The following is a 129,266-nucleotide window of genomic DNA, read 5'->3' on the forward strand; positions in this document are numbered from 1 at the left end:
CTCCCAAGTACCTTTCCCCCCTTCCAAGGATCTCAGCCTCTGACTCTGGAACCTGCTGATCAAACCAGCTCTGCCATTTCCAGGGCTGGGTTTACACCTCCAAGCTGAAGAAGGGTTTTAAGGGGGGGGAGGGGTCATTCATTTGGCTTTCTTTATTCTGGGGTGCACTGAACTGTTTCCACTCCTCAATGGAGAGCTCTGCAGAGCTGGCTGTGGTGGAGAGATATTTCCCTCCAGTGGTGGAAGAGCAGATCTGGGCAGTGGTTTCGGTCCTGGGGCAAGAGTGAAGCTGCTGCAGGATCTGGGTCAGTGCTCCCCTGGCCAACTCAGCCTGTTCCTGTTGCTCCCTATTCAGTGCTCTCCTGCTTTCACCCACAAGGACAGGACATGCAGACCAGGAGAGCAAACCCAGCGGTGTTTCCAGCAGTCTTCATCATCTGATGACTTGCCCAACCTCTTGTGGCTGCTGGGAGTCCTGTAGAGTGGGAACTGCTTGTGCTATCTCCATCCCTAGCCCAGCCTCATCCAGCTCAGTCATTGTTTACCTCCAGAATGCCAACCACAAGGCTTGAGGAGCCTACCCTGGAACAAAACAATTCTCAGGACAGTTGTTTTTGTGGAAATAATGAAGCAGGCAATCAGTGAGTGAATTTGTGGCCTTCTTGGAGGTAACTCTTCAGCTGCTGGGGGCACCCACCCACCCTTGCCCACCAGCAAGGAGAGGAGGCACCAAATCCCCTTGCCAGGTGCCCAGAGGCTTTGCTGGTGCCCACACAGCAGTCTCCCACTCACCCCTCCCAAACTGCAGCCTCCAGAGTAGGCTGTGCCTGCCTGCTCCATCCCCAGGCTGCCTGCCCCAGCCCCCCCACACCATGCCCCAGGCTTCTTCCCCATCCTGGGGAGAGGTGAGGTTGTGTTTCAGCCAGAGCCAGCTGGGAGCTCTGGTGCTGGTTCTCTTTAGCCAGTGGCAAAGCTATGCCAACCATCCCACCCTGCTCTGTGTTTTTATGAGTACAAGCTCCTCACTCTGCACATGTTATGATGAGCTGTCATTAACCCTACAAATGTAAGCCCTGTAAGAGCTTCTCTGTATATTACAGCTGTAGGCTTTCCAGATCAGAGTGGATCATATTTATTTACTGAAGATATTGGATATTTTTTTGTTTGGGAATGGGGCAGGGGGAGAAGGGGGACAACATAACTGTTTAAAGAGATTGATTATGTGAAGAGAAACAAAATCCACCACAAGCAGAGAAACTCAACACTCAAACCCTTGCTGCATCCACGTAGAGAGTGTTTACCTTCAGGACAAGACAACCTTACTAATCTGCCATTGTTTAACTTGCTCCAGAGATCATCTCTACTTTGGTTCCTGCATGTGAGATACTCCAATAAAGACACTACTAGTGTGACCTGGAGAGGTGGCATCTGTCTGTCTGTCTGTCTGTCTGTCTGTCAGGCGGTGTCTCGCTCTGCTTCACCGCCCAGCCCCCACACAAAGGGCTGAAGCCCACCTGTCAAAACACAGCGCAGGCTTCTGGGGACCACTGAATCACAGGCTGGGGGGGGGTGGGGTTGGAAAGGACCTTTAAAGGTCACCTAGTCCACCCCTGCTGCAGCCAGCAGGGACATCTGCAACTAGACCCTCAGTGTCCTCCAGGCCCAGGTCTTCTCACCAGGAGAAGGCTGTGGCCAGCAGAAGATGCTCTGTGCCTTTAGGAGGGTCTTGGCACATCTTTTAAGGCTGACATCAGACAAGCACACGAGTAACAACCCTGGTGCTTGGTACAACACCTGCCCAACTTGCAGGGCTTGCCAGATGGTCCTCGGGGGGTAACTTCGTGACCTTGGTGCTTGGTGACCTAGAAAGTGATAGGGAAGGAGCTGTTGTGCACTGCAATGCAGGAGATGTTTCCAGCCCAAGCGATGGGTGACTTCTCCTGACTCATCGGCCAGGAATTCATTCCAACATCCTCATTTATGGCAGTGGCTGTGATGGGCAGCGAAGGATGAGCAGCCATCCAGCAAGCCTGGAGAAGTGATGTGGTGCTACTTTACAGAATCACACAGAATCCCAGCGTGGGGAGGGTTAGAAGGCACCTCTGGAGATCATCCAGCCCAACCCCACTGCTGAACTAGGGGCACCACAGCAGGTTGCTCAGGATCATAATGTCTGGACAGGTTTGGAATCTCTCCAGAGAAAGACTCCACAACCTCTCTGGGTGTCCTCACAGCATTTTTTCCCTCCTGTTCAGATGGAACCTCCTGTGTTTCATTTTGTGCCCATTCCCCCTTGTCCTATCAGTGGGGCACCACAGAAAGGAGTCTGGCCCCATGCCCTTGCCCCCCACCCTCTAGCTTGCTGAGCATTGATCACATTCCCTCTCAGGCTGCTCTTCTGCAGGCTCAACAGCCCCAAGTGTCTCAGCCTTCCCTCCTCACAGAGCTGCTCCAAGCCCCTCAGCATCTCTCTATCTCCTGCTGGACTCTCTCCAGTAGTTCCCTGTCTCTATTGAACTGGGGAGCCCAGAACTGGACCCAGTGCTCCAGCTCTGGTCCCACTTTGAATGATGCCCTCCACCCCCACACACAAAGATCAAAACCAGTGGTCTGTGGTTTAGAAGCTGCTTTGGGGGAAGGGGGTTGAAAGATGGGTTTGCCCTCCTTGCAGCTGAGCATGTGTGAAATGCAGCCCTGCTCAGGGCTGTTCTGTGGTGGGCAAATTCTGAGCCCAGCTCTGCTGAGAAAGGTGTGGAGCTGCCACTGCCCTGACAGAGCAGAAATCACACAGTAAGCACTGGGTCAGTCATTTCAGTGCTCTGCAGGACAGAGGCTGCCAGGGCAGGGGCCTGCTGCCTTTCTGGGGGCTGCAGCACATTGTCTTCCGCAGCCCCAAAGTCTGTCTCCAAGAGGAACCAAAGCAGGTGCTGAGGGAAGAGTGTAAGAGCAGGAGCAAAGTGTGAATATTTCACACCTGTGCCCCCCCAGCCTCCAACAAATGGAGACCCCTGAGTCCCCAAACCAAGTGTCACTTCCCTGTGTTTGTGAACCCTGAGGGCTTCTTGCCTCCACACCTGCTTCTGCAGAGACCTTGTGAGCTCCCAGCATGCGCGGGGGGCTTCTGCAGATCACTGCCCTCCACTGCAGGCTGCAGAGCCCCCACCACAGAGTCCACTGCCAAGCCCAGCACCAGCTGAGCCTCAGCCAAGGTATGTGTCCCTTGGCCACATGGAGTTTCTCCCTTATGAGGAAAGGCTGAGAGACCTTGGGGCTGTTTAGTTTGGAGAAGAGCAGCCTGAGAGATAATCTTCCTAATGCTTGGCAAGAGCTAAAGGGTTGGGGGGCAAGAGGTGCCTGGTGGCAGGACAAGAGCCAACAGACTCAAACTAGAACCCAGGAGGTTCCACATGAGCAGAAAGAAAAACTTCTTTGCTGTGAGGGTGCTGGAGCCCTAGAGCTTGCTGCCCAGAGAGGTTGTGAAGCCTTCCCTGGAGAGATTCCAAACCCACCTGGCCGTTGTGATCCTGGGCAACCTGCTGTGGGAGACCCTTCTTTAACAGGCAGGTTGGACTGGATGATCTCCAGAGGTCCCTTCCAGCCCCCACCATGCTGTGATTCTGTGTCCCTGCTTTTCAGCACTGGGCACCCAGTTTGGCTCCTGGTGTGAACGGGAAGTGGCCACGGGTGCGTTCACCTCCTCCCACATCATTTTGGGGTAAATAACCCCGGGGCAGGGGCTGTGCAGTGCTTTGGAGTGCCACCGGCCCCAGCTGTGTGTTTACCCAAGCCATGGCTCAGGAAGGGGTAGTTGTCAGGGCAGAGTTACAGGTAGTGAAGGAGAGAAGAGGCTTTCAATCTGTTTGCACCACGGGTTAATGATTAACGCCAAGCTCTGCCGGAGCAAAACAAACCAACCCCCGGAGCATGTGGGATGTGAGGCTGGGAGCGGGGCTGCCCGGGGCTTGGCTGGTTTCAGAGCAGGGTTAAGGTGTGCTGGCAGGTGCCAAATGTCCAGAGGGCTTGTGTCTCTCTGAGGGGCTTGTTTCCATCTGGAGCACAGCATTATGGGGGAGCAGAGGGGCAGCAGGATGAGGGAGGGATGCTCCACGCAGGGAGCCACATTTGTGCTCGGCAGCTGAAGCACAGCGCGACGCAGAGCCTGCCGCTGCCACCAGTGTGACTCAGGACAACGCTCCACGCCACCGGCGAGCCCTGTGCTACCGGCGAGCCCTGTGCTGCCAGCCAGCCCGGATGCAGCCGCCCGAGCTCGCTGCAGCCACTCGAGCCTGCCCGGCCGGCCCGGTGGCCAAAGCCCAACCACCCTGGGGGGGTCAGTTTGTTTTCCGTCTCATCCCTGTGGTTTCCTCCTCAGCCTGCGCTCAGGAAGAACGTCTGAGTGACTCTGGAGCAACCACGTGGCCCCGCTGCCATCCCCGCAGGACCGGCATGATGTAATCGCGGGCCCTGAGCCGTGATGCAGAATCACTCCACTCCGGGCCGCCGCTCTTATTGGCTGCGTGGCCCTGGTCCTACGGGCGGGGTTTTCCCTGCCCCGCAACCAAGCTCACCCCGGGGAGCCCCACCCCGCCTGGCATCCATTGGCCTCCAAACCCGGGGAGCCGCCGAGGGTGCTCCGTACTTCCATCCTGCACAGAGGATGCTGAGGGTTTGCTTTGGTCCCCCAGAGCAGGGCAAGCATCATGCGGAGGGCCCTGGGGTGCACGGAACCTTAGGGTCAGGGAATGTGCCCTGCAAAACCTGGCTCTGTGTGAAAACAAAGCCATGTTTATATGTGTGGCTTTCCCCCAGGCTGGGCACCTGGCTCCTGCCTGGGTTCTTAAAGGGGGGAGGGGGTGACTCTCAGGAGGATGCCCTAAAGTCCCCTGGGGCTGTGGCACTTCCACCTCCCCAGACCCAAAAGCTCTCTCCTGCAGCACTGACTGCAAAGGGAAAGCAAAGGGAACCCTCCCGCTGCCATGGAGCCCAGTTTCTCCCTGATCACCCCGATAAAAATGTGGGGAAAGCACACATCCCCCCCTGCATGCCCCACAGGAGGCTGGGGATCTCCTGAGGGTTTGTCTCTAGCAGTGCTTGCTGTGGGTGAGAGATGCCCCAGCAGCTGTCAGTGACACTGCCCCAGCCATCAGCATGGAGCTGTGCCAGGACTCTCTGGGCTCAATCCAGCTTGGCCACAGGTTAATGCCCTCAGCTCCAGGAGGCTCAACTTGGGTTGAGAGTGCAGAGGGACTGGCAAGGTTGTGTACCATCCACCATGTGCACACACAGTATGCTCTGTGTGGTCCCCAGTGAGCTCCATGTCACACCAGGGTGCCCTGTGCCATGCAGGGGATCCCCATGTGACACAGGGCTGTCCGTTGCACTCCCTTGTGAGAGCCAGCAAGGCTCTGGGGGAGGTTTCTATGGTGCAGTCAGGGTTAATTCACAGCTACCTTCAGATGGTGCTGGGTGGTGCAGAGAGGAGAGGACAGACTTGAAGAGGGCCAAGGCTGGGGAGCATTTTGGTTTCCTAAATTGTTCCCAGCAGCAAGTCTAACTCCCCAGCTCTGCAGGGCATGGTGGCATGGGCTCACTCTGGCATGAGATCCCCACTCTGAGACTCACCACTCATGGGCACCCACAGGGCTGCCCCCAATGGCACCAGTGGTTTGCCACAGCTCGTGGTGCCTGGGAGGGTGCCTGGTCTCAGCTGGGGCTCACAGGGCAGCATACCTGCTTTGGCATCCCCTAACTGGGGCCATGGGAGCTTCTCCCACTCTGGGCCATGCCATGGTTGGTAACAGTGCTGGAATGTGCCCTGGACCCCAGAGCTGAGGGGGCAAAGGTAGATGTCCACAGCCTGCTTCTGTGCCAGGAGCCTGGAAAGTTGACACAGTGTCCCAAGCTCACCCTGGCACATGGTCTCCACGAGGTGCTGGGGGCAACTGTACCCATGGCCACCACCTTGGCCTTCCTGCCTGCTCCTGTGTGTGCACCGATCTGGGCTAAATGGTCTTTAATTCCCAGTCCAGGTACTTGGTGCACGTCCCAAGGGCTGGGTGACTTCCCGAGGGCTCAGTGATGTCCCCGGGGGTTGGTGACTGTCCCCAAGGGTCGGTGACTGTTCCTAGGACTTGGTACCGATCCCCAGGGTTCGGTGACTGTCCCAAGAGCTCGGTGACTTCCCCAAGGGAATGCTGCTCTGCTCAGGGACTTCAGCCTGCCTTGCTCCTGGTGCACCGGCTGCCTTCCCGGTGCAGCCAGGGGGTCCATGCCCGGTGCAGCCAGGGGACCCCTGCCCGGTGCAGCTGGGAGGTCCCTGCCCGATACAGCCGAGGGGTCCCTTCCCCGTACGGCCGGGGGTCCCCGCTCGATGCAGCAGCGCGGTGCGGGGAGGCGGCCCCGGGGCGGGCTGCGACGGCGGATCCGCCTCCATCCCTCCCTCCCTCCCGCCGTCCCTCCCCTGCCCGGTAGCAGGTCTGGGCACGGTTCGCGGGAGCAACTTGGCGGCTCGTCCCGTTCCTCCCTCTCCCCGGGCCAGCGCGGCCATGGCGGGCGGGCGGCCCCGCCGCTCCTAGAGTCGCCGCCGCAGCCCGCGACCTGCCGCCGCCGGGATGAGCACCCTCGGCTTCGACGATGCGGCCCTGGAGGGGCTGTCGCCGTCCCTCGGCCTCTCCGGGGCCAGCGACATCGACACGGCCCTGCTCAGCGACATCGACGGTGCGTCCCGACCCGGGCAGCGGCGAGTGGGGCCGGGAGGGGGACAAGCCTGGGCTCGGTGCACGGCCGGGACCGGGCTGGAGGGAAAACTGGGGCTCGGTGCATGGCCGGGGGGCTGGGCTCGGTGCAGTACTGAGGCTGGGTGCATGGCTGGGACCGGGCCGGAGATTAAACCAGGGCTCGATGCATGTCCGGGGGGCTGTGCTCGGTGCAATACCGGAGCTCGGTGCACGGCTGGTCCAGGCTCGGTGCACGGCCGGGCATAGGGAGACCAGGCTCGGTGCATGGCCGTGGAACCGGGGACCGTGATATGACCGGGGGGAGCGGGTTAGGTGCATAACCGGGACTAGGTGCGTGGCCGGAGAAGCGGGCTCGATGCCGGGCTTGGTGCGGTGGGGGGAACCCACCGAGCTGCAGGAGCGCGGGTCGGTTAATGGGCGGCTGGTTCCGTTACCGGGGGCTGGTCCATGTCAGGGAGCTAGCGGGGGAGCAGAGTCCCGGGGGGTAGTGGGGTGCAGGTCACCAGGGCCCTCGGGCTGGAGTTGCCGGTGCTGGAAGAGCCCCGACGGGCTCCCCCAACACCCCCACCCCCCTTCTTCAGCATGGTGTCACCTCTAGTCCCGCCCCCTCCGTGACATCACCGCCGGGGTTACTCCCGGTCATTCCCTCCAGGACGCCTGGATTCCCTGAGCCATCCAACCGGGATGGGGTGAAGAGGCGGGGGGAGGCTCCTACAGCGGCCCTTGGGGCTGAACGGAGCATCCCTGCGGCTGAGACCCATCAGCACCCACCGAGCTGGGGTGTCCGTGGGATGGAGGTGGTGCTCAGAGGGCCCTTTCCCAAGGGGACCTATTCCCCAGCGCCAAGGGTACCTGTTCCCAAGGAGACCCAGTCCCCAGTACCAAGGGAACTTGCTCCCCAAGAGCACCCACTCCTCACCACCCTGGCACCGAGGTCTTGCTGATGCCAGGTGCAGTCTTACCATGGCTTTAGCCAAAACCTGGGTTTGCTAGCCCTTGGCCAGCCCCAGTGCCCGGTCTGGCTGCATGTTCCACCGGCTCTGCCAGTCTGTGCCATCCGATGCAGACCAGCAGAGCTGGTGGGGCATGTGGTGAGGCAGGCACTGAGCCCTCGATGCCTGCTCTATAGTGGGGGAGCTTGCTTCTGGAGGTGGCATCCCAGGGCTGGAGCCTCATCCCAGTGGGAGTCAAGGTGGATCATCACAAATCCAGGTGCCACCTGCCTCCTCTGGCAAGGTTTTGGTGTGAGGCTGTGCCACCTTGGGGTTTCACTATGCCCTTTTGCATCATGGCCATCACAGCCACCTGTACCCCATGGCTCCCCCCACCCTGTTTGCCACTGGTTCCTGGGTGGCTGTGGATTGTCCCTGTGCCCGTTCTGGGTTGACTATGAGATCTGCATCCAGGGGTGTGGGTGCCCTGTGCCCACCAGGACCTGCAGCTGTGTGGCTTTGCTGCACAGACTCCCAGAGGGCTGAAGCAGCGGGGTGGGGGAAACTGCGGCACCACTGGGTGCCATGCTCATGGCATGGGTGGCAGCAGGTGCCACAGCATAGAATTATCTGGTGGGTGGGCTGGGAGAGGCGTCCCCGCTCCTGAGGATAGGTCACAACCCCTCTCTCTACCCCCAAACTTGCCCCTGGATCACAGAGGAGCCTTGGGGGGAGAGGTCTCCTGAGCAGGTGGTGTTGAGACTGAGGGGTCCCCCCAGAAGGGAGCCCACGCGTGCGGGCAGAGATGCCAAGAGCAGGCTGTCTTCCGGCGGGCACACGGGGCTGCGCGTGGGGTCCTTGCAGGGCATCTCCGGGCACCGGCGAGAAGCTTCACGTGGGGCTGGCTGGACGTGGGGGGCGAAGCGGGGAAGGGGTTAACGGTGGCTGGCCCCAAGTAACCGGTGGCCTGGCAGGTTACGGCGGGGTGCCCGCGAGTAACCCTCTGCCGGGCTCACCTTGGCGCGGCTGCGGGGCTGGCTGGGGGCGGAGGGCGGCGATTGGCGGAGTCACATCACCCCATCGCCAGCTCCGCTCCAGCCCTGGCACCGGCAGCGTTGGGGAGGGCTGCGGGCTGCTGGGGAGGAGGCCAGAACGTGGCTTTAAAACATCCTGCTGCTCCCGCACGGCCGCTGTGGGGCTAAGCGAGGCCCACAGCCTGCTCCTGGGACCCCCGCGGTGCCCACCGGCATGGAGTGCCCTTGCGAAGGTAGCCCCTTCCTCGCCGTCTTCCTCCTCCTCCTCGCTTGGCAGGCTCCCTGTTGAGCTGAGTATTGCACCCCCGTGGTCGGTGTCTAGGGGCTGTGCACCTCGGGGGGGGGGTGTCCCAGGGGTGGGAAGCCTGGAGGTACTGCAGTGGGGACCCCCGAGGTCTGTGCACTTGGGGGTACCACAGCAGGGACATCCACGGTCCATGTGCCTGGGGGTTCTGCAGGCACCCTGGGATGTGCGCACCCTGGAGGTACCACTAAGGGGGTACCCTGGCATCTGGGCACTCCAGGGGCACTATGGTAGGGGCATCTAGGGGTTTGTGCACCCCCAGATCTCTGTGCCTAGGGGTACAGTGGTGGGGGCATCCTGGGGTCTGTGCACCCTGGGGGTGCTGTGATGGGGGTACCCCAGGGTCTGTGCACTCCAGGAGGACTGGTGGGGGGGAATCCCGGGGTCTGTACACCCTGGGGGTGCTGTGGGGTACCCCAGGGTCTGTGCACTCCAGGAGGACTGGTGGGGGAGAATCCTGGGGTCTGTGTTCCTGGGGGTACCACAGTGGGGACATCCAAGGTCTGTGTGCCTGGAGGTACCACCACAGGGACATCTTGGGGTGATCTGGTGGGAGTGTCTCAGAACACCTCAGTGTGGGTGTTGACCATGTTTGTGGGGACATACCCCAGGCACCCAAGTCCCACTGAGTGGGGCAGACCCCCTACCCCCACCCTGAGTTAATTTAACCCTGCGCTTGCCCAGCTGCCCTCCTGAGAGGGGTGCTGTGGGTAGGCACGCCTGGCATGGGGGTCTGGTGTGCCACCTCTCTGTCCCGGTCCCATCATCCCCTCCCAGTAATACTGTGGGGGGCTTTGGGGCTTCCAGTACAGGATAAATAAACTAGCTGGCACAGGGTCCTCTCTGCCTCCCTCCACCTCAGAACCAGGCTCAGATCTACTCTGTCACCCCCTAGAAACCTCCAGCGGCTGGTGGCCAGGTCCTGGCACCAACATTGTGAGCCCCCTGCCTCAGTTTCCCCACTGGCAGGGTGGCTAGGAGGGCACAGCAGATTCCTGGGCTCTTAGGGAATTTTGCCCCTGGTTTATGGAGAGATCCATCCCCAGCTGTGGGCTGGGCAGCGTGGGGACAACCTGGGGACCCCTAGAGCTTTGAGGGGGTCCCTTAGGAAGTGCCTGTCTGGGTCAGCCACTGATGGCATGGGGGGGGTCTGTTTTGCAGACATGCTCCAGCTGATCAACACACCTGACAATGACTTCCCGGGACTCTTCGACTCACCCTTCGGTGCCCCTGACACCGCCATGCCCCCGGGGCTGCCCCCGGCTCCAGGCACCCTTGGCACCTACCTGGGGCCCAACAAACCTCCCCCTGCTGCCCCCACCAGCAGCGTCTACCCAGGGCCCCCCGGGATGGCGACCTTCACCCCGCAGCCCCCCGCCCCGCTCCTGCCAGCGCCGGCCCCGGGTGTGAAGGAGGAGCCTGTGGCCGTACCCAGCAGCCAGCCCCAGCCTGGCATTGTGCTGGCCCCCAGCTTCGTCCCTGCCTCTCCCAACCAGTTCAACTCCCAGCCCCTGGGGGGCTTCCAGAACCAGCACAGCTTCTCTGGTGAGGATCTGGGGATGTGGGGAGGGTTAGGGGTCCCCGGCTGGGGGCTTGTGGTGAGGGGCTCTTGCTGGAGTGGGAGGGATGCATCCCCGTGGGGTGGGGGTGCCCAGGGTGGGATTGTTGTGGTAATGCTGTGCTCTGCTCCATGCCCAGCTGTGCAGCCTGGGGGTGCAGGGCAGACCGTGCCCAGTCCCCTGCCCACTTCACAGCCAGCCCAGCCTGTGGCACTGCCTGGCCCAGTGCAGAGTGTGGCACCCCAGCAGCTCCTGGCCTCCGCTGCCCCGCAACCCATCTCACCCCAGATCCAGCCGGTGCCGGTAAGCCCAGAGCCAGGTGTGGGTGAAGGGATTCTGTTGCCCACCAGCCCCACTGACTCCTCCCCTGTCCCCCAGGTCTTGCTGCAGCCCCACTTCATCAAGGCTGACTCCCTGCTGCTGACAGCTGTCAAGACAGACGCTGGCAGTGCCAAGAGCTCCAGCATCGCCTCCTTGGCCACCACCACCAGCAGCTCTGCCACCCCGCTGCAGGTGCCGGTAAGGTCCCGCAGCCGGGGAGCCCTGGGGTGAGAGAATGCTTGGGGACCCCCATCAACACCACCCTGCACCCCCACAGGCCCTGGTGAGCGGAGGAACCATCCTGGCCACGGTGCCACTGGTGGTGGACGCCGAGAAGCTGCCCATCAACCGGCTGGCACCCAGCGGGAAGCCGGCGCTGGTGCAGAGCCGGGGCGAGAAGCGCACGGCACACAACGCCATCGAGAAGCGCTACCGCTCCTCCATCAACGACAAGATCGTGGAGCTCAAGGACCTCGTGGTGGGCACCGAGGCCAAGGTGGGAGCCTGGGTGAGATGGGACCAGGGCTGGGCAAGGGGGTGCTGTGCCCGGGGTCTAAGCCGTCCCCTGTCCGCCGGCAGCTCAACAAGTCTGCGGTGCTGCGGAAGGCCATCGAGTACATCCGCTTCCTGCAGCAGAGCAACCAGAAGCTGAAGCAGGAGAACCTTGCTCTGAAGAAGGCTGTGCAGAAGAACCGTGAGTGGAAGGGCAGGTCCTGGGGAGGCCTCGGCCTTGGCGCCTCAGCTGCCGTACCCCTGCCGGCGCTTCTCAACCGGCTCTACTCCCCGCAGAGTCCCTGAAGGACCTGGTGGCCTCCTGCAGCAGTGGGGCCAAGGCAGAGGCCCCCATGGAGGTGGTGAAGGCAGAGGTGATGGAGATGCTGACCCCGCCGCCCTCGGACGTGGGGTCGCCGTCCCACAGCAGCCTGCTCTCGCTCAGCGGCACCAGCAGCAACAGCAGCAGCGACTCGGAGCCTGACAGCCCCCTCTGCGAGCATGACAAGGTGTGGGGGGCTCTGGGGAGGAATCCCACCACCCTGAGTGGGCAGCAGGTCTGCTGCATCACACTGGGGGTACCAAGGACAAAGTGTGCCCAATGCTGGCATGGGAAAAGGAGCTGAAAGTTCTGGTCTTGCTCTCTGAGGCTGCTCCTCACCCAGTTTGGGGCTGCAGAGAGGCATTCTGGAGTGCACTGGGCTGCTGCACCCGTGCACTGTGCCCCAAAATGTGCTCTGTGCCACATGCCTGTACCCTGCATTTCATGCCATGTACCCCACCACTGTGCCCCACGCCCTATTGGGAGTGCCTGTGTCCAATGCTCATAACCAGGACCATGCCCTGTACCCCATACCTGAACCCCATAACCGTGCCCTATTCCCTGTAGCCCCTGTCCCATGCCTGTGCCCCATGCCATGCCCTATATCACATACCCATGCCCCATGTCCATGCCCTGGGGCTCACGGCAGCTCTCCCTGTGCAGGTGAAGCAGGAGCAGCCTCCACCCTCGCCCAGCAGCCAGGGCATGCTGGACCGCTCCCGCATGGCCCTCTGCGCCTTCGTCTTCCTCTGCCTCTCCTTCAACCCCCTGGCCTCCCTCCTTCGGGGCTCCAGTGCCCCAGCCCCTGTGGGAAACCCAGGCACCAGTGGCCCCAGCAGGAGCATCATGGCTCAGTCTGGCACCGTGGGTAAGCCCTGGCGTGGGGTGGGGGTTCTTGAGGTGGCAGATGTTGGGATGGGGGCTGTCAGTCTGGTGGTTATTGGGGTTGGCACAAAGAGGAGGCCACTGGGATGAGGGCTGTTGGGATGGGTGTGGGGCAGTGGCTGTCAAGGTGGGCATGAGGCTGTTGGGGTGGAGGCTGTTGGGGTGGGCATGGGCTGGAGGCTGGTGAGGTGGAGACCATCAGGGTGAATGCTGTTGGGGTGGATATGGGTTGAAGCTGTTGGGATGGAGGCTGTTTTGGTGGTTGTAGTGGACATGGGGTGAAGGCTATCAGGAGAGATGTCACAGGGTAGGTCAGATGGGAGATGATTGGGGTGGAGGATGCTGAAGTGGACGTGGGACTGAGGCTGTTGGGTGGAGGTTGTTGGGATGGACACCACTGGAGTGGAGGCTTCTGGGGTGGGCATGAAGTGAAGGCTGCTGGGGTGGAGAGCATGGGGTGGGCACAGTGTGGGGTGGTGCTGACTTCCCCACTCCCCACACAGAGGAGCCATGGGGGTGGTCGCAGTGGCTGTGGCCCACGCTGGCCTTCTGGGCGCTGAACACGGCGCTGGTGCTGGGGGCGGTGGTGAGGCTCTTCGTCTTCGGGGAGCCCGTCACCCGCCCCCACTCCGAGCCCTCTGTGCTCTTCTGGCGGCACCGGCGGCAGGCTGACCTCGACCTGGACCGGGTGAGCCCTGCCCCTTGCCACACCCTTGAGCGAGAGGGTCTCTTAAGGTCCTTTCCAAGCCAAACCGTCCTGTGATTTCCCCGCACTGGTCCCACCCCTGCTGCTGTGCCCTCTGACTCCTTTCTCCATTGCCAGGGGGACTTCGCCCAGGGTGCCCAGCACCTGCGGACGGCGCTGGGGGCACTGGGCCGCCCTCTGCCCGCCTCCCACGGGGACCTGGCCTGCAGCCTGCTGTGGACCCTGCTGCGGCACCTGCTGCAGCGCCTCTGGGTGGTTCGCTGGCTGGCTGCCCGCGCCGGGAGGCTGCGCCCCGACCCCCCGCCCCCCGCCCACGTCTGGCAGAGTGCCCGCGATGCTGCCATGGCCTACCACCGTCTGCACCAGCTGCACCTCGCAGGTATGGCCCCACGCTATGGGGGGCTGAGGGGATGGGACCCCTGTGCCCTGCGTTGTCCCTGGGACACCATCTCCATCCCTGAGTTTCCCGTGTCAGTTCCTGAGCCCCCCACATCCTTCCTTGAGCACCCCATCACTGTGCCTGAGGCCACTGTCCCCGTGCTCATCTCTGAGACCTCCATACCCCTCCTGAAGACCTCCATCCCTGAGCCCCCCTCTCCATCCTCGAGACCCCATTCCTGTCCCTGAACCCCTTGTCCCCATCCCTGAGCTCCCTGTCTCCATCCTTGTCACTTAGCCTTACATCCTCATCCCTGAGTCCCCATCTCCATTCCCGAGCCTCTCATGCCTTTCCCTGAGTCCCTGTCCCCATCTCCGCAGGGAAGCAGGCAGGGGGGCACCTGCTGGCCATCAACCTGGCACTGAGCGCCGTCAACTTGGCCGAGTGTGCCGGCGACGCCGTCTCCGTGGCTGCCCTGGCTGAGATCTACGTGGCAGCTGCCCTGCGGGTCAAGGCCAGCCTGCACCGCTGCTTCCACTTCTTGGCTGTGAGTGTGGAGCAGCCCCCTCCACCCTGGGGCAGAGGGGCTCTCCTGTGCCCCTGAATGCTTCTTTGACTCCCCACTCTCCCTACAGCGCCCCTTCCTCTGCAGTGCCCGGCGTGTGGCTCTGTCCCACGGTGGGGCTGTGCCCCCGGCCATGCAGTGGCTTTGCCACCCCTTGGGCCACCGCTTCTTTGTCGACGGAGACTGGGCCGTCAAGGGCGTCCCAAGGGAGACCATCTACAGCTCTGCTGGCAACCCAGGTACCCCACCACCCCTGGCACCCCTGAGCCCTCCGTGTCAGGGTGGGGATGTACCTGCTCACCACCCCTTTGTGCCACAGTGGACCCTCTGGCGCAGGTCACCCAGCTCTTCCGTGAGCACCTTCTGGAGAAGGCCTTGTGCTGCGTGGCCATGCCCGAGCCTGGCCGCCCCGCTGCCCAGAGTGAGGGGTAAGTGCCAGGGTGGGCATCCTGCTCCCTCCACCCACCATGGGGCCAGCCCCACTCATGGCCCCTCTCCTGGCAGGCGCTTCTCCAGTGCTCTGGAGTACCTCCAGCTCCTCAATGGATGCTCCAACGTCAGCGGCACGGCCGGCCCCACACCCTGCATCAGCTCTGGCTTGGCTGCTGTCACAGGTGAGGCTGGAATGTCTTCCCTCCCCGTGGGGATGCTTCATAGAAGGAGGCCAGAGGGCTAGTGGACACCCCACTCTCGTGTCCCTTCTCACCTTGCAGGCACCGACCCCGTGTCCAAGTGGTGGGCATCCATCATTGGCACAGTGATTCACTGGCTGCAGGGTGACGAGGAAGGGGCTGAGCGCCTCTACCCACTGGTGGAGACCATGCCCCGGGCACTGCAGAGCTCTGAGTGAGTGCTGGGGGGCACTGGGGAGAGGAGGGTGGCAACTCATCACATACCTTCCCTCCTTTTTGGGCTGGCAGAGCCCTTAGAATCAGAGGATTGTTTTGGTTGAAAAAAAACTTTATTGAGTCCCACCATGAACCCAAGGTCATCATGTCCCTCAGCACCACATCTGCACAGCTTTTAAAGCCCTGCAGGGATGGGGAGCCTACCACTAACCTGGGCAGCCTGCTCCAGGGCTTGACAGCCCTTTGGGGGAAAAAATTATTCCTCATGTCCAACCTAAACCTCCCCTGGCACAACTTGAAGCCTTTTCCTCTTGTCCTATTGCTTGTTCCTTGGGAGAAGAGACCAACCCTCACCTGCCTCCAAGATCCTTTCAGGGAGCGTTAGAGAGCCAGAAGGTCTCCTCTCAGCCTCCTTTTCTCCAGGCTAAACACTCCCAGGTCCCTCAGCTGCTCCTCACCAGCCCTGTTCTCCAGATCCTTCACCAGCACCGTGCCCTGGTCCTGCTGGCCACACTATTCCTGATACAAACCAGGACACTGCTGGCCTGCTTGACCATGTTACTAACACTGCGAGCAGCGTGGCCATACCACCCAGTGTCCCCAGAGTGGGACAACATCCGTGCCTGGTGAGGGCTCCGCAGTGACCATGTCCCCACCTTGCAGCAAGCCCCTGCCCCGCGCTGCCTTGCACTCCTTCCAAGCCATCCGAGCCATGCTGAGCAAGCAGGACGGGAGCCAGGCCAGCCTGAGCCACTGTGAGAAGGCCAGCGCCTGCCTGCGGGAGAGCCTGGAGCTGGGCAGCCCCCCCAGGGGCACCATCGACAAGGTGAGTCAGGCTGGGGCCGAGGTGGTTGCCCAGCCTGGGTGGAGCGGGAGGGCCGAGCCCTGGCGGGAGGTGCCCCCGGCCCTCGCGGGGGTGCATTGTAGTTGCATTGCATGTGTCAGACTGGGAGTGCAATGCCCCTGCCGTGCAGCCCGGCGGGGGTCCCGCGCAGCCACGCCTGCCCGCAGGGACCTCCTTGTCCGCCCCGTGCCGTCGTGTCCGTCCGTCCGTCCGTCCCCCACACTCACCCGGCTCCCCTTGCCCCAGGCGGTCCAGTTCTTGCTGTGTGACCTGCTCCTGGTCACCCGCACCAACCTGTGGCAGCAGCAGATGACAGTCAGCCAGCAGCGCAGCTGCCTCTACCAGGCCTCTGCCGTGGAGCTCCGCGGCTTCCAGCAGGACCTCAGCAGCCTCCGGCGCCTGGCGCAGACCCTCCGCCCTGCCATGCACCGGGTGAGCCCCCAGCGCCTCATCCCACCGTGTCCCCTTGTCCCCGGCACACTGCTGTGCTCACCGTGCTCCCCTTCTTCAGGTGTTCCTGCACGAAGCCACTGCCAGGCTCATGGCCCGGGCCAGCCCCACACGTACCCACCAGCTGCTGGACCGCAGCCTGCGGAGGAGAGGGGTGCAGGGAAGCAAAACAGGTGGGACACAGGGTGGGACGCTGCTCCCCACCTGCAGCACTCCAGGAGTGCTTGGCAGCGGGGCACAGCGGGTTCCTGCCTATGCTTGGGTGGTGGCACCTGCTCTGGGGTGGGTGAAGAGCCATGGCACCCAAGGGAGGGTTGGTGGCTTCCAGTGGTAGGTACCCTTGAGGCTGACACCCGCTCTCCCTCCTCGCAGCTGGTGAGCCGGAGAGCCACCCCACGCCACGGGAGAATGCTGAAGCTCTGCTCCTGGCCTGCTGCTACCTCCCACCCAGCTTCCTCTCGGGACCAGGCCAGCGCGTGGGCATGCTGGCTGAGGCTGCCCGCACCCTGGAGCGGCTGGGCGACAAACGGACGCTGCACGACTGCCAGCAGATGATCATCAACCTGGCCAGTGGCACCACTGTCACGTCAGGCTGACCCGGGGCGCGCTGGCAGCCCCACTGCTTGCCCACCTTGGCGCTCGGGGGTGGCTGGGGGTGACGAGAACGTGCCTGCCTCAGTTTCCCCTCAGGGTGGAAGGCCCTTCAGCAGGATGGTGTGAGGGAGCAGGTTTTAAGGTGAGGGGGTGGGTGAGTGAGGAGGGGCAGGGTGATGCCCAGTGCCACTGGTGATGCCCACGGAGGCTCCCAGCATGGGACAGCCACGTGTGGGGCACCCTGAATGGGCTTGGCCACCCCATGGCTCTGTCCCTGTGCCCAGCCCATTTCGGTGCTGGGACGTGGGGACCTCTAGTGACACTGTCACAGTATTGCATGGCACTGGGACGCTTCAGCAGCCTGCCCCCAGTGCCATCCAGTACCAGTGCCCCCGCAATCCTTCAGCACAGGGTAGGGGGCGGGGCATCCTCATCCTCCTCTCCTGGTTGTCCCTGCTCTATCCCCTCCCCCTGCTCCCGCGGGTCTTGCATGGGAGGCTCAGCTTTGCCCCCATTGTGGGGTTTGACCCCGTGGTGGCAGCTAAGGACCCTCTTCCCAACCATGCCCATGGGGTGCAAGAGGACTCCAACCCCAGCCTACCCTGCCCCCACCCCCAGTTCTGACCAGTGTCCCCAGTTAGGAGCTGTCCTCACCCCCAGGCATGGCTGGTCCTGAGCTTTTTTGGAGAAGGGATGGCAGAGGGGCATGGGATTCTGAGGGGGCTGGTGGGTACCCCTGTCCCCTTGCTTCACCCTGACTTGTACATAGCCCCTCCCCCAGCCCCCCCCTTGCGTTTTTAAACGGTATTTTCATAGCTGGAGAGTTTTGTACAGACTATTAAAGCTGATTATTTATACTGGTGTGTGCTGGCCTTGGGAACGAGGTGGGGGGGGCGGGGCACAAAGAGCCTGGCTGCACCTAGGGCCAAAGGACCCACCCTCCCTGAACACCCTTTACATAAGGAAAAGCTTTTTCACTGTGAGGGTGACAGAACACTGGAGCAGGCTGCCCAGAGAGGTTGTGGAGTCTCCTCTAGTGACATTCAAAACCTGCCTGGACGCATTCCTGTGTGACCTACTCCAGGTGATCCTGCTCTGGCAGTGGGGGTTGGATGATCTTGCAAGGTCCCTTCCAACCCCTAGCATCCTGTGATGCTATAATTTGGTTGGGCAACTCCAACTTTGGGTCCTAGCTTGCTTCATGGGCTGGGGCATGGAGACAGAGAACCCCCCCACCCCCCACCCCAAGCAGGATCACCTATACAGGCAGGTTTTGAGTATCTCCAGAGAGGAGACTCCACAACCTGCCCTGGGCTCCAGTGTTCTGTCACCCTCACAGTGAAAAAAATTGTCCTCCTGTTTACATGGAACTTCCTATGCCTCAACTTCCACTCTTCCTTGTGGGAAGAGGTTGCTATGACACAAGGGTGGCAGAGGTGGGGACTGGGGACACCAGTGGCAGGGATGCAGAAGCCCAAACACCCCTTCCTCACCTGGGTGGTGTTGCTTCCCTGCTCCAAACCCCCAGCCCCACTCTGCAGCATCCCCTCCAGCAAAGTGAGAGGGGATCTCATCCATGTCTATCAATATCAGAGGGGTGTCAAGTGGAGGGGGCCAAGCTCTTTTTGGTGGTGCAGAGGAATCAGACAAGGAACAGCAGGTACAAGCTTGAACGCAGATTTCACCTCCACCTGAGGAGAAACTTTACAGTGAGGGCGATGGAGCCCTGGAGCAGGCTGCCCAGAGAGGCTGTGGAGTCTCCTCTGGAGACTTTCAAAACCCTCCTGGGTGCATTCCTGTGTGGACCACCCTGGGTGATCCTGATTTGGTGGTGGGGGCAGGGGTGTTGGACTGGATGATCTCTGGAGCACCCTTCCAACCTCTACTGTAGCGTGGCACCGATCCTGTGAAAACCCTGGGCGGCACCTGAAGACGCAGGGGCAGGCAGGAGCTGGCACCCCCCCCACACCCCCACCCTCCCCACAACAAACCAACCCAAAACCCCCTCTAAGAAGGGAGGAAAAGAGAGGGCAGGAGGGGGGGCACCACGTACTTCCAAAACAATCGTTGTATCTTTATTGACGCTCTGAATGCAATGACCTGTTTTTAACTCTTAAGGAAAATAAACATCTTTTAGAAACAGCCTTGTTACACACAATCTTCAGTGTGAAGCAATATACTAATAAGAACACTAGTCTTAACATTTACAGTCTTCATATATATTATATATATGTATATGTATACATATATATACACTATATAATGAGGCAATATATAATACACACGGGGTGGGGGTGGGGGTGGGGGGGGTGTTACCATTTTACAGTCATATGTACAAGATGTCACTAAAAATAGCCAGATTTCAGGCAATGCTGCCAAGGACACCAGGAGTTTTATTGTTTGTGTGGGTTTATTTTTCTTTTAAATTAATTATTTTTATTATTCTGCCTCTTCTTTCTTTTTTTTTTTTCCTCTTTTTTTCCCCATATTTTCTCTTCCCCCCCCCCTTTTTTCACCCCCTCTCCTTTTGCTTTTTTTTTTCCTCCTTTTTTCCTCCTCTTTTCCTTTTTTAAGCTCCTTTCCCCCCTCTTTTTTTTCCCTTTCTCCCCCTTTCCCCCCCCCCCTTCCTCCCCCCCTTTTCCCCCATTTTTTTCCCTGTTATTTTTTATGATGTGTTATTGTTTGTTTGTTTCTTTTCACTCCTGTGTCCAAGGCAAGCTGCTGAAACAACATTTTGTGGCCAGCAAACCTGGAGGGTGAGGGCTGGGTGAGACAGAGGGGGATGTGACAACTGATAAGGGACACCAGACAGTGACTCCGTGGGGACAGGGATGGATGGGAGCAGCTCTGTGCCCCCCAACTTTGTGGGATGCCTCCCACAGGTGGCTGGAGTTTTGGGATGGGATTTGGGGTTGATTCACCCTGGGTTGGTGATTTGCTACGTGTGCTAGGGGGGTGTGTGTGTGCGCAGACTGGGGAGTCATGTGGGGCACCCTCTAGGGACATGGTATGTGTGGGGGTGATCCCAGTGCTGGGCAGCTCCCCAGCTCCACCAAGGTGGCCAGGAAAATTGAGGGAGCTGAGCAAACCTGGCACCCAGGGCAGCAAGGGGTGAGAGGGGAACAAGTGCCTCCTCCTACTCCAGCAAGAACCCTGCTGCTGGCTGGAAGTAATTTCTGGGCTCCTGTCACCCTCTTGCACCAGGCTAAATCCCTGGGGTTCAACACCCAGAGCTTGGGGTTTGCACCCAGAGCCATGGGGTTCAGCACCCAGAGCTTTGGGATTCAGCACTGAGTCTGGGATTCAGCACAAGCCCAGGGAGTGAAACCCCTCCCCAGCAAAAGCTGCAGAGGATGTGCTGATAATGCTGAGCAGAGGGAGGAGGGTGGGTTTGTAGAGTGTCCCAGAGAGCAGGAGGCTCCATGGCGTGGGAGGGGGGTGGGTGCAAGAGGCCGAGGTTTGGAGGACGGAGCAGGGATGGGGCAGTCCAGTGAGCACCCACCAGCCCAGCCAAGCACTCCAGGATGGGCAGGGTGGAGACAGACAGGCGATGGCAGAAGGAAAGGGAAGATGCAGAGTGGTGTTTCAAACAGCAGGCCCAGTTTTGGCTTTTTTCTTTTTTTTTTTCCTCCTTTTTTTCCTTTTTCTGATTTTTTTCTTCTTTTTTTTTTTCTTTTCTTTTTTTTTTTTTCCTCTATCTTTTCTCTGCCACAGGTATATACAGACAGACACCGTGAGGTTTGCTGAAGGCAACATCTCAGATCAGATCAGTGTGAGATGTGGAGAGCCAGGACCCGCAGCGGGTCTGGCAGCCCCACTGTAAGACAACATTGCTGGACCCCTCCCTTTTACACGGCCCCTCCCTCCCCCCTCCCCCCCTGTGCAGCCATCGAGGGCCGAGGGATCCCATTCCATCCCTCTCTGCCAGGCCAGGTTTTACTAGGGGCCCAGCAGGAAGGAAAACCCAGCACTGGCTCTCCCTAGAGGATCCTGTTCCACCTTTCCCATACAGCCAGGCTGGGTTTTACTGGGAACCTGGCAGGGGGAAAACTCTGGCACTGGCTCTATCCGAGCAATCCCACTCCATCTCTTCTCTACTGCTAGGCTGAGTTTTACCAGGGCCTGGCAGGAAGGAAAACCCAGTGCTGGCTCTTCCCGGTGAATCCTGTTCCATGTCTTCCATAAGGCCAGGTCGAGTTTTGCCAGGATCTGGCATGAGGGAAAACCCAGCAATGGCTCAGCCTGGAGGATCCCATTCCACCTCTCCTGTACGTCCAGGCCAGGTTTTGCCAGGGTCCCAGCAGGAGGGAGAACCTGGCACTGGCTCTGCCTTTGAGGGGATCCCATTCAGTCTCTCCCATACAGCCACGCTGTTTTTTCTCTGGAGTCTGGCAGAGGGAAAACCTGGCACTGGCACTGTCTGGAGGATTCTCTTCCATCTCTCCCAAGCAGCCAAACCAGGTTTTGCTGGGGTCTGGCAGGATGGAAAACCTGGCACTGGCTTGATTTGCCCATGTTTTGCTGGGGTTTGGCAGGAGGGAAAACCTGGCGCTGGCTCTGCCCGCCCAGAATGGGCTCGGGATGGGAGGCACGGGGGGCAGCGCTGTGCCCACCTGCAGCAGGGCAGCTCCTGGTACAGCCCAGGCCGGCCCCACTCTTCTCCCAGGGTGCTGCCTCTTCCACCGGTCCCTCGCTGGTGGCAGGGCTACACTGGCTGCCTCTGTGGGGAGAAGGGGGGTGTCAGTCCAGAGGTCTTGCTGGGATGGGGGGGTACCCTGGCTCCAGTTCCCAAGCTGGTGGGCATGTCCCCGGGATACCCTCTCTGCCCACCCACAAATAATCAGTTGTCCACCCGGCACATTTAGTCAGGGTTCAGTTATTGCCTCACGCCTCGTCAGCACTCAGGGAAGAGAAATAAAACCCCATAGCCCAGCTTGGGGGGATCCCACCCTTGGCACCCACTTGCCTGGAAGGCTCCTGGGTGACCTGGTATCCCCCAGGGATGCGATGCCCCATACCACATGGGGCTGAGTGCCTGGGGTGGCTGTACTGCAGAGCAGGGTGTCCCCAGTGTGGTCCAGAGGCAGGTCCCCAGAGGGCTGCAGAGTGCTGGGGACTGAGGGGGGGCTCTGGGCTTACCTTATGTTTGGGACATTTCAGAGAGAAGCTCTCTTCGGTTAATAAGCAACCTGCAAGGAGAGAACGATGTGTCAGAGGAGTCCCTGTGCTCTGTGATGGCTGTCCCCAAGCGTGGGGACACAGCATCCTCTTCTTGCCACCATCCAGGTCAGCCACAGCATTTGCATGGAGGGTTCAGCTGAGGACAGCCAAAATCAGGACACCAGCAGGCACTGCCAGTGCAGAGGGCATCACCATCCTGGCCAGGCAGAGAGCTGTGAGCCCACCCTCCTCTTGGGCAAGTTTGGGCATTGCAGAGTGACCAGCCCCACAGCCAGCTGGGTGGCAGGGTGCCAGGGGTGCCCACGTCCCATGCTCCCACGCTCACCTGTGTCGACGGCACACGCGTAGTGGTAGGTGTGGGGACAGCCCTTCTGGCAGCAGCCCACGGTGGCTCCCGCTTGCTGGCAGCTTGAGCACTTCTTTAAAACACACCCAGGAATTCAGAGCAAGGATGGAGAGATGCAGAGAGACAGAGAGACTCCATCAGAGCCCAGCACAGGAGCAAAGCACCCTGACAATCCCAGCTGGTAAGGCAGCATGCTGGTGTCCCTGCACCTCTGCAGCCCACCAGGCAGCATCCTTCCTCCTGTGCTGGTGCACTGTGGATGATGCAGTGCCAGTTGCTTGGCCATCTGCGGCCACGTGCAAGGTTTCTGCCCACCATCCTGTTCCCCTCGATGGCACCGAGCCCACCACCATTCTCCACAGGGCAGAAGGTGCAGAGGTGAAAGGACATGGCCTGAGCCATGCCATGGCTCAGTGGTGGAGGACTGTGGTATTTGCCATTTCTTGCCTTGTCCCCATGGGTGCAGCAAGGGTGGGAGCAGCACCCAGTCCTGTGGCATGGGTAGGGAAAGGGCAGCAGCCTCCTGACAGCCATTAATGCCTGGAAGTACAGCCAGGCCCAAACCTAGTACCAGGGGGCTTACTGGCAGCTCTCTGCCCCACCTTTTCGGGGATGGTTTGTCCCCTCCCTCTCACCAGCACAAAAACCTCATCTCCCTGTGGCACTCTCCCAGCAGCATCCTCCCTGCAGCAGGGCAGTACCCTCCCTCCAGCTCCCCTTCCCCTGTGGTTCATCACTGTGGTATCAGGCCATGCTGTGCCCATCTTTCATCTCACATTCTCCCAGTGATATGTCTGGGCTGAGGGCTGCAAACCAGCAGGAGCAGCATCCTCATGGCCCCAGGATGGGCTCAAAGCATAACAAAGTCATTAACACTTCTATGCCTAAAAGAGATTTGAGGCACTACCAGAGACATGGCAGCACCAAACTTGCAGGAAGCCAGCAGGGTTCAAGGTGCTTCAGCACCCACCTGGCTCTCCCAGGGCAACTTATCAGAGCCAACCCTATTAAGTTTCATCCCAGCTGGAGGCACAGCCAGGGGAACGCACTTTGGCCGCAGGGTGCCCGCAGGATGCCGTGCAGGCAGCCGAGCTCTTACCAGGTCAGCAGCCGCCCTGACGGCCTCCTGCAGCCCGTAGAGCTTCCCTGCCACCAGGAAAACCCCCGCGGTCCATACGGCACAGGCCTCGTGCAGCCAGTGCTCCTGCGTGTCTCCCGCCAGCTCCTGCGGCGGGGACTCAGTCTTGTGACATTCGTGCCGCCGGGGCTTTTCGGCCGCCTCCTCGCCCTCTGTCCTCTCGTCACAGCAGTAGCAGCTCTGCAGCCTACGGAACATGCCCCGCGGGCTGGAACGCAACGCGCTCTGCTTGGCCACCTCGGCGGCACCCTCTGGCCGAGCTGCCTTGCTGCCGGCGCCGCAGCTGCCCTCTGTCCCTCGTGGCGCCCGCTCAGCCGCGGCGGGCGGCACTACGTCCTCGCCCGGCCCCTCTGCCCGTGCTTTCTCCTTCATCCGCGACTTCTTCTTGGGCAGATAGTCCTCAGGGTAGTAGGGCCCGCAGAGGTCCCCCAGGTCCTTGTAGTTGGCAGGGTTGCGGCACAGGCAGCAGACCAGGCAGGCAGCGCTCAGTGCCTTTGACACCACCGGCCCCATATGCATGGTGGACGAGGCAGGTAGGGCTGCCCGTGGTCGCGGTGCTGGCCCGGATGGTCCCCGTTGCAGCCGGGCCTCGTCGCCGGGCGAGTTGATGATGGTGCAGGTGGTGGTGAACTCGCCGCGCCGCTCCACGTGGACGTAGGGGGCAAAGGGGGGTGCCCGGCTGTCCGCCCTCAGCCGCTTGCAGGAGATATACTTCAGCCGGATCTCAGGCTCGGCAGGGTGCAGCAGTGGGGCCTGCTGGGGCTGCCGCCGCCGCTTGCCGCGACTCTTGCACCGCGCCGGCACTGCCTTGGCCTTGCCGTGGGCCAGACGCTTACGCTGCCGCTTGGAGTAGCCATTGTAGTTGGAGTGGTTGGCCCGTGGCTTCGGTCCCCGTGCTGGCCCACCAGTGGAGCGGTTCTCAGGAGGACCCTCGCCTCCTCCAGTCTCTTTGTCCTCACTCTTTGGTTTCTTGCCCTCCCGTGGTGCTTCTTCCCCACCACCCGGACCGGCCGCACGCTCCCGGGACAACAGCATTGGTGTGGGGCCCATGGGGGCCTTTGCCACACCTAATGCCGCTGCTTTGCCCTTGCGGTTCCTCTTCTTGGGTCCCAGGAGCCCCAGGCTCTTGGCCGTCATGGCAGAGCTGGGCTGGGTGCCCAGGGCGGGTGCGCAGGCCTCAGCCTGGCAGCTGTCGGCAGAGAGTTTCTTCCCGCTGCCCAGCTTCCCCTTCGGCGCTCGGCCGTTGGGGTTTCGGCAGAGCTGATCAGCTGCTGGCATGGGGGGCACCTTCTGAGCCATCGCTGGCTTAGACAGCCTTGTGTCACCCACCGCCAGAGCCACCCCACTGTGCTTCACTGCCCGCTCCCTCTCTGCTCCTACCGGGTTCAGGGAGGTGCTGTAGGCAGCAACCGTGGCCACTGCTGCGGTGGCTGATGGTTTGCAGGCGAACTTCTTCAGGTTGGGGGAGGTGATCTTCTGGACGATGGCCTCCAGCTTGAGGCCACGGCCCTTGCGGGGAGGCAGCACTTTGGTCTTGGTGGCCTCCTGGAAAGCTGCCCGGGAGGTGATCTTGATGCAGACATCGGGAGCCTCTTTTGGTTGGGGGGGTTTTGGGACAGCTTCACCAGAGCTCTTAGGGGGCAGCTTGGCTTTCACCTTCTTGGTGACAGGCATCTTCTTGAAGAGGCTGGGAGGTGCCTCAGGCTTCTCCTCCTTCACGCTGCCGCTGTTGCTCCGCAGGACCAGGTTCCTCTTCTTGGCAGGGATGGGGGAGATGAAGGTGGATTTCCTCTTCAGTGAGTGCAGAGACCGCTCGGACACTTTGCCCCCCATGCCTGGCCCTGCTTTGGGCAGCTTCATCCGGGCACCCACCTTGCCCTCCTTGTGGGGGCTACCTGGGGCTGCCAACTTGAAGGTGGGTGCCAGGTGGTTGTTGGAGATGAGCTTTTTGGGTGCCTTGCAGTTCTTCAGCCGGACATCAGCTGCCCGCTTGCCCCTCCGCCTCTTGGTGTAGAAAACCTCTTGTGTCTTTGTCCGGGAGCGCAGGATCATTGACCGCTGGTCCCTGTCCCCCACCTCCATTGCATCCCCCTCTGCTGGCATTGGCCCAGAGACCTCCTCTGCCACCACCAAGCTGGGCACCAGGAGGGTGGCATCGCTGGCATTTTGGACCATTTTGGGGCCTGGCCGGCTGCTGCGCTTCCTGGCTCTGAAACCAACTCTCTGCTTCACACCACAAGCAGGCTTCTTCCCCAGCTTCTCCTGGTGCATGGGGGCCTTCAGCCCCTCCAGCGGGGCAGGGGTGCGGGGCTCAGCGAGGGCAGCGAAGGAGCGGGTGCACATGCGAGCGGGCAGCCCCTCGGCTGGGAACCGTGGCGTCTGGCTGTGGGAGTTCTTGCTGGATATCTCCCCTTGGCCATCTGGCCCGAGGCAGGTACTGGCCACACTGCCAGGTGCTGAGAGGTCGTCGAAGGGGCTTGGCACAGCACTGCCAGGGCCATCTCCCTCTGGCAGCCGGCAGTGGACCCTCTTGTTGCGGAGGCTTTTGCCCCGTGAGACGGGCTCCGTCTTCCCCGGAGTGTTTTCAGGGGTGAGCTGCTGCTTCGCCGCAATCGACGGGGTGGATTCGGCACTGGCCACCTCTGGGTGGGACGTCTCCCCTCCACCGCTCTCCTCCTCGGGCTGGATGTGGGGCAGGGAGGACTTGAACCAGCTCTTGACCTTGGTCTCCGTGCCCACGGTAGGGCCCAGCAGGATGACAGACTCGTCAGAGAGGCGTGGGGTCGGGGCTGAGCTCTCCTTCTCCACCGTGCTGACGGTCTCCTCGGCAGACACAGGCACCTCACTGGAGGACAGCACTGCAGGCATCTCCGGGGGCTTGGGCGATGAGGCATCGAACGTCACCGACTTCTGCTCCGATCCAGCCAGCTCACAGAGCGAGGAGTACTCCTCTGCCTCCAGGTCTGATTCCTTCAGCTCTGGTGAGGAGATGATGGGGATCTCGCTGAAGTCCCCAGTCGAGCAGCAGTGCCGGGTGTCCTGCAGCCACCGCTCACTGTCTGCCTTTGTTGCTTCATCATAGGTCAGCGTCTCCTCTTCCTCCTCTATCGCCTGCTGGCTGAAGTCTTGGGCTGGCTCGCTCTTGGCTGGCTGCTCGCCGTCACACAGATCCAAGCCGCAGGCATTTTTTTTCTCCTTGCAGGAGCCCAATTTGCTAGGGAACAAGCCCTTGGGGAGCTCGGTGGCTTGCAGATCCTTCCATCGCAGGCACTCCTCGCCCAGGCTCTCCTCCGGCCACTCAAAGTGCTCCATGGTGTTCTCAGACCCCACCGAGTTGGCTGTGGTGTTTGAGTAGCAGCTGTAGTTGGTGGCTCCTGCACTTGATGTTGATGCTGGGATGCTGGGCTTGGAGTTGAAGGCCAGTGAGGCTGTGTCCTTCAGTGCATCCTTGGTCTCAGTGTCTGCAAACTCCACCTGAGGACCCTCGAAAACCTCCTCGCCAAAGTCTTTCCCTGTGCTGGCCCCTGAAGCCTTATCCAGCTTGAGGGGTTCAGTGAGGGTGCTGGAGTCACCCTGGCTGGGCCAGGTGCCCTTTACCATGGAATCCAAGCAGGGTCTGTGATTCTCCAGCTGGAAGGGGGACTTGGTGGCCTCCTTGCTCAGCATGGGCGAGTTGGCCCAGGCTTTGTCTGCCTTCTCATTGATGGCATCCTGCAGGACAATGATCTCGGAAGCCAGCTCCTCCTGGGACAGGGCACTGAGGAGCAGCCGGGGACAGTCCGGTTCGTTGGTCACATACTTGGTAAAGGTCTCCAGGGGCAGGCTGGCGTGGATGCTCTGGAAGGAGTCATCTGATTTGGTGGACATGTCATCCGGGGAGGTCACGGAGCAGGTGGACACTGACTCAGGCTTTGCCTTGGAGTTGCTATTGACACGGGCAGGGCTGCGGTTCTGGTTGCAGTACAGGAAACTCCGCTCCAGCTGATCCTCTGACCCGCTCAGGTAGTCGGCATCCTGCGTCTCGGCGTGCACGGACTGAGGCGTGCTCAGTGGGTCAGACAGGGGTGTCCCCACCTGCTCTGCTGAGTAGGTGCTGCTCTCAGGGCTGCAGTGTTGCCCCTTGAGCTGCTCAGGGGTCCTTGCTGGAGTCTTGATTCCCTTTTTCTGGGGCACAGCAGCTTTGGAAAGCAGCAGCTGCTGGACAGTGTTGGAGATGTTCTCCACCTGGGAGGTCAGTGCTGTTAGGCTCTGCAAGCTCAGGTCTGAGAGCAGATTTTCAGGCAGCTTCTCCTTCTGCAAGGTTTTGCAGTTCCCAGATTGAGCATCAGGGCTTGAGCCATCAGTGGGAGAAGGGTTCAGCAGTGGCATGAAATGGCTGTGGTCGGTGATGCCGGCTGGGAACGTGCCAGTGCTCAGCGGCTGCTGGCTGTACTGGAAGTTCTCCAGGTTGGGCATCAAAGGGGAAGGAGTGGAGCTGTAGGATGGGGACCTGCCAACAGAGCGAGCTGGCGAGTGGCTAGCACTGGGGCTGAAGGTCTGGTAGTACTGCTCCGGTGTCCGGACAGGTGGTGCCTCGCCCTGGCAGTAGGTCTGGCCTGGCTGGTTGTAATGTTGGTATTTGGCCATGTTTTGGTAGTGGAGGGTCTCTGGAGTGTGATGCCGCCCTTGCAAGGGCTGCGGGGGCTGTGGGGGCTGCGGGGGCTGCGGGGGCTGCGGGGGTGGGGGCGGCTGTGGGGGCTGCGGTGGGGGCTGCGGGGGCTGTTCGTAGCCGATGCGGTTGGGCTGGTAGCCGTGCAGGTTGGGCACACGGGGGCCAGGCGCCAGGCTGGCAGCACTACCCAGGGGCCGCTCCAGCGGCGGTTGCCCCGAGGGTGCTGTACAGCTCTTGTAGGAGTGTGCTGGCTGGCTGCCCCCTGGCACTGAAGAGTAGGTAGAGGAGGCAGGGAAGGACTGTGAGTGCTGCCCGAAGTGGGGGCTCTGTGAGAAGGGCATGGGTGAGGAGACGTCGTTTGGCAGCTTCTGCCGCTGCAGCTTGGGGTAGGGGAGCGCGGGTGGCTGCTGCTGCTGCTGCTGCTGCTGCTGCTGAAAATGAGTCCGGAAGGGCAAGGAGGCAGCTGCTGGCTCGTGGTAGGGCCGCCCGCCTGCCAGCGCCGCCGTCTTCTTCATCAGGTTGTCTTCATACTTGGCCACACCACCGGGCAGTGCCTGCGGTTGGCCGCCCCAGGCCTGCAAGCTCTCGTCCCCCGAATAGCGAGCAGGGTAAGGGCTGTTCTCCTGCACGGTGTAACTGGAAAAGGCTGGCCTGCCTTGCAGCTGCTGCCCTGCTAATTGCTTGTTCCCCCGGTGGTATTTCTCCACGGTGCTGTTCTCGTAGCCCGCGTATGGCAGTTGCTGCTGACTGTAGTACTCCTTCGCCACCAGCCTCTGCCGCTCGCAGTTCGGCCCTGCCTGACTTTGATGCCTGTAATTCTCCAGGCGTGATGTGTCTTGTGAAGCCGGCTGGTAGCTCTGCTGGTTGCCATGGAAACCACACCTTTCTCGAAAGGACTGCATGGCGCGGGCTCGTTATCTGCGAAGAGAGAGAGGCGAGAATTCAAATGAAGCACGGCCACCAGGGCGGGCCGGGGAGCGCAGCCGCGCAGGGAGAAGGGCACACGGTGTGTGCCATGGCGGGGGCTGCGCCGCCTGGTCTGCCCTGGCATTGCCCTGCAGGGGCTGCATCGCCTCGTGGCCACCACAGCACCCGGCACTGCATTGCCTCGCCTCACCCCGCATCTCATCGCACTGCGTCGCATCGCATCACCTGCTATCCCTTCATGCTCCCTGCCATGTCATTTCCCTGCATCACCTGGCATTGCATTGCCCTGCATCACATCACCTTCCTTTGCACCATCCTGCACCGCATCCTCTTGCATGGCATTGCCTCGCACCACCCAGCGGCACATCGCTTTGCGTCGCGTCACCCAGCGGCACCTTGACTCACCCTGCATCACGTCACCTTGCAGGTCATCTTCTTGCATCTTGTTGCCTTGCATTGCATTGCCCTGCATCACATCACCTTGCTTTGCATCATCCTACATTGCATTGTCTCACGCTGCATCACCTTGTCTCACCCAGCAGTGCATCACTTTGCATCTCATCACCTCACATCACCCTGGCATCACATTGCCTTGCATTTCATCTCTCTGCACCGTGTCACCTTTCATTGCATTGCCCTGCATTGAACTGCCCTGCATCACATCACCTTGCCTTGCCTTGCATTCCCTGCATTCCATTGCCTCCCATCTCTCTGCATCAGCCAGCAGTGCATGACTTTGTATTTTTCTGCCTCACATGCCTGCATTGCATTGCCTTGCAGTTCATCTGCCTCCATTGTGCTCCCTCACACCACATTTGCCTTGCAGTTCATCTCCCTGCATCACAACACCTTGCATTGCATCACCCTGCACTGCATTATCTTGCACTGCCCTGCATCACCTTGCATCACCCAGCAGTGCATCACTTTGGCATCCCCTCACCCAGCATCACCTCGAATTGCCCTTCATGACATGATCTTGCACTTCATTGCCTTGCATCATGTTGCCTTGCACTGCATTGCACTGCCTTCCATTGCATCACCTCACATCACCCTGCATCACCCAGCACTGCACTGCTTTGCATCACCTCATGCTGCCCTGCATTGCATTGTCTTGCATTGCACCACCCTGCATCACATCGCCCTGCAGCATGTCCCATCCCATCATCTCACACTGCACCACTCTGCCTTGCCCTAGATCTCAGCAGCTGGCTTTGCATCACCTCCCATTGCTCTGCACCGTGCTGTGTCGCCCCACATCACGCTGCCTGCATCACCTCACCTTCCACTGCCCTGCATCCTCCTCTATCACATCTTCCTGCATTGCCTCACTCTGGTGCCCAAGTGCAGGGAGATGGTTGGGGTGCTCCCTGCCTGTGGTGTGCCCAGTCAGCCCTCCTTGCCCTTCTGCTGGGAGCCTTCCCCATCCCTGCTGCCCATCCCATCTTTGCAGGGCTCACAAACCACCTTTCTGCCTCCCCCATGGAGCACCGTGACCCTCTGCACCATGCTGGAGTTCCCCAGCCCTGGTGCTCTGAATTTCACACATTTGCTTCCCCTTGCCTCTGTAAATCACTCTCCCCCCCTTCTCCTCACATGCCCTCCCCAGGGATGCTGGGATCCTGCGAGCCCCTCCGAACACCCTGCTTATCACCACTCTTTTTAATTATTGGGCTAATTACTGGAAGCAGCAGCGTGGAGGGCCAGAACCGCAGGCTCCACTGCAAAGAAAAAAATGAAAAAATCATTTCAACTTGCTGGCTCTGCCTGGCTCTGCCTGCTGCTGCCTCCCACAGCCCCCCTGGCCCCAGCAGATCCCCCTGCCCCGGTGCGATGCCATCTGGAAGCTGTCTGCTCCCGCCAGCAGCCATCTATTAGCCAACCCCCTTGCCAGCATCGTCATCACACCTCCCCATTTCCCAGCCCTGCTTGCAGAGAAGCACCTGGGTCACCAGTTTGATCTCAGAGGCAGGTGAGTAGCTTGTAGGGAGCTAATGAAGGCCACAGCGGGGGGCACATCCTGCCCATCCCCAGTACCAGTGGGTTGGAAGCACAGGGGGAAAGACCTGCTTGGTTCAGCACCACCTTCAGATTTGGGAGCCTAGGTTAAGGTAGATTCAAGAGTCTGCAGCTCCCTGGGTACTACTTTGGTACTGCCCCCTAAGCCAGAGCTGTGGCAGTGACCCTTGTGCTGCCCCCCCCTGCCTTCATTAAGGGGGTGAGTACAACGAGGTGGTTGCACTGCCAATACTAATGGAGGCAAACCCAGCCCTGCACCCCACAGCACAGCTGTGTATGTGTCTTCCTCCATGTATTTCTCTGCCACCCTCAAGCCACCACCACAACACGCCAACAGCACATGGCCCAGAACAGTCTCTTTGTCCATGGCTCTGCCACAGCCACACAAACCACACTGCTGAGCTGATCAGTCCCAGCCTGGCCCTGTTTTCTCCCAGTGCCCTGTGGATACTGGTAACATCTCAGCAGCTTTTTGGGGTCTATGCACACATGGGGGGTTATTTAGTCAGATTTCCACAACCACCAGTGGCTTAGGGATGCACCAATCACATGGTGCCCTCCAGAGCCATGCACAGTGCCACCCACACCAGCCCATCACCCTGTCCCCCATAACACCACCCTCCCCCTATTTCGGATGCTTGCTGTGCCACTCCCCCATGCTGCAGCTGCACTTTGCAGGCTGTGTGGATGCAGTTAAAGCCTAGAACTAGGGGGGAAGATGGATCAGTTAAAAATGCTGTAAGGCTTGTGTGGAAGTGCCAACCACACTGTGGGCTCAGTGTTGCCCTGTCCTATGCCAGGGCTGCCAGAACAAAGGCAGCACAATCAAAGCCAGGCCCCTGGGGCAGCCCTGAGCACAGCAAGACAATTCAAGGGAGAAAAGGGCTTCTCATGTGAATTCAGGTTTGAAAAATGAAATTGGCTTGAGAAGACCCTGGGCTGGTGTTTTTAAGGGGACCTTCCCCCCCCTTTTCTCTTTTATTATTAATTATCATTATTATTTAATCATTGTTAATGTCCCAAACAGCTGTGACAATGCCAGGCTGAGAGAAAGTGCCCAGTGTGAGGGGACACGGGTCACTCCCCAGCGTGAAGAGGTGGGGAGCACAGAGGGGTGTGCATGGATTTGAGTAGGAAGAAGCACTCACACAGGGTCAAGTTATGGCCATTCCTGTAGGCTAATCCATGTCCTAGTGCCTGGTAAGGCCTGGGGAACTCATCCTGCACCCCTGGGTTTCTTCCTACAGGACCTGAATGAGACCCACCTGGCAGGAGACGCATCTGGGGGCTGCCCACTGCTTCCCCATCCAAGATCAGCCAAAGTCCTGAGCCAACAAGCCACTGCCCCATCGCCTTTTGGCCACCCAAGCTGTGAGGGGGTGGGGAGTGTGTGTGTGTGTGTGACATGCTGCTATTTAAGCCTGGGTGGGGTCAAACTCATCACCAGCATCACCTGGGCCTGTGGGCAAAGCCAGAGGCGAGCTCTGCCCTTGGCTGTGCCGCAGCTTTGCCGGGGAAGGGCCAGAACAGATGTTGCTGCCTGATGTAGGCTGTTTCCGAGCAAATGCTTTAATGGCATCAAATCAAACTGTCGACAGCAGCAAGGTTATGACCCTTCCCGGGAGGGGGAGGTGGCTGCGGCCACGTCCCGGGGGCCCTGCAATGCTCTCTCCCCCTGCCACGTCCCTGCCAGACGTGCTCTCCCAGCCCTGAAGAAGTTTCCAGCCCTGCTCCTGCTGTGTCTGCGATGGGAATTGATAAGAGGCTGTCTGCACATGCTTCAGCCAGATGCCTGCCCTTGGTGGCTGCGTAAAGCCATGGTGGCTACAGCCAGGGCTTGTGGAGAGAGTCCCTGGGGAAGTGACCCTCAGGGCATCTGTCAGAGGAGGTAGGGACTTGGGGCCATCATGGCGCCCAGAGGCAGCAAGACTCTGTCCTGGCAGTGCAATGAGCCATGCTTGCCTCTGGCTCTGGCCAATCCAGGACACTCCATTCCCAGTCCCTGGAGATGCACAGCCAGCCCAGCCAGCCACACAGCTCCAAGCACAGCTGTGGTGCCACCCATGGGAGACACCCAAGGACCTGCTGCGTCTCCCAGTACCTCTGCATGCCTGGCACTGTGTTGTGGTGCACAGGGCCATACTGCAACACCCAGCGTTGACATGGGGCTGGTATGGGGCATAGATGTGTTGCCCAGGGCTGATGTGGTGCCTAGGGCTGATGCAGTGCTGGGGGGTGATGCTGGGAGCTGAGCTGAGCCGGCTCAACCCCACCACTGCAGACGCCTGCTCACACGGTGGCTCACAGCCTGCCTGCTGCTCAGGAGGATTTGTGCTGCGTGGCTGGGTTTGGTGTTATTTTCCTCCCCCTGATCCTTCCTTTCTTGCCTTCTCCTCTTTCCTCTTGGCTGACAGAGACATGGAAGGGCTGGATTCAGAGTCCTCTGAAGGCAATCCAGGACTTTCCTTAGCAGGGACCCCTCGGTAAGCTCCCAAGACTCCCCAGTGCTTCAGCCCTGGGGGGGCGGCGGTTATCCCTCAGCCTCCCTGAACCCCAGCCTTGCTTCCCAGCTGCTGCTGCTCCTCCCGTGGGGCCTGATCCTGCTGCTCCTCCGGCTGCTCCTTTGCTGCTGCGCCAGCAACAAGGACTCAACGCCTAAAAATAGCAGCGTGCCCTCGCAGGGGGATGCTTCACCATCACAGCAGGGCTGGCACCGCGCACCCCTTGCCCTCCACCCTGAAACCTCTGCGCCAAATCCCCTCCCAGCCCAGGGGTGCAGCCCCACGTGGCGAGGCGGCATCAGAGAGGGGAACAAAAGGGTAGGACCCCCTCCTCGAGGCTCTCAGGGGAACAAACGCCTATCAAGCAGCGTCAGCCCCGGATTTGTTTAATTGTGAGCTGGTGGAGTTTAAAGAAACCCTTCCTGGCCGGCTGCCACACCGCAAACTGCGCCGGAGAATTTGATTATTGAGGGAAGAGAGAAAAGGGAGGGGAAAGGCAGCGGGGTCGAGATGTGTGGGGCAGCCCAGGAAGATGGGAATGAGAAGAACGGGGGGGCTGGAGAGACAGAGACACCCCCCTGGCAGTGTAGAAGGACCCAGAGGCTTGCCCTGGGCAGGGTTAAACGCTGCAGGCGGTTGTGGAGCTGCCACCTGCGGGTACCCCCCAGCAGTGTCTGGCACCGGGTGATGGCACCCAGCTTGGAGGCACTGGGCATCCCCAGCTGGGTGCACCCACTGCCCATGCACCCCCTGTTTCAATGCACCCTCTAATGCCCCCCTGCTAATGAAGCCTCTCTCCAGTGCACACCTTTAATACATCCTCTTTCCAATGAACTCTCTTAATGCATTGTCCCCTCAATGACCCCTTCAATGCACCCTCTGCCAATGCACCCCAATAGCACTCTCCAACAAACCTCTTCAGTACAGCCTCCCCAATGCACTCCTTTAACACCCTCTCTCTTCAGTGAAGCCCTTTAATAGACTTTCTCTCCAATGCACCCCAATAATGCATCCTTCCCCCACTGAACCCCTTTAACATACCTTCTCCAATTCACCCCTTCAATACACCCTCATGAATGCACCAATGAAGCCCTTTAATATACCCTCTGCCCAATTAACCCCTTTAATACACCTTCTCTTCAATGCACCCCCTTAATGTATCCCCTCTCCAGTGAACCCCTTTAATGCACCCTCTTCCCAATGAGCCCCTTTAGCACATCCTGTCTCCCAATACACCTCATTAATACACCCCTCCCCCAGTGAATCCCTGTAACGCACCCCCTCCCCAAGGAACCTCCCTTGAACATCCTCTCCCCAATGAACCCCACTAATGCACCTCCTCTCCAGTGAACCCCTTTAATGCACCCCCACTAACACACCCTCTCTCCAGTGCACTCCCATTAACAGACCTTCTCCCCAGTCCTCCCCCCATCAGCACCGCCACCTCCCAGCATACCAACCCTCCGTTGCAGCGCAGCAATGGGGCAGTGGGATGATACCCAGAGGACAGACCCCAGCCCCCTACTTCCCCTCCATCATTGTGTCTGTCCTCCCCCCGCCCAGTTCGGCGCTCAGCCGACCGGAGCAGCTGTTCCCTGCACACTTCACTTGCCCGCAGATGTTGATAAATGGAACTGGGGCTGCACCGCCCATTGCGCTGGGGTGGGCGGGTGCGGGAAGAGAGGAAGAGGAGGAGGGATGGCGTCCCCATCCCCTGCAGCCCCCCCCAGATCGCGCTGCTCCTCCCATCCAGCTGTTTGGGAATTCCCTGGGTAGGTGTGTGTCGTGTGCCCCCCCAGTTCAAACTCCACTCCCCAGGGAATTCCCGCTGCAATGGGATGCGCCTCCAGCAACCTGCCCCTTCTGGTGGGTAAAGTCCTTCATCCTTGCACCACCCCCAACCGGCTCCACTCCTCCCCAGGCAGGAATTTTACTGGGGAAACAAACTCTCATCGCTTGCGAACCGCACTCATGACTCAACGTTTCTGCTGGCCCCGATTCCTCCCTTGCTTGCCAGGGGAAGCCCGTGGCCTCCTCAACCTCATCCCCTCACATGGAAATCCAACTCATCTGCCAGCTCCAGCCTCTCACCCCCTGGTTCTTCCTCCTTTATTTTGAAGCAGGGGAAGATTGGGTGCTCGATGCCAGGGCTGAGAGGTTGGCAGAGGGCTGGGCTGGGGAGTGTCTGAGGAACGGAGGGGATGTGGAAATCAGAGCAAGCTGTGGTAGTTTTTTTGGTTGCTGCTGGAAACTGTCAGCTGGCAAGAAGGGCTTTGAAAAGGGGGGGAGGGGGGGAACAAGGGGAAAAAAAAGAAGAAGAAAGAGAAAGAAAAGGGGGGGAGATATAAAAAGAAAACAAAAAAAATTCAAAGAATCTAATATGTAAAGATGGAAAACCAAAACAAAACAAAATACAAAAAGAAAAGAGAAAATAAAAGAAACAAGAAAGAAAAAGGAAAAAAAAAAAGAGTAAAAAGGCAAAATGAGAAAGAGGGAAAAAAAAGAGAAAAGGAATGGTAAGGAGAAAGGAGAAAAAAGAAAAAATAAAGAAAAAAGGAAGAAAAGAAAAGAAAAAAAAGAAAAAAGCAGAAAGAAAAAATAAAAAGGAGGGGAAAAAAAAAGGTTGGTGGCTGAGAGCAGAGCAGCTGCTCAGCCTGAGCCTTGCTGGGTACATTCCCTCCCCAGTGGGTCACGGCTCCAGAGCACAATCCATGGCAGAGGTAACGTGGAGGCAGGGCTGGGGCATGTTCCTCTTCTGGCATGGGATTCACCCTAACCTCGAGGTGCCAGTGGGAGAGGAAAATGAGCCTGGCATGAGGCTGGAAACATGGCTGAGGGGATGGAGAGCTCAGCTCCCCCCTGCTCCTAAACACTGACGCTGCCGACCAGGATGGGCAAAACAAGCCTGTGCCAGGCACCGGTGGGCACAACCACTGCCGTGGGGTGGCCACTCACCACCACAGCGACCTTCAGCCAACCCTCCAGCCTCAAACAAGTGAGCAGCACGGTGCCAGTACGGTGCCAGCGTGGTGCCAGTGTGAAGTGACAGTCTGGATGGATCTCAGTGCACTTTAATTTTTCTTCTTGACTCATTTTCTGCCTGACAGGTCAGGATCCTTCTTCCTTCCTCCTCTCCTTCCTTCCTCCTGCTCCTGGCCTGACTCGCTTCAGTTCCAACAACAACCATTCCAACAATAATTAATTAACCATTCCAATCAATATGCCCTCTAATTTTAACTCCCCTCACTCTCCAATGCCCTGTTTTGCCTCAGTTTCCCCTTGATGCTGGATGCCACTGCATCCCTGCAAGGAAAGGGCAGCAGTGCGGAGCAAGCAGAGTGATGCTTATGATGAAGTGCTGCCTGGTGGTGCCCAGATGCAGCTCATTGCTCTTGCTACCCAGAGCTGATGCCAACTGATCATTTGTGATCATTGATTCTTTTGCCAGTGAGACTCTCCCCCCAGAGCAGCCTCACAACTGCTCACTCAGTGGCACGACTGTCGGATGAGCTGCCTCACTTAGCTATATAAAGATGCTGGTTTGTTACTGGGAGAGATGTGGGTGCTGGAACTCCCTTGATGGGCAAGGAAAGTTCATGCCCCATGGTGTCCTCCTTGGTGATGCTGAGGATGTGGCTGTCTGCAGTCCTGGTCCCTTGGGGTTCACAGAATCATAAAACTGTTTTGGTTGGAAGAGACCTTTAAAATCACTGAGGCCAACCATTAACCCAGCACTGCCAGGTCACCACTAAACCATGGCCCTCAGCACCACATCTTCACAGCTTTAAAGTCCTCCAGGGATTGGAACTCCACCAATGGCCCTGGGCAGCCTGACAAGGGCTTGAAAACAATTTTGGGGAAGAAATTTCTCCTTGCATCCAACCTAATCCTCCTCTGGTGCAACTCAAGACTGTTTCCTCGTGTCCTGTCACCTGCCATGCTGCAATTTTAAAGGCATAGCCTAAAACTATCACAACAATGAAAATAAAATCTTTTCCAAGGAGCTGGGAGAGCAAATGGATCCTTGTCCCTGTCCCACATCTGCTCTGCATGATCTCATGAGCCAGCTGCTCGTGGATGCTGCAAGTGGCTGCAGGTGAATGTGAGAGGCTGAGCCCCCTGGGGAAACACAATAGGGACAGCTCACAGTGCCCAGGCCATACTGGCCCACACAGGCACAAACCCAGTGGCAGGACCTGGCACCTGCCCAGCACTGCAGCTCACAGCTGGCCTGCACCCTGCATAGGAAACATAGCTGGGTGGGAACTGAGACCACTCTCCAGCTGTGCCTCAGTCCCCCCACCTCTGGGGTGCTCCAGGCTTGTGCACTGTGTTGGTGCTCCTGTCCCTAGCCAGCATGGGAAATGCCAGACTGGGTCCATGGGGACTTAGTGGGCTCATGCCCCAGCCCTGTGCCAAGGGCCCAGACCTCCTTGTCCAGCAGGTGTCTTCATTCCCAGCAGCCCTGGAGACCCCAGAGGGTGACAGGTGGCCATCTACTCCAGGACATTTCTAGCTCTCACAGCCATGCTGCTGGGTCCATCCCCTCCAGCTCTGGTGGACCAGGCTCTGCCACAACCAGAGAAAACTTTCAGCAAGCTCATGCTGAAACCAGGATGCTGCTGCAGGGTGGCTACTGGTGGACCCCTGGCACCTGAATGCAACCCATCCCCCTTCCATGATCCTGTTCCATCTCTGGGAGGCCATGGAGCTTTGCCACCTATGTCTCCATGTCCCTCCCCTGCTGGTGGGCAAGCAGGGAGATTTATGCCTGTGCTTCAGATCAGAGTCATTCAACACCACTGATGGTCCCAGTGCTCTTGAGACCACCTCCCTGGGACCCATGATAACCACAGGGCACATCACCCTGTCCCCAGTTTTCCAGTCCTATGGTCTGGTTTCATGGTTCCCCCTGCCTTCACTTTTGGCACAGCCTCTCCATCGTGCCAAACCACACTGCCCAAACTGCAGACCCAGTGACCACCATCTCCCCAGCACTGGCATGGCAGCCCCCCACTGGTCACCAGGTGCTCCACAGACACTGCACTTTGGTGTCTGCCTATAGACAGGTTTGTCCTCTGGAGATGAATCTGGCTGTGCCTCTGCCAAGCTCTGCCCTCTAAGCCATCTCCTGCCAGCAGCAGGCAGCTCGGTAATGAAGTGCAATGCTCCAGCACTCCCCTGAGCGACAGTGGCCAGCACCGGCTGCATCCTGGCAACTCGGCACAGCCTCCTCTCCCTGCTGGGAGGGGTGGAAAACATGAGCATCCCCTTGCCATAAGCATGGCCAGGGGCTGTGGAGTGGCACATGTCCCCAGCTGGCATGGTGGAAGCTGGTACCCCTGGCTGAACCTGTGGATAATGAGCAAGGATCTCCGGGGGGGAGGCGGGGGGGAAGGGAAAAAAAAAGAATAAAAAGGAGCTGGAAAAAAAATTGAAGTAAAAGAATAAAAGGGGTTTGAAAATCCTAACTGGAGTCTTGATGCCAAGTGAGAAATTATTTGGGTATTATCCATTCCCTGTCTCCAAATCCCAAAGACAAACACTGGGCACAGGTGAACTGGGAGAAGCAGATTTCCAAAAGCCTGCTCCTGGTTGCTGGTTATTGACTCTGTCAATCACGGGCGGGCGTCAGCCCAACCTTTTGCACCTCGCCAACCCTGCTCCTTTTGTTCCTGCTGAAAAACCAGGCAGGAGGATAAAGGGGAAGAGGGAGAGGAATTTGGGGCAGGGAACTTCCAAAAGGGATGATTAAGGAGTTAATCTGCCTGAAATAGATAAGGAGCTTAGAGCTGCTGGTATTTGACTGTCCAAGTTTGGATTCAGTGTGTCTTAAACACTGGCTGGAATGTACTTAGATATGACCGAAGAACATGTCCCCCCGAGGAATTACCAGGTTGCCAATTAGATTTGCTTCCCAGATTCACTCAAACCTTCACAAGCTTCTTCAGAGCAGGAAAATTGCTGCCTGTCCCTGCAGAAGTGGTGGAGCAGCCACTGCTGCGTGGCACAGCACGGCATGACACACAGAGCGTGGCACGGCATGCGGCATGGCAGACATCCTGGTGGCACATGGGCAGCCACTGGGAACTGAGAGAAGATGGCACAGCTGGGGTGATGGTGAAGTGAGGGTCTTCATGTTGAGATGTGGGGTTGGGTGGTTTTGGCTGCTTGGGAATGTAGATGTGAACCTTGCTGTCGTCAGAGAATCATGGAATTTTCTTGGTTGGAAAAGCCCTTTAAGATCATCAACTCCAACCAATCTCTGACTCTGCCAAGTCTGCTGCTAAGCCATGTCCCTCAGCACCACATCTCTGTGTCTTTTAAACACCTCCAGGGATAGGGATTCAACCACCTCCCTGGGCAGCCTGTTCCAGTGTTTGAGAACCCTTTCAGTGATGAAGTTTCTTCTAATGTCCAACCTAAACCTCCCCTCACACAACTTGAGGCTGTTTCCTCTTGTCCTGTCACTTGCTACCAGGCAGAAGAGACCAGCCTGGGTCCAACCTCCTTTCAGAGAGTTGTAGAGAGCCAGAAGGTCTTCCCTGAGCCTTCTCCAGGCTGAATAACCTCAGTTCCCTCAGCAGCTTCTCATAAGACCTTTCACCAGCTTTGTTGCCTTTCTCTGGACCTCAAGCTGGCCATGGCTCAGCACCAGGCTCTCACCGGATCAGGCTCAGTGTCCCCTGCTCCCTGACTCCACCCAGGCTTCTGCTGCTCCCACACAGCCAAATCCAACCCAAAGTACCCCAGCCCGACTCTAGCTGAGCAGTCAGAGTCACCCTGGCCTCCCAATGCATAACACAATGCAGAGCAGAGCCACATGGAGAAAGTGAACAAGCACCAGCAGTGAATGCCCAGCTCCTGGTTCCTGCAGGTACCCCAGCACACCACAAGCTCACTGTGAGCTCAGCTTAACCTTGATGATCAGGGCAGTGAGATCCACTGCCCATGCCAGGCCAGAGGATACCACCCAGGAGGCACAACCACAGCCAGCACTGGGGCAAAGCAGCAGTAAAAAAGCAAAGACCACCCCCTGCGAAGCATCTCTCTACCTGCTTATTTAACTACCCCATTCCCATCCTCATTCCCATTGTCAGGCATTCCAATAGGTTGCCCAGAGAAGTGTTGGAATCACCATCCTTGAAGATTCATAGATTCATAGAATGGTTCAGGTTGGAAGGGACCTTAAAGATCATCTAACTCCAACACCTTGCCATGGGCATGGACACCTCCCACTAGGTGTTCAAGAAATGTGTGGACATGGCAGACCAGGGCACGGTTTAATGGCCATGGTAGTGTTATAGACTCAAGGACCTTGGAGGTCTTGTCCAACCCAAACAATCCCATGATTCTGTGATTATTTATGGTGCTCCATGACATGATGGTGAAAGCAATGAAGTTTAGGGGGTGAGATGCTGGTCACGGAGGTAGTGATGGACCTGCACGCCAACACGCAGGTGCCAGGCTCCTGTATGGAGCCGACTGGGCTGCGCTCACTAAATCTGAATTGGGTTTCTCTGCTGTCATGCCAGTGCCATGGAAAGGTGTCAGAAGTGGCAGCATGTCTCACTGGGACAGTCTCAGCATCACTGGAGTGGCGGCAGTGTGATGGAAAGCTGCTGGAACACCAGCTTCGGATGCTGAGTCCTGGTAACAGTTGCTATGTGAAACATTCAGAGGTGGAATTTACTGTCAGAGTTAATAATAGATGAAGGTTTTAGAATTTTTGATGCTTTACATTTTAAGCTGTTTGATTTATAATGTTTCAGGAAAGGAAAGGGGAGAGAGAGGTGAGGGAGGGAAGGCAGAAGCTGAACAGCAGCACGTGGTAAACACATCGAGCAGGGATGCGGGTGTGGGGGGCTCTATCCATCCCCCTCCCCATGCTATGGACGCAGGCAAAACCCCCACCACTGGGATGGGATCTCCCCAGCAAGCATCCCTGTGGAAAACTGGGGCACGATCAGGAGTGAGCCCCTCAGCTGCCAGATTGCACTTCACTGCTCTCCTCTGTTCTTCCTCAAAGCGCTGCCTCTCTGCTCGTGCTGCCCCCGCCGGGGCTCTCGTTCCGGCGGGCTGCTGGGTTATTTACTTGCTGGCGCTCCTCTACCCTCTTGCAGGTGGATTTCAAGTAGGCTCCTGAAATAGCAGCGAGCCCTCGGCGGTGCGTGCTGGGTCGTGCTGATTAGCAGCACGCTGCCAAAACCACCAAGGGTCTCATTTCCCTGCTGAGCTGCCACCGGCTTTGTGCGGAGAGGAGCCGATGCCCTGGCGTGCTGGCATGCCCTGGCTGGAGCTGGCGGAGCTGGTGCTGCCATGCTCTGAGCGTTCCTTGCGTTTGGAAAGCAGCAGAAGGGGCACTGGCACTGCATGAGGGACCTTGCCATCCCTTGGTGTCCTTCAGTGTCCCTCAGTGTCCTTCAGTATCCCTCAATGTCCTCTGGCATCCCTTGGAGTCTCTCAATGTCCTTTGATGTCCTTCAGTGTTCTCTGATGGGTTCTAAAGCTGCCCAGTGCTCCAGATGGCTTCAGCTCCAACACCTTCTTCCAGCTTCCAGCATCTTTGGAGCATCAGAAACGTGTGTGTGAAGTATCCCAACTCCTCAGGTGTGTGTGATCTGGAGGATTTAATTCCAGCTCAGTTAGAGCTCTGGGTCAGGCACAAAGTGGGGAGCCCCGCAACAGTGCTGGGCACATAGCAACATCTTGATAAAATTGAGGTGAGTGGGAGGATGGATGAGAGGGGGGTTTCCCTTCTGCTCCCCCAAATCAAGAGGGGTGCTGTGGTGCAGAGGGCAGGAGCTGCACCCTGATGCTATCTGGAGGACATGGAGGATAGACCCGGGATGCTGGAGCCTCCACCAACCAAAGATATCCCAGTCCTAAAGAACTTTGTGGCTCCTGTCAAAACCCTGGGGCTGCTGGATCCCAGCAGGTGGCTGGGGCACAACCCCCACTGCTGGCACCCTCCAGAGCCCCCCACTCCCCCTTGGATTGGGGATTCCTGAAGGTTCTGTTTTGAGCTGCCCCATGATATCTCAGTCAGGACTTGAGCATTGCCCCACACTGGCAGCCTGGTAGAGTTCCTTTGTGAAGCATCTTTGGGGCGTGGGGCAGCTCGCCATGGTGAGGAGATGATTCCACAAAGATCTGTTACAACTGGGCTTGGGGCAGGCAGCACCATGACGCTCCCAGCTCTCCCCTGGCCACCATGTCCTCACTGGATTTGCACCTGCAGCTGAGCCAGTGCTGGTGACCTCCAGCTTGGTGGGCTCCCACCCAGGCCCCAGCAAGATCTTGATGTCCCTTCGACTCTGCTGGCTGCCTCTCTGCGATAAAAACTGCTGGGAGGACTGAACATGCAAGCACATGGCACATCTTGGCATGGAAACCATTCAACCCTCCCCAAAAAGCGGCTCTAAGAAGGGAAATTGAGGTCAGCATGGTTCCAGCATTCCCCCAGTACCCCTGAAGTCCAAACACCAACCTGGCTGGATGTCCCTAACCACGCAGGCAGCCGTTCTCCTCTGAGATGCCATAGCCCCAACACCATCACCCCTCCCACCCAGCACAGCTCAGCCACGACCATGAGTCACAGAATGACAGAGTGACAGAATGTCAGGGGCTGGCAGGGACCTCGAGAGATCACAGAATCAACCAGCTTGGAAGAGACCTCCAAGATCATCAAGTCCAACCGATCACCTAACCCTAACTAATCAACACAGAACCACAGAATCAACCAGGTCCAACCCCCCTGCCAGAGCAGGATCACCTATACCAGGTCACACAGGAACTCATCCAGGTGGGTCTCGAATATCTCCAGAGAGGGAGACTCCACAACCCCCCTGGGCAGCCTGTTCCAGTGTTCCCTCACCCAACCACTGGTTCACCACTGCCAGAACCCCCCTTACCCACAGCCATTTAAAGGGCTTTAAACCCTAAGAACTCCCCCAAAGAGCAAGTTCCTCCCTGCAGAGCCTGGGCCAATTCAAAGCACGGGCTCAACCCTGCCACTCACCCTCCCCATTCCCCCCCCCCCACCCGGGGGAGCCCCGGTAGCGGCGGGTGCCTCGTTAGCCAGCCTCATGCCGGCGATTGGCTGAGACTCGGCGGCGGCGTCAAGCGGCTCTGCCCCAGACACCTTCCCATACGACCGGAGGCTCGCTACGTCCCAGGGCACTGTCACAATGTATTAAGACGCGGCGCTAAAAATAAGCAACGGCAAAAAACACATAAGCGAGGAAATCGCAGTCCCTGCCTGCTCCTGCCGGCTTGGGCGCGGGCAGAGCCCCCCGCTGCCACCCGCAAGCTGGAAGGAGGGGATTTTTGCTGGGGTTTATTAGAACGCCGCGGGTTTTCCCTTCCTCCGCCCCCCACCTCCAGCCCCGCCGGGAAGCAAGCCCCGCGGTGACACGCAGGGTTTGGGGACACATCATCCCAGGGTGATTTGGGGCTGGAGTGGACCCCTTGCCTACCCGACCGAGCCCAGGTCGGAGTTGTGTCCCCCAGGGCCGCCAAGCTGCGGGTGCGGCACCACGTGCCCTGCCAGGCTTTGCCGTCGAAGGCTGGCTGTGTTGTGGCCAATCCTGTGTTAGAGGCAACGCTCAGGCTGGTACCCCACAGCCATCCCCACTGCAGCAGCTCCCCAGCGGGGTACCCATCTGCAAACACCCATCTTGCCCACTCACTGCTGCCCAGGCATGGGAACGCTGGTGCAGCACAGCCCATGGGAAGGGAGCTGGAGCATCCTCCCCTCCAGGGACGCATTTTGCACTGGAGTAAAACAGGGTAGAGACAGGAGCAAGAGGGTCCCTGTACCCATCCTGCTGCCTTCACCTATCCTGCTGCCTGCACCCCGCGGGTACCATCCTCCATAGCAGGTCCCGCGGGGACATGAGAGGGACCAGTAATGACACAGCCCTTTGCTGCCTCCGGGAGATGAAAGAGCATCTCCGGGCTCAGGGATGGCTCCGTGCGGCCACCCTGCTGGCTGTGCTGCGGCTGGAACGAATGCATGCACATACCTCTGCCCCAGCACGGGTGTTTGCTCTTCTCTTCCGCGGCTGTGATTGATTAAAGGATCAGGGACATCTGAGAATGGAGGCAGCAGCGGCAGCAGCAGAAGCAGCTCCCTTTGGACTTGGAGAGCTTCCTTGCCTGCTGCTTGCTGCTGCCGTTGCCTGTCAGGCAGCTTTTAATCAAGGTTTGCTTATATCTGCAAAGGCCTTTCCCAGAGGGATGAAGGGAGGAAAAGAGGGGGGGAGACTATATTAACATGCCAGCCACCCTCCCTCTCCCTCTCCTTTGTTTATGGAGAGGGTCAGTGCTTGGAAACGGCTGGCAGGGACAGGGAAAGGCGCTTTGGGGGTCCTGGGGGTGCCAGTGACGTGGCATGGCTCTGGGCATGGCCGGGTACCATGGCATGGCCACGGGCAGGAGAGGGCATTGGCACCCGGCTGGGATGTGCTCAGCAACGGCAGCAGCGTATGGAAGGAACAGGACCTGGCAGCCAGAGCTCGGTGGCTTCTTCTGGCTGGTTCTGGACATGTGGCATGTCCCCATGGATGCTGTTGTGGGCATGGTAGGGACGTAGGGACCAACCTGGACACTCCTAAACTGGAATTTCAGCCTGGAGGGACCAACATTATCCATATGCCAAACCCAGCATCATCTGTATGCCCAGACCAGCACCATTTATATGCCAAGACCAGCTCTGCCTGTACACCAAGACCAGCACCATTTGTACACCGAGACCAGCACCATTTGTATGCCAAGACCAGCTCTGTCTGTACACCAAGACCAGCACCATTTGTACACTGAGACCAGCACCATCCATATGCTGAGACCAGCACCATCTGCACACAGAGATCAGCACCATCTGCACAGCAAGACCAACACCATCCATATGCCAAGACCAGCACCCATTGGTACAAAGAGCCTGTCCAGGTGCAAGTAACCCAGGCCCCTCTATCCCTTCCCTAGCCCCATGGAAGGTCAGGGTCTCCCATCCTGGACCGTGTTCCAATATCCTATTTCCCTTTTGCAGCATGGGCTTGGGGTTGCAGAGGGACCAGCAACAGCCCCAAACCTGCCCCACAGCACCCAGGGCTGGGTTTTCCCCACGACTCAAGGATTTCAGCATGGCATAACCGGGCTGGGAGCAGACCTGGTAGCCACCGCACCACCATCACCCACCGCAGCCACCACCGGCGCCCACGCAGACCCATTCGAGCAGCGTGGGAGGATGGGTGACCCTCAGCTCCATGTCCCCTCATGGAGTGATGTGTCTGCTTCCCTGCCATTTGCACGCATCACTTTGGCTCTCTATGTTGTCTTATTGCTCAGCTAATGACCTGCTAAAAGTATTATGTGAAAAACCGCACTCTTAGCCAGCCATTAAACTGGTTGGGACCAGCAGGTCATGCTTTATTGCTTTAATAACTGAGTTTATGAAAGGTCATCTCATAACTGATAACATGCATAATTTTTGTAACTTAATTAATGCTGCTAATATACTGGAGTCTCCATCAGCTGCCATTGCAACCCATGTGCAGTTTGCATCCTGGGCCAGGCTCTGCCCTGCTGTCCTTGCCAGGCACCAGCCGTGATGGGCACAGGGTGCCAGTCTGGCCCTGTCTCTCTTCTGGAGCAGAGCATCCTGTTTGGAAACTACAGAATGCATTGGGTTGGAAGGGGCCCTTGACGGTTGTCTTGTCCAACCCCCCTGCAGTGAGCAGGGGCATCTCCAACTAGATCAGGTTGCTCAGGGCCCCATCAAGTTTGACCTTGAATGTCTCCAGGGATGGGGCCTCCACCACCCCTCTGGGCAACCTGTTCCGTTATTTCACCACCCTCAGTGTAAAGAACTTCCTCCTTATGTCTAACCTAAATCTGCCCTTCCCTAGTTTAAAACCATTGGCCCTCATCCTATCACGACAAGCCCTTCTAAACAGTCCTTCCCCAGCTCCACATGGGAAAGGGATTGCTGTGAGTGGATCTATTCATGGGGCCAGACCCTGACTCCCAACTCCACAAGGCTGTAGAGAAGCCATTTCTTTGCTGAAAATGAGAGATGTGGAACCTGCAATCATAGAATGACAGAATCCCAGGTTGGAAGGGACCTCAAGGATCATCTGGTCCAACCTTTCTTGGGAAAAGCACAGTCTAGATAAGATGGCCCAGCAATCCATGCAGCTCAATCTTAAATGTTGAGGTTTCCAAGATGTCCCTGGGGAAATTATTCCAATGGCTGATTGTCCCTGTGAAAAATTTTCCTCTTGTGTCTAATTGGAATCTCCCCAGGAGTCACTTGTACCCATTACCCTCATCTTTTCCATGTGACTCCTGGTAAAAAGGGAGAGTCTCCCTCTTCTTTGTAGCCACCCTTTAAATCCTGGAACACAGTGATAAGGTCTTCCCTAAGCATTCTTTTCTCAAGGTTGAACAAACCTAAATCTGGTGGAGTTTTGCTCCAGGGAAGAACCAAAAGACCTTAGTGGTATGGGAGTCGCTCCAACAATCCCATTAAATCCCCCTCCTGGAGTTAAAACCGAGCAAAGGAGCATTACCCTGAGTGCTGATTTGGGGCTGTGCCCCAAGAGGGCTTCCCCAGGGAACCCTGGGACCGACCCTGCTCCTCCAGCAGATGCTGGGGGCAGCTGAGCTAGCACAGGGCAGGCTCCTGGGTGCTGCACATCAATCGTGGCCCCACCGAGGTAAATGTCACGGAGCTGGGTGTCTTTCTTCCCAGCACTGTTATTTTTTATGGACAACCTCCTTGACAAGAACACATCTTTCTCAGTAAAGGGAGGGAAAAGAAAAGAAGCAGATAACTCCTCCCCACCAGCCTCAGCGCACACCTGGGGGGCCGAGCATCTGCGGGGCGGGGGGTGGGTTGCGGGAGGGAGCTGGCAACAACCAAAGGCATTTTCCAGGCAGGAAATCCAGGCTCTTCCCTGGCTAAACAAAAAAATACAGAATAATAACTAAAAAAAAAAAAAAAAAAAGAATTAAAAACCAACCCAGAAAACAAGAAGAAGCAAACCCAATGTAAATAGGAGCCCAGGTGCATGCGGTGTGCAAGTCCCTGATATGCTGCGAGCAGCAAATCTGGCGAGCCGCGAGTCCCCGGCACCGCGCGCCCAGCGCCGCAGATCTGAGCTGCTCCCCTTGCCTGCTTAGTTTTGCAAATTCCTTCCTGCTGGCTGAGAAAAGCCAATATGTCTGCTGCTCCTGCTCCAGCACAGTAATTGTTCAGCACTGGTTATCATCCTGCCAGAAAGGCACCAGCTACCGCTGGGGCACTCTGCTTGCTGTAAAATGCAGCTAGATGATTTCCTAGCAAAAAAAAAAAAAAGCAAGGGTTTTTTTTGTTGTTGTTGTTCTTGGTTTTGTTGTGGGTTTTTTGTTTTTTTTTTTTTTTTCCAAGGAAGTGGGTGGAATCTGCTCGTCTCTGATTAGACAGCTTGGGTTTTTTGTTTTCCTGGTGCTTTAGGGAAAGAGAGAGAGAGAGAAGCGGAGGGGGGGGGGAAGAAAAAGAGGCATAAAATGTGTGGCTTTCCATCCCCTCTGCCCTGAAAGACAGGCTCGCACGCATCCTGGCGATGGTCCCCCTGGGACACGCAGCTTTGCCCACACTCTGAGCAATGATCCTGTGGAATGAGGCTATGATCTTTCATCAATCACTGCCGAGCGCTTCTCCCTCCCGCGCCTGCTCCCCTGCCCGTGCTCGTATGGCCGCCTCACTCCGCTTCCCACCCTCGACTCCCAAAATCCAAAGGTGCAGGCTTGGTCCCCAAAATGCCTATGAGGGGCAGGATTCTGCTCGGGGCTGGGGGGTGCTCAGAACAGCCTCTCTGCCGCCGTCGCAGCTTGGTGTGATCAAAGGATGCTTGGGAGGGGACGGGGGAATGCCAGGGAGCCCTTCTGCTAGAGGAGGCTTGCGGGATTGCTGCTGCCAGGCAGGGTGAATCCCCAATCCCAGGGCAGCGCTCGGGCTAAAGCAGGACGCTGCGAGGGAGGTGGGACCAGGACAAGCCCTGAGGCTGCAGAGAGGCAGGTCTGCTTCCCCGCCCTTGCCAGGGGAGGAAAAATGACTTGAAATTAAGATTTCCTGATGTTTGGGGGCTTGGAGACCTTGACACCCCCTGCGTCCATCTGGCTCTTCCCCTCTTGCGGCAGCTCGTTCCTGCGTCCCCGGCTATCCGTGAATACCAATTACGGTTTAGGAGAATGTATATCTGAGATGTGCAAATACAAAAGGCAGGAAATAAAAGTCATCTCTTACTGAAGAGGAGAGGTAACCATGACTACCTGGGACCTCATTTAAAACTGTGCCGGCCGCAGGCTAAAAGGCAACGAGCTTCCTATTGTTACACACGTTTACGGAAAGCTTTGAAAAGCCCTTTCCCCCCCAAAACCAGCTGGGAAGGGAGCATGAAAACGAGGTTTGGAGTGGAGGGAAGGATGGGGAGGATATTTATTGGTGTTTGTGTGCCGGTTTTGCATCCCCCCCTGCAAGAAAACAGCCTGTGAGCTAAAAACTTCAAATGAGCAACTCGGAGGGAGACCAGGAGCGCCTGCAGCTGCGGCATCGTGGCTCCGACGCCACGTGGCAGCCGACCGGGAGCCCGAGCGGCAAAGGCAGAGCTGAGGCTCAGAGAGATGTATCCCCAGAGGAAAGCAGGGAGCAAGTGAGACCTCAATGGGCTCCTGATGCTTCAAGCAGTGCTAGGATGTGCTGGGGCCTAGAGGGGAGCCGAGAGGAGATGACGGCTCTCAGTGCCAGGCTGCTCACTGTGACACAGCTGGCACCCTGGCATGCTTTGTCCACCAGCATGGGCTGCAGTTGGTGAGACCTCAAGGATTTGCTGGTTTGTCAAGTGTCATGGAGGCTGTTTGCATGCTGGATCCTGCACCCTGCAGGAGGGATGCCTGGGAGGCTGGGGAGTGATGAGGAAGCGCCAGCTGCCCAGCTGAACCTCCTCTACAGCCAGGTCCACAGTGCTGGCACGGAGACAAAAGATGATGGCTCACTGTCTCCAGCCACCAGCAAAGACACCCAGTTGCTCCAGCATGAGTTTAACCATGACCTGCCCCATCCACATCAGAGACTGGAAAAGCTGTCTTCCAGCCACCAGCCTAACCACACTGCTCTTGAGCTCATGATTACAAGGCGATTAAATTCCCTGGGCTTTGGTTCAAGAGCCATCCCACCTGCCATGCTAGTAGCACATCCCTCACCATGGGGAAGCTGTTGGGAAGTCAGTCTGTGCCAGTGCTTGCCCCACTCTGCCACCCTGTGAATTCCTGAGGTTTTGGGGGCCACTAAATCCTTGAGGTTTTGGGGACAACTTTCCCCATGGAGGACAGGACCTGGATGGTCCCCTTGCATCAGCCACAGCAAACCACTGCCTGGGAGGGATATCCCAACAGGGCCACCAGCAGAGTGGAGAGAGGAGCAGCAGCTCTGGTGCATCAGGACCCTTGAGAGGTGCCAGCAGTTCTCATCTGGCTGACACAAGGTCCCTGCTCCATGCTCACCCCATCTGATGCAAGCAGCAGGTGATGAAGTTCTGCCATGCTGATTCCCAGCCAGGATACAGCCAATTTCCCACTGCACTAAACCCCTGCAAGGGGCAATGTGATAGGTGGGACAGTGAGAGGACCAGGAGCTGACAGGCTGTTGGGAATGGGCCCCTCCACCAGCTGGGTAGGGTGACACAGGGAGAGGCACAGAAACAGGGTCTGATCCAGATCCTTCTGCTGCATAGGATGTGGCAAGCATAGCTGCCCTCTGTGCCACATCCTTCACACCTCCAAAATCTCCATCCTATGGGATGGGGTCACAAAATGCCTTCCCAGTCTAGGAGGGCCTGCAGAATGGCTCTGCAAGTGTGGCTATACTGGAGCACCCTGGCACTGCTCGCTAGCACTCACAGCCAGTAGGAATCACCTTTCTGAACCTCCAAACCAGATGCCACATATGGTTCATGGCACCAAAAGACATCAGTGTGGTGGCAGTTGGATGTGGCACTTGCCTTCACCCCCTGTCACCACTGGGCACCTGATGCAAGCTCCCATCAACAAAGCAACCCTGTGCCCCACTGCCAGCGTGCCAGACCCACACCTAGGACCACACAACGGGGCTGCAGGCAGGAGCCCATGCCAGGAATTATGGTCTGTACAAAAGACAATGACAGTGAATCTTGTTACTGGCTTTTCAGCAAACGTAATTCCTTTTTATTAGAAAATTAAAGGGTATGAAAAGCTTTCCAAGGCTGAAGAGCTGAAATGTGCTTTCATAAAATATGCGGCGTCTGATAAAACGGATTTGCTTGTCTGCCTGCCCCGGCCCCCTCCCCCTCCTGGTTATTATTCCTACTGGCAAGGTGATGCCTTTTGCCAAAACACTGATCCTGACGTGGCCAGCGCTCACCCACAGAGACTCTTGGGGACCAGTGTTGCTCCCTGGCCATCCAGCCTCAAGGCATCACACAGCTTGTGCCTGTCGGAGGTTTGGGTTTGCTTTTCACCCAAAACAAAGCTCTGAGGGCAGTGTTTCCCCTTTGAGGTCTCAGGGAAAGGTTGATGAAGATCCATCACCCCAAACTCAGCCATGAGAATACAGCAGTTACAGGCAGAAGGAGAGGTGAAGCCAGGCAATGGTGGGGAGTAAGCAATGGATTCTCCCTAACCATTGCACAAACAGCAACTATTTGAAACCTCCCAGGGAGCCTCTCCTGAAGAGCAAACCTTTGCTGCCTTCCCATGCACCACATAGAGCTGCCTGCGAGAGATGCCCAGGGTCTGCCAGCTGCTGGCATCAGGCAGCTAACTTAAATGAGAGGAATCTCCGTTTCTTCCCTTTAATTGTTCCCTCTCTCTGGTTCATCTTTCCAATTGCCCAAATCAGCCTTCCCAGGTGTGCAAGGTTAAAGGCTTCTTGCTGTCTTCCACCTGGGCTTGTGGGTCTGGCACTGGCAGAGCGGACCCTAGCACCATGGAGTGATGCCCACAGGCAGTGCTGCCTCTCCCAGCTTTCATGGCCACAATGCCCCCCACCAGCCCTCTACAAACAAGGGCCTGGCTCGACCCTCCAGGTTTTGCATTTCCATTGCCAGGGTCAGTTTTGCCTCTGCAAGTCCCTTGGGATGAAGAGCAGTGGGACACATCTGTCTGCATCCAGATACCACCAGGGCCACTGGGACTGGCACTCTCTGACAGTTTGTCATCCTTATCCTGGTAGACTGGAGAGGTGAAACAATGTCCCTTGGCTACATTAGGGAGCCACTGCCCCCAAATTACTCTAGCCCTGGTGATGTGACATAGGGTCAGGCAGCGAGGGGTCAGCAGCACTCCCTGCAGCATGTGGGACAAGCCACCGGACACAGAGCTGCTGGGGCACAGGTGGCACCCAGCGGGCTCCTCACCCTCCTCCTCACCAGCACCGCTGCCACTGCGAGAAGTAACCCCTGTGGCAACACCGCTTGTGCCACAGGACCAGGCGTCCCTGCGTGCCCCTTCACTCCCCTCACCAGCAAACGCGCCGCGACCCAGCTGCGACAGCTTCTCCTCTCCAACCCATCCGCCGCGGCCCCCCGGTGCCGCCGGCAGCGCCGTGCGTGTGCCGCCCGGCCGGCGATTACCACAGGAAGAGCCCTAACGCTCCGGCAAACCTCCCTGCTCAGCCCCGCTACAAATCAGGGTCAGGCGGCAGCGCTGTTAGACAGAGCCTGCCGCGACGTGCTCCTGCTCCTAATGTCCTCCCGGCACACTTAATGCGGACACGGAGGAGAGCGACGGCCTGAGACGGTGCCCCGGCCGCGCTGCCCGTCTCAGGGTTGCTGCCCCACGATGCGGCTCTCCTGTAGCGGTGCCAGCTCGGAAGCGGGCCCGGCAGCGCTGAGCGTTAACGCCAGGGAGGCAAGGCTGCCCGGGGATGTCTTCCCCTCCGGCGTTGCTCTGGCTTTACCTTTAGCATCTGCAAATGTGGTTAAAAGTTTGCCGAGCCTATTTTTGGAGCCTCCTCACCACATGCGATTTCTCCATCGTGAGACAGGAAATGCTGAGGAGGTTGTTCAGCACTGAGCTGCTTTCTCCTCTGAGCTCCTCTGATCTGTGTGGTGCTGCTATGGCATCGGCCCCCAGCTCCCTGTGAGGGGACAGCATCCTGAGGTGGTAGCCACAGCAAGGGTGCCACAGCAAGCAAGCCACACAGGCCCTGCACGTGCCAGAACGGTGGTCACAGTGAGGTCCCCATCCACTGTCCCTGATCTCCACATAGGAACAGATGTGTCCCACTGCCATTAGTCCCCAGGTAACTGAAGAGGCAAAACTGCCAGTGGTAATGGAAATATACCACCTGGAGGGTCACATCTGCCACAGCTTGAATATGGAGTTCACTTTTGGGTCCCTCACTACAAGAAGGACATTGAGGTGCTGGAGTTAAGTCCAGAGAAGGGCAACGTAAGTGGTGAAGGGTCTAGACCACAGGTGGTCTGAGGAGCACCTGAGGGAGCTACGGTTGTTTAGCCTGGAGAAAAGGAGGCTCAGGAGAGACCTTCTTGCTCTCTACAACTCCCTGAAAGGAAGATTGGAGCCACATGGAGGTCAGCCTCTTCTCCCCAGTAACAAGTGATAGGATAAGAGGAAATGGCTTCAAGTTGCACCAGGAGAGGATTAGGTTGCACATGAGTAACAACCCTTGAGGGTTGTCAAGCCCAGGGCAGTGGTGGAGTCCACATCCTTGGAGGGGTTTCAAGGCTGCGTAGATGCGGTGCTTGGTGACACAGTTTAGCGGTGACCTGGCGGTGCTGGGTTAACAGCTGGGCTTGACAGTCTCTTAAATGTCTCTTCCAACCAAAACAATTCTGACTCTAAGCCCTTCTCCACCAACTTGCCCTGTGCCTCAGTTTCCCTAAAACAACAGCAGTTCGCTTTGCTCTCCACCCTGCAGCAGCTTGGTGACTGCTGCACCTCCTTGACCACAGGCTGCACTCATGCATTAGCTCTGGGCATGCCAACGAACAGACCCTGGCGGGGATGCCCACCACCCACCCTTTTAATGCCCGCTCCCTCCCAGCATGATCAGCTTGGCACGTCCCCAGTGTCACGCTTGACGCAAAACACTCCGGAGCCCGAGCGGAGCCCGACGGCCCTGTCGGGCACCATCCCTTCTGTCGCCTGTCACAACCCCGTGCTGGAAGCGGTGGCAGGGGCCTGCCAGCCTGGCAGCGGCTGGGCGGCGCGGGTGCCCGCTGTTTGAATGTCAACACCTCATTTATACATCTTGATTGGCTCTCATCAGCCATGCTGCGTTACACCTGATTGCTCCGCGCCCACGCGGGGTGCCAGACTGCAGCGCCTAATTTCATTTAATTGGCCCTCCATCCCAAGCAAAACAGAAATAGAGGAATCAAGAAACAATAAAAGCAGCTTCCCCTCCTTCTCCCCCTGCCCTTCCTTCCCTTCTCTCCTCCCCCCACCCCCCTGGGGAAAAAAAAGAAAAAAAAATATAAAATCCCTGCCTCTTCAGGGCTGGGTTTATTTCATAAGCAGGAGCAGGCCTGAGGGCTCTGGGAATTCCTTCCCAGCGGTGCTGGACCCCAGGAGATGCTTTGCCACCCCATGGACTTGGTGTGCCCACGCTCCCCCTTGTCCCCTGGTGAGCCCCACGTTCGTGTCACGCTTGCCTGTGCTCCTTCTCCCGCTTGCTCTCGCAAACCACTGAGGCTGAAATTTCAATTAAGAAAGAGAAATAATTACCCACTGCTCCACATTTCCTCTAAAATGGTAGCCAATGCCAGCAAGCCGAGTCACCGCCTCCCGCCGCGTCCTGGCACTCAGCGCGGGGCTGGCATTCGCCTGACATTTCCAGGATAATGCCAGCCCAGGCACCGCTCGCCAGTGGCCACAACCGCACCCCTCTCCTGCAACTGGGCAGCCAGCACCACGCAGGTGCCTGGAAGAGATGAGGCTTCCTTGCTGAGAGTGGGGCTGCTGTGAGCCCCTGCCACCCCAGCTTGTCCTTGTGCTGGGTCTGAGACCTCTGCCCAATGCTGCCTGTTCCAGGCCATGCCCTAGGCTGGAGTCCTGGCCCCCTGCGCTCCACCTGGCAGAGGTGAGCCATGATAATGCCTTGGCTCACCTCTTCCCAGCCCCAAGCCACACGCTGCATGCCACCATCATGCTGCCAGCATTGCCAGCCCCTGTGCGTGGAGGCGGGGAGCAAGGGAGGGCAGGATCGAGAGGATGGGCAGAAACCAGGGCAGGCAGCAGCCTCGGCTGCACCAATGACACTGCCAACACACTGGGCAAAGGCGAGTAGATGCTCTCAGCCCACCTTGGGGACACAGCTATATCTGTCTCCCCCACGGTGCTGCTCCAGGCAGATGTCCCAATCCAGTGCTCACCAGGGCACCTCAAATCTGTCCACAACCCCTGGCTATAGTTCTGCTTGTATTTGCCTCAGTGATGTCCTAGAAACCACACTTCTGGCATTGCTTTATTTTAGCACAGCCAGAAATGAAAGGGGGACAAACCCCATCAGGGTTGGAAAGAGCACAAACCCTGATTGGAGGGTGCTCTGACATCCCACAACAGCTCCTGCAGCTTCTCCTCACCAGCCAGCCTGTCCTGGCTCCAAATCACACCTTGTTGGGGTAGCACAACCCTGTTGCAGATCGCCATGGTCCAGCACAGCCAGAGGTGAGACATGCAAACCCCAGCAGAAGGCAGAGATAGATGGATGCTGACCTGGGCACAGGAGGCTCAACCATCATGAGGATGAGGACAAGGAGGAGGAGGAGGAAAGGAGAAGCATGACACATAGGGTTGGCCTTAGGTCTCATGCACCCTGCAGGGCTGTGATTCCCTCCTGCTCCAGTCAAAACCTCCACCGGGCACCAAACCAGCAAGAAGCATCAACTGACTCACACCAAGCTCAGCTTGAGGAGATGCCACATTCAAGTGGTGGGGCCTGGAGTGGAGCTCCAGGAGTGAGAAGGCAGCAACGGTGAGATTTGGTGTGGAAATGGGCACTGCCCACACCCCAACAGATACAAATAGGCTGCTGCCCAGCGCTTGTGCCACCCTGTGCTACAGGAGCTGCACCCTGAGTGAACAGCCATTGTGCTCAACAGCCCCATGAGCACTGCAAGGGTCCATGCTGCTGCCCAACAAGCCAGTGTGGATGATCTCTCCCCCAAACCAGACCCTCTGCAGCCAACAGCAACAGTGTCTTATTTTCTCTGGATGCTTTCCTGATCCCCTTCCCATAAGCCAGAGGGTCAAGGGGGCCGCAGTGAAGGCTGTGAGTCCCATGACTCCGGCAGGAGGAGATGCAGGAGCCCCAGGCAGTGATCACAAGAACAGGGAAAGCAGTAACCTCAGGTTGCAGATTAGCTTCATTTTATAGCCAGGGAGGCAGAAACCTCCTGTGGTTCAACATCTCACTGGAGACCACCCAGGGAGCCTGGGGAAAGCCAGGGAGAGGTCACAGGTCTCAGTGGGGCAAGAGCATTGTCTCCCCAGGGAGGGAACTAGCTCACAGCCAGCAGGACCCCACAGCTCCACTGACCCATTGCAGCACCCCAAACTTCATGCAGGGCCACACACTGAAGCCCTTTTCCCTTATGACCCCAAACAGACGCTTCTACCATACTGGCAAGGGCTGTGAGCAACCAGCTTGGTGAAGAGAGGCTCTTTAACCGAGTTTAAATTCACTTCCCTTGACTCGGTTCCCAGTTCAGCGTAGAGGAGACCCAACTTGGCCAGCAGCCACAGCACTCAGCTATTCACATCCCTACTGAGAGACACATTCCTCAGCACTGCAGCTAAGTGCAGCACAGCCTTTGAGGCCTTCACCCCTCCTTCAATGATAATTTATGCCCTCTGACCCTACTCCCTCTTTTAAATCAGGCTGATCAATAGAGAAATCAGACAATCCTTTTAAGAAACTATCTCATCTGATCCTTCCAGCTAATGATCTCTGCTCTTCTTACAGCTGTTTGCAGATATGTAGCCCAGGCTGCTGGGGGAAGTGGGAGGAAGAAAAGACACTGGGCCAAATTTCTCCTTCCTCAGTCCACGCTGGAGCAGCAGCATCGCTGCCAAGTTGCACAGAAGCAAAATGGGAGATGCCAGCACCTGTCTTTTGGAAAACCAGAGCTCCTGTCGTCAAGCTGCCAGCTCCTCCAGCAATGCCACACTTGTGCCTGCTGCTGAGCATCATGCAGCAGGGAAGCGACAGTTCCAAACACCTGCCCCCTCAACCATCTCACCACCGAACGTGCCCTTCTCCCAGCCTGGAAGCCCTCTGAGGATATTCTCCTTCATCCTCACTCTTCCTGCAGGCTCCAGCCTCCTACAATTGCTTTTCATTGCCTCTTCTGCAAAGAAAAGCCAACACCACAAAGCACCAGTTCCTGGCCGAGCTGCAGTCGCCTGCACCCTATGCCATGCACAACCACAGCACCACAGCTCCCACTGGTGCTCAACAGAGCAGTGAGCACTGGTGATCTCCATTGCCTGGCAAGCAAACCTTTGCCCCTCACAGCAGCAAAAGCCCACGGGTACAGCCACCTTCTGCCATGGAGAAACTAAACCAGGTTGGTGGGAGAGGGAGCAATGTCCAACGGGAAGAGAAAGGCAGAGCAAATGTTCCCGGAGGAGCCTCCGGAAGGGTTTTGTTGACGGTGGCTGTGTTCCTATTTAACTGGCAAAGGAACAGGGTTAAGCAATGAAGAGAAGCATCAGAGAATGCTTTAAGTCTTCAAAGTAAATCAACTCCTGGAACAAACACACTCAGCAGCCAAACGTCCCCTTCTCCTTTGTGTGTGCTAGGCTTTGGACGTTTGTCATGCAGCCCGAGAACCACCCAGAGGAAGGATGCTCTCCTTGCACCCTGAGGCCATTTCTCACCCTGGCACACTCACATGGGGATTTCTTCCCTGCCCAGGCAGGATCTGTCCTCCAGCATGCTCCCCATAGACAGCTCACCCTGCAAACCACCCAGGAGGCAGGATGGGACTGTGCCCCAGGGTGGTTCAGCACCCTTCCCGCACCTGCTGGGAGCCAGGCTGCGGGCTCCAAGCCCTGGGGCACCTCCAAGGTCCGTCCCCCCCAACGTCTCCTCCCACCCAGCCCTTGCTCTGAAAGCCGGCGAGCAGATGCAAAAGGCAAAGGGCTGCGGCAGCGCAGCGCGGTGCAGGTCCTGCCACAGCAGTCAGAGTGAATTACAAGGTATTAGAGCCCCGCGCTGCCGAGCCCGGCGCGCAGCAGCAGTCACGGTGAAGGACACGCTGTGATAGGACTAGAGCCTCCTCCGGAGAATCCAGTTGCCAGCCTGCTGAAAGGCAGTGGTAGGAACAGGCCAGCCCTGTTCTATAGATCATGCAGCGACAGGCATGCTGAAGGACACGCTATTACAGGACGAGGTGGTGTTGAGGGGGGGTTAACCCTGCGCCAGCCGAGCTGAAGGACGCAGTGTCTGGGGGCGGGGGGGGACGTGGCCGTGCCTCACTGGATCAGTGAGTGCCGACGCCTCTGCGAGCCAGCAACCCTGAACGGTTTTAATGATTCTTTCCTATTTTATCGAGCACCTCATTTTCATTTATGTGCTGGCCATGTCCACCTGAGAACGCGGCCGGTGATGCTCCTTCCCAGCACTGCTCCAGTACTCCCTCCCGACGGGAGCCCAGCACAGCCAGCAGGGGGTCCCCAGCACAGGGGACCCATCTGGTGACTGACCTGCCCTGCGGCCCCATTGCACATCCCATGAGGACCATAACAGATCTGGGCAGAGCCTCCTTGATGCTCAGTGTCCCTCCTTATCAGAGCACAAGCACTGAGTGCTGATTTTAGTGGCTGCCATAAATGCAGCAGGAGCGGTGTCCCCTGGTGAGGCATCGAGCGGTGACTAAGAGCGGAGATGACAATAAAGCGGAGGAAGCAAGGTCTGACTGCAAAGCAGCAAACCAACCCCCCCGAATCCAGCTTAGAGGCACTGCCTGACAACGTTTCCCCAAACCAGAAGGGAGCCCAAGCCCTGCATGGGCACGAGAGGAGCTGGTGACAGGGAGCCGAGCTTGGGCTCGGGCTGCGCTCAGCCCTGGCGCAGGCTCGGTTTGGGTGGAAATCCCATAAACGGGAGGGGAGAAAGGCTTCCCCACGTCAGCACACTGGGATGGAGTTCAAGCCTCTCAGCAAAGCACACAGGGAGCCTTCTGCACATCCTCTACGTATAAATCTACCCCCTTAAAATGTTCTCAGTGGTAAATGTGGGAGAGCGTGCCCAACTTGACAGATCACAGCGTATTTATGGTGCTTTGGCACAGGGGATACAACCAGTTGGGATTTTCGCTCGGCTCTACCACTTGGGCATAGCGCAGCCACAACAAACCCATCTGAATACCTCTCGTTTCCACCAAGGCAGAGATCCAGCCCGTTCCCTGCGGAGCAAGTTCCAGACCTTGGGCCAAATGAACCTCTGACGGATCTCCATCAGCTTCGTGGAGTTACAGCCACAACGTGGCCCACGCAGGACACGTCAAAGCTCTTCGCTTGTCTTCCAGATCGCCCAAACATCGCGGCCTCCGTTAGCGCAGGAGAGGGACACATCCTCCAGGAAAGACCTCTTTGGATGCAGCGCCAGCCCTTCCTTTCCCTTATTTCCTTTGCTTCCTGGGATAAAAGGCGAGGGAGAGGATCCATAGCACGTCTGAGCTGTCTGGGAAAGAAATAGGAATTTCCTCCTGCCATTCCCAGCCTTTTAATAGGCAGGTGGGATGCGAGCAGGAATAACTCAATCAAGACAGAGCAATTTTTAATTAATTTGTGGATCCCTTCGCCGGCTGATTGCCTTGGAGACAAAGGGGAAGCCTCTCCTTTAACACTTGTGTGTGCCTGGTTCTCTGAGCCTCCCCTTTTCACCAGCACATCTTTAGTCTTGAAAGCTGCACAAAAGGAAGCATTCCTTGATCTTTTACCTCGGCTTTTGCTAAGACGGAGACACTCACGAGGGGGAGCTGGGCTGGGTTTCTGGAGGGGTTTTTGGGTATTTTTATTTCTTTTCTATTTTTTTGGATGATCTTAGATCCCAAAATGCATACAGAGAGGGGTGGGGAAGGGAAAAAAAAGAAGGAAAGGGATAAAAAAACCCCATCCTTAAACCTAAGAAAGCAGAGCGTTTTCTGTCGACACCTTCTGCCCAGCCTGCTCCATCCCCAAGGGGAGGGAGTTGAAAGGTTCAAGCTACATCAAGTGGTGAGTAATGCAGCGGGAGGCTCCTGTCGGGGCTGGGCTCTCGCCCCCTGCCATCGCTCCCTGCCCTGTGCCCGATGCTACGTGGGGCAGAGACGAGCTCTTGCCACCCCCTTCTCCCTCCCCGCGCCAGCGACAGTGGGGATGCAGGAACTTCCTAGGCAGTGACTGACACTACAATTATCGATTGCCGGCTGCAAAGGCTTGCTCTCGCCTCCTCCCCTCTTCTCACTTGTTTTCTTCTGTGCAGCAGAGTGCCAGCCTTCAGAGACTGCTGCTGGAAAAGGCTCGGATTGACGGGGTGTCAAGATATCTGCTGGCCCTGGCTTTTAACGGTCCCTTGCAGGGGGGAGAAGGAAGAACCCCTGCACTGGCAAAGGAAGCTCTGCTAGCTCTGAAAGAAAGGGAGGAATGAATAGCCTTCCTCTCGCCTCCATTGAGGAGATGCTCTTGAACCACAAGCAGCTTTTTCAGTCTCAGCTTGGCTGTGCGCATCTCAAAAAATCTCAAGATGCTGGGAAGGAGGAGAGGCAAGGTGCCAGCTGGCCCCCAGCAGTGCCTTTATCAGTCCTCAAACCCAGCACCTTCCCCATCAAGTCTCCATGGGGTGGCACAAATATGTGACCACATGCTCATCAGATCAGGCCATGGCCATTTCAGAGCAGAGGAGGGCAAGAGGTGTCCTGGCTAGATGAGGTCACCCAGCAAAGGCTGCAGAATGAATGGGGCACCACCCCCCTGCCCCGAGGCTGGGTGCATCCTCTGCTGCTTGGCACCGATGGCATAGGGAGGACCAGATCAAAGGGTTTTCCCAGCAACCACAAACAAAGCAGGAACTTCAGGTCATCTCCTGGGTCCTCCACCAAAGGCTGCAATGCCAACCTCAGGAGGCCACCCTGCCCACTGGTTCCTGGGTCCTCCACAAGCCACATCTTCAGCTCAAGTCAGCTACCCCCAGCAAGTGCCATCCCCACCACAAAACTGGGATGGCAACCTGCCCACGGAGGTGTTTGCAAAGCCTGGCAGCACCTTGGAACCATGGCTCAGTGTTACATGCTGGAGCCAGAGCCCTGAAATTAAAGCCAAGCTTCAGGACTGTCGGTGTCGACACCTGGTGATGGGAGGAGAGGGATCGATGATGGAGAGTCTGTCGCTCCTGATGCATCGCTGTCAGGGTCAATACACAATTCTCGGGGAGATCAGACGTCCAGGTTAACTGCTTTGCCTCCGTGCTAAGCTGATGGGCTGGTGGAGCCCCATCCTGCTCACACATTCCTCTTCCCCAGCCACACTCATCCCCCGCAGCCTTCAAATGCCACCGAGAGCATCCCCAGGGCTTGCGGTGCTTGTTTTCACCCACAGTAGAGTTCAGCTGTAGCTGTAAAAGGTGTCCAGGGCTGGGGGAGGGACACATGGCCAACACGGACCTGCCTCTCAGGAGCTTTTGGCTGCACCAAACCAGCCCAATGCCACATGCAGCACTGCCTTCAGAGCAGGTGGGAACACAGGGCTTGGGGACAGCCACCACCTCCCTGTGATCACAGAGACACCTGGCACCCAAGGGTGAGGAAGAGTGAGTGTGATGTGACCCCCCGTGGAGGGGAGCCCCATCGACCAGTCCCTCTGCTCATCCCTGTCCTAAACTGCTGAGCAACAGAAAAGCCAGGAGAGGGGGGAATATCACCTTTCCTGCTCAACACAGGTCCTGCTGCCTCACTGGCCATGTCCCACCCTGCATCCTGGGCGGGCAGAGGACCCACGTGGCTCTGGTACAACGCCTGTCCCCTCCAGGTGACAACTGGTCTGCAGAGTCACCCCACAGTCCTGAGGGCCAAGAGATCTGAGAGAGTGGGGCTGTATCATGCCCTCTGCACCGAGTGGGCTTGTGGCACCCCATGGCACTCCATGGACCCTGTGGCACCCCACAGCACCCTGAAGCCACCTAGAGTTCCCTGCCATTGCAGCAAGCCCGTGCAGGAGGCAGGAGCCCTGCTTTGCACCCTCACCAACAGCTATCCCATGCCAGGCAGGATCTATCCCACAGCCCCGGGTGGGTCCTGTGGGGACAAGGGGCACTTGCAGCCAAACTGCAGCCTCTCACCCTGCCGGCTGCCAGGGCTTTTTAGCCACGTATCTCCTCCTCAAGCACGGCACAGCCACCCAGCCTACCCACAAGGGACCAGGGGGTCTGACCTGCCAGCAGCCAGCTTTGGGGGGGGCCACAGCATCACACTCCAATGCCGGCACAGCCCCCCCCCCCCCCCCCAAATACCCAAGAAAACAGAGCGTGGCATGAATAACAAAAGCAGCGATCAGTAAAGACTCTCCCAAGAGGCTGCAAGTTCTTCAATTAGAGCTCTCATTATAGGAACGAGAAACTCCACGCCGTCTTCTGTACGGATAACACTTTTTTCCCCCTCTCTTTTAAAGAATAAAGGGAGGGAGGGAGGCAGGGAGAGGAAGGCTGCATCTCTAATGCAACAGACAGGTCTGCTGAGATTCACTTTGGCTCTTATTTTGACTTTCATCTAAAAGAGCTGCCCTGGGAATCCATTAAGTCCAATTTAAATCGGCTCTCCGCCCTCACGGCTTCTCCCCGCCTTCGCATCCCTTCCACTCCCCCCTGCCCGCCCCCCCCCCCTCCCCCCCAGCTCCCTTCGTCCCCCCTCCTTTGGAAGCAAACAAACACAAAAGCAAGGCCAGGCAGGGCAGGCAGCGAAGGGCAGGCAGCGAAGGGCAGCACCAGAGCCATTCCCAGGGGATTCCAACCCTCCCCGGGGCAGTTGCTCCATCTTTATTTCCGCCCAAATAAACACAATCCCACCACGTTTGGATATCGCCTTGGTATCACTCACCTCAGCGGCACTTTTTTAGAGGGGGGGTTGATGGGGGTTTGAGACCTGCTTCTGCCCTCCCACATTTCCCCCCCACCCCCCCCTGCTCCACTCACAGACATATTTTCCTCGGATTTGATTCTTTTCAGGTATGAATAGCTCCATTAACACCGCAGCCGGCAAAGTTGGATGGGATATAATCACATACTTCAGGTTGGGATTTTTATTTGTTTGGGTTTGTATTTTTTTCCCCTGCCTTCCTCAGCCCGCTTCCCCAATTCCAAGACCATTCCCTTTGCCTTTGGGAATCACCACACCGCCGCAGCCCCGCAGCGGGGCGAGGGGACGGACCCCCCTCGCCTTTCATCTCACCACACTCATTCAAGCCCTGCTTCTGTCGTATAAGCAGTTTCCAGCTCTTCCCACCCACACACACCCCCCCGTAACACACCCGCTCTGCATTGCATCCTATTCATATGTTTCCAATCATCGCTGTTCCCTTCTTTAAAACAAAAGCACAAGGACCCCCCCTACCAAGCAGCAGGCTCAGATCCCCCTCACCAGGCTCCTCGGTTATTCCCTGGTTTGTTTGTTTATTAATGTCAGCGGAGGATTTGGGGAAGGGGGGAGGGCGGGGGGTAAAAAAAATCTGCCATGGGAGAAAGGGAGTGGGAGGTGAAAGTCCCACCGAGGGGCTTCCCGAAGGAGCAGCCAGATGTGTAAACCCCGCGATTCCTCGGGTGATATCTGCTAAGCTCCCTGCCCCGGCAGCCACCGAGAAAAAGCCCAGAAGAAAGCAAATGCATGCAGGCAGCGTTCTCACGTGCAGACAACGGCAAGCAGAGCCAGGCGCCCGCCCAGCCCAACTTTTACAACTAGAAACCCATCCACATCCACAGCTCCACCGTGAAATAAGCCTCCCTTGGAAGATTTCCCTCCTCAGAGGCTTTCGCAGCGCACCCCCCCCCCCCCTCCCACCCCCCACTCTTCTCTTCCCACCCCCTCTCCTCTTCCCCCCCCCCCCCCCACTCCCCCGTGCCCCGTTTATTATTTTAACTTTGGGAAAGTAGGAGTCAGGACAAGCAAAAGGAATCCAACCCTTCCGCACACAAATACTCCAAGTCTCAGCTGTTAAGCTTTGTTCAGACACTCATCCATCGGCAAGTCAGGAGGATTTTTGGACCGGTTGCAAATTTCTTTATTACTTCCAGAAAAGCAAAACAACCACCACCAGCACACACAGCCCCCTTACCTCCCCCCACCCCCCAGCCCCCCAGTCTCCTTCCACCTCCTCCGCTGCTGCACACAGGACACAGACACACAGACGGACGTACCCCCCCCCCCCCACTTCCCTCCCCCCCAACCTCCCAATTTCCCTCCCCAAACTCCGCGGTGCTGTGCATCCGTTCAATCGCGGCGGCACACGAGTTGCACAAGAGCGGGGGGAAAAAAAAGAAAAGAAGAAGAAATAAATCCAGGCAAAAGCTCTGTCCGTAGACAGACAGACAGACACACCACACAGAGAGAGCTCCGATTCGGCTGCGGCTTCCAAAGGGGGGGGAAAAACAAAAAAAAAAAAAAAAAGAGGAGAAAAAAAAAGAGAGAGAGAGAGAGAGAGAGAGAGAGGGGAAAAAAAAAACCGGGGAGGAAAAAAAAAAGCACAAAGATGTAGCTTGCAACAATACCTGCGCTGGTCCTCGCTCTCTCCTCTCTCTCCTGCTGGCTCGCTCTCCTCCTCTTCCAGAGCACAGTAGCCAGATTAGATCCTTAGAAAAAAAAATGTGAGAAATAGCACAATTCTCCCTTTGCCTTTTTTTTTTTCTCTTTCTTTTTTCTTTTTTTTCTTTTTTTTTTCTTTTCTTTTTTTTTCTTTTTTTTTTTTTTTTTGCTTCCCTTCTCAGCAGCCCTTCTGAGCTCCTTCACTAACCATTATTCATAGACCACTAGGGGATATAAGGTAATTAGAAACGGCCCTATAGCATCCAGGCTGAAAATGTAATGCCAGCGGTAGGAGTGGTGGAGGGCTCTGGCTTCTGCGGGCGGCTCCGGCGGAAAAGTGCTCGCTGGAGCTGGGGACGAAGGTGAGAAGTGGGGTGGAGGAGAGGGTGAGAGGGGTGCTGGTGGCTCCCCCTGCGCAGAAGACCACGGTAGCTTCAAGGATGCTGAGGGTCGGCGGGGGGTTGCGTCGGGTTCAGGGGATGATGGCTGGGGTGCTGGGGTTTGGTTTGGGTATTTTTTTTGGGGGGGGGAGAGGGGGTAGCGGGGGGGGGGGGGGTGATGGCTGTGCCCGTGTGAGCCGTGCTGGGGCTGCGTGTGTGTGTGTGTGTGTGCGTGTGTGTGTGTGTTTGTGCCAGGAATAGCAATCAGCAGAGGCAGCACACAGAGCGCAAAAATGCCATCATGCAGGGTCAACAGAAAGCTGCAGACATTTTTTTCCCTTTTTTTTTTTTTTTTAAGGCTTAATCCTCTGGAGCGGGGGAGAGGCAAAAGGAGGAGGCTGCTGCTGCCGCCTTTATAGTTTTGATTTTTTTTTCCCCTCTTCCAGCCTCGTAGGATCAGATTAACCCCCCCTCCCCTCACACACACACACACGCCAGCCCCAACCATCCCAGCCCCTCCACCAGGCGTTGCACTGGGGAGATACCGGAGTCAGCCTGGGGTGGCATGAGGGTCTCGTCACTGGGATGAGCTGGGTGGGATGAGCGGGGTGGGCTCGCCCAGCAGCGGGCACGGAAAGCAAGAGGGAGGCAGCACAGGGGGGAGTGGAAGCAAAGGAACAAATCACACCTGCAGCTTTCTGCCTGCTGAAGCCAGCTGCAGCCCAGGCAGGAAAAATACAGGCGCACGGATTCCCAGCGCCGTGCATCTGCTGGGGTTTAGGTGCACGGTGAGCTGATGGTAGCTCACCCCTGGGAGACATTGCTTGTGGGGGGAAGGGGGGAGGACCTTATTTGAAGGAAAGGGAAACGGTAACAAAGAGCAATCCTTCCCCACACATTTTTTTCCACGAGGTAAATAAAATCCGGCGCAGAGGCAAAGAGGGGGAGCTGGTCCCCTCGCAAAGGGAAGCACAGCGCTGCTCTGGTGGCCCTGGCACACCGGGACGCCCACGTCATGCCACCAGCAGTGCCCATGCAGGCTGACCGAGGTCGCTGCCGTGCAGCTCCGTGTGTTGGTCCCTGCCTAAAGGGTGCAAACGCCCAGCCCTGCCTCCTCCCACGACTCCACTCTGAGCCTCTCTCTAATTGAACCAAAGCTGTTCACCTTGATAACGCAGCAAGGCAGCGAGCTGCCGAGCCATACGCAGGGGGCTGGAGAGCTATTTGATCCACTTCCAAGGTGCTGCCTTTCAATTCAACCCCTTGCTCTTGAAGGATGGATAACCAGACCCTCTCTTTTCCCTGTTAATTACTTGAGATAGCAGGCATCAAGCTGCAAAACAGACCAGACCTCATAAGGAGACCCAGCATCTGCCAAAACAGGCTGTTTGCTCTCATGTCCCTGGTTCCTTTTCTCCCCAGTCTTATCCCTGTCTCCATCCTGATTTCCATCCCCATCTCCATTTCAGCCCCAGCCTGGTTGTTTACAGCCAATACACCACACTATGCTCCCAGCCACCTCCAACTTCACACGTGCCTCTCTGCAGGATGGTAAAGCAAGCCAGGATGCCATGGCCCCCCTGGGACCCAGTGTTTATTCCCCATAACCACTGATCCCACTCTGCCCTTCACAGGGAAGAGCTTTTCCATCATTTGGCACCACAGGCTGTGGACTGCTGCCCTAGTAAATCCAAGGTGGGACCTGTCTAATGGACATCACCTCCAGCTTCTCCTCTGGGACTCAGAGAAGGCTAAAGTGTTTGTTAATTTTTTCTTCCAATCCCACCAAGTCAGCAGTCTGCTCCATCCAAGTCATTCCCTGGCTCTGGTACGTTTGAAATCCCCTCCTCCAGGAGTCCTGTGATTTCAGGACAACCTCAGCCCTGCACTTCTCAAACCCTGACCTCGCTGTGGTGAGGACCAAGGTTGAAACCACAAGCTTCTGAGAACCCCACATGCAAATGAAATCACCACCAAACACTTCGGTGGTTTTTTTCCCCTGGCAGATTCATAGTCCTGTGACTCAAATTTATGGGTTCACAAAGGCTGGTTTGATGATTTCTCAGCACTTCTGAGGTGGTTGGCACCCACATCACCTCCATTTGTGTGACAAGGCCATGTCTGTCCCTGCCCAGCTGCCATTTGGGTGGGAGACCATCGCCTACCACAGCAATTAAAACTCGTTAAAGCCTCCAAGCTCAGAGGATGGTGCTGCACTTGTGTAGATGGGAAAGTTTCCATCCTCTTGATGAAATTCAGCTCCAGAGCATCCCCTTGAATGACTCACAGCCCCTCCCCCCCCCATAGGTGTGAATATGGCCCCATGCCCTGTGCATTCATCAGCTTCTTCCACAGAGAAAATCCCACCCTGAGCTACCACAGATCCAACAAGACCAGCACCTAAAAGCCTCTTCCCATCCGCCCCGCCAGGAGTGCAGGTCTCACCTTGCCAATCAAAGTTGGAGGCTTCCCTGGAGGTAACTCCTCCACCTCCTGCCCCAAGGGGGCTATAAAATAATGACTCATTGCAATGTCATTTCTGGAGCTGCTAAAACAAAGGCATTTTGGTTTCCTCAGTGTCTTGCCACCTCGACCTACAAAGATAAGGCTTCCTCCTCTGTGCTGAGAAAAATGAGCTTTTCCCCACCAGCCTCCCCTCTGTCTGACCCTGCTGTGCTTTGCTGGCCCTGGGACATCCCCAGTGCCAATGTGGGATGCTCTGAGCTGGCTCTTCCTCATCCCTCTTCCTCTCATCCCTCCTCCTGGCTGATGTTGCCAATGATCCCAAACGATTGCTCTCATCCCCTGACCCAAGTGACACCTCGCACTGCCCACCCTGTACCCGCAGCTCCGTGCAGGCAGGGAGCAGGCAGTCCTGCCCCAGCTCTCATCAAGCTCCATGCACCAGCTCTGAGCGGATCCGATGGATTTTCATTTGCTAACTTTGCCCTTTGGGCTATTTCTAACGAGCTTCCTCACACTTAAAAAATAAATCCTTCATCTTGTGGTGTTGCAGCAGCAACCCTTGGGACGACTGTGCCTGCAAGGAGCCTCCAAATTAATTCCATCACAGTCACTTTGGGTAGGGTGGACATTGCATTGACCTCCTCGGATCAGCTCCTGCCCAGGACCCAGAGAAAACCCTTCCCAGAGCAAATATTATGGCCTTCTAAAAGGCCTTCTGTGACATTTGGCTGGTGCAGCATGGCCCTGAGAAAGGAGCCACCAATGTCCTCCCGTGACCCTGTCCCCTCACAGCACCCCATACTCCCAGCTCCAAGCTCCCCTGCAGCCTCTGCCCACGGCACCACAGGTCCATCCACTCTCCTGGTCTCTTGTGTCCCACCAAGACAGAGGAATCGGTTCTGGGTGCCTTCACTTCCACTCATCAGACGTTTTAATGAGTTCCTCAGCACTCAGCACATCCCCACTTCACACCACCCCCCCCCCCGAGGCCAGCCCCGCTCCCGCGGCGTGCCGAGGCCCCCATCGTCTCGAAGGCTTTTCCTTGGTGGGAGAGCAGTGATTATTTCTCTCAAAAGGTCTCTTATAATGGAAACCATCTCTCCATCCCTCCTTGGTCTCCTCCTGCCGTGACCCAGGCTCTGTGGAGAGGAGCTCTGCTCCGAGGCAGCGCCGTGTTTCCATGGAAAGAGTGAATAGCAAGAGTCTTCCCAGTGGTTTATTAGAATTCCTTTTACTCCGATGGAGAGTTTCAGAGCAAAGTAAAAAGGCTTTAATGTGGGGCTAATGGAGCCCCTGGGAAGTCCAGGAAGGAAATCTCCCTTGGAGAAGAGGAGGCGTGAGGAGAGGGAGGGCAACTTTCAAGACAAATTCCTGGACAGGTTGAAATTTTTTGGGTTTTTTTTTCTCCCCCCCCCCCTCCTTTTTTTTTTCAGGAGCCATCTCAGGCAGCGAGAAATGGCAATGAATGTTTGTTTTATTTTTAACAGATGTTACAAAAGGCCTGCCAGTAATTCAGTGAAAGAGGCAAGAAAACCTAGATCCCACTCACTTTTCCCAGCATGTCTTCCATCCCCTCCCTCCCTCCTTGCCTCCCTCCCTCCCTCCCTGCCTCTCTCCCTCCCTCCCTCTCTCTCCAGCTCAGTAAGAATTGCTTATCTGCATTTAGCATATCATAGTTAAAGGGGAAAAAAAAACCCCAAACAACAAACCAAAATAAACCAAAATAAAATGCAAAATGAAATAAAAATTAAGCAATAAAATACCAATGGTGAGCCACTTCATTTCCTCCCCCCCTCAGGCTTTGGGTTCACTTTAAATCCTTGCTTGTAGCAGCTATTAATTGTCCTGAATACATTTTCCTGTCTTCTCACATCTCTCAAGCCCATCCACTCGCCTGCTTTGGGTGTTCCCATTTTTCCCCAGCTCCCCATCCTGCTCTCTCCCTCTTGTTCCCCCCAGGGACACGACAGCTCTTGACTCTGCAAAGTGTTTGGAGCACAACAACCGCTGCTCCCTGCCTGGGGATGCCCCAGTGTGAAATTCAGGCTACAGCCTCCTCTTTGGGGCCAAAATGCAGGGATTTGGTTATTAAGAGATGGGGAGATCGAAAGGGAAGGAGGTGTAATGGAAGGGTACTAAAACCAGCCAGCCAGTGGCTGGAGCAGGAGTAGATGTCCATGCTTCCAACAACCAAGGTGCAGAAGCCCTTGCATGCACAGGCACCACAGTGCTTGGCTGGCCAGCAGGCAGCTTGGAAAGTGATCCAAACCCCACCACGACAGGTAGGGTATTTGGGGTGAGATACAGCACTTGTGTCACACACAAGAAGCAGACCTGGGAGGCCAGTGTCAGTCCCAGGCAGAGAAGCCCTGAGTCCCAGAGAGGCCACCTCTCCTGAAAATGAGCAAGCCTGGCAGCTCCTGCTTCAATGCAGGCTGCAGTGGCTCTTCCTTTTCATGCCCAACCATGGAACACTGCTTTTCTCCTCCAAAAAGCCACGGAAACCTGGGCTGGGTACATCCAAGTTCATAGCCCCATGTGCAGGTCATGGATCCTGCCTGTATGCAGGAACACCTGGCAGAGGCCACCAAGAGTTGGTGCTTTTCCAGCTCAGACTCGTGAGATGAAGGGCAGGAAATCTGTATGCATGAGGGCCTGTGGTGACAGGATAAGGGGTAATGGTTTTAAACTAGAGCAGAGTAGATTTAGATTGCACATTAGGAAGTTCTTCACTATGAGGATGACACTGGAACAGCTTACCCAGAGAAGCTGTGGATGCCTCATCCCTATTAGTGTTTAAGACCAAACTGGATGAGGCTTTGAGCAACCTGGTCTAGCGGGAGGTGTCCCTGCCCATGGCAGGAGGGTTGAAACTAGATGACCATCAAGGTCCTTTCCAACCCAAGCCATTCTGTGCTCATTCTATAAACTCCAGGGTGATTTTCTGCCTCATTCCCATGCAGCACCCTTGCACACAGCCCATCATCCCACACATCAGCACGCCCTGTGCCGGATTCACGTCGTATCAATGCCTTGTTTGCAGGATTCCAAGCTAAGGCAGGCTCTGGGAAGCGGCTACAGGGCAGTGCTGATACAAATGGGGTGTCCCTGCACCCTTTTACACATCCCAAGCCCTGCTTGTTTTCCAGGCAGAAAATGGCATCCGTGTGCATTTCCAGGTGACGGAGCAGAACTGGCTGCTTTCACTGCGCTCTCTCCTCTTCCCATTACAATTCTGCACCTGGTTAGCAATTGTTGGAAAGAGGTTAATCACAGCCCTTAAATCAGGAGCCTCGTTGCGGTATGCTTGGGATGCACATCTGTGCTCTCCACAGCTCATCCCCAGCGGCATTTGGGGGCAATATGCCAAACAAAACCCAACCCCAAGCAAGCCAAATCCCTCCCCAAAAGGCATGAGAAGCACCCCAGGGTGCTGGACCCAGCTAATTCTTCAACCTGATCCTGAGGCATGTGTGAAATGCTTGCCGTGCTCCCAGCCCCAGCACCTCTGTGGGTTAGGATCACAGAATCATTTAGGTTGGAAGAGACCTCTAAGATCATCAAGACCAACCATTAACCCAGCACTGCCAAGTCACCACTAAACCACATCCCTCAGCACCACATCTACACAGTTTTGAAACCCCTCCAGGGATGGCAATGGCATTTTGGTCAATGTTGGCACAGCCTCTAAGTCACAGAAAAGGCTTTCTAGAGGTTCCACTTTTGCTCACTGCCAGCTGTGTCATGGAAGGGAGGTGTCACCTCCAAACATCTCAAAAGCCACCAATGAGGACCATGAGCACACTGAGCCCCACATCCAGAGCTCAGCATTACACTGGGTCGGCTCTTGGCAGAGCTGGAGCTCCGGTAACCACCGCCCGCCCAGCTTTGCTCCTGGTTTTCAAGCATTGCAAAACCCAGCCTGACCTTGCTATTTCTAGGCCTATCCCAGGGGATTGCCCTGCTCTCTCTGGTTTGAGAAGGGGAAAAAAAAATAGCATTTTGGAGCACTGGAGACCTTTGGAGGCCAATGCTTGGCTGGGCCTGGAGCTGCTCATGCAGCAGAGCCGGCAGCACCAAGTGCCAGAGACAGAGGCTGCTGGGTGCGTGCAGGCACACGCACAGCCCGGGAAATGGAGAGGAATTGATCCTGGAGGCAAAACTCTTTTGTTCTAACCCCACTGCTGTAACTGGATCTCCCCAGGTCCTCTGCTCAGGAGCTGCATCGCTTTCATGCCTTCTCCCAGCACCAGCTTGTCACATTCCCCTGTCACCTACGGCAGGGAGAGGACGAGTGAGAAGGGGAAGGCATTGCTGTGTGAGAAGGGAAGGCATTGCTGTGTGAGAAGGGAAGGCATTGCTGTGTGAGAAGGGGAAGGCATTGCTGTGTGAGAAGGGAAGGCATTGCTGTGTGAGAAGGGAAGGCATTGCTGTGTGAGAAGGGAAGGCATTGCTGTGTGAGAAGGGGAGGCATTGCTGTGTGAGAAGGGAAGGCATTGCTGTGTGAGAAGGGGAGGCATTGCTGTGTGAGAAGGGGAAGGCATTGCTGTGTGAGAAGGGGAAGGCATTGCTGTGTGAGAAGGGAAGGCATTGCTCACAGTGCTTGTTTACCTCACCACACACACACACACGAGGGGTGCACGGCGGTAACCAGCAAAAACCCAAGAGGGAGCAGATTGCAAATCCACAGCAGGACACCACCCCTCAACCTGTTTTTAACGAGGTCCCCCAACAGAAGGGGTCCCTGCCAGGCTCCCTGCTCCCCACCAGCCTCCCTGCCTTTCCCTGCTCGTCTCTGTTTTTCAGCTGCAGAAATGCTGATTCACAGAGCCCGGCGCAGGAGGCGTTTGGGAGGCAGAGAGGAGCGACCTGGCTGCTCTGCTGCCTGCGCAGGCAGGAGCTGCCTCTGCAATGCCACCCGAAAGCCTCCCGACCTCCCCGAGAGCTTTCACACCGCTGATTAGCGGCGCTGAAGCTGCTGCAGATTAATCTGCTCTGCGCTCGTTCCAGCACCTCTTATCCAGCGGCTCCCTCGCCTCTCAGCAAGGTGAATTCATCCCTCCTGCTCCCCAGGAGAGCTCTCGTGCTGATTTTTCTCCCCTTTCTGCACAGGGGAAGGCAAGGTGAAAGATTTCATGCCTTGCAGAGATGGGGATGGTGGGGATGGAGCTATGCAGGAGGTGGGGTGGATGGCACTTGGGTCCCCAGGGACCTACTTTGCTTTCCAAGTGGTAGGGCAAAGCAAACAACATCCTGGCCTGCCACTGTGCATGTGTCAGGGTCCTTTGCTGCATGACCACCAGTCTGGGCTCCATCTCTTCATTCCAGGGCAGGGGGGTCTGCACTCTGGCTGGCCTCCTGGCACCAAAAGCCCGGGCATGAGCTGAACCTTCCAGCCTTGTGTCACCTCCTCTCTCTTGCCCATGTGGTGTATCTGGTGCGGTCCCTGACTGCAGCAGGCCTAGAACTGGAGACAGCAAATTGATGCTTTTGGGGGGCAAGCTATGGGAACAGTGTTCCCAGCAGCCTGGGTCAGACAAATGGCTGAAAAAGTAGGTTCTGGCTGTCCAAGCATTCTGCTTCTCCAAATTCCATGTGCCTTCCCTCTGGGACAATCATGTCACGTTACAAAAACGCTCAGATAAACAGATCTGAACTGGTTTGCTCCAGCCCCTGTGTTCAGTTACACTCAGTGATCCCCTTCATTTCTTCTCCCTCGTCCTAAAGTTGCCTGTGGTGCCAGGAGCACTTTGGGACTTCATGCACTGAACAGCATGATGTGATACAGAACTTCCCATTACCCTCAAGCTCCTACCCATGCCATGTCCCTCTGGGCCATCTTGGGCACTGCTGGGACCAGGCAGGATCAATTCATAGCAGGTGATGCAGGAGGTAGACCTGGAGAGCCAGGCAGGGAGGTCAATACTGCATCAACTTCTGCAAGCTCACAGGCACGTGTTGGATGGGTGTGGGGACACCAGGGCACCAGCAGGACATCCCTTGCCACTGCCATGCTGCTGCATCTACAGTCTCAAGGCTCAACCCCCAAAACCATTTTGTACTTGATTATTTACACTTTTTTGTCAGGGCTGTGTCTAAGCTGTGACAGTCCCCTGAGCCCCTCCGCATGGGCAACTGCCTGCCCGGATGGAGTGTGCTGAGCTGGCCTGGCTCATCTGGGCTCGGTGAAAAGCCACAGTGCATCTGAATATATTTCCACCATGCAAATGTAAAGGCCCCAGTGGGCTTGAATAGGAGCCCTTGAGGTATTATCTCAGCAGTGCCTCGAGGCAACCACCTGAATCCTTCCGTGACTGCTGCACAAACCCAAAACGTCTCCAGTGGCTGGGGATTATGGACAGACCTTGCAGAGGAGCATCCAGCCCACCACAGCCCCACAACATCAGCTCTCAGATGCCCCTGCGTGAGCCCAGCCCTCGAAAACCAAGGCACAGTGATGCTAAGAGGAGCAAAGCCCAGATGCCAAGGAGAGAAACCAAGCTGAAGTTTTCACATTAATCATATCAAGCTCTATTCTTTTTCATCTATTTCAAGGCAAGTCAAAGAGAGGTTCACACTCTCCCCTGGCAAACCACAGAGGATGACGTGAGCCTGTCTCCTGCATTGCAAGTAGAGTGTGTCAAGCAATTAGCAAGTAATCAGGAATTCAGATAGGGTGGGCAGGATACGATCCCTCAAAGCTCTGGCAGGAGCAGAACCCACCCCAGAGTTTCCCATCAGGCATGGAAGGCAGCAGAGGGAGCAGGGGCTGTTGGTGAGCTCTGGGTGAGCAGACCCTGTGCCAGCAGAGCCTGCTGCCATAAACCACCTCACGGTCAGTGTGTGCTGGAGCTAAGAGGCCCCAGGCGCTCATGCAGAGATTTCCCCTCCCTGGTTCCCAACCTCAGCAAGGTGGCCAGGGCGATTCAAAGGGCTGGTCTTCAGGAGGCCTGCAGCCCTGTTGGGTCACCCAGGCACCTCAGTGCATGTCCCAGCTTCTCAGTGCTGCTGTCACCAGCTGTACTCTCCACAGCTCTGACTGTACTGGCTTCCACTCAGCATCCTCCCAGCAGCCCATATCCTGCTCTCCTGGAAGTGAGTGGTAAAAGCAATGTGAGAGTAGGAGCAAGGCTTCAGGAAACCATTTCTACCTTGGTCCCCCAGTGCTTCTAAAACCACATCACACAAAGCCCCAGCACAGCACACAAGGGGCACGGTACCACCTCGCCACCGTGGCACACACCAAAAGCACCTTGGAGGGGCACACACCTACTCATCACCTCCCCAGACACCTCCCCAGTCCCCAAGAGCATCCATCCGACCCTGCCAGAAGAGAGGGAGGATTATCGCAGAGCGTGAGCTGCCAACCTGGGCGCACATCTCCCTCCCTCCGGGCGCGGGGCCCAGGGTGCAGGAGGAGCCGGCGCGGCGGGCAGCGGGTTGCAAAGGGGACGCCTAATCTGCCACCCACCCTTTCTCCTCCCCATTGCCAAGGTAGCAGCAGACAATGCTATCTGCTGGGTTGTCAGCCATCCCTCCTCCCCGCCGTCTCTTTAGCCAGCAAACTCTCCATCTGTCTCCAGATGGGGTGTTTCTACCACTCCAGTCAAACCGATTCAGAGTCGAACAATGATGCTTTGTTAACAAAACAATTTTTGTGTGTCAAGCCCTCCTTCTTGCGGGTTTTTTTTTCCCCTCTCTCTCCCCCCCACCCCCACCCCCTACTCCCCCCCACCCCCCACCCCAGTCCCCAGTGGGTCAGCTTTGTGTGGCGTCCTACATTTTGTTGTTTCTTTCACATTTTAAAGGCTCCGTATTCTGAGTACAAAAGGTGCCTGCGGAGCAGCTTTTATCTGCGAGGCAAGATTTGACACATACGCAGATCACAATTGCGACAGGAGGTTCGTGATGTGGTGGTTAAGGCTGGTGTCAGGACCTTCAGAGTGATGAAGCATTATTTCCAGTGATTTTTTTTTTTTTTTCCTGGTTGTTGGGTTTGTTGTGGGGTGGTTTGGGGTTTTGGGGTTTTTTTTTTGCCTCCAGGAATAAAAATTAGAGCTGGTGCTGCGCTGCTGTGAGGCTTCCGTGAGCTGGAATCCCCCACGGGCTCATGGCGGGGAAGCAGCAAGAGAAAGTTTGAGCTTGCTTTGGTGAAGGGCAGGCATCAGCCATGTCCACCCATCCTCCTCGTGTCCTCCTGTGCTCCTTCTTGCAGCTTGGGAGGTGAAGGGACAGGTTCACAGAGTGAACCTATGTGTCTGTGAGTAAACCACAACTCTCTCCCCACGGCGGTCAGGAAGGCAAAACCTCAGCCCTCCCGTGGTCGAAGCCTCCAAATGAAGACTCAGGGGTGTGCTTGACTTCTCCCCAGCAACTCAGGGTTGGATTATCACCCTCACCCAGCCAGCAGGAAGGAGATGTCTCTTTTTCTCTTCCACAGACATCTCCACCACACAGGTTCTCTGAGAAAATCAGCTCTTCCTTTTTTTTTTTTTCTCCTCTCTCTCTTTTTTTTTGCCCTGAAGCAACAAGCACACAAACCACCTTCTGCTCTGCTCAAAACCAGCAACTCACAGCAAATAACCAACCCGCTGGCTCCAAAGCAAACAGCTTTGTGTTCCTAAGGAGGCTGGCAATTTTGACACAAGTGGGACTTTTTCTTCCAGCTCCCCCCACGTTTGCAGGGAAGTTCCCTCCTCCTTCCTGTCCTCAGGTAACTGCATCTTCATGGAAACAGCAATATTTTTATGAGTCACCCTCCTTCTCCCCGCCCCCCCCCCCCACCCCTGCTCTGTGGCCAACACCCCTCTGCTTTCGAGATCAAAGCCGAAGGGGACCAGCTGTGTCGCATCCTTTCCTCTCCAGCCCTTTCCATCTCCATTTGCAGCCGTCGCCAGCGCAAGCCCCTGCTGTTCTGACAGCTCTTTGTGCCTCCCCTTCACCAGCACAGCTCTGTGCCTGCCGCCTGCTCTCCCTCCAGCCCATTCCTGCCATTCTTGCTCCATCCCCTCCAGCCACACGGGGTACATGGGGAACCCTCCGGAGCTTGGGGCTTGGTCCCCTCCAGCATGCACGGGAGCTGCCCCGCCAGCCCCCTCGGCTGCTGCCCTGCCTGTCATGTGCTGCTTTGGAGGAAGAAATGTGCTCAGAGAAGAGAGAAAGGGGATAATCCGCTTCCACTGAAATCCTGTCCTAATTCCCCCTTTGGAAACTCCTCTGCAGGCCGGAGTATGAGGCTACATCTCCCTTCCAAAACTGCATCTCCATGGGGACCTTCGCTGTGGGCTCACTTCTTGGGTATAACTTCAGCTGGGAAAGTCCAGGTACCTTTGAGAGAGCAGCTGGAGGAACAACAATCTCCCTCCCTGCTCAAAAAGGCTGCACACACCTCACTCAGCCCCCCACATCCCCCCTCCCCGTGCTGCAGAAGGGATTTGCAATGAGATGGGATAATCAGGGATGTGCTTCTTGCTGCATCCAGGAGAACCTGCCCATTTTTGGCCTCCAAGTGAGTGCTGCTTGTACACACTCGATGCAAGCTGCCACCATTTGCAGCAGCTCACCCATCTGACAGGTCCCTCTGCAGGGGGTACCCCCCCCATCCTTCCATCACTATGTGCACCCCCTGGGGTGCTGCGACTGCACCTTGAGCAGGGTTACAATCCCTGCTTCCCAACACGCTCTCAGCCACAATCCAGCTTGGAGTTGTCTCTTTCTACAAGAACTTTGAAGAAAGCATGGTACAGAATTGAGCCTCGGTGCTTTTTATATGTAAAATGCTGAATTTAGCTGCTAATGGCAAATCCCAGCAGAAAAGGATGGTTAGCAGTGGAGGGGATATTTATGAATACTTCTTAAACAAATGCTGTGAGGCAGGAAATCCATCGGTCCTCGTGGAAGGCTCCCCCAGTTTGCTGCTGCAGGCATCTAAATGCAAAAGTTTCAACATGGCTTTTGCATTTTGTGCTCTGCCTGCACCTATCCCTCCCCAGTCTCTTCTCTCAGGAATGGTTTCTTGGCCTCTCTTCCCCGGTCATGCGTGTGTCACCGTGACCTGCCCAGCTCAGGGCGGGAGGCAGCATCTCCGTCCTCCACCAGGCACTCCACCAACTTGTGGGTAGATAAAAGTCAGGGGGATCTGCTCGACTGCTCTCCTTAGCTGCTCTCTCCAAAGCAGTGAAGGGCTGACACAGAAAAGAGCTGTGTCCTGGGTTTCTGGGAGGCTTGCACTGAGAGAGCATTGTTTTTCCCCAGCAAAGCCAGGGAAGAATTTACAGCTGGTCAGGGCAGCGAGATCATTCTGCTTTCTCTTCCCTGGGACAGAAACCCAGTTTGAAACAGATTGCTAGCAGCTAAATGCAAGTTCCTCAGCAGCTTCCAGGGTGAAAATACTCCCTCTCCAGATCTCCTTTTATGTCCACAACACATTATTCCGGTGGAGGGCTCTCTTGCTAAGAAAAGCTGTGATGACTCCCAGCCTTGTTTCCAAAGTGGTTCAGGTATGGGAGCCAGTTCCCCTGCAAGCATCCCTTAGTCCTACTGCCCAGCTGAGTATGTCCTTAATTCCTCCATCTGTCCCCTCCAGGTTCTGGCTGGCTGGGCTCTCAGAAAGGGAATATATACAGCAGGCTGCAAGGCTGCTTCTCCTAAATGTTTGCTTCTCCTGCAGCTTCAGAAGAAATAATGTCTAAGTTCCCCAGCCCACTCCTGGGGGTTTCTGGGGCTTTCCATGCTAAGCTGCCTTTCTCCTGCACACTGCATGCAGACAGACAAGAGGTTCACACCAAAACCCACCTCCCCTCTCCGCCTTTAACTGAACCAAAACAAAAAACAGATGGAAAAATCAAATGCTAGCAGCGTGAAGCATGTGGGCTGCACTTGCATCACCCCTCCTGGAGCTGCAGAGCATATTCCCTCCTGTGCTGGGGTCCCAGCCTTCCTCAAAAGGGTTATTACTGGCAGGAGGTCGTTCTCCTCCCCTCTGCCAGCTACTGAGCAGCATGGAGGTAGAAAGGACAGAGGGAAAGAAGAGAAAGCAAGGGGTGAGAGCAGACTCAGCATTTTAAGATAACCATAGGATCACAGAATCATCACAGAATCATCTCTGAACAGTTGGGAAGAGATCTTCCAGATCATCAAGTCCAACCATTAACCCAGCACCACCAGGTCCAGGAGGAACAAATTTGTCCTCTGAGTAGGATTTGCACAACATACAGCGAATGAGGCACTGGGGTTCCAGAGCAAATAATGGGGGGACAGCTACATACTGGACCCTGAGCTGTGTTTAACTGAGCTCCATCCATTCCCACACTTCCTGAGACAGAAACCCTGAGGAACAAGTAGCTTGTGACCAGAGAATTAAGAGTGTGCCCTAATGAACACACACCACTGCCAGCTGTAAGCCGCTCAGGTGCCTTTAATACTGGGATTTCTTATGTGCTCACTGCCTGACTTTGTAACCTCAATCATGCACATTTTACTGTTGGTTTGGTGTGCCAAACCATGGGATCTGCTTTTCAGCCTCTTTCTAGGACAAACAACACTCACAGAATTGCAGAGTCATAGAATGATAATAGGGTTTGAAAGGAACCTCTGGAGATCATCTAGCCCAACCCCCCTTGCCAAGGCAGGTTCACCCTGACTCTTCCATATCCCTCCCTTAGAGCACATCATTGTCCCTAAACTTCCCCGAAGGCTCCTCAGTTTTGTCCTGAGGCAGAATCAGCTGTGCAGCACAGCCATGGGGCTGAAGCAGACACCACTCCAGGTCCTGCTGGAGCTTTCCAACGCTCAGAGGTCGCTCCCACATGCTGATGAGCACCAGATAACCCCACGCCAACGCTCCACACAGCAGCAGGAAGGGAAGCAGTGGGGAGAGCCTGTGGTGGGGGCAGGGGCCGGTGGTGTGTTTGTGGAGTAACGCTCAAACTGCCGTAACGGATTGCCTTGTTTACACAGGGTCCAGGGAAAAGCACTCTGGGGATGGAGATGAAGAAGTATCCAGAAGCCTCTGAGAGCAGGAGCGGATCTGCAACCTCCTGTCTTTTACTTTTGCTTTCAAAACCATCCCCCCTCTGCTTCACTGCCAAGGTGCAAAGATTTAAAATCACAGTAACAGGCATGGGAAAGGAAAGGAACAGAGTTGTCCGATGGGAACGGGGCTTTTCCACGGCAGCGTGGCCTCACCCTCGCTGAAAGGAGCCCTTGACAACCAAGGATGCACCAAGAAGGGTTGTGGGGCCAGGGACTTCCATGAGGAGTTGCAATGAAATGCTGGAAAGGGAGAAGAAATAGGAACCACCTTAAGGGAGGGGAGCTGCCAGCAGAACAGTTAAAAATGACTAAATACTTTCCCAATATCACTCCTCCACGTAAGCGCTGCTGTAATTGCCCTTGGGATGTTGCACAACGGCGAGAGGGAGGGGCAGGTACTGGCAAGGGAGGAAGGCGTCCCCGGCCTTGCACCAAAAAAGTGTGAAAACCTCTGTCCTAAGCACTGCTGGCACGGAGGAGAGCTGCTCACACAGACCTCTCTGCCACCCCCCGGGCCCTGCTGCTGGATTTGGCCCCTGAGGGAACCGGTCCTCGCAGGAGCTGGAGGACTCTCAGGAGGACTCACTCCTCTACGACACAGAGGGCTGCTCCAGGGAGGAAGAGCGAAAGGCGAAGAGGAACAGAGCCCACGTTGCACTGTGTGGCAGAGGGGAAAAAAAAAGAAAGGGATAAAAAAAAAGCGAGAGATATAAGGGCTTCATTCAAGCTCTCTCTCTCTGGAAGTCTCACGCAGAGCAGCTGCTCTTTAAAACAGTCGCAAGCACGACAGGCGAGCACAGAGCGGTTCCATTCCTGGGTGCTTTTATTAGTGACACTCAGCCGGGGGCAGGCACTCGACCCCCGCGCAGAGGAAAACGGCTGACTCATTCCGCCGGCGACGCTCAAGAGCAGGACACCAGGCTCCGTAGCGGCAGCGTGGGTCCTCTCCCGCTTCCTAAGCCGGATCACCGGATCCGGGCCGGCACGCCGCGCACACAGCAGCTAATCCGCGGACGCGCTGGGTCCCTGGATAGAGCCTCTGCAGCCTTTGCTTCCTAAAGCAGCCTGCCGAAGCTCGAATCGAAAGGGAAGCCTCTGAGAGCTGCAGTCTGGAGGTTTAAAACATCTGTGGGCCACCAGCCATTCAATAGGATGCTGTGCTGGTCTGCTGCTGTCGGGTCTTACGCCAGGTTCATCGCCGTGCCGGCTGGGCACCGTCCAGCAACGCATTAAGCGATGTGACTATTTCTGTTCTCATCACATGTTTGCTCTCCTCCTCTCCAGGGTGTGTGTGTTGGGGGGGAAAGGGGAGGTAGAAAAATACACATTCGTTATGGAGCGTTTCATTATGGTAAGGTCTTCCCCTGCTCTGCACAACGTGTGCTGTTGGCAGGGGAGAAGGGGGATTTTATTTTCCCAATATCCATGCACTCAGGTATTTCTCTTAGAGGAGGCAAAGTCAAAGAAATGCTAATCAAACATCCAGGAGTGCACAGTGCTGACATCTGCACCTCGCTACTCTATGGTCTTTCATTAGCATTACCTAAATGTACGACCATACAAAGAGCAGCTTTCCTTAGCAACAGGGCTGCCTTCATATTTCCTCCCCACTACCCCCTGCCCTTAGAAGAAAAATGACTTCAGCTCTTTTGCAGAGCGATGCAGCAGCACCACACCACGCCGCCAGCCTTTACTATATGCTGCATCTGGGACGCTCTCCTCTCGACGCCGGGATCTGCGAGCCATAAAGCAACCTCTTGACTTCACTCTTCTGTACAGCCACAATAAAACTCCCTCGCTTTTCCTAACGGAGCATATGCAAAACAGCCTTGCAACGGCAGAGTGGGGATCCTCTCCTCCAGATGACTTACGGCTCGCCGAAGGAGGATGACCGGCACTCGTGGCGGTGCCGGCACCGCCGGCTGCCACCTCCTCTGCTCCCCGCCGCCCGGCTGCAGGGTGCCAGCTGCCCCAGACCTTGCGTTAAGCCACCTTCACCGTGGACAGGCAGCTGCCAACCCCCTTCCTCTCCCCAGATCTGGGCCAGAATGCCTGAACACTTCATCCTCTGCGCTCTCCCCCGGTGCCACAGCCTGGTGCGCTGGGCTATTTTAAGAGCTCGTCTGGGAGACTGGCACATGCACCGCGCTGCTGCCGGGAACTCCCTGCTTCTGTTTCAAAAAAGCTGGAGGCTGGGAGCCTGCTGGGACTCACCCCTGTGATTCCCAAGGTCTGACCCTCCTCTCGCTGGGACTGGCACAACACTGCTGAGTCAAGTGGAGTTAGTCCCAATTAGCACTGGTGAAACAGGAGGAGAATCGTGCCCTGCCTGGCATTTCAACCCCTCCAGCCAGAGGCTATGACCACTGAGCCTCCCCCTCCAGCTATGCCCCCGCTTTTCATCTCCTCACTCTCAAACCTGCTCGTTCTGTGTCGCCATTCCCTGCCTTTTCCACACGGATACTCTCTCCCTTTCCCATTATGATAGGGTCTTTGATTGCACGATCGCATAACTATAATGAGACAAATATTTATTTTGCAGATATGGGTTAATCAGACCGAAGGTATAGAAATATTGCATGCGCTAATCAGAGTACCTTCAGCAATCAGGATAGTAAATAACTCCGGTAAATTAACATAGGAGAGTTCCCTTATCAGGTTTTAGTCTAAGATATATGTGCATTAAGGACTAATTTGCCCTCCCCCCTTCAGATTTGGGCTGGAGCCCAAGATGAGGTTCAGATCAAGGTTCCCTCCCATCAGCTTTCAGGGGAGCTGTGTGGGCTTTGCTCCTGGCAGGATCAGACACCAGGATGAATATTCAGCAGCGCGATCGCCTCGCCTTTGTTTTCTGTGCTCTGCACCTTTAAATTTCCAAGGGCTCGGCTGTTTGCAGCTCAGACAGCCTTTTTGCATTCAGTTCGTTGCAAGCTGACACAGAAGACACGATGGAGCAGGTTGTGTCTCCTGCTCTGAGCCCTTCACGCCACTCTGGCAGCGTTCAGGGGCCATGCTAAGAGCCGCGAGTAATTAGTGAATTCCTCCTGCCCCTGCACGGTGCAGAGCAGCCGTACGTGGCACCTCGTGGCAGGCTGGTTGGACATGGTGCCTAGAGCAGATGTGCAGCAATGGGGACCCTGGGCTCCCATGTGGGTCTGGAGGGGCTGAGAGAGGGACAAGCCAAGTGAGAACCCAAGAAGGGCTCTTTGGTGCCGATGGTCTTCCCAGGGCGCTCACTGAAGCTTCGGCAAATTAGGGGTCCCAGAAGGTACCTTATGAGTGAGTGTGAGAGCTACCCGGATCACCCAGACTCGGTATACTTTGCTCCACTGTCCCCAAACCAGAAGCGGCCCCAAAACAGCTCCTACAACTGCATTTTTTTCTGGTTTTGCTCAGGAAAGGCTCCCGCAGAGGTAACAGGGAGGACCTGGAGGTTTTGCCCTTGCCTCTGTCATGTTTTGGGATCCCTGAGAACAAAAAGCACCGGAGGAATGGCAGGCATTATAGTAACGATGGTGACAAATTTAATTAGAGCAGGAAGCTCTGGAGTGGATTTCAAATGGCAACACGGCATTTTGTGTGAAAGCATTGCCTTGCTCCCCCCTCTTCCCTCCCCGCCTCCACCACGCAGCTCCATCCAAACCCACCGGGATGCATCCCTCTAATTTTCCCACATGTCATCCCCTTCATCCTTCTCCCCCCCGCCCCTCCCCAATCCAGACCAAGACATTCCCGTGGTCTGGAAAATGCAACCGTAGAGCAATTCAATAATACAGCAGCCAGATGTGCAACAGTATATCCAACATGTCATTCAAAGGACCCCTTCAGTGGAGCCGAGACATGTTATCCCGCAATCTTAACTAATACATCCTGGGGCCCTGGAGGAGTTGATGGATGTATACAATTCCCTTTCCTACAGCTGTGGTCCCTTTTAGAGGGGGAATCCAGACTCAACAATAGCCCCGCTGTTGCTTTCAAGACAGAACCTCTTCAGACAAATTGAGGTTTAATCCTGACCCCGCTTACGCCCGCCTGGACTCTGCCGAGGTCGGTGAGATCTCGGAGCCCAGGGCTGGGGGCAGGATCCAGCCTCGTGGAGATGGTGGCTGTCGTTTTCACCTTGTGCTACAGCCTCTGAGAAACCTTGGTAACTGGTTGGAATAGAACCACCTTGGGGAAAAGGCAAGCGGAGAGGAGCAGGTAATAAGATTTCTAACTGGTGCTGGTAGAAAGAAGGAAGTAATATAACAGTTTAATTAATCTATGCCTATTAGCGTTATTAAAGAAAACAGGGAGCTATTGGAGATTTACCTCAGAGAATATCATCACACGGGGACCTTCTGCAGGGAATTTTATGTCTCTGTGCCCAATTTATAACCAGCATGGAGGTGTGGTGTTAGTGACAGCCAGTGCTGAAATGTCACAGTGCTTAGAAGTCATTAGCTGGGGACACAGGGAGAGAGAAAGAGAGGATGGAGGAGGGGAGAAGGGAGAAATGGGGAAGGAAGGAAAAGGAATTAATTTAATTAAAAATATCTTTAGAGCCTGTCTCTTGATTTGTGTGGTTTTGGGGCTTGGCAGAGCTGCTGAGAACGGTGTGGAAGAAAAAAATCAAGGTTGCTGGGGCTTTTTGAAGCTGATAAAAAAAAATAAGCACACTTTTCATGTTCAGGAAGATAAATCCCCATTTTCTCAGTCTCAAGACAATCCAGTTATTTACTGACAGTTTTACTGTGAAATAAAAAGGGCTTTAAGCTTCTTTCTACTTGATGTCTCCATAGCCTGAATATTATTAGATCCCAGCCTGGTGCAGCTGGAGTTTTGGTTAATAAATTTAACGTCATTAGACAGAAAAGCTTTCTACTGAATGTTGCAATTCTTTCTCTCTTTTTTTTTTCTCTCTCTGTGTTTTTTTTCTCTTCCCCCCATTGCAGTCAGACTGTATGTAGGTGGTAAGAATCAAAAGAAAGGAAGTATGCTTGGCAAATAGGGGAGTGCTAAAAAAAGGTTTTGCTCAGGCACAGGTTCAGCGCCAGAGTGTTTTGCCCACAGACGATTCAGGGTTGAGCCCCCACCAAGGCAGATGTACCCCACGGCCATGGCAGGGCCAGTTCTGCATCAGCTCTCTGTAAAATGCTCCTGCTTTCATAAAGATGGGGTGTCTGGGGGTGCTTGGCACACCTGAGGGCATGGCACTGTGGGCAGGCATGGCTGCTGGGGTAGTGAGGTCTGGTATGATGGCGTTACGCTGGGTCAGGGTTCCTGGGAGCAGCAGTATCAGGAACCTCAGGGCTTGCCCTGCCACTGCCACCACAGGGTTGAGTGCAGGGTGGCTTATCTCAGAGGAAAAGTCATCTCTGCCACCCAAAGTCTGCCTTAGGGCCAAAAGCTGGCGTGCCAAAATGTGCTTCAGTGGGACAAAGAGAGGAAAAGCCATGATGGAGCAGGCAAGGAGCAGGCAGGTGGCTGTGGTACCACTTCCCCTACAGGGAGCCAGGTAGCTGTGATGCCTCGGAGTGGGACTCACCCGTGGAGCAAGAGCTCCCACCCAAACCAGGCTGGGTCCTGCTCTCCCCTTAGGGTAGCTGCCCTCTTGCACCTCCCCCTGCCATTCCCTCTCTTGATGCCCTGCCACCGCCACACACCTTTTCCTGCAAGGAAACACCACACCAGCTGGGAGGAAGACACTGAAGAAGATGCCAAAGCACTCTCTTACCCCTGACACACACCTAGCTTGCTCCTTCCACATCTCCTGCCCTGCTGCCCTCCTGCCACAAGCTGCCAGCTGTCATGGCCAGGACCTCCCTCCCTGCAAACAAGCCTAAAGAGTGGCAGGGTTGGGGGGGGATGCTTAATTTTGGGGAACTAGTCCCTGTGGTTTAGCTAACGTATGTCCCATATAGTGGGTTTCTAACCCCAAAATCTCACAGGTGTTACAGCTACCAGAAGAGATTTGGGCTTCTCACTCCAAGAAAGACATTGGGGGCTGGAGCACGTCCAGAGAAAAGCAACAAAGCTGGTGAAAGGTCTGGAGAACAAGTCTTGTGAGGAGTGGCTGAGGGAGCTGGGGTTGTTTAGCCTGGAGAAAAGGAGGCTCAGGGGACACCTTAATTGCTCTCTACCGCTCCCTGAAAGGAGCCTGGAGTGAGGTGGAGGTTGATCCCTTTTCCAAAGGGAAAACTGACAGGACATGAGGAAACAGCCTCAAGTTGCACCAGAGGTTTAGGTTGGGCATGAGGAACAATTTTTCCCCCAAAAGGGTTGTCAAGCCCTGGCTCAGGCTGCTCAGAGCAGTGGTGGAGTCCCCATCCCTGGAGGGATTGAAAAGCTGTGCAGCTGTGGTGCTGAGGGCCATGGTTAAGTGGTGCCCTGGCAGTGCTGGGTTAACGGTTGGACTTGATGATCTTAGAGGTCTCTTCCAACCACAACGCTTCCGCGACTCTGTGATTCTATGACGGTGGGAGCAGGGCTGTGAGTCACCTCCCACCCGGCAGTCCCATGGCCACGGCTTTCACCCCATGGGAAAGAGCCTCCACATCTGAGATAAGCCCTTACAAAATAAATAGCGGTGGCTGGAAGTGGAGCTGCAGAAGAGGGGTCTCGGGGAGATAGTGCGGGGCCAGGGCCGGGAAGGGACGGTTGTGGAGCCAGGGGCTGCCGGGACGGGAAGGAAGTGGTTGTTGTGGGAGTAACGTCAGGAAGAGCCTCCGCTGGGGCCCGGGCGGGCAGGGAGGGGGGAAGATCAGAGAGTTCATGGGACGGGGAGGGAGCGAAAGGAGAGGAGGCCAAGGGGAAGGGTCCAGTGCAGAGACAGGGACGGTGTGCTGGCAGATGCCTGCCCTGGGAGCACGACTGACTCCAGGACACTGCGGGGTTCAGGACTGCAGCTCCAAGCGATTTCTAAATAAGGTTGTGAGGATTTGGGGTTTGTTCGGGGGTTTTGTGGGTTTTTGTTTGGTTGGGTTTTTTGGTTGTTTTTTATTTTAAATCCCCCCCCTCTGGTGAATAAAAGCAAAACAAACAACGGCAAAAAAAGGGAGGCTGGGTAATTAGCAGCAGATGGCTGGTGATGACAGGTACCTTCATACCTGTACACCCCTCCTTAACAACCTTCTCACTTGGAGGTGCTCCCGGATCAGCTGCTCTCACCAGCACAGCCCTCGCAAGCCGGCCAGAGGCGCCAGTAGGGGAATGCAGGCAGCAGCGCCCTTAGCTGCTTTAGGGAAATCCAGTTTGGAGCCAAGGCGATGCATGCAGAGTCATTAATCTAGGTCTAGTGCCAATGGGGATGGCTTTGCTTAGCGCCGGGGCCCTTTGTAGTTCAGACAATCAGTCGGATTCAAACAGCGCGAGATAACGCTGCAGAAAGCTGAGACCACTGCAGCTCATTCCTCCTGTAAGGGGCGGGGGGAGAGGATTTACAGGCGAAATAGCATTGCATTAATGGGACTGCTCAGTATTCCGCACAGACGCCGGCGGATAATGTCTTTGCAAACTAACTGCAATAAATTAATTAAATTAATCTACTACGCCGCTGCTTGTCCCCACCCAACATCAAATTCAAGGATGATCAGGGCTTGCCTTATCCTCCATAGCCTCCGAAAGAATCTGATCTCACTTGCTCTAGAGTTTCTGAGGCACTGAATTGCAAAGTACCACCTGCCTCACTAAACTAATCACCAGCCTGGTGGTTTAGATCACATCAGTTTTACATGTAATTAAGACTGTCCAGGAGGGCATGCAGCTGCTTACATGGTCGTTCCCTCTTATACAGCAACGTGCCTCCTGCTCAGATAGGTGCAATTAAACAAGCCTGTTCACAGTCATTAAGCATTAATGCACCTCATTAGCATAAGAACTGGAAGAAGCTTTGATGCAGGGAACCCCGCAGGAGAAGGAGATAGAGAGAGATGTACACCCAGACAGGAAGGCGAAGGGCTGGGCCACCACCTCCTCCTGGCCCCGACCAACCATTCCAGCTCCATTTCTCCAAAGCAATGAGCCATGCCGTGCCCTCCTCCCCAGAAATGGGACTGGGTTATCTTTCTCTTTTCCCCCCTCCACCCCCTCTTTCTAAATTATGCTGGTGGAAAAAACAAAACAAAACAAAAAAACCCCACACCACACCAAACTGTTGGGATATTAACCTAGCGAATCCATTAATAAGCTGAACTCTCTGTTGGCTTTGACACAGCGCACTAAAGCTTTAAAGAGACAGGGCCCCAGACACTGGAGATAGGGGCAGAGACAACAGAGCTAACAAAGAGCCACTGTTGCCACGGCCGTGGCCATCTCGGGTAGGTCCAGCTGTCTTTGGTGTTCTGTTTTCCAGACACAAAGAGCAGACTGAACCGTTTTGGTCTGAATGGCTTTCATTTGATGGTAGAGAAAATGAGAGGGAAGAAAGAACCTAAGTAAAGTGTCCAGGAGAGGGGGGAAAAAAACCCACAAAAAACCCCAACAACAACAACAACAAAAAAGGCAACAAAAACCCAACATAAAACCCAAGAGAAAAAAAAGAGAAGTGTGGTGTGCTGCAGGTCTTCAGCTCCCCAGAGCACAAAATGAGGCTGTCTGAGGGTGCAAAGCGCGACCTGGGAGCAGTATGGGACTGTGGATAAGAAAGGATAGATACTCCTGGGAAGCTGGGATGGATGCTGCCTTTCTTTTACTGGCCTGCCCAACGGTTTGTACGGCAATGAAAGGTCTCTCAGCATTGCCAGATTGCAAACAGCTTGTCTTAACTTGGTTTTGATCTCGAGGGACAGCCTGTGTTCATGGAATCATGGACTAGGTTGGGTTGGAAAGGACCTTTAAAACTCATCCAGTCAAACCTCCCTGCAGTCAGCAGGGATGGCTGCAACTACAGCAAGGCTGACCTGGAATGGCTCCAGGGATGGGCCATCTACTATGTCTTTGGGCAACTTGGGCCAGCGTCTCACCACCCTTCTCATAAAAGATTTCTTCTTTCTACCTAGTTCAAATCTCCCTCTCCTAGTTTAAAACCATCACCCCTTGTCCTACTGATCATAGAATCATGGAATCATGCACTGGTTTGGGTTGGAAGGGACCTTTAAAGGTCATCTAGGTCATCATGTTCATACAGCTCTTGGCACCACAGTGCTCAGAGCCCGACCACAGCTTATCAGCATGCAGAGCCTCAGAGAGCTTTACTTGCACCATAGTAAGAAATTGGCTTGTACTGGGAACACGAATCAGTTGGAAAAGTGAATCTCTGAGTGAAATAGCTTCAAGGAACCATCATGCTCACATGCTACCAGGGGGCTGCTCCAAATTCACACCTCAGCCCAAACCATATCCCAAGGCTCCATCCCAAGATGGGATGGGGATGTGCCCATCCCAACTGTTCTGCTGCAGCTGCAGCCTCAAGATGCCCAAGTTATGTCCTTGCATGGCCAAATCTGCATCCCAGAAGCATGAAAAACAGCTCTGAAACGTCCAGTCCAGATTCCTGTGTTACAAAGCACAGCTCTGAGAAACGGAAGCTGAGACCTGTTAAATCCACAGACCCACCCACTGGAGAGCCAGGCAGGCTCAGCCCTACAGAAGGCTCTCTGGCCCTCCATCTAGTCCAGTTCGTAAGTGATAAAAGCGTCCACGACTGCAGCTCTCATCTGGGAAGAAGAACAAACAACCCAAGCAGATCTTACCACTGGGAAATGGTTTCTAAGGGTCTCCAGAGATATCCTCTTTCCTACGCTCATTCCATTAGTGCTGTGCATGCTCCATTGTCCCAGTCTCTCCCTCCTTAGTGGTTACATCCTACAAACACAAACAGATTTCGAGTCCCCTGTAGCTACTTGGCCCATGTGGATAATAATTCTCCCTCCTTGAGCACCTTTTATCTAGAGTTCTGGAAGCATCTCCCTGGCATTAATAGTGATGAGCTTCTCCACCATTATGCAACGTAGGGTTAGCACCATGATACTTTGCAGCTGAGGGGACTTCAGGCACAGTACAGTCAAAGATTCAGTCCTGACAAAGCAGTGTGTCCTCTCATGCTCCATTGAATGGCACCAGGATGGTGGCATTTGGCCCCATACTGAATTGGGTCCTAAAGGATTTGCCAACAGCATCAGAGAAAGGAAGAGATCCCAGGTTTGTGCCTGAGTCACCAAACCCTCTGTTTTCCCTCCTGTGCCTGGAGAAGCCAACAGAAAGTCTTCTCTGGATGTCGATGGGAAGTTCATGCTTTTTGAGTCAGTTAAACAGCTTTTGAGGTTTTTTTGGGGGGGGGGGGCTTGAGGGGGTGGGCAAAGAGGCTTTTACTGCTCAGTCATTTTGATAACCAAGGAGCCAAGCTTTTACCCAGCAACAGGCTGGGAGAATGACTGATGGAGACCATGACCCCAGTGAACCACAGCCTTGCTCCCCCAGTCCCTTCCCATTTGCCTTTTGTGATTACAATTAGTAGTGGGGGGCCAGCAGGTGGGGGGGAAAATAAAATCAAATCAAATCAGAGACACACACCCCACACCCCCCCCCCCTCGCCCCTACTCCCCTCACCCCACTCCCAGCCCCTCATTGTCTGCATGAGGCTGGCTGAGCCTCTGCACACTGCAGTCCTCTGCCCATTGTACTGCTGAGAACATGCGAACAGACGCTCTCGGGCGATGGGTTTTATTGAACGCAACTTCAATGGCAAATGGAGAAGGGAGGAGGGGGGGAGAGAGAGAGAGAGAGAAAAAGAAGGGAAGGAAAAAAAAAAAAAAGCCTTGAAAATCCATGCCAAAAAAAAAAAATAAAAAAAAGAGGTGGGGAGGGTGTTTTTTAATGCAATCAATGGCTCCTTCCTATAACTCTGCCTGTTGTGAGGAAATTTCTTTCCAGTAGCAGCCAGCAGCAGTCCCAAGGCTGTGACATTGCTGTAACGCTTGGAGCTCAGCTCTCTATCTCTGGCAGCAGCTCCGTCTTTTTGTCATTATTGGCTGTGATTGCAGGGGGTGAACGCCAGCTCGCCGAGTGCCGAGATATTGCTGCCTTCCCCTCCCTCTGGACAACCTGCCCTCCGAGAGGAGTTTGGGAGGGTGGTGGGGAGGAGATGGGGGTGAAATAAGGAGTGGAATTCTCTTTGCTTCCCCCGAGGAAGCTCCTATCCAAGCCCACATGGATAGGTAGAGGTCCCCAAGGCCCTTTTGGAAAGCTCATTAGGAAAGTAGTGACAGATGCATTAGCTATTAAAAAAAAAAGGGGGGGGGGGGGAGGGGGGGGAAGAAGCTATCATAGAACTTTAAAAAAAAAAAAAAAGAACCACACCACAACAAGCCAGCAGCAGCCACCCGACAGTTTTATTGCTGTCAGATCCTTTCTTGGTTGGTTTTTGGTTGGGTTTTTTTTTTTGGTGGGCACGTTGCAAAGCAGGAGAGGTTTGGGGAAATATCTGACGCGTGCATGCTCCTCCTGTGCTCTGGGCTGTCAATAAGCCAGCCAGGGTACTTCTCACCTCCCCCCCCAGGAGGGGACTGCCAGCTCTGCCTATTGCCACTACAGCCACTCGCCCTCCCCATCCCCCCCCAGCACCTCCGGGAGAGGAGGTTTTGGAACGGGCACGTCTGGCCGCATGCAAAGCTGTGGAAGGAACCCGCTGGGAGGTCATGGGGGCGGGGGGGACACGCAAAAAAACGGGCGTCAGCTGCTGCCATCTCCAACTCCAAGCTGCAGCCTGAGGAGGACAGGTCTTGGCATGAGATGTTCCCTCCTGATCTAAGCAGAGGTGATAGAGTCCTGCGTGCCAGGACCTGCTGTCCTTGCAAGCTCCAGCAACACGCTGGGTGGAAGGACAGGGACAGGTCACATTGTGCAGCTGCACTGGACACACAGTCAGACTCCAGGCCCCACCTCAGGTCCCCGCTCTCTCCAGCACCAGGTTGTAACGCACAGCCCTCAGAGCTTGGGGAACAGGCACACACACACACACACACGCCAGCAGGATACACACTGGCAGGATAAATCAGTTCCCTGCACCGAGTGTGAGCAACACATTCTGGAAGCAGCTGGCAGAGCCCTGCAAGTGGGGATCAGGGTGGGCAATGGTGGGTACTGGATAAAGATTAGATGCACTAGATGGTGGTCTGGGCAGATAAGCTGCAGTAGAAGTAGATGATGGGAAGGATAGGGAAGTAGGATCAAGGTGATGGTGTGGGCTTGGAGTTCCTTCCTCATCCTGTGAACCAAAAAAGGCCACCACAGCTCTTACACCAGCATGAAGAGCACAGCCCAGGTAGTAAGAGGACAATAACAGATGTTGCACCTGCATGACAGCTCCTGAACCGTGCCAGATGAGCTGAAATTCACATCTGAGCCACAACAGCAAAGCTCTTCCCACAAACAGCAGCGGGGAATCAAAACATCACTTCCACAACCACACTCACAGCACCAGCTCCTGCCTCCGTGCACCCTGATGGACCATCCTCACCACAACAGGATGCTTCCACCAAGCACAAGCAGACCTCTCCCAGACCTCTGAAAGGGGCTCTCTCAAAAAGCAACCAGGAGGGTATCGGAGCCCACATCCCCTGACCTCCCCTCCCAACCACAGTCAGGAGGCAGAAACCTCACCAGAGGCAAACAGTAGCAGCAGCAGCAGCAGCAGCAGCAACCGTCCCCCTTCGGTCGAGTTTTAAACGGCTCTGGGCTCCCCTTCAAACACATCTAAATGCACCGATCCTATTGTGTGCATAAATCTTTGCACCGGGGCCTTGCACGCCTCCACACTATTGATAAAGAGAAATGAGTCTTAAATATTTAATGAGCGAATAAACCCGTTAAGAGGATATGATTAACTGCACGCCACAGCTCTGCATTTAAGGTGTCCCTGCTGTACCTTTAGAGGGGTTTTTATTTTTAAGGGAAATCGGCAGCAGCAGCTGGTGGAAGCCAGCAGCCGGGGTGCCACGAGGGGAGGAGCGCCAGCACCGCCGCTCCGTGGGCATAAATATGCCACGGGAGCCCGTGCTGTTAAAGCGGGGGGGAGGCCCAGGAGGGACCATATTGATTCAGCCTGATGGCAGGGGGGGGCAGAAAATAAGAGCCAAGGAGGTTTTACAAGAGGTAGTAGTGAGAGCCAGGCTGCCCATTAGAGGAAACGTCTGAACTCTGCCACCTTTCTGCGGTGGCAGGAGGGGGGCTGCTTGGGGGTGGGGATCAGGAGACCTTGGGAGATGTTTCCAGCTGGTTCAAGGAGCTGGAGCACAACCCCGGGCGAGTCACTAACGGTCACCCTGTGCCCAGAGTGGAGCTCTGTGTGAGACAACCGAGGTCTTGTTTGCTGCGGGTGTGGATCAAGGCAGTCTGTGGAGCCAGGCTGGTTGCACGTTCCCCTCCCTCTGCCTCCACCGAGCCAGCAGCAACCTCAGGCCGAGCAGGGCCAGGGTACCAACTCGCCAGCCAGCCCACAGGATGTTCCTCAGGCATGCAGCAAGCCATCAATGGAAGATTTTATGAAACCAAGAGCTATAAATGTCCCTTTGCCATGGGACTTTTCTCTTTTTTTCTCTTTCTAAATTATTTTGATCATTATTTTTACCAGAGCCAGGCGAAGAATACAAAACAAACCACCGTGAATCATCACTCTGGGTTTCAGATATGTTAAATTTAGCTGTTTTGGTGCCACCTTTTTTGTTTATGTTCTCCAAGTGTCTCTTGCCAACAAGTTACCGGCAGGGATTTTTGGCCAGGAAGGGGGGGAGGTTGAGGGGATGGAGGGGGGGGGAAGAAAAGAAGACAAGACACAGACTGCGAATTTTAAGCATCTTGGAAGAAAGTGAATTTCAAAGTCTTAATTGCAACAGCTCACAGAACCACAGAACCACGAACCAGGTTGGAAGAGACCGCTAAGATCATCAAGCCCAACCCCCCCCCCGCCCCCACCCCTTCAAATCTCAAGCCTAAAAAAAAAAAAGGAAGCCAAAATCCAGCGTGTGAGATGAGATCCCAACGAAAACAATTGAAACAACTCTGCTTCCCCAGTGGAACCTCCACAAAAGAGCAAAGAGCAGGAATCGCTTTGCAGAGAGAAGGACGGCGCCGGCGGCGGTCGCGGTCCCTCCTGAACGCTTAAGGCGACGACGGCAAACCACCAACCCTCTGCCAAGCGGCGAAATGTCGTGGAATCGATCGTTTATCACAGGTCCTGCCACCGGCAGGGATTATCACATGGGAACGATGCCCCCTGCGCGGCGGCGAGCGCGGCAGAAGGGAGCCACAGAGACCGACGGACAGATGGAAGTCATGCTTGGAAATACTTCTAATCGGAGAGGCTGAGCTGCCGTGGCCGAGCGAAGGCCCACGCGCCCGTGACCTGGTATAAATCAGGGCGAAATAACTCGGGCAAGGGGATGTACAAAGCAGCCCCAGGCAGGAGGAAGGGATGCTCTGGGTGACGCAGCCAAGCGGAGAGCAGCTGTAGAGGAAGAGCCGCGGAGCCCTGACACATGCTGGCCAAATCCCAAGAGGCGTCAGCGCAGAGTAACATCGAGGATGAGCTGTGGAACTGTGTGACTGTGGCTGGTGGGAGATGGCTGATCCCCTGGTGCACATGCTGGTGAGCAGGGCAGCAGCAGGGAAAGAAGCAGCTCCAGGTAGGTCTGGTTAAAACCCAGGTGGATGCTGCTTCACCAAATGCTGATTCATAGAATTATTTCAGCTAGAAAAGACCTTTAAGACCATCAGCTCCAATCAGTAACCCAGCACTGCCAGGTCACCACTAAACCATGATCCTCAGCACCACATCTACACAGCTTTCCAGTCCCTCCAGGGACAGTAATACCAACACTTCCCTGAGCATTCTGTTCCAGGACTTGAAAACCCTTTTAGGCAAAAAAAAGTTTCCCCATGTCCAACCTAAACCTCCCCTGGCACAACCTGAGGACATTTCCTTGTCCTGCTGCTGTTACTTGGGAGAAGACCACCCTTCACCTGGCTCCAACCTCCTTTCAGGGAGTTCTACAGAGCTACAAGCTCTCCCCTCATCCTCCTTTTCTCCAGGCTAAACAACCCCAATTCCCTCAGCTGCTCCTCACAAGACTGCTCCAGACCCTTCACCGGCTTCAGTGCCCTTCTCTGGACATGCTCCAGCACCTCAATGGCCTTCTTGAAGTGAGGGGCCCAAAACTGACACCACTATTTGAGCTGCAGCCTCACCAGTGCTGAGTACAGGGCAAAAATCCCTGCCCTGGTCCTGCTGGACACACTATTGCTCATACAGGGCAGGATGCTGTTGGCTTTCTTGGCCACCTGGACACACACACTTGGCCACCTGCAAGGGGAAGTAGCATCCCACCATCCAGAGACTGCAAGCATCCAGATCCCTGCAGGATCTGAAACCAAGAGCCAGAACTTCACCAAATATCACCCTGTCTCTCCTCAAGCCCTAGACTGAGATGAACTCTGGCTTCACCCTGACAATTTCTCCCAAGGCCACCTTTGATGCTCAGAGCATAGAGGACCAGAGAAGCAGGCATCTACCAAAACCTGAACAGTCTTTCTTGCTCAAGAGCCAAACTCCATGTCCTTGCCAGATTTACTTTATCACAGCAATTGCATCCAGCAATGAGTGTGGAGGCCAAACCTTCCCCATGCTTGCTTTCCAGCTGGGAGAGAGAAGCTGAAGGGAGAAGGCAGGAGCTTTTGAGGGGCAGGAGCAAGTAAATAAGGAGAGAGGGTGCCGGAGGACCTTGGTGGCCACACCAGGGCACAGAGAAGCTGGGAGCTTCTCAGCACAGGGTAGATGGACAGGTGGCTGCAGAGGTCTCAGCATGATCAGGACACTGCTGAAACAGAATCATAGAATGGTTTGGGTTGGAAGGGAGCTTTAAGGCTTACCCAGTCCAAGCCCTGCTTCAGTCAGCACGGGCATGTTCAACTAGAGCAGGTTGCTCAGCCCCCCAAACAACCTGACCTGGAATGGTTCCAGGGATGGGACATCTACCAACTCTCTGGGCCAGTGCCTCACCACTCTCATCATAAAAATTGCCTTCCTTCTCTCTGGTCTGAATCTTCCTCTTTTAGTTTAAAACCATCACCTCTTGTCCTGTCACAACAGGCCCTGCTCAAAAGTCTGTTCCCATCTTTCTTATAGACCCCCTTCAGGTACTGAAAGTCTCCCTGGAGCCTTCTCTTCTCCAGGCTCCACAACCTGATGGAATGGAACAAGTGCCCCCAAGCAGCACTGACTGTAGGGTCCAGCAACACCACTTCACTAACAGTATCTGCACAACACCAATCCCAGCAAAGATCCTCCCCAGCCCAGGCTGGAGCACCCTGCTCTGGGAGCTGTGGTCCCCAATGGGTGCTGCCACCCACTTCAATATGGGCAAAATCTGCTCTTGCTGTCACTGCCTGCACTTCCCTGCAGAGCATTGCAAGTGCCCCTGTGCTGGGCAAAGCCTGCAGGCACTGCTCAGGCAGGGAGACACCAGAGGCCTCTTCCTGCCCAGCTACCATGTGCAAGGCAGTGCTGCAACAGTCTGGTAGAGATGGAGCTGTTTTACATCCCAGCCTGGTCAGCTGACGTTTATCAGGGTAACAAAAGGTTACAGCTGGATCACAAGACAGGCTGCCAATGCATCTTCCCCTTCTGGGGAGGAAAGTCAAGAGCCAAAGTTGTTAAAAGGAGTCCACTCATCTCTCACATCTTCTTCTGCCTGCAGTTTGATGTGTGGGGCAATGGTTCCTCTCATCTTCCTTTGAAATGAAAGAGGAAAGGCAAATGCAAGAATTAAAAATAACCCCAAACAATAATCAAGTTCTTCTAATGTCTTGGGTCAGATATTCCCCAAAGCTTCTGTTGTGGCACTCTAAGAAAGCTGAGGCTGGATCTCTTGAATTCAGGATGCTTCCATCAATTTGCACCAGCATTTTGATTTCAACAAGGCTGGCTGGGTATGCACAGGCTGTTCTGTGCCTGGACTGAGGCATCAAGAGAAGCCCTCAGGAACTGAGAGTCATTATTTGTTATTAACTCACCTGGAATCTCTGATTTCTCACAGGTTATTTTGCTACTTGGCTGAGGAGTAAAACAGCTCCTTATAAAAGAGGAAAAAGTGAACCATCCACCAGCGCAGGATCCTCTTTCCAGTGGACTTCAGCAGGTCACCATCAACCTGGATCAAAAGCAATCAAGATTGTCCTGGTGGCTTCAGGGCTTTCTTCTTGTATCCATTTATTGACCACAAAATAAATAAAGGAACCAGCTCCTGCAGAGACTGCCCTGCTCCAGCCTCCTGCCTTCCCATGTTGGGCAGCACTGGGTATCACATTTGGCTGTTTTCAGACCATGGCCCCATAAAGCAGAGTCCCCTTGCAAGGTCATTCCAGGCAGGAAACTGCTGCTTGGTTGGAGCACCTGAGAGGGAAACTCAGCCCCCCTTTCCAAAAGCCTCTGAGGAGTTTGTTCTGGAGAGATGGAGAACTGCTGAGATCCCAGAGGCTCTGCTCCTGGCTGTCCAGTGGATTCCTCCCAGTGCTGATCTGGTGGCTGTCACAATGACCTTTCATGGATAATGATTTGTTGGGACCACAGCTTAAGGTGCACTGGGCACTTCTATGCCCCAGCTCTCTTACAGCATGTATGTGGTCTGGCTGGGTTTGCAGACAGGGAAACCAAGGCACAGAACTGACTCTGGAGACAGCCAAGCCTCCAGCAGTATCTCCAGCTGTAGCACTCAGGAGCTCCAATGATGCTGCCCACGATACCAGTCTATCACTCACACCCAGCTGAACTTCCCTAAGGGCCCCTGAGGAGCGATACTCTGCTTTCCCTCCATCCCCAAATCATCCACTGCATGCTGCTGGCCTTGGTGCCTCTCTCTTGAGCACCAGTTTCTGTCTCTGGCACCCAACAGGCACCTCCTGACAGCCAGGCTCTGCCCCACTGATGCTCAGGGTGCCACCTTCCCCTCCACCAGCCTCAGGAGGACACAGCAAGGGGGCTTGTGTGTCTCTAACAGGGCTGGTGACAGCGAGGTGGACAATGACATTTGCTGCAGGAGCCTGACATTGAACCCAGCCAGTCAGAACGGAGGGTGTTTTGCTGGCAAGGGTAGAGGCTCTGCTCTGACACCATCAGCGAGGGGCAGGAGAGGGAGGGGAAAGGAAAAAAGCCGAAGCAGCAGCCAGACAGCTGCCTCTTCCTCCTCCTCCTTTTGTGCAGAAATGTGTTTTTGTTTGTCAGTCAAACAGATTGTTTTCTCCTTCTTTGCAGGCCAATTGTTTCTGCTCCTGCAAGATAAGGGATTGAAAAGGGCTATATTTTTATGGCACTGAATCTAGGTCCTCCGAATTGGAGGGGAGACATCAAGTGGGAGGAGATTCCTGTTCAAATCAACACTCCTCTCCCCAGTTCCACTCTCCAATCCTATTTCCACCCCCATTTTCCCTTTTTTTCCTTCCTTCTCCTGCCTGGAGCTGCCTCTCAGCCCTCTCGCTATTTAATCTCCATCTCTCTGGTCGACTCAGGAGGTTTATGCAGCTTCGTCCTCTTTGCACCATCTGCTGAAATGAATCCAGCTGTCCCCTAGCCACTCTGTCCAGCCATCCTCCTCCTGCCACCTCCTCCTGCCATCCTCACCCCAAAAAAGGGGAGAGCAAAGTTGATGCCGTATGTGGCCATCCAGATGAACAAAACCCAGGAGGGATTTTCTTTTCTGTGAAGAGAGAAGACACACTGGAGAGGCAGATCCCATCATGAGGCAGAAGCAGGAAGAAGAGATGAGGGAGAATAATGGTTAATAAGGGCAAGCCCAGGCTGGGATAAGGCAGCAAGTTCCTCTCCTGGCTTCCAGAGCAAGGCCAAAGAGCCTGTGTTCAGTCTTCTTCCTTTCTCTTGTTGGACTCCCTCAAATTCACCATCCACGTTGGATGCTGTGCCTGATGATGATGGTTGAGAGAGTGAACAGCAGAAGGGTGACCACTGAACCACTGTCATCATCACATTCAGATATATCAGAGCAGGTCCACAAGCCAACAGACTTGGAGAAGGTCCCTGCTCTGGGGACCATTAGGGCTGGAGGCAAACCCAGCCTTGAAAGTGGTGGGGATGCCACGTCTCAAGCAGGAGTTCTTTGCTCTGGTGACCAGCGCTGAGGACCGGTGGGAGGTTCTGCCTTCCCTCCTTGGGAGATGAGAGCCAGGAAGGGGGCAGAGTGGTTCATATCCAACTCATAAGCCTCTCAGAGCTCAGGCTTGAGGAGTGAGATTCACTCAATTAATTTTGCTTTGGCAAAAAGTCCATTTTTATTGCTATTTCATGCCTTCAGTATAGATTTTCCCTGCTCGTCTCAAAGGGATAATAAAACCTGACTCGTTCTTTTTATAAAAGTCTCACACTCCCTCTCTCACCAGGCTCTGTGTTCCCCAGCTAGAGATGTAAATTTAAAGGGGAAATGCTGTCACTTAAAACAAAACAAAACCAAAAAAAAGCAACTCAGAAATATCATCTTTGAGCATATTCCAGCTTGAAAAACTAGGCTGTTGCAAGCAAAGCAAAAACCACGTGGCTGCCTTCCCGCAGCCAAGTGGCCTCCCCACACAGCAATGGTCACCCTCCCACCAGGGACCACGGGTGACTGGCAGCCCTAGGAAGCCACCCTCCATCTTTCATAGCTAGTGGAGGCTCTCATTTCACTGGGACATGTAGCTTTTGTTGGCTGGGGATTGGGAAGTGCAGGTGGTGACCGCTGCTTGGTTCTGAGTCTTTACACTTGGCCATGATGCTGGCTCCCCAGTGCCTGCACCTGTCTCCCTCCTCATCCTTCTCCTCCTCCACACCAGGTCCAGGGTGAAAACCTCACTGCTGCTAGCCCCAAGCAGCTGCATGAGCCCTCCTGGGGGAAATCCCAAATCCACATGATGCTGAGCAGGTGGATTTCGAGCATGTTTCCAAGTGGGTGGTGGGACAAGATGCTGACAGGATGATGCACAGGTCCGACCTGCTCTGCCCCAGCTGGGATGCATCCTGCCCAGTCTTCAGAAGGGCTGCAGTTGTGGAGCATCCCTCTGGGAGGTGAAGAGGGGAGAAGGAAACTGCCCTTACTCATGCCCTTGCCACAGTGGATAGGATGGGAGCAGAAGCCAAGTGGCACTGCTGGAAGCCTGTCATTAGTGAGCAGCAGCAATCACCTGGGGACAGGGTGGAGTCTATGAGCACGTTAGAGCCAGGTGCGTGCCTGGCAGGTCCGATCCAGCTGCCTAGGATGGACTCAAGATTGTTTACTCCTGCCCCAGCCATGGGTCTGATTCAGTGATGGGCAGAAATCCAACGTCACCAAGACTCTCCTTGCTCCAGCGGAAATCAGGAGTGAATCCAAAGCGAAGAGAAGCAGTACGAGGCAAGAGGAGACTTGTGTGAGCCTGAGTGGTGCCAGCCAGCGTGCTGCCACACCAGCCCAGCACTCAGCCCCGTGCCACAGCACCAGACCACACCAGCCAGGAACGGGCCATGGGGTGACAACCAAACCCTTCACATGGAACCCTTCTCCTCACCCTCTCCCTTTTGCCCCACCACAAAACTGCCTGCAGAGCCCAGCTGCTTGGAAACTCAAAGCCCTGCCTGCATCTGGCAGGACAGGCAGTGCCCACAGCAAGAGGAAACCCACAGCTTGCTCCGTTCCTGCAGGTGTGCCTCCAACCAACAACAGTTTTAGGGTTACTCATGCTGGGACAGGCAGCAAAGAAGAGATGAGGAAACCTCCAGTGATAACACAGTCCCAGGCTAACTGACAGCCTGTCACCTCTGGGCTCAGCTCACCATGTCCCTGGTGAGGCTCCATCAGTTCAACCAAAGTTATGCTGTTTCTTCTGATGACAGAACAAACTGTCCTTCCCCACCCCGAGCTGCCAAGTCTGAGAGATGCTACAGAAAAGAATTCTGTAGCTCCCCCATTTGGGGGGAAATCTATTGGGGTCCCTAGAGCCCTCATAAAGCTTGACCCTCCAGGCTGGAAGATCCTTAGTGAGCTGTGACAACCTCTGCAGCACAGGCAAAGGCAGGAGATGATTAAGACTGGCTGAAATCTCACAGGACTCTGATGTCTGAGAGGCCCCACGCAAGGCAGAGAGAACACTCTGGGCTGCTCCTTGCAACCTCCTATTCCCCTCACCTTAGCATGGGGCCGAAGGGAGAGCAGGGACGGAGCTAGGCCAGGAACCAGGTCACGGCTGCTGGTTTCCAGGCAGCAAAGGTTTGGAAGAGCAGAGGATCATTTAGCAGAGCGACAGTGAAGGTTCAGAGCAGAGCCTTCAAATTACACGCTACAGAGCACTTTTCCTGCCTAAAAGGTCTCTGAAATGACTGTGGCGGCTCTGAAACGAAGCACTCTGTATGCAATTGTTCCCTGGGGCTTGCAGAGGAGACAGAGCCAGGAGAGGAGAGGTGGGTCTGCGGTCCCCGGCAGGGGCAGCTCCTCAGCAGATGAGGATGCACACTTCTGCTGGGCTCCACGGCACAGCCCAGCTGCTTCCCTAAATCTCCCCAGCAGCTTCTACCGGTTGTGCTTGCCTTTTCTTTCTTTTTTTTTTCTTAATTTTATTATTTTAATTTAGTTCTCACTTCCTGCCTTGAACTCAGCCCCAGGCTGCAGAGCTACTGCTTCGGGTGCAGAGCCTGGGCTCCAAGCCCCAGGTACAAACCCATACTGAAACCCCTAATCATCACTGCTTTTGTCATACCTCAAGGCACACTTTGATCCCGCAGGGAATGGGGAGGGAAGAGCGCTCAGAGGGAACACGTCCTTTCCTCCATCTCATTTGGCTCCTTCCCATCCTTCTCCACTCCATCCCCCCAGCAGCTCAAGGTCCACTTTCATCAGGCAGTGACAGACAGCAGGAGATGCGGTCTCAGCACCAGCTGAGCACGCAGTGCCAGGGCACCATGCACAGCCAACCCTCTCTCATCAACACACAGGTGACAGCAACCACATCCGCAAAGCCACCCCGGTGCTGCTCGCCCTCCTGGGGAACACAAGCTGCTACCTCGGGGAAGGGAAAGTCCCAGCAAAGTCCCAGCACCCAGTAAAACAACATTTCTGGACCCTCAAGGAGGCTCTGGCGATGTTGGCAGACGGAGCAGAGCTGGGAGAACCCTCAGATGGTTCTGGGACCACCAAAGATGCCTTCCCTTCACGCACACACTACCCTAGGAGCAATTTCGCATGCAAAACCCCCACTGTTGTTTTTGTTCCTCCAAAACATCACTCTGGGAGGTCACCTGAGGGCAACCAGCACGGCACAGCTCGCAGCCAAAGGGGGTAGAGCATGCAGGAACCAGTAGCCACAAGAGCTTTTGGGTATTCAGATTTGCTCAGGTCTGAGGGACCGCATCGAAGGCAACGGGGAACAAACACACACCCCAGCATCTCCCCGCTCTGACGTCAATGACAGCCTCCGGTAGGTCTGCAACGTCAACCACCACGCTTCACCACCGGCCAGAGAGCCCTTGGGATGGTGACCCACGGGCCGGGGAAGGAGGCTGGTCAGCATCTCCCTTGGGATAAGCACTGCCCAAGCTCAGGCTGCTGTTCCAGCAGCGCTTTTTTGCAGGGGGTGGTGTGAATGGGACACACACCCTGGGATTTAGCTGGAATTTAGCAGCAGGAGGGCTTGGGGGGTGCCCGGGGCTCTCAGACCAGCTTCCTTCAGGGGTACTTCAAATGCACCATGTACCCCCCTTCTCTATCTGCAACCGTGGGATTGGGGGAGGTTGGGGAGCCCCTTGCTACCCCCCATCGTGACGTCAGAGTACATGGGGACAGGGTCGCGCTTGGTGGTCCGGGCAGGGGGCAGGGGGCCTCGAGGCCGGGGGTCGGAACGGGCTCGGTTACAAACAGGAGCGCGAATGGAACGGAATGGGTAGCGGGAAGGGGGAAAGGGAAGGGGGAAAGAAAAGGAGCAAAAGCGAAAAGGGGAAAGGCAGGGAAAGAAAGAGAAGGGAACGGGAAACGAAGGGAAAGGGGATGGGAAAGGGGAAAGGAAGAAAAAGGGAATGGGAAAGGGGAAAGTAGGAGAAAGGGTACGGGAAAGAAGAGAAAGGAAAGGAAGGGGAAGGGAAGATGCCGATAGCGCGACACGGACGCGGCAGCAGGAACGCAACGGGCCCGGCGGGCGCCGCGGCTGCAGCCGCCGTTGCGACGCGAAGCGAGCGGGGCTGTACCGAGGGGCCCCCGGCACGGCTCGGCCAGCCACTCTCCTCCCCAGCCAGACAACGGGTGTCACCCCACCACCAGCACCACTCCGTCCCCGCTGCCCTCCCCGGGAGCCCACCTCGGCCGGTGGCGTTTCAGCCAGTGGCGTCTGAGCCCGAGGCCCTCCCGGGAGCCACAACTGGAGCCTTTTCTTACCTGCCGGGCCGGTGCCCCGGAGGGAAGGATCTCAGCGGCGGCGCTGGGCGGGGGCGGCCCCGGCGGCCATCCCCGAGCGGCCGCGCCGCTCTCCGCCGCGCCGCGCCGTGCAGAGCCGCCTCGGCGGTGTCAGCGGGCGGGAGCCCCGCGCGGCGCCGGGAGGGAGGGAGGGAGGGAACGGAGAGGGGGGGAGGAAAGTCGGGGGCATGACCGAGCGCCGTCGGAAGTGCACGCGCGCCCGCCGCCCTGCCCGCGACGGCGGCGACACCTGCCGGCCGCGCCGCGCGCCACCGCCAACCGGCATCCGGGGACGGGCCCCGCGCGCCGCCGGGAACCGAGCGCGAACCGAACGGGAACCGAACAAGCTCCGCTAGGCATCGCGGCGGGCGCTAAGCATCATGTACCGGCCACCACAGGGGCTACCGGGAGCGTGAACCGGGCAGCAGTGCCAGCGGCAAGAGATCATATGGCAACGTGCGCCGGGTGGCGGGTTAGGGGTGGGTGGTGGGCAGTGGTACTCGAGCAGGGCGTCCTGCTGGGTGCTGGTACTGGGCACTGGGTAATGGATGGTAGGCAGCAGTACTGGGAGCAGGGCAGCAACTGCCAGGTGTTGGGGAAAGGCACCAAGTGCTCCTCAGCAAGATGAGGTGCCAGGCGCTGCTGGTACGCCAGGGACTGCATACCAGGTGCTGGGTCAGGGCGTCGATCAGGAGTTGGATCCACATTGGATCAGGGCTGGACCACATGTGGATCTGCACTTGCATATGAGTCTGAATTTGGATTGAAATTTGGATACACATCTGGATTTTTAACTGATCTGCTTCAGGATTTGGATCCACATCTGGATCGAGGTTGGACCACATGTGGCTAGGCGCTCGGATCCAGTTCTTGATTTGGATCAGGATTTGGCTCTGGATTTGAATCCACATCTGGATTTGCATTTGGAGATAGATTCAGATCCTCATCCTGATCTGCAGCTGCATGTGGAACACACATCCTTTGGAGAGAATGAAGGTGGCATGTCCAGCCCCCTGCTCTCCAGCACCCCACGGCAGCCCCAGTGAGTGCACAGAGCACCAGGGTGCTCACCCCCGAGGGTGCTGCCTGCTTCAGCTTGGAGAGCCCCATGCAGAGACCCAGGGTCTGCAGCGGCCACCGCAGGAACTTTGGCCACCAAGCCGAGGGGAGGGACAAGATGGCAGCAGTCCCGCTGGCCCTGGCCACTGCTTAGCAGTGCACTGGGGGCTGAACGTGCTCCAAGGAGGAGTTGAGGTCAGGGCGGGGGATGAGTGCAGGAAACATATTAAGCGAGGAAAATTGGCTGCAGCCTGGTGCTTGCTTGGGATTTTCCTCTCCATCGGGGATCTGGTGTTAAACTCTCGGTGCTCAGCTCTTGCGTCTCAGAGGTGCCACCCAGCTCGCTCCAAGAGGGGCGGCACCCGGGACCCCTCCTTGCTTGTGCCCCTGCTGTTGACACCTGGCTTCAGCCCCAGCGACACTTGCAGGTATTTTTAACAGGGAGATTCCAGGCTCCCACAGCCCGGGTGCTAATTTAATCCTGCTTTCCTATGAAAACGATTCCTGAAGGCGGGAGCCAAAGCACAGCTATGCGGAAGCGCCCTGGGTGCAGGACACTCTGAGACGCACAAAGGAAACAAAGCAAAACCAGCGTTTTGCACGTTTTTTAGCCTCATTTCAGCTGGGGCTTGGAACTGCAGAAGGGAAATCTTTTCCAGCAGGATGTGCACAGCAGGAGGGCGTGCATCAAGCTGCTGGTGTCCCTTTGGAGCAGGGCCACCTGCCTGCTGAGGGATGGCAACTTCTGCGTGTCCCTGCTTTTCCCCAGGGGTTGTCAGCTCCCTTAGGGGACATGGGGCTGAAGCAGTGTGTCCCTCGTGGGGCTGCCCGGGTGGGAATGGTGGCCGATGGCAGGAAATACCTGCTGCTCTGCTGCTTCCCGGCCAAGGCGAACAAGAGGGAGAGTGTTCGGAGGGCGGCCGGGGCCACGTGTGGCAGGAGGAGCCTCTGAGGGACACTTGGGCCATTGTTCCTGGAGCGCGTGGGGCGGAAATTCGGATGGACCCCTTGTGTGCCGTCCTCTCAGTGCTGATCCCAGGCTGCCAGCGGGACACAGGAGTTTGTTCAACCTCATGTCTGTTGTAGCGGTCGTTGGTGGGACAGCCCTGGTGGGACAACCTGCTTGAGGGGGCTCTCCTGCTCACAGCTGGATTGTGGCACATGCCTGAGGACTTTTCTCTCCTCCAGAGCTCTTACTGGTATTTGTTGTGGCCCTGCTGTCTGTCTGCATTCCTATCAGCGCCCTGCAGCAGCATCACAGTCACCTGGAAAGACATTTGATATGGTCTGGATTTGATCTGTGCTTTGCCATTTCTTTAAGCACTCCTTGGTGTTTTCCTTTTGCTTATCCAGCACTTTCTCCCACCAACACTCCCCAGTTTCTTCAGAAAGGAAGAAAAAGCCTTGCAGAATGTGCCCAGCCTTGCAAATCTCTACTTACCCTCCTCATGTCCTGTCAAACAGTCTTCCCTCTGAGCAGCAAAGCAAAGGGTCACAAGCTCTCCTCAAAGAGTCCAGTAATACTGATCCTCCCCACTGCCCTCACAGGGAGAGCAAAGTGGGGTTTGTCTCAAGGGGGAGAGCAGCGTGGGGTTTATCTCACTGCTTCCACCCAAGCCCCCAGCCAGCTCACCTTCCCCTCTGTCACCTGGCCCTGTGTTGGCTTTCAGATCTGAAGAGGAGTTTTTGGGAGAGAGGATACAAAAAGGAGAAGGGAAGGGAAGGGAAGGGAAGGGAAGGGAAGGGAAGGGAAGGGAAGGGAAGGGAAGGGAAGGGAAGGGAAGGGAAGGGAAGGGAAGGGAAGGGAAGGGAAGGGAAGGGAAGGGAAGGGAAGGGAAGGGAAGGGAAGGGAAGGGAAGGGAAGGGAAGGGGAGGGGAGGGGAGGGGAGGGGAGGGGAGGGGAGGGGAGGGGAGGGGAGGGGAGGGGAGGAAGAGGAGAACATGCTGCTTCCCTTCCTCGCCTCAGTGCTCTGCCCTTTCTCGGGGACCAGAGAGATTGCTTCCATTAGGAGAAGCTGAGGATGCAAGTGTTTGTCAATGGGCAGGAGAGGATTTGCTGATCATTCCCTAGGACAGCGTGGAGAGAGGCGCTTGGCGCGTGCCCATCCTTTTATGGCAAAATCAGGGCTGAGCGCCGGGCGGGTTTGCATTCGAAGGTGATTGATAGGTGGCATTAATGCAGGCATAGATAATTCTGTGTTTTGAGATTGCTGAGCAAGGAATAATTTTTTATTTTGGGTCAAAGATAAGGGCGTTGTGCAGAGCTGAAATATGCAGGGGTTGATCTGTGTCACCGCCGGTGTGTTTCTCTGTGCTGGGTAAGGTGACGGCAGGACCGCATTAGCCATTCCTGCCTTTGCTTTTAAGTGCTTTGGGTCTGTGCCCGATGCAAGGAGTAATCCCCTGCTGTCACTTAACGCCAGGACACAGTTCCAACTCTCTGAGCTTTGGAGTTTCCCATTATAAAAGAGCAAAACCAAAACAAAACCGGAAAAAACCCCAAACCACAGAGCAGAACTCTCTGTTTTCTTGGGTTTGTTTGATTTTGTGCAGGCAGAAGGCTGTGCCATGGAGAGACATTAACTAAATAGAGCAGCACGGCTTGATCATTATGGGAGAGGTGCAGGCAGAGTGTTGCCAAGCTGGTGATGCCACTCAAACCCACCTCTGGCAGTCTGGGCTGAAGCTGTCAGCAGCACCTCAGCTGTCCCAAGCTCTCTGCCCTTGCAGCAGCCCATGTAGCACATCTTGGGTTGAGTGGCACAGCCAGTGCCATACTTAGAGGCACACAGGGCTGTTGGCTCCTTCATGTTGCTCAGCCTCGCCAGGTGGCTGAATGCTTTTGGCAAGCTGGAAGGGGACCTCAAAGGGGACAGAAGTGCAGTAAGGACACAGGCTGGACCCCGCTTGGGGACTCAGTGGTGGAGGAGAGGAGCAGCCCTTTGGGTCCCCAAGTCACAAGGGCCAAATAGCTGGGGGCTACTTTGCTAAATGCATCAGCATAGGGCACCTCTGAACATGAGAGGTCATGCATGCATGCATGCATGCAGCCATCCATCCATCCATCTCCCAGTGGAAGGTGGCTTCCAGCTGGAGTGCGGGGGCTGTTTCGGCAGGGGCAGGCAGCAGAGACGATGCCATTCATGGCATAAAGGGAGCTGTAATGAGGAGGAACGATGCAGGCATTAATTAGGCAGGCAGCAAGATCCTCAGGTGCAGATAACTCAGCAGAAGCACTGGGCCATTTGCATGCAGGAGATGGAGATGGCAAACACTCGTGTCCTGGAGATACAAAGTGAACCCGCTGGCATCCCTCCTTTCCCCTTTGGTCAGGGCCACTGCGGCTGGCAAGGTAGTGGGGGGCTGCACGGCAAACCCCCTTCTCTTCCATCAAAGCAAGTGGTGCGAGGAAGAAAGGAAGAGGAAGGAGGAGAGAGCAGAGCTGAGGAGCAAAATAAGCTGCACTACAAAACGCCCCAAGCAGTCACTTGTGCTTCAGGCCATCCCTGCTGTGTGGCCGAGTGGCTTTTTCCAGACCTGGCAGAAGAAGCCCGGAGGGCTGGGCTGGGAGACAGGGACAAGGGAAAGAAGGAGACAGCCCTGGCTGAGCCAACGTGCATCTGAACCTCAATAGGTTTCAGAGGCTGCGACGTGTTTTGGGGATGAAAGCTGCCCTGGGGCCCCTCCCAGCGAGCAGCAGTGCTGCAAGTAAGCTGCGGGCATCGTGTTTGTCTGGCTGGCAACTTCCTTGTTACACTGGAAATGCTCTTAAAAAGAAAGTGAAAAAAAAAAACCCAACCAAAACCAAAACCACAAAACAATAATAATAATAAAAAAAACCCAGCCAAACCTACAACAACAAAAATGTAGCACCAGCCCCCACTTCACCCTCCCCCCCCCCAACCCTGTCTCTACCACCCAACAACAACCAAGAAAGGCAAGATCTTTCACAAGCCCGGAAGATGTCACCATAGAAACAGAAATCAGACCCACTCCAAGGATCCTGCCGCCTGGGAAGGCGATAAAATGTTTTCTATCGATTGCTGTCGGGAAAGTCACTGCTGATAAGCCATCTGAGGAGAAATGGAGCAGGTTCGCGGGGACGTGGGAGCTCTTCAGATGAGCCTCCAGATGATCCCTTGGCTGGCCCTGTGTGGTGGTCGGGGGCCCAGGGACCTTGGGCTGGCTGGGGTTGGTTGCTGTGCCCTAGGCTGGTGCCAGCGTCCGTGTGCAGGGGAGGAGGTTTGAGTGTCTCATGCCTTCGGTGTGGCGATGTGTGCGTGCCCTGGCTGCTCTAAGCAGCGAGTGGAGAGCTCCCTGGCTGCTTTCCCCTTTGCTTTTGCAGCAGAGCAGCTGCTCCCGGCCAAAAAGCGCCGTGGCAGAGCGGCTGAACTTTCCCTTGGCTCCTGGTGTGGCATTGCCAGCATTTGGCATCCTCTCGGTAGTGGCAGCGATACCCCCTGTGGTGCCCACCAGCCTGGTGCCCTCGCAGGACTCGGGTCCCTGGTCCACATTTGCTCACAGGCAGCTGCTCTGCAGCTGGGAGCATCCCTGCGGTTGCGGTGCCGGTGGGAGCTTCCCAGCAGCTCTTCCCAGGGCACTGCACAGCTCAGGGGCCTGGCTCACACGCCCTTTGAAGAGACGGAAAATCCTATTATCTGCTCATTCTTCTCGCAGTGTGAAGCCTCAGAGCATTCAGCAGCAGCTGAGTGTGGTCTGCTGCCTGCAGCCCAGGGCTGCCTCTCCTCCCATCCACAGGGGAAGGTCCCCACGGGTGGGCATCACCTTTTGCATCTCTTGATCCACACTGGATAGATTTCTGCCTTCAGTGGGGTGCAAAGGATGGGTGTGCAGGGAAAGCAGGGTTATGGGGCTGTGGGCTGATCCCACCCTCTTGGTTTTGGAGCTGAGGCTGCTACTGCAGCTTGCAAAACCTCCCATCATTAGGGCCAGGAAGGTGGTAACCCATCTCGTGTGCTCCATCCCCGCGGCATCGTTGCTGCCAGTAATTGGCAGCAATAAAAGAGGCAGTTAATCCAGGCCGGCGTGGGACGCAGGCACATTGATGTCTGCGGTGAAAGGCACCCTGGCAAGGAGGAGCTGGGGAAGAATATGCTCCCGGGCACAATTTGCAGCCCTGGAGAGCTGGTTGGATGCCACAGGGAGCATTTGCTGGGGATTTTGTTAATGATGCAGGCGCAGCCTTCCCAGCTTGGCCTGTGCTAAAGCCCTGGCTCACGCAAGCTGAGCCTGTTTGGCTTGAACTTAAACCAGCTGCTTTCCACTGGCTGGTGGGTTTTTGTCTTGTTGCTGGGTGGCTTCCTGCAGGAGAGGAACAAAGGAGTAGTTAGTGGGTGATTTCAGCCTGGGGGGTATTTGTTTGGAGGAGGAAGGAAGGGTTAAGCAGGATCTCGTTACTCAGTTATTTTAGGATGGCAGGGCTGAAGGGACCGCAAGAGGATGGGAAGATGGAATTTAATCAATATTGACAAGAGCTGTTCACCAAAACAGGCTCATTCACTAATGAAAGCCAGACCTGGTGACTCCCCAGAGAAGGATGGCTTTGGGAAAGAGGGGAAGGAGGCACTAGGAAAGCCAGGGCTCCCTCTCTCATGGTTCTGATGAAACCAGGCTGTGTTTAGGCTTGATTTTCCCAGCATGGAAAGGCTTGGGCTTGTTTGCCTTATCAGTACAGAATGTCCAGCACTGACGCTCGTGGCAGGGAACCAACAGCCCCATCCTTGCCCAGGGGCCTGTGTCCATGTCACACCTCAAGCACCAACATGCCAGTGCCAGGCAGAGGCTGGCACATGTGTGATGACAGCAAAGGCAGCCCCAGACAGATGGCATGGTGTGGGGTACAGCTCAGACTACAAGTGGGTGTCCCTGTGCAGTGAAGTATTCCACGAGCAGAGATGTTTCCATCCAAGCCATCTTACCTGGTGGGTTTTCTCAGACCTTTTTAACTCAAACACCCACCAAGGTGATGGGAGAAAGAATGTTTTTGTCAGAGGTTTGTGTTTTCCCTTCTATTCTTGCAATTAAAAGCAGCAAATGGGCAATTCACCTCCAAGCCCAGCCCCTTCCGAGGATGTAGCTCATGGAGAATCAGCCTAATTCCTGCAGCTGGCAGCTGCTATTTTCCTATCACTGTGGGCTCTGTATCCTGGAGCTGAGCTGTGCTCTGTGTCACACAGTGCTGGGGCTGCCCAAAACCCTGTGGGCACAGCTGGGGACTCAGGCATGACCTGGACCAGCACCTGCCTGCCAAATTCCCAGATCACACAGGACCATCACCCAACTGAGCAAGGGCCAGTTGGCCAGGGTGACCTTGCAGCCGTGCTGAGGTTGCAGCTGCCGCCTGGCCCCTGAAGTCACTAGTCTGGACTTGCTGGGCTGTAAGCTTGATTCTGAGAGGTAGAGTTTAACCCCCCCAAAAAATAAAATCTCCAGCTGTTTACTTCCCAGCTTCCTGGAAAGCTGTGGAAGATGGCAAGCCCAGGCCTCACCCTGCTCCATCACAGCATGGGAGTGGTGCAGTGAACTGTGCCTGCATGGAGATAGGTTGGGCTTCCTTTCATGGCAGGGAGCTTTTCTGTGTTCTAAAAGGCAACATCGTGTCCTCCAGCCTCCTGGTGCGGCCATGGAGCTGCTCCTGGAGCCAGGGGGGCTGAGTGGGAGGCAATTGGAAAGAAGGACAGTTTTGATCCCTTGCCAGGCACGCACAACCCCATCCAAGTTCACACTGGCAGATAATGAGCTTTAATGAGCAGGCCACACTAATTGGTAAGTGATCCCAGAACTGTCTGTGGCAAGAGGCAAGGGAAGAACAGTGGCAGCTCCAGGCAAGGAGGGAGTCAAGGCTGTGCAGCCTGCGGCGTTCTGGAGGGCAGGGGCTGCCAGAGCCAGGGATGCCCAGAGCAAGGGCTGGGGCTGCCCACAGCAAGTGCTCTGCTGTCAGCAGGACAGTGACTGAGGTTTGAAAGGAAGACCACGAATAGGGTTTTCAGGCAGGACCATGAGTGGGATTTGCAAGATCCCTTCCTTGGTGCCCAGCTTGGCTTTGCAAGCATCACCAGGGTGAGGTGCATGGGCAAAAAATCCCACAGGAACAGCCATGCCTCCCGCTCCAAGCTCTTTAGTGGGTGAGAAACGAGATGCAGCGAGCTGGAGGCTTGGAGGCTTTTGCAACCTGGGGTGACGAGCAGACAGTTGGAATCCACAGCTCTTGAACCTGGAGCAGGGCAGGGTGAGCCTGGCTGTGCTGCCAAGGCAGCCCTAATCGGAGATCATTGTAAATTCCCCTCTTAAATGGAGTGGAAAAATGCTATTAGGCTAATAGAACATTACAGGGGAAGGACGCTCTGCCGCCATGCTCTCCGGGGAGCTGGGCTGTAATGAGGGGAAGGAGCAGGAGATGATGGTACCCAGCGTGCTCGGGGCGGTGGGAGCACAAACCAGGTCAGGACCACCCAACCCTGCTTTGCTTTGCCCTGTCTCAGTTTTCCCACGTGGCAAGGGGACAGTGAGCTCTGCTCCAGCAGCCAGGAGACCCTGGGAGGTGCCTGAAGGGCTTGGTTGGCCTTGGCCACTGTACAGAGTGGGGAAAGTGAGGTACAGGAGAGCGTGCCAGAGTCACACAGGAGATCAAGGACAGCAGCAGGATCCTGTGTCCCCTGGGTGCCTCAGTGCCACATTCCCTAGAAACATGCTCAGAAAGACAGCTGGAGATGAGGGTCACCCAGACTGTGGGATTTGGATTCCTGTGCTGGCTGGGGACAAGGATCTGGGGAGGAGCATGGCTGGGGGCTGGGGGCTTTACTGCTGGGGCTACCTTGACTGATGTGGGAAAATGCAATGACAGTGGCAGCTGATGCAGGCAGTGCCCAGGGAGGGCCAAGGGCATCCATCAGCTTCCTCTGGGGGTCCAGGGCTGGCAGGGGATCACGAAGCAGCAAAGGCAGTGGGGTGAGGTCTGTCAGCACCCCAAAGGACAGAACAGGGGGACAGAGGAGCCCCATCACCTCCATTAGCAGGTCCATCTTCAGATGGGACCACCCATATCCATGGTCTCTACATGCAGCTCAGGCACTGTGAGGATGTGACCCCTCAAGGAGCAGATGGGGTGGCCTGTCCCCAGCTGTAGATGCTCTGCCAGGTCCCTGCAGCAGCCGTGCTCCATTTTTAACACTAAGTGGCAGCCTCTGCCAGGCTTTGGGGCAGCAAGGCCTGGGCAGCAGCTTCCCAGAGGGGGTCTGCAGCATCCCTGGGGGGGTCTGCAGCATCCCTAGGGTCCCAGAACCCCCAGCCTGACTGACACCTGCCTGGAATGCAGACCACACTGGGGATGCTGCCCAGGGGATTTCCTCACCCACACAGCCATGGGTGCCAGGCTGAGCCCTGCTTGGGGTCAGATCGGGTCAATGCTGCCTGCTAGGAGGGAGATAAGAAGCAGAGTTGGCAGCTGTTGGTACCATCTGCTGAATTAGAATCACAATGCACTAAACAAATAGCATCTTGGGATAAAAACGTGCTGTTTAAGGCAAGGAGGTATTTCTGCTGCAGGTACTGCTATGACCTGGTAACCCTCCATGGGGATTCACAGTGCTGTAGAGAAGCTCAGGGATGTAAACGAGTCCTGGAGCTGTAGACTGCCTGTGTGTCTGTGCCTATGGAAGCACCTTAGGTCCTGTGCTGTGGAAAGTGTTGATGCTTTGGGGGAACACTGCTCTGGATTTTCTGCAGCCCAGAATGAGGGGAAAACAGAAATAAATCAAATTCCCATCGTGGGGATTTTGGTGGAAGCCAGCAGTTCAGCCCAGCACAAGAGATCAAAGCCATGGGCAGTGTGACCCCAGGGCAGCCCCTGCTCCCTCCCAGGCGGTGCCCTTGGCACGATACCAAAGTTTCTCCTTGGGGATTGCACACAGCTTGCCAAGACATTCCTGTGCAGAGCAGAAGCCTTCACTCTCACACTTTGCTGCTGGTCCTGCAGCTTATCCTTCAGCATCAGGCCATGAAATGCTGCAGAGGAGGTCAGCATCTTGCCAGCCCTGCTCTCCTTCAGCGCGTGGAGTATGGACTATGACTGTATGACTATAGAACACACTCATGGACCTCACAGAAGAGACACACCAGGCTGTTTCACAGAACCAGGGAATGGTTTGTGTTGGAAGGGACCTTAAAGATTACCTAGTTCCAGCCCCTCTGCCATGGGTAGGAACACTTTCCACAGTATTATATAGGCACCTGCACTCTGGAATCATCTAGAGGGTAAGCCTGTGCAGACAGGCTGGGAGAGTTGGGGCTGTTTAGCCTGGAGAAGGGAAAGCTCCAGGGAGACCTTATAGCTGCATTTCAATATCTGAAGAGGACCTACAGGAAGGCTGGAGAGAGACTGTTTAGAAGGGCTTGTAGTGATGGGGTGAGGGGCAATGGTTTGAAGCTAAAGCAGGGTAAATTTAGGGTAGACATAAGGAGGAAGTTCTTTACACTGAGGGTGGTGAAATAATGGAACAGGTTGCCCAGAGGGGTGGTGGAGGCCCCATCCCTGGAGACATTCAAGGTCGAACTTGGTGGGGCCCTGAGCAACCTGATCTAGTTGGAGATGTCCCTGCTCACTGCAGGGGGGTTGGACAAGACAACCTTCAAGGGTCCCTTCCAACCCAATGCATTTTGTGATTCTAAATGCTACCCAGAGGGCCGCAGACAGTTCTTCCCCTGGGCTGGTGACAGGTACAAGGGGTGGTCACCTGAGGACACAGTGGCTTTGGCAGGATGCAGGTGCCCTGAGGCAGCTCTGCTGTGCAGCTGTGAGTGCCGATAGCGCGCAGCCCGGCGCGGGTGAGCCCCTCGGCGCCGCTGCTCTCTCACAGCTCAGCGCTCACGCCGGGTTCGGCACAGCCCAGCGGCTGGCACGGGCTCCACTCTGCATTTATCCCTTCCCATTTTGGAACAGCCAGCAGCTCATAACCATTCACCCTACTGCAAACAGCCCTGGGGCTGAGCTTGCTGCCTGCTCGCCCTATCCTGCACCACCCACGCTCGGGCAGGCTGCATCTCCTGCAGGCTGCTAACGAGGTTCATGCTAATGCCCTCCTCTTCCCCAAACTCCTGGAGAAACCCAGCCTCTAGCAGGCCTGGGAGGTCTCCAGAGAGATCTCTTGAATGGGCTGCCCAGGGAGGTGGTGGAGTCACCATCACTGGAAGTGTTTGAAAAGAGCCTGGACGAGGCACTTGGTGCCATGGTTTAGTTGATTAGATGGTTTTGGGGGATAGGTTGAGCTTGATGATCTCAAAGGTCTTTTCCAACCTGGTTAGTTCTGTATTCTGTAAAGCTGGGGAAAAAAATACCCAGGAAATGGTTCGAAGCTGCACCATGAAGGGTTTATCCATGAAGGGTTTAGGCTGGATGTTTGGAAGCATTTCATTACCAAAAGGGTGGTGAACCACTGAAACAGGCTTCCTGGAGAGGAGATCGATGCCTCAAGCCTGTCAGTGTTTAAGAGGCACTTGGACAATGTCTGTAATAACATGGTTTAACTTCTGGTCACCCCCAAAGTGGTCAGGCAGTGAGAACAGATGGTCAGGCAGTGATCCTGGATGATTGCTATAGGGCCCTTCCAATTGAAAACATTTTATTCCTCTCCTCTCCTCTCCTCTCCTCTCCTCTCCTCTCCTCTCCTCTCCTCTCCTCTCCTCTCCTCTCCTCTCCTCTCCTCTCCTCTCCTCTCCTCTCCTCTCCTCTCCTCTCCTCTCCTCTCCTCTCCTCTCCTCTCCTCTCCTCTCCTCTCCTCTCCTCTCCTCTCCTCTCCTCTCCTCTCCTCTCCTCTCCTCTCCTCTCCTCTCCTCTCCTCTCCTCTCCTCTCCTCTCCTCTCCTCTCCTCTCCTCTCCTCTCCTCTCCTCTCCTCTCCTCTCCTCTCCTCTCCTCTCCTCTCCTCTCCTCTCCTCTCCTCTCCTCTCCTCTCCTCTCCTCTCCTCTCCTCTCTTCCCTTCTCTTCCCTTCTCTTCCCTTCTCTTCCCTTCTCTTCCCTTCTCTTCCCTTCTCTTCCCTTCTCTTCCCTTCTCTTCCCTTCTCTTCCCTTCTCTTCCCTTCTCTTCCCTTCTCTTCCCTTCTCTTCCCTTCTCTTCCCTTCTCTTCCCTTCTCTTCCCTTCTCTCTTCTCCTCTCTTCCCTATCCTATCCTATCCTATCCTATCCTATCCTATCCTATCCTATCCTATCCTATCCTATCCTACCCTACCCTACCCCTATCTTTTCATAGAACCATAGACTCATAGATGGGCTTGGGTTGGAAAGGACCTCTAAAAACCATCTGGCCCAGCCCCTCTACAGTGAGCAGGGACATAATCAACCAGAGCAGGTTGCTCAGAGCCCTAAACAACCTGACTGGGAAAGGTTCCAGGGCTGGGGAAGCTATCACCTCTCTGGGCAACCTGGGCCAGTGTCTCACCACCCTGAGTTTTGAAACTCCTACCCACAGCAACCTCAAAACCCCTTTGGCTTTCTGCATCTCCCTCATCCCCGTGCCTGAGCTCAGGCTGCTGAGTTATTTCCATCACCGCCAGATGATTTGTGGCCTCCTGTCAGTGCTCAGAGGACAGGGATGCTCAGATGAACCACCCAGCATCTCCCCCCAGCTCCTCAGTGTAAATCAGCACAATGCCGGCGATTGCAGCAGGGCTGATTTATGCTGGCAGAAGGACGCTCCAAAGTAGGGCCATGATTTAGCAATCCCATTAGGACCTTGCCACTTCTGCAGAAGAGGCACAGCAGGTCGGTTTGTCTTCTCCTCCCGGAGAGAAGGATGCAGTGATGAGCAGTGACAGTGCTGGAAGCCGGCTGTGCCACTGCTTCCTGGCTGGCTCCAGCAGGATCAGTGCTCCAAGAGCAAGGCTTCATCCTGGGAAGGCAAAACCTCCTCAGTGATTTATAGCGGGCAGGAGCAGCCAGTCCCATCTGCTACCCCAGGCACCTACTCTCTTGCTTTTTTCTTTTTCCCTTTTTTTTTTTTTCCCTTTTTTTCATTAAAGCATGAAAGCTAACTGTGAGAAACAACAGAGCTGCAGGAAAAGTGTCTTTAATGGGCATGGTTCTTGGGGAGGGAAAAGCTGCAAGGCAGCAGGAGCTGAATTTACCTCCGTGGGAGCCCTGGAGATGATGAGCATCATTTTGCAAACGGGCAGACAAGCCAAAAAAAAAGTCACCTAGAAAAAAAGAAAATCTCCTCTCAGTGCTTTCTCATCCTCCTTTCCTGACCTTTCCTCTGTTCCCTGTACACACTCAGGATGTTTTACCCTACGTGATGCTCTGCAGCCGGTGCTTGTGCAGGCAGGCGGAGCACGGCCGAGCAAATCACCCCTCAGCCAGGCTAACAAATGACTAAACAACTGCAAAGGCACTTTGCAGCAGGGCTTTTTCTTTTTTTTATTTCCAACAGATTTAGCAGCAGACTGGCTTTTACAGTGCAGCTTTCCTTTCAGTGGCTTCATCCAGCCTCCATAATGTACCACCCCCTCAAGAAAAAAAAGAAGACAGAAAAAAAACCCAGAAGAGAGGAAAGCAGTTCCACAGCAGACCATTTCGGAGCAAACAGCACCCACAGACAAAATGGCTCCTCCAGGGCTGCTGCAGCCCTCCATGCTCTGATTTAAAGGCCAAGCAATTAGTGCAGCAAGCTGGGGAAGCACTTGGAGCAGTGCTGGGGTGGGAGGTTGGCTGCTGGTTTGAGGCGCTGAGGCCAGGAGCTGAGCAGCCAACAGTCAGCTTGGTGCAGGGGTCAAGGGGAGGTTTGCAGGTCCCACTGGTGGGAAGGGGTTGAGGAAGATCATAGCACTGTAGAGTCACAGACTGGTTTGCATTAGAAGGGACCTTTAAAGGGCATCTCCCCCTGCTGCAGTCAGCAGGGACATCTGCAACTAGAGCAGGTTGTTTAGGGCTCTGAACAACCTGACCTGGAATGGTTCCAGGGATGGGGCTTTTGCCACCTCTCCGGGCAGCCTGGGCCAGCGTTCACCACATGCAGCATGTAACAAAATTCCTTCCTTCTACCTAGGCTAAATCTCCCTCTTTTAGTTTAAAACTACTGCTCCTTGTCCTGTCACACTGGGTTGAAGGAGCGCCTGGAAAATGACTGGGTGTGGAGGGGGCTGACACAGATACACCACCCCAGCAAGCAGAAGGATGTTAAACTTCCTGCAGGCAAAATCTGTCTCTCCCCTGGCTTGTCCTGCTCCCCACCCAGGCCTTGTTCACCTCAGCAGCAGCCTCAGCCTGGGCTTCTCTATGCATCTGTGCTGATGGCTACTGCTGCATCATCCCAGCAAACAGTGGGGTCCCACCAAGCACGTTTTCCCATCTCACCCAAAGGCTGGGTTACTTTGTCATGGCCCTTGCTTCTTGGCAGCAACATCACCAGGATAGCCTGTCCTTGCCCCTGAAGGCAGGGGACCCCTGAGGCCACCCTTTCCCTGTCCCTGAAGGCAGGGGACCCATGAGGCCACCCTTTCCCCACCACTGCTCACCCTCACAGCTAGAGAATTGCTGCTAGAGAGGAGGGGGTAGGTGATGGGAGAAAAGAAGGTTTAAACCCCAGACTGACTGCAGGGAAAAAGGCTTTCCTGTGGAAGTGTTAATTGAGATTAATTGAGCCATGGGGAAATGATTTGTGTTCACCAAAACAATCACCTCCTTCTCATCACCCAGGCTTCATTTTGCTCACAAGCTGATGCTCAGTTGGGGAATGAGGCTGGCATTGAGTTCTCCTGGTGTTACACCCCAAAGCACGCTCCTGTTTCCTTTCCTGATAGCTTTCCCTTATTTCCCTTGTCCCAAAGACCCACAAAGACCTTTGCCAGGCAGATGTCTTTCCTGCCAAGTGGAGAGGTTTTCTTTCCCAGCCCTCCCCTCAACTCCTGCCCTCTGCAGCTCACAACTTTAGGGTCTCCTTCATGTTCTTGTCTCCCTTCCCTGGGCACTTACCCTGGCATGGCTGGCTCAGATCAGCACCACTTACAGAGCCCTGCCTGATGCCAGTGTGGCCATGCTCTCCTGCACCATGGTGGTGCCTTCCCAGCACTCTCTTCTTGGGGTAATTTAATAACATTTCCATTCCTTTTTGCAGCTCATTGTAAGAAATGTCTCCAGGTTGGGTTTTTTTAGCACTGAGAGACATTATATATGTGCTGGGGTGATGCTGTGCCAGCAGCCACAACCTTGGAGTGCCAAGGACGTGCTGTCCCTCTGGGGAAGCTCACTGAAAAGTCAAGGCCAGGCTGGCACTGTGTCCAGTGTGCTCAGAGGAGTCTGGATTTACTTCTGATCATAATAGTCATGCCATTCCACAGCCTTGCCATGTGCCCTTGGTCATATCCCTCGTTCCTGGTGCTCCCCAGCGACGAGGATGCTGTTGGAGCCCGCGGGTGGAACTCTAGGTGTGACAGAGAGATGAAGCATGAGGCTCCCAGCCACATGCTGTGCTCCTGGCAGGGCTGGGAGCTGCAGACATGTAGCACCACTTCTCCCTCACCATCTCTAGGATTAGCTTAATAGCACAGGGAAATAACAGGATGAAAAATTCGCTCCCCTCCAAGCACTAAAAGCCAAGTTTCAAGGTTAATTGTCTGCCCTGTAGGAATAGCTTTTGCACGCGGCGAGGGGCTTAATTAGTGTCATTTTAGCCAAGCAGAGAGAGTGTGCCCTGAACCCGTGCTGCATGCCCCCAAGCCTGTTTTCCTCTCCCAGCGTTGGATGGAGAGGTGATAAATTGCAGGCAGCTTCCCACAGCCAGCACTCAGCAGAGATGGATTTGAGGCTGATGGCGAAACCCTGAGATGCTCCTTGGCGGCAGCGGCGCAGCTGTGGCCCCCTGTCCCGTCCCTGTGCCCACTGCACCCCTGGATCCTGGGCCTGGTGCTTTGTGAGATTCCTTGGGTTGTCCCATTGTGCTGTAAGCTGAGGGAGTAGGGGAAAGCATCCAGATCTGACCACATGGGGAAGAGCCAACCTGGGGGGATGAAAGGCAGTGTTTAAGGAAAGCCAGAGCAGGCTTGCAGCAGGTGCAGCACAGCTCAAAGCCATGCATGATGTGCTGCCAAGTGGCTGGATCCTGCCTCCTTCCTATCCTGTGCCCATGCCCCAGGCCAGGGGAAGACCCATCCCCACTGAGCATTTGCCTGGTAGAAAAAGCACATGCTGCCAGGCTTGGCTTTAATGAGAGGCCAAGGAGATAGAAACATGGACTCATAGAATTGTTTATGTTGGAAGAGATCTTTAAGATCATCAAGCCCAACTGTTAACCCAGCACTGCTGACTCACTACTAAATCATGGCCCTCCGTACCATATCTCCATGGCTTTTCAATCCCTCCAGGGGTGGAGACCCCATCACTGCCTTGGCAGCCTGGACCAGGATTCTTGGGGGAAAAATTGTTCCTCATGCCCAACCTAAACCTCTCCTGGTGCAAACCAAGGCCATTTCCTCTTGTCCCATTGCTTGTGATTGGGGAGAAGAGGCCAACCCCCACCTGACTCCAGCCTCCCTTCAGGGAGTTGTAGAGAACCAGAAGGTTTCCCCTGAGTCTCCTTTTCTCCAGGCTAAACAAACCTAGTTCCCTCAGCTGCTCTTCACAAGACCTGTGCTGTAGACCCTTCACCAGCTTTGTTGCCCTTCTCTGGAAGGACTTCAATGTCGTTCTTGTAGTGAGGGGCCCAAAACTGAACCCAATATTTGAGGTGTGGCCTCACCAGTGCTGAGGGGAAATCACTTTCCTAAGAGAAGGAGGTAATTCTCCCCAGTTCATGTTGTCTAGCTGTGGGATATGACCACTGCCCATGCAGCTGAGAATTCTTTGCAGCCCAGCACTGATCCCCAGTAGCCAGTGTGGGGCCAGACACTGTCTGGCTCCAAGAAAGGAGGAGAGGCAGCTGCTTTGAGCCCTGCCTTGGAAACCAGGGCTGGTGCCAGCAGCGGGGGCTCTGGTGGCACAGTGGCAGCCCATTCATGGGGGCCACCCAGGGCCTTCCCAGCCCAGGGCAGCTGCTTTCCATCATAGCATCCTTGGCAGCGGGGCAGGAGCAGGACCCTCCCATGGAGGGTCCCCATGCTCAGCCACCCCCGAGTGTGGTTTCCCATCACTCAGCATCCATCCTCACTGGGCTCCAGCTCGCAGAGCCCGTAGGGACAGCCATGACCTCCTGAGCAATCCAGGTCAGGAGGCTCCCCTGGCCGCCTGCCCGCCTGGGCTGAAGCAGACCTTGGAAAGGAGCAGCCTCTCGAGATTGAAAGTTTTCCCCATACTGAAGAATTCATGGCAGCTCTCACTGAATTCATCTGCCAGCAAAACTTCCTTACTCCTACTCCAGCCATGCTTCCAGACGGGCTGTGTCCTCCCACCCCTCCTGTGCCCACATCCCATGCCCCGCCATAGGGCTGCAGCCGGTGGGTGCTGGGTCCACCCCACGCTCCCAGCACTGCTCCAGCCTCTCCTCCTTCCCTCTCTGCCCTTTGGATTAAATTTCTTCTCCCTGCAGCTGATGTCCAAACAGGACCCCAGGGGATCCCCACCAGCAACAACAAACTGCAGCAGAAAACATCTGTCCCGACGGCTGGAGCTGGCGTGGAGCCTCTGCAGCCTGACCCAGGCAGTGACCCACAGCCCAGCAATTGTTCTTTTTATGGGGATCAGCATAAAAAACCCCAAGTCTTGGCAAGAGGGCAATGCTGCAGGCAGGCACCCTGGCAAAGGGGACAGCTGGGTTTTTAGGTGCTTCCAGACCAAACTTGGAAACTTCCCACACTTCTCCAAGTGTGAGAAGGAGGAGGGAGTGGGGACAGCATCTTGTCTTTAGCAATCAGGGGATTAAAGACCTCAAACCTTAAACCAGGTAAACTGTCTGCTCTGGGTTAGGTGAGGAAGCCTCAGACCTTTTGTTTCAGGCTCTGTTTCCTGCAATGCAAGGCTCAGTTTGTGCTCAGTGTTCCTCATCTTGCTGAAAGGGTGAAGGGATAGAATTTAAAAGTTGCCTCCAGCAGCTTCTTTTTGCTGAAACAACTTCAATCAGCACCCAGCAATGGCCCCCAGCAATGCCCCCCCCCCGGCTCCCAGTCTGCTTACAGGGAGGGACACGGCAGGGAAACCTGGATGCACCATTTGGGAAGGGCCAGGGGCTGAGGCAGGAGGCCCCTGCACCCCGTGCCTGATGTGGAGCTGGTTGGTAGGGTTTGCTGGTGCTCACGGCTCACCCTCCCATTCTGCTGCAGCAGTTTGGAGCCTGGGGCTCATGGTGGTGAGGAGTGATGGAGTTTTAATTCATTTAAGGGAATGAAGCTCGTCTGTGACTACTCACGGCGCCTCCGCTTTCATTAATTTCTGAGCCGCTTGCCTGCTTTCCCTTGGCTCTGGCAGGGTTTTGGTATCACAGGAAACAAATTTCCTGCCAATTGCACACGGCTGGGGAGCAAGAGGAGACTCCATTTATCCCCATTCCCGCGGTTGGAAGCACTTTTGGTTGCCCACATTAGTTCTACAGGGACTTGCCACCTTGTGACCGGCACAGGGAGCTGGGCTTGCTGGGAGCTGGCAGAGCTCCTGGGTTGCAGCTGAGTGGAACCAGTTCATCCCAGCAGAGGAGAGTTTCTGGCCAAAGGCTGGGTGGGAGTGGAGCAGAAAGCCCTGGGGGGCACCAGGGAGAAGGTGGGAACGGTTCTGCTGGGCTTCTGCACCCCTTCTGCTTTTAAGGTCAGTCCAGCCTGGGGCACTGCAATTCCCAGAGCAGAGGAGCTCCCTGCTCTGGGGGCTGCTTTGCCCCTCACTGGTGGGACACAAGGGCAGAGCTCTTGCCTGTCATATATCACTGGGATGGAGGGAGGAAATTCCTGCTGGGAGCCAGGCAGCTTACTGGTCATGGGGACTCTGTCATACCAGGGTCCCTAGCCTTATTCCCAGGGTCCTTGATCTTCTTCCTGGGGTCCTCAACTTTCTTCCCAGGGTCCCCAACTGTACTCCCAGTGACTCAACTTTCTTTCCCTCTTCCTTTTGAGATGCTTCTGGGATGCAGCTCACAAACAGCCACAAAAAGCAGAGGGGGGAGAAGAAGAAAAGATAAAAATAACAGCAGCAGGAGTGGGTTTGAAGTAAATAACAGCAAAACATCAAAGCAGAGGGGGAGTGCTGCTCTGAGGAGGTATTTATAGCTGGCTTTGTGGTTCCTCAGGATAAACTTGCATGACCCCATGGAAAACCTCTTCCTTGGCCCCCACGAGTGTGTGTTTGTGTCTGAGACCTTCAAGTCAGCCCTTCCCCAGGAGCTCCCTGGGTGGTTTGAGGCTGGAGGCAGAGGACATCCCTGCAGCTTTCAGGGACTGCTCAGGGAAGGGCTGATGCCCCAGATAAGCCTCAAGCCCTGCTCCCTGCAGCACTGGGGCTGGGAACCTGCTGTGAGGGCCATCACGCACGGCACGAAGCAGCCCCCAGTGGCAGGCTTTGCCCCCCGCTGAGTCCTTGAGGAGGGCTTTTTCCTCTCCACAGCCCTCCTGAGTGTCACATCTGAGAGCAAGGCTGATTGCCTGGGAAAAGCCAGAGGGAGAGATGAAAGATGGCCACGGAGGTGCTGAGAGATGGCTATGGAGGTGGTGCTGTGCGCTGTGACTCAGCTCCCTTCATCCTCCCTGCTGCAGCGAGCATTTTGATGTCTCAAAACCCCAAACCTGGCTGCTCAGCTGATGGGGGCATCCTAATTGCATGTGTCTGGAGCAATGCCTCAAATCCTTGGGCTGGTGATGTGCAGGGAGGTGGTTTGGAGTTTGCACCTCCCTGCAGTTTGCACCATAGGCACAAAGGTGCTGGGGGTGCAGAGGGTGGTTTGTAGGTGCAGAGAGGTTGGGAAAAGCTGTCCAGCCTCTTTGGATGGACCCAGGGGGCAATGGGGGTTGTTTCCCACCTCGGGCATGGCATATGCTTGTGACCAGGGGATGTAGTAGCAGTGACCTTTTCAGCTGCCTCCTGCTTTGGGAAGCCTCAGCTTCTCTTAAAGCATCTGTCCCCGTGAAAGGTACTTTGGAAGGATTTAAGTGGTTTGGGGGATTTAGGGCTTTGGGGGGAGAGCAGATTGGCAATAAGCCCTCCAGCCAGCTGTGCAGAGTCAGGACCTCTTGAAGAAGAGAAAGCCAGAGGGATTTCCACCCTTCTGGAGCCCCAAAACATCCTCCCTCCTCGCAGCCGTCTCCCAGGCTGGGTGAGCAGCGGCTGCTTTGCTGGGCTGCGGTAGCGAGGGCTCCTGCACGCCCTCACTGCTGCTCTCTAATCAGACACGGGCTTTGCAATTAAGCACCACGAAGTGCCCTGGGGACAGAGCCTGCTGCTTGAGCCCAGCTCAGACGAGTTCGGGGAGGGAGAGACCTGATTTCCCACTTAGCAGACAGGTCACGATCAGTGGATTCATTGATCCCAGAAAGTAAAGCCTTGGCTTCATTAGAGACATGCTGGTGATGAAGGCAGCCTCGGGGAGTGGGGAAGCTGTTCTGAATCCTTCCCTAAACGTTGTCTCCACTGGGCTCAGAGTGCAGATGCCAGGAAGCTCTTCCAACAACGTGGCTTCAGTTGGAGGGAGCCTGCTCCTCCCCACATCACCACCACCATGGGGCTCTGGAGCTCCCTGGGAGCAGGCTGAGGCTGGAAAGATGTCCCTTAGTGCCTCTGTGTCTGTCCCCTCCCCCAGCAGTTCTCCCCACTGATGTGTGAAAAGGGCACAATGTCCTGGGTCAGAGCAATGCCAGCTGTGGCTTTTGCCAGGGCAGAGCAGCGAGGCGAGACCCTGTGTATCTGGAATAAGGTGAGGTGTGCCTGGAGTTGGCTGGGGGGATCCCAGAGCCTGGGGGATTCCTGAGGGGTTTTCACCCAGAAGTATAGACACAGTAAGGCCTTGGAAGCTGGTTTAGGTGCAGGCAGCCCAGGCAGGGCAGAGTGGAAGCAGCCCCAGGAGATTGGAGAGCACTGATGATAGAATCAGAGAGTGGTTTAGGTTAGAAGAGACCTTTGAAGGGCATCCAATCCAACCCCTCTGCAGTCAGCAAGGACATCTGCAACTAGAGAGGTTGCTCAGAGCCCCAAACAACCTGCCCTGGAATGGTTCCAGGGATGGGGCATCTACCAGCTCTCTGGGCAACCTGGGCCAGAGCCTCACCACCCTCAGCATAAAAATATCTTCCTTCCATCTAGTCTGAACCTCCTTCTATCCCCCTTGTCCTGCCACAACAGGCCAAGCTGAAAAGTCTCTCCCCATCTTTCTCCTAGACCCCCTTTAAGTACTGAAAAGCCTTAAGAAGGTCTCCCTGGAGCCTTCTCTTCTCCAGGCTGAACAACCCCAAGTCTCTCAGCCTGGCCTCACAGCCCTCCTAGCATTGCTGTGGCCTCCTCTGGCCAGGTCCAAACAGGTCCATGTCTCTCCTGTGCTGAGTACTCCAGAGCTGGACCCAGCACTGCAGATAAGATCTCAGCAGAGCACAGCAGAGGGGCAGAATCCCCTCCCTCAATGTGCTGCCCACACTGCTGGGGATCAGCCCAGGTCACAGGTGGGTCTGAGCTGCAAGCACACACTGCCAGCTCATGTCCAGCTTTTCACCCACCAGTAACCCCAAGTCCTTCTCCACAGGGCTGCTCTCAATCCTTCCATCCCCCAGCCCATGCTGATACCAGGGGTTGTCCCAGTGATGCTTGTCAAGACCCATGTGCAGAGTCCTGCCCAGACTGCTCCCAAACCAGCACACAAACTGTACACACAGAATGTTTTGAGTGTGAAGGGGCTGTTGTTATTCGCTGCAGGAAGGACAGATCCTGCTCTGTCCTGTGCTGTATTTCTGGTTGCCCTCCCCACATCAGCTCTCCCTGGAGGCAGGTTTCCTCGTTGGCTCCTGCCAAGAGTTCCTGGCAGTAACTTCTCGGTGCCCTTGAATGCAGCTGCTCAAGACAGCAGATGGGGACGTGGGCTGTGGCTGTGCCAGACTGGTTGCTCTGCAAGGCTGGTTCAGGTTAGGCTGGGCTTATGCAACCAGCTCCATCCACACCCCAAGTTCCCATTGCCTCCTGTAAACAGTGACTGAGAAACTGGTGGAGTTACTGGGAACACCGAGGGAACAGCTTCCCCAGGGGTGAGCACTGCCCATGAGCTGGAGCAGGGCCCTGTACCTGTGCCCTTCCCTGCATCACGACTCCACAGATAAGCCAGCATGAGAACAACACCCACAGGCAAAGGGAAAAAAAAGCTTGGGAAGGACTGTGAACCTTCCACGTGGAGCTTTTGGAGGCTTTCCTGGTTCTCTGCATGAAGGCAGCCACAGAGAGGACACAGCTTTTCAGGAGGTTTCTGCTCCGGGGAGTCACACCACGCTGCTGCTTTGGGGCAGGGATGTGTCATCTTGCTCCTGTGGCTGACTTCTTGTTGCTAACTCTTTTCAGAGAGCACCTCCTGTGGGCAAACCTGTCTGGCAGGACATCCTGATGCCAACACAGGCATCCTCAGCTTCCAGCAGCCACAAGCCTCCCATGCTGCTACATGTCCCCTTCACAGGGGTTGTTGTTGGACACCTGCTCTAGGGGCAAGATCTCCAGCTCCTCAGCACTTGGCTGCAGTTTCTGGCTCATGCTGCTAACACGGAGGGGCTGGAAGCAAAGCAACTTCTTCCCAGCCTGGCTAGCAGTTTGGGAGCATCTCAGGCTCCTGGAGAATTTAGGTGCATGGAGCTGATCTTGGTTGCTCTCTGCATCTCTGGGCATTTAAGAGAATGCAAGGAACAGTTGGGGCATGGAAAGCAGCAGCAGCTGCCTCTCTGGATTTACAGGGATCAGCAGCAGAGCGAGTCCCCAGCATTAAGCAGGGTGTAAGTGGGAGCAGAGCCTGCCTCACAGACCATATGTTCCAAATCCACCACGTTCAATCAAGCCTAATAAAATTGATAGGGGAGCATTGAAAATCTCACGATTAATTCTTTATGATCTGTAATAGGGGAGCTGCGTGCCAATTACTCCAGTAAATCATTCATCAGAATATAAATAGAGCTAACCTCCAGCACAAACACCAGAAGATTTCCACCAGGACTGCAGGGCTGGATTGCAGCACTGCACCACTGGTGACAACCTGTTTACCAGGACAGGAGCGGAGGGTCTGTGGTTCGGCTGCTTCTGCCCCAGGTTTCAGCTCTGGGCTCCAGGGTTATTTACTTCTCTCTAGCTTTGTCTGCTTTGATGTTCTGTCCTTGATCTCTGTGACCCATGTCCAAGTCCTAGCATGTTTGCAAGGGTTAAAGCCTCCATGGTCAGCTTCATTTCAGGTTTGGATGTGTGGACTGTGACACAGCCCATGGGGAAAGGGACACAAGAGACAGAGAAAAAAGCCCCAGGCTCATGCTGCACCCATGGGACCCCTGTTGAGTGACACAGCTGGGGTGGGACCTGGCAGATTACAAAATCAGAGACCAGAAACCAGGACTGTCAAGTCAAAACCAGCCCTTTGTGGTGACCACCACTGCTTGGACAACCATGAATTCTAGTTGGCCTGGCTGCAGTGATGGCAGGGTGGTGGTAAAGGAGCTACAGGCAAGTGTGGGCACTGATGAGCTTGTCCTGCTTTGCAGGGGATGGCAGCAAGAGTCACCTGAGTCATCTGCAAGCTGTGGGTGCTTTGTCCCCTTTTTAGCTTTTTCTCAGCAAGAACACCAATGCTTTGGTCTGGAAAGTTCTTCTTGGTCATAGACACAGCTGTCCCTCTGATGTGCTGAAGCTGACCTGGTTGCAGCTTCCCAGCCAATATCCCATTTCTAAAGGAAAGCCACCCAACAGTGCTCCCTGCCCTGGATTTCCATGAGCTGGGAGTCCCCTGGGTCTCCTTCTGTTTGAAACACTCCTGAGCAAACTGCAACTTGCTGAGCCTCAGTATCCTGCTGCCGCACCACCAGCAAGCACTCCTCACCAGACCATGCTGAGCTGCACCCAACAAATGTGCTGAAGGCATGGAAAGCTTCCAGTGTCACTGCAGCAGATGTCAGAAGCAATGGCAGCTGCACCAGCCCCGTGTGCCACGAACAGCTGCCAACTGGTGAGCCAGCTCCTGGTCCTCCCCCCATCTTTAGGACTGACTTTAAGTGCTCACTACCCACACAAGAGTTTGCAACTCCATATTTATAGGTAACCTCCTGGGCCTGTGGCGGGATTTCAAAGGGTGCTGGAGGGTGTTCAGGCTGAGAAGGGGGTTGGGAAAGCTTGAGGGCAGTGCCCTCTTCCTTAGCCCAGTGCTCAGAAGCAGAGAGCTGAATAAAAGGCAGGCCATGGGAAGAGGAGGGATGGGGACACAAAGGAAAATCCAGCCCTGCAGAAAGCCCTCTTTGTCTCCTTCACAGCTGCTGGGATGTTTCCGAGGTGGGATAGAGGCTGGTGCCACCACAAACACCCCGCGCCCCTCTTACGTGGAAAATGTTCCCTGGCCAGGGGATTTGGCAGTGGGAACAGCGTGGGAGCACCAGTGTGAGTCCCTGCCCAAAACACAGCTGAGCTGGTGGTGGGGCACTGGGTCCTGCAGCAGATGCCTTTGCTGGGTGCCTCCCAATGTGAGGTGAGAGGACAGATGTGTACAGACAGCCTAGCTCTGCTGGCACTGCGCAAGGAGCCAGGGAGACAACTCAACCCTCTGCACCTCCTCACCAACTACCCCCTCTCTGTCCCATTCCTCCTCCCAGCTCACCACAGCATTTGTCCTCTCCCAGCTGGCAGTGCTGGCAGCACCATGACATCCTCCCCTTGCAGGAGGGAGGATGGTTCAGAGAAGGTTTCTCTCTCTGGGGAACCATTTCCCTCTCTCTGAACAATACCATCGCTGCTTTCGCCACCATGTCTCCTTCACCCTCCCTGCTGCCCCAAGCACCCAGCTGGTGGAACTCACAAAAATAAACATCCTCCCATCTGCTCCCATGCCCCAGCCTGGGAGATGACAGAGGCGATAATTACACACTCGGCACAGCAAAATTATCCGGCGCGAGGGAGAAGAGGCCGGAAGCAGCTGGAGATCATCCGCAGGGAATGCTGCTCCCTCCCCCGGCGCCTTTGCCTGAGCCTTACCCCAAAGCAAACCACCACTGCCAGTTGTTTGGTGAACGTGGTAGGACTGCGGCAGGAGAGGGTCCAGCCCCGTGCCAGCACCCTGAGCACAGGAGCTGACCCCGCAGTAGGGGCAGGTGGGGATGTGCTGCTGCAGGGAGTGCTTCGGAGCAGCAGGACAAGATGGTTTCCTGTGGGGTCCATAGCTGGAATCCCCTGGGTCTCCTGCAGCGCAGCCTCCATGAATGGTATTTTACTGGATGGAGGCTTCTCACCAGCTGTCACTTGTGCAAGGGTTTGCTGCCTGCCAGGGCACAAGTGCTTGGACATCCCATCCCTTCCTCGCTCCCATGAGACCTCTGTGGGCAACACGTGCAGCTCACCCATGAGGCTTCCTTCACAGCAAACTCCTTGTGGAAGAACATTTATTTTCCCTCAGAGGAGAGTCTGCAAATGCAGGTGGTCCATGCAGAGACCCTCAGAGGTCTGTGGGGATGGTGCTACCTGATTTCCCATGAATAGGCAGGACTAGGACTGTAGTCCCCAAGGTGTGTTAATGAGAAATATCCTAAAGAGGAGTGAAGAAGAGAAAAAGATAGCAGGAATAACAACAGCAATAAAACCCCCAAACAACTCTACACCTGCTGGAGGCAGCAAGCTGCAATGAACTGTCCTCAGAATAGATCCAGACTTGATGGCTTTACATTCTGCCCTGGAATGAGAATAATGAGCAAGCAACATTTAATTAGCACAGCTAGGAAATCAGTGGGGCTGCTTTGCTCACCCTAACCATGATGTGAGTGCTGAACGTGGGCAGGAAGATGGGCAGGGGGAATGGGCAGGGAGACAAGCAGGGGAATGAGCAGGTGATGGGCAAGGAACAGACAGAGGCTCAGTGCAGGAGGGCAGGCAAGGGCGACAGGCAGGAGAATTGGCAGGGGAACAGGCAGGGGGACAGGAGATGGAATGGGCAGAGGCACAGGCAAGGGGGCAGGCAAGGGGGCAGGCAGCGCAATGGGCAGGGGGGCTGGCTGGGCAGGGGGGCTGGCAGGGCAGGGGAACGGGCAGGGAGACGGGCAGGGGACAGGCAAGGTCGCGTCTCTGCCCTGCCGCAGGCCCTCTCTTTCCCGCCCGCTCTCCGCAGCTCGGTGCTTCTCCCTCCCACGCCCGCCCGGTGCTGCCCGGTGGGGCGAAGACCCGACCCCGGGTGTAAGTGGGGGGAGCCCCGTCCCGCCCGCCCCGCTCCGCTCCGGGGGGGTTGGAGGCTGACCCGCGCCGGGGCCCGGTTCTGTCACCGGGCAGGGTCGAAGTCCAGACGCTCGCA

At 56.0% G+C, this 129,266-nt stretch overlaps 2 protein-coding genes across 4 annotated transcripts; one reads left to right on the forward strand and one right to left on the reverse strand.

Annotated features, from left to right (window-relative positions):
- The first annotated feature begins 6,461 nt into the window (after nt 1-6,461).
- SREBF1 (sterol regulatory element binding transcription factor 1) lies at nt 6,462-17,835 on the forward strand. The gene is made up of 19 exons (XM_054180283.1): nt 6,462-6,717; nt 10,169-10,552; nt 10,706-10,869; nt 10,945-11,085; nt 11,165-11,383; nt 11,467-11,581; nt 11,677-11,888; nt 12,365-12,569; nt 13,090-13,274; nt 13,410-13,671; nt 14,052-14,218; nt 14,307-14,475; nt 14,556-14,664; nt 14,741-14,850; nt 14,950-15,082; nt 15,748-15,910; nt 16,175-16,360; nt 16,440-16,551; nt 16,751-17,835. The coding sequence occupies exons 1-19, from the start codon at nt 6,612-6,614 to the stop codon at nt 16,972-16,974; spliced, it is 3,366 nt and encodes a 1,121-aa protein (XP_054036258.1). The 5' UTR covers nt 6,462-6,611; the 3' UTR covers nt 16,975-17,835.
- A 2,827-nt stretch (nt 17,836-20,662) lies between these two features.
- On the reverse strand, nt 20,663-102,933 carry RAI1 (retinoic acid induced 1). Of its 3 annotated transcripts, XM_054180285.1 has the most exons (7): nt 102,784-102,933; nt 89,101-89,212; nt 64,517-64,597; nt 23,599-29,206; nt 22,479-22,572; nt 22,112-22,161; nt 20,663-21,692 (listed from the first exon to the last, which is right to left on the reverse strand). In XM_054180285.1, exons 4-7 carry the CDS (start codon nt 29,188-29,190, stop codon nt 21,678-21,680), a joined length of 5,751 nt encoding a protein of 1,916 aa, XP_054036260.1. In that variant the 5' UTR covers nt 29,191-29,206; nt 64,517-64,597; nt 89,101-89,212; nt 102,784-102,933; the 3' UTR covers nt 20,663-21,677. The 3 variants fall into 3 exon arrangements, with proteins under 3 accessions (XP_054036260.1, XP_054036259.1, XP_054036261.1); XM_054180284.1 differs by lacking the exon at nt 89,101-89,212; XM_054180286.1 differs by lacking the exons at nt 64,517-64,597; nt 89,101-89,212; nt 102,784-102,933 and adding an exon at nt 59,150-59,262.
- Between the last annotated feature and the right edge of the window lie 26,333 nt (nt 102,934-129,266).

Source organism: Dryobates pubescens, chromosome 4 (genome assembly GCF_014839835.1).
Source record: "Dryobates pubescens isolate bDryPub1 chromosome 4, bDryPub1.pri, whole genome shotgun sequence".
NCBI lineage: Eukaryota > Metazoa > Chordata > Aves > Piciformes > Picidae > Dryobates > Dryobates pubescens.

Bases quoted from the DNA above. Each gene is read 5' to 3' on its own strand.
- SREBF1 (XM_054180283.1), top strand. From the start codon at position 6,612: ATGAGCACCCTCGGCTTCGACGATGCGGCCCTGGAGGGGCTGTCGCCG. The intron at 10,553-10,705 runs GTGAGGATCTGG...CTCCATGCCCAG, and splicing joins GAACCAGCACAGCTTCTCTG to CTGTGCAGCCTGGGGGTGCA. The intron at 14,219-14,306 runs GTGAGTGTGGAG...CTCTCCCTACAG, and splicing joins GCTGCTTCCACTTCTTGGCT to CGCCCCTTCCTCTGCAGTGC.
- RAI1 (XM_054180284.1), bottom strand. From the start codon at position 29,190: ATGCAGTCCTTTCGAGAAAGGTGTGGTTTCCATGGCAACCAGCAGAGC. The intron at 22,573-23,598 runs GTAAGAGCTCGG...TGTGTTTTAAAG, and splicing joins TCAGGGCGGCTGCTGACCTG to AAGTGCTCAAGCTGCCAGCA. The intron at 22,162-22,478 runs GTGAGCGTGGGA...CTCTCCTTGCAG, and splicing joins CGCGTGTGCCGTCGACACAG to GTTGCTTATTAACCGAAGAG.